General features: G+C 41.6%; 2 protein-coding genes and 1 long non-coding RNA gene across 4 annotated transcripts; 2 read left to right on the plus strand and 1 right to left on the minus strand.

The window, feature by feature from the left end:
• The first annotated feature begins 5,008 nt into the window (after positions 1–5,008).
• Positions 5,009–24,980, plus strand: THBS1 (thrombospondin 1). Its single transcript, XM_081858997.1, has 22 exons — positions 5,009–5,332; positions 5,663–5,757; positions 7,505–8,079; positions 8,650–8,725; positions 8,929–9,125; positions 9,766–9,894; positions 10,434–10,527; positions 11,250–11,423; positions 11,853–12,029; positions 12,961–13,134; positions 13,478–13,605; positions 13,705–13,857; positions 14,718–14,936; positions 15,441–15,548; positions 16,031–16,190; positions 16,626–16,744; positions 18,820–19,054; positions 19,317–19,544; positions 20,050–20,321; positions 21,171–21,268; positions 21,398–21,537; positions 22,451–24,980. Exons 2-22 carry the CDS (start codon positions 5,691–5,693, stop codon positions 22,456–22,458), a joined length of 3,531 nt encoding a protein of 1,176 aa, XP_081715123.1. The 5' UTR covers positions 5,009–5,332; positions 5,663–5,690; the 3' UTR covers positions 22,459–24,980.
• Positions 24,981–31,986: 7,006 nt separating this feature from the next.
• Positions 31,987–110,944, minus strand: FSIP1 (fibrous sheath interacting protein 1). Of its 2 annotated transcripts, XM_081861637.1 has the most exons (14): positions 110,811–110,944; positions 108,973–109,104; positions 106,977–107,139; positions 104,379–104,480; positions 102,400–102,578; positions 101,205–101,298; positions 98,122–98,220; positions 96,607–96,707; positions 94,703–94,813; positions 93,730–93,894; positions 84,098–84,232; positions 43,889–44,396; positions 41,958–42,016; positions 31,987–32,005 (listed from the first exon to the last, which is right to left on the minus strand). In XM_081861637.1, the coding sequence occupies exons 2-13, from the start codon at positions 109,096–109,098 to the stop codon at positions 41,982–41,984; spliced, it is 1,818 nt and encodes a 605-aa protein (XP_081717763.1). In that variant the 5' UTR covers positions 109,099–109,104; positions 110,811–110,944; the 3' UTR covers positions 31,987–32,005; positions 41,958–41,981. The 2 variants fall into 2 exon arrangements, with proteins under 2 accessions (XP_081717763.1, XP_081717762.1); XM_081861636.1 differs by lacking the exon at positions 31,987–32,005 and having other exon boundaries at positions 41,940–42,016.
• An 87-nt stretch (positions 110,945–111,031) lies between these two features.
• LOC309345145 lies at positions 111,032–115,094 on the plus strand. Its single transcript, XR_014158015.1, has 3 exons — positions 111,032–111,143; positions 113,616–113,718; positions 115,008–115,094. It is a non-coding gene; the product is annotated as an uncharacterized lncRNA (long non-coding RNA).
• The last annotated feature ends 7,105 nt before the right edge of the window (positions 115,095–122,199 follow it).

Below are 122,199 nucleotides of genomic sequence, written 5' to 3' on the forward strand. Positions count from 1 at the left end.
AAATGTGAGGTTGGAAGTTCCATTCTTTAATCATATAAAAATGACAATATAAATACTGTATTATTGCAATGTTTGTGAACTGGGTCCTTCCAAAATTTGTTTAGCTGAGTATTTCATTTTCAAAAGCAACACTTTTTTTTTTTTTTTTTTTTGCTTGATGGTGTGACTTCAGCAGCCAACCATCACAGCAATAAAATAATAAAATAAAATAAAATAAAGTAACCCCAAGCCTCTGTGGTTCTGTTTCCTCCCTCAAAGTGAAATAAACATTTGCCTTCTCTGTAAACCTGTCCACATCTGCAACAGTTATTTAGACAGTGTCTTGCTACTGTGTTGAATTGCTCTTGACATAAATTAAGTGAAAATTGCCTGTAGCCAATTATGTTTTCATCTTGATCTGGTGTTCTGCTTGTCAGGCTTTACGTAAAAGATTTCCTTCCTATATTATAAGACCCATAGTTCTAAAACCCCAGCTCTAAAATTATGAGATTCTGTGCAACTGAGGCACTAAACCAGAGTGAGATATTATCAGAACTAATCCTATATATTTTCCTGGGTTAAAAAGAGATTGACATTGACTTTGTCAATGGAATGTAGCCTTTTCTTCTTTGAAGACCAGGCTCTCATGGGATATCACAAATTATCCTTGAAACTTCCCCCCATTTCAGAAAGGAGGTGCCACCACATAGAGGAAGCATCTTGTGACAAAGAAGAAAGGGAAATTAATCACCTGTGCGTACAACCAAGTTCTCCTGCAGCTCTGCTTACTCTTTGAACTAAATATACTTAGAAGAGCTTGAAATAATGGCAAACTGTATACAGAAGGAATCTGCATTCTGTTTTGAAAGGGAATCAACTTTGTGAAAACTTTCCACCTCCCAAATGCACAACAACATGAGACTGCTTTTAAAACTTCAACAACAAATCTCAAAATCAAGTTGGATAAGTTATGGCAATTGAAGAGAAGATGGTTACAAGCTGCATTGCATTTTTGTTTCAAAGGACTGTCTTACTTTGTTGTTGCTGTTTTAAGATTGATGTCGCAGCTTACAATTCACTCCAAGAGGTGGGCTGTCCTATTATCTTTCATAGGAACACAATGGAGTCAAATAGTTTGTGGTTTGCAAGAATAGCCTTGCTTTTGCGGGTTGTAGCATTGGGCACATGGGGGAAAATCTTTTCCGTAAATATTTAGGATGAGATTCAGCCTCGCACAAGCAAATGTCTGTGCAATCTTCCCTTTCCTCTCCTTCCCATCCTGACGTGCAAGTGAATTTTTGTTGCACAAGTGGGTAGACATCATTGGATGCCATACATCATATTTCAAATTGTTGTGCTGCTTCAGTTAATCCTATGAAAAACAGGGGAGTGGGTGGCGCTGTGGTCTAAACCACGGAGCCTCTTGGGCTTGCTGATCGGAAGGCTGGCAGTTCGAATCCCCACGACAGGGTGAGCTCCTGTTGTTCTGTCCTAGCTCCTGCCAGCCTATGAGTTTGAAAACATACCAGTGCAATAAATAGGTACAGCTGTGACAGGAAGGTAAATTGCATTTCCATGCACTCTGGTTTCCTTCACGGTTCCTGTTGTGCCAGAAGCGGTTTAGTCATGCTGGCCACATGACCTGTGAACAAACGCCGGCTCCTTCAGCCTAAGGTGAGATGAGCACCGCAACCCCATAGTTGCCTTTGAGTGGACTTAACTGTCCAGGGGTCCTTTACCTTTACTTTTTATGAAAAACAAAAGTTTAGCATCAAGAAGAAGAAAAAGCAAATTCCCCAAGGGCAATAGGAGATATAACTATTGAAATACCAGATCTACAGTGGCGCTTGTGTGGTACTATTTTCTTGCCTTAAATTACTTGTTAAGGGGTACTCCCTTCTTTAAACACGAGTAATGTGAGTGCTTTATATATTACATTCACTTATTAGATATACTGATTCACTAGCAACTTTAAGTGTTTTACTCCTATTTCAAAGTTCTCTTGCAGGACTATGCAACTTTCTCTGCACTTACAGTAGCAGTCTTGCTTCTTTCCTTATGTGAGGGCCTGTTCTCTCCCCTCCCCCACCCACATGCAGGCACCTCTAAATCATCATCATGCTCCCACCCCTTGTTCCATCTCCTTGCAGTGCAGTGCAGGGGCAGGGAAATGCTGGATGCACAAGGAGAAAGTAGGGAAGATACATGGGTGGCTTATTATTACGAATGGATGGATGGACGGATGGATTGCCTGCCCTTCATAAGGTCCCAGAGCAGGTTGCAGCATTAAAAGGCAATATGAAAAATGCAACACACATCCTGACTTAATGTCTAAATAGGCCCTGGGGAAGTTTGTAAAACACTGCTTTCCTTCTTTTGAATGATCCTTGAATTCTTTGAGGGACGAATATAAACCGAAAATCTTGCATATCTATATTCAGTTCCAAATACAAACTTGGTTGAAAATCTCTTTTTCAAAAGAACAATCCCCTGTTTTCGAAAAATTCAAAATCTTTCCCTTGATTTGCCTTCACTTGCCCTGAAAGCCCTACTGTAATGTGACCTTTGTTTACATTCCAATTAGGGTAATTGACTATTGCATATTTGTTTTGTCGCAATCACTCCATTAACTAATTAAAGCTAACAAGGAAAGCGACACAGAGGAGACCTGTTCGCAAAGCTAGCCGGCCTCTTGCTTCTTCTGACTTCCACATAGACAGAATCGTTTACCTCATGGGAAAAGCTTTTGAATGTCCTTCAGAATGCAACAGACATTCCTAGATTATTTACACAAAGGTAACTGGCCATTGGCTCCAGAACCTTTTCACAGGAGGGAGAGAGAGAGAGAGAGAGAGAGAGAGAGAGAGAGAGAGAGAGCGCTGATTAAAAGTCCGCATGTGGGCAGTTTGATTGGTCGCCAGCCATCGATCGATTAATCATTCCGATTAATCACTTGCGCTTTCAGGCTGGATCTCCCAGAGGGTCTGAGAAGGAAGGAAGCCGCAGGCTGGGCTAGATGGCTGGGTGCGGGTTTGAGCCCGAGGCGGCGGGGTCGAGAGGGTGGGCGGAAGGCATTTTCCCTTGCGCCCTTGTATGGCGGAGGGTTGCCTGTTTGCTTAGCAGCGGCAGCAACAACAACAAGGCGGCGGAGCGCAGACGTCGTCCGCCGCCCCCCCGGGGCTGCCTCTAGCTCCACGTCAGAGGCGGAGGGCATGAATGGGATTCCAGGCAGCCCGAGTCACGCTGGCAATCCGGCACAGGTTGGCGCTGCCAATGCGCGCGGCGCAGATATGCCAGATCGGGGGGGGGGGGGGAGGATCCGAGCAACGCCCCGCAGCGCTGAGATCTCACCGACGACGGCCGGGAGTGCCCGGAGGGGGGGGGGGAGGCCGGGAGAGGGGAGAGCAGTCATTCCGCGTGAGCTGCTGGAAAGGCGCGGAGCTTTGGGTGGCATTGTTGTCTGAGCTGATGTCCAAACAGGAGCGAGCGCGCCGCGGAAAAGCACGGGAGGAAAGACGTGCTGGTGTTGGGGGGGGGGCGATCACCGCCGCTCGGCTTTTCCTGATCTTCTATAAAAGGGAAAAAGGCAGCCTCCCTCCCGTCCGAGGTGAGGAAGGCCCGGCTCGAAAAGTTGGCTTCCTAGGTCTGACCCGCCTGATAAAGAATACGCCTAGCGCCCCCAAGCGGGCGTAGAGGGCGCCATCAGGCGCAAGCCGACAAACGGAAGAGCGCGCTGCTCGGAAAGAGAAGGCGCGCAGTGATGTGTGTGAACTTGAAGGCAAACATTTCACTTCGTGTCTCCCTGCTGCCGCCTGCTCCGGGTTGCCTGAGCTGCCCCTCTGGCCATCGTGGGCCCACTGGGGAGCAGACACAGCAACCGCCCCCGCCTCCCCACCCTAAGATTGTATGTAGCTCAGTGGTAGAGCATGAGCTTCGCCTTTGCCTGCAAAAGGTAGTCCTGGATCAACCCCTGTGTTGTCTCCTGGGGATGTTCCCTGCCTGAACTACCGGAGAGCTGCTGCCAGCCCGTGTAGACAAGACTGAGCTAGATGGGCCGATGGCCTGGCTCGATATAAGGCTACTTCCTTTGTTCCTATCTATGTTCAAAGGGAGAGTGGGGTGAGCAGCCTCTGCCTCCTCTTGCTCCTTTACCTTCTGGGGTGTGATAGCATTTGAGGAGCTTGCCTGTCCTCTCCCTCGGGGCGGCCCCATCACCTGCTCACTTGGCCCCTCTCTTGGGCAAAACTGGCACCAGGGAGAGGAGGGCGTACAGTGGGGCCACAGGAACCATCTCTGCTGGTTTGCCTTCCCTCGCTGGTGCCCCACCGAGAGGGAACAGTGCAGGTGAACGAGGGAGGGAGGGAGGATGAGGCCGCAGCTAACTTGTCTGAGCACCTGCCTCTGCTAACTGGCGTGCCTGAAGTCTCCCACTGGGCACCGGCGGGGGTGGGGAGACTGGACCAAGCGGGTGCCCAATTCTCCCTGTTCTGCCGTTCAGAGAGAAGGGAGGGAATGAGCAGAGGTGGCCTCTGGTGCTTCCTTAGATACTACCCCTGGGCCCAATCCTTCCCCCACCCCGAAAGAAGGACCCGATCTGCCCTTCTTGCTCACCCCGCCTTTCGTTGCCCACACAAGAAAGAGAGAGAGAGATGCCCAACAGCCCGCAGCGAGGATTAGCAGGTCTCTAACTGTGCCTGCGCTCCGTATCTTGCATGAATGTTACAGTGGGAATCCCCGCTCTGAGGCAATCAGCATCCCATTGATGGCAGGGACAAAACGCCCCATTGATCCGGGCAAGATCTTGCCCACCCACCCACCCACCCACCTTCCTCGCGCGTATCTCCCCCACTTCCTTTTGCATTTTTGCGAGGGGGGAGAGTGAGAGTGTGTGTGTGTGTGTGTGTGTGTGTGTGTGACTTGTTGTGAGGTAACTGGATAAACACCAGCCCGCTTCCTGCCCGGCGGCTGCTGATTGGCTCTTGGGATTCTCAGGAATGCGAGCGACCCCTTAAAGGCGAGCGAAGCTCCTGCAGCAGCTCCAGTGCAAGCTGCCAGGAGTGAGAGCCAAGGGGAACCTGCGAGGGCTGCAGGCAACTGATCACCCGTTACAATCCAAGGATCCCTCGTTCTCTCTCGGACTGCTCCAGGGCCGGGGAGAGAGAGAGAGACCTGGGCTGAGGGGCATTGCTCGCTTGGGCTCCACACAGCCAGAGGCGCTAACGAAACCCCACTAAGGGCCAGATCGGAAAGTCCGAGAGCTTCGCGAGGATATTTATCTCTCTCGGCTGGGTTACTACAAGAGATATTTACTCTTAGGGCTGGTTACTTCTTCGGATTCCTTACTTCTAAAAAGGTAAGTGCTGAAGAGCCAGCTTTCCTCTTGCAAGTTTGCAGTAATATTTCGAATGCGCAAAGGCGAATATTATACTACGGATGATCTTGTTTCGAAGCATGCATCTTTCCCGCTCTCTTTTCCTTCACTTTTCATCCTCCCTTCGTCTCTCCCCCCCCCCCTGTATTTTTGGTTTCTCTCCCGTCTTGGTATATCGTCTCCATCCCCCTCCCATCTTTTGCACACCTTTCCTCCCAGCCCGATTCCTTTCGGTCTGCCGCTAAGCTAACGGGGTGTTTGGCCCGAGACCTTTGGAGTGACCAGGCTGCGGTTTCCCTTTCTTGTTTCAAGGTCGCTCCTTTGGGTCCAGATCCGTACCATGGAGTTACCGGGCGGCCTCTTTCTCCTCCTGATGCTGGGGGTCTGCGCAACGAACCGAATCCCAGGTAATCCGAATTTCGGGGGCGCGGAGCGGGAGGGCGGGGGAATGGCAGCCACTTCAGCCTAGATTTGGCGGGGAGAGGTCACTCGTGCCTTGTTAATAATAATATTTAAAGCTCAGGCTGGGACCGTTAGAGTAGCGTTGGTTTTCGAAGAGTAGCCCGGCTACTTCTCTAAGGCGAGCGGGACTTCGGATTGGTGACTGTGGGCAGCGATCCCTTGCGTCCTATTGGGGGATTCGCACTGGAGCAGTTGTGTTGCGAGGATAGCAAGCGTTGGGATTTCACAGAGCTCTTCTCCGGGTAGTAGGCAATGTCCTTGGTAGAGCCTATGCCCTGCACGCAGCAGGTCCCGGGTTTGGTTGCTGACAGGGGGGGCCTGAAACTCTGGAGCGTAGAGCCCCTGCCAGTCAGTGTAGACAACGCTGGACTCGGTTTAAGGCAGCTTCCTAGGTCCTTAGGCTGTGTTGACTGACGTGACTAAACTTCGGAAGAAACTCCGAAGGAGCCTTGCGCGAGCCCCTCACCTTTCCCCCCTCGGGCGCCCGAAAGGAGGAGTTTGGTTTCCCCCTCCCGCCACTTGTGGCTGCTGGGCGCGGAGTCTCGTGAGGCCGGCCAATAGCGCGGCCGACGTGGCTCCGGAGAGCGCTTGCGTGCCCTCTGCTCCCTCCCCGCGGGCCGCTTCTCCTCTGAGGGCTCGCAGCTTGGCGGGCTCGCTCCTGTGCGTCGAGCAGAGTGAGGCGGTTTGGCGCCCGGAGGGAGGGAGGCGCTTTCCCTCCGCGCTCGCTTTCCTGTAGGTGGCTCACACGAGCCCTGGTGGGACCAGGCACACGAGCGGGGCGGCGAGGGGAGGGCAGGGGGAGGAAGCCGCAGACGTGCAGAGAGCGGGGTGAATTGATTTCAAAGAAGAGAGGCACCTTCGGCTCCCTGGACGTCTTCTCCCCCATCCATGTGTGTGTTAAGGCAAAGCACGCAGGACTTTTTAATGATTATTACTTCACCTCTTCCAAGGCTTAGTCCTGGCACTGAGCCCGGGTTCTGAGCTGAGCCCTGCACTGTTCAAATGCCTTGCCTGAGGGCATGCCCGACCCCTTTCCCCAAGCTGCTTTGTAGCTTCTGTGAGTCAGCCCAACTCAGCTGCCTCTCTTTACCTGGAAGCCTGCACAACTGCCTTCCCACCTCCCGATATAGCCCAGAGCTCATTCCTTCTTCAGTTCCTCCCCTCACACAGTCTCCTGGCATTTGCCCTCTTCTCTCGACAGGCTCCCATTGTATATCTCTTTTCAGTTTGCCTCAGCCAGAGCCCCTTGAGAGAGCAAGGAAGGTGAGGAGAATTCCTGGAACCTACCTCACCAGGAAACTCCTGGTTTTCCAGGGTAGCTGGTCATGGATTGAAAGAGCTCTTTGCTCCCTTAGACCCTGAAGTTCAGCCAGTGAGGCAAAAGTGTGTGAGAAACTGGTTGGAACCGCTACAGCCTCTCCTCCATCACTGCTAACCTCCTGCAGAGCCTGGAGACTGTGGCAGGGAGTTGTTCTGAGACTGGGGGTGGTATAGATACTGAGAAGCAGATCACAACTATTTGTTTCCTGGGAGCTGAATATTTTCTCTGGCCATGATAAGTTCCTTTGACTCACCTCCATACAATCCTGTTCCCGGCCTGTGATATTCAGTCCACACTTCTGCTTTCTCTCTCAACCTTTTGACAGAAGCCGATAATCAGTGTTTTCTGTTTCTTTCTCTTTCTCCTGCCAGAAAACGGTGATGATGACAGTGTTTTCGATCTCTTTGAGCTGATTGGTTTTAGTCGCAAGGGAGCTCGCAAGGCACTAGGGGTGCATCCAGTCAAGGGACCCGAGACATCCAGCCCTGCCTACCGCATTGATGATGCCAACCGTATCCCTGCTGTTCCTGACTACAAATTCCAAGACATTCTTGATGCCATCCAAGCTGAGAAGGGCTTCATCCTGTTAGCAAACCTTCGGCCAATGAAGAAGATCCCTGGCACGCTGCTGGCTGTGGAGCGCAAAGACAGCTCTGGCTATGTCTTCAAGTTGGTGTTGAATGGCAAGGCTAAAACCTTGGACCTGAGTGTCTTCCCCAAGGAGGGCAACCAGAGTCTGGTATCGGTGGAGGAAGTTGAGTTGCCCAACGCACAGTGGAACAACATCACCCTCCTAGTCCAGGAAGATCAGGCTCAGCTCTACGTGGGGTGTGAGAAGCTGATGAATGTGGAGCTGGAAATCCCTATTCAGAACATCCTCACCAGGGACCTGGCCAGCAGTGCCAGACTCCGCATTGCCAAAGGGGGAGTCAATGACAACTTCCAGGTAAGATGCCTTTATTGTGGTAGCAGGTTTGTGAGTTTATCTCAGGGATCAGACTTTATTCTGCTAGGAAGCAAAAGTGAAGCAACAGGTTCCAAAGATGGTGATATTTCCTTCCCCTGGTTTTTATCTGTCATTAAAAAAGAAGCATCTGCCCTTGGGGTTAGAGAAAAAGAGAGGTGTTTTTTACTTTCTGCCCCAGATGCAAAAATATCTAATGTTCCTTTCAGATGTGAGGTTTAAATCACCTGCAAGTCTCATATTTACATTAACAACTGATCCCTGTCCATGAAGAAGACAATGTGAAGGAGAGGAATTTTATAGTTAGCTACCATTCTGACCATATGGGTGGTTTTTTTTTACATTTGCATTACAAACCCAGCTTCTTTTAGCTTCATGTGCAAAAATCTCCTCATTTTAGCACACAGAACAAGTCTTTATTCAATAATTACTCCACTTAAATTGGGAAATTTGTGTCAATTGTAAATAGAATATTTTGGAAATGCATTTTTTTTGGCAATGCTACCCTTCCATTTTTCATCAAAAGCTGACAATAAATGCATTGTTTTTAAGGGAATGCTGCAGAACGTGCGGTTTGTGTTTGGAACCACAGTGGAAGCCATCCTGAGAAACAAAGGCTGTGAAAGCTGTAAGTCTTCATTATGTCTCCAAATTTGCTGCCTTATTAAAGTTATGTATTTGATGTATGTGAAAGAACAGTGAGAGAAGTTTCATCACACAGTAAACTGCAAAGCATTGTAAACTAAGTGCTATGTATTTTTTAGTCTACCCTCTGATTCTGTGAGATTATATTTCTCTATAATATGTATGCCCCTTTCCCTTTTGTTTTAGCCACCAGAAGAGTTATTATTTTGGACAATCCCATGAATGGCTCCCGTCCAGCCATCCGTACTAACTACATTGGCCATAAAACAAAAGACATCCAGGCAATCTGTGGATTCTCCTGTGATGAACTAAACAATGTGTTTATAGAACTGCAAAGTCTGCGTGCCCTGGTTACAACACTTAAAGATTCAGTCAGCAAAATGGTAAGTGGCTGTTAAATACACAATAATGAAACAGGGACAATGGGTTTCTAAGGGCTCCTTGACACATACAAGCCACCAGCTGCTTATATTCTGCAAACAAACAATTGCATGTAATAGAAGGCAGGCTTGTAAACAGACACTCCCCTATGGTGATTAAGAATCTCCCTCAGGGGACCAGGCAGGGAACTTCACCGCCAAGCTGTTTGTATGTCACAGATTGACTAACTTAAGTGTGGACTGACATAAGTAGATACTACCGACAACAATCAGCAGCCATTCTAGCATGGAGGTGACTGACCAAAGTCACAGAAATGGCAGCTGCAGGCAGCATTCATGAGTAGACTATTTTACCTTGAAAACCTCCCTTATGGTCCCACACATGGGACCCAACTGAGAAAATAAATGGCTAACTTGCATGTATGAACTGATCCATGCAGCATGATCTTGTCCCACGTTTCTTTGAAGCAAGCCACACACTATTCAAGTGTAAGTGCTTATGGTTTCCACCTAAGTGCCCTTATTTGGAAGCAGGATTCCTTAAAATTAATGGGGCTGAGTATAATTTGTTGAAGTAATTTCTTTACTCTTTAAGTGTGAGATTCAGATTGATCTAAATCCACTTTAAAACTTTCTTTTTCAGGATGGTATTTTTCAGGAAGTGGGTGCTACTCGGTATAGGACCAGTCCTGGAGTATGCATCCATAATGATGTTATGTACCAAAACACAGCTGAGTGGACAACAGATAGTTGTACTACATGTACTTGCCAGGTAAAGACTCCTTACTGTTAGTATAATTTGTGAGTATTTGATTTGCCATGGGGAAGGCTGGAGTGCGTTTTTGGATGGCTGATATGTGCAAGGACACTCTGAAGGCTGCATCTGCACACCCTTTGAGCATTCATGTGTCCAGGTAAACACCTGAACATACCTGGGAACATTAGTCCATTGAATTCTGAGTTAAAAGAACCTCAGGCTGAAAAGGTGCTGATTCTCTGGCAAGAGGAGGGGCTGTTTAATTTTTTTTTTCTCTCATAGGGATTATTTTTTTAATGTGAATTGAACTGTGGTTCTTTATATATTGCTGGCACCTGATACGATCTTAAGATTTTGTTAGACTAAAATTACTTTAAAGAACAGGGTGGGAAGGTGGGGGGGGGTGAGACTGTTTCACAGAATTAGAATTAATATCTAGATTGGTCCAAAATATGTTTGAGAAACATCTCTGATGTAATTCTAGCATTAAGCAATTCTGAGGTGAAAGAGTAAATTTTCATACATGTTTGTCAATATTGTCTTTCCTTATTTAGAACTCTGTTGTTATGTGCCATAAAGTATCTTGCCCTCTCATGCCTTGTTCCAATGCCACCGTTCCTGATGGAGAATGCTGCCCACGATGTTGGCGTAAGTAGTTTAGGCTCCTTAACATTTTCAACTACTTGGTTCCACTAGAAGCTGTGTTGTAAAAAATACTGCTATGGCAGCAAATATACCATCGTTAAGTTGTTGGGCAGGGTTTGCACATAACACTACACTATGGTTTAATAAACCATAGTTTAATATGTCGTTACTTTGGGTTGTGTGCAGACTAGACCATTGTTTTCATGAAGTTTAATGAACAAGAAATAGAGGTAGGTTTGAAGCTATTTGATTAAAAAAAATGTTTCAGTGTAGAACAGTGTGTTTTAATGAGATAAATGGAGTGAAAAATTTGAGTCATGGGGGTGTGGAGAGTGTGTGTCTGAACTTAACTATACTTAGTTTATCTTTTGGTTACAATTTTATTAAGGTTGTTAATACTGTTTTATAAAATAACAAATCGATCCAGCATTTATAATCACATAATATGACTTTTGCTTCAATTTTGATGTTTATTTTATTTTTTAGTTGTTGCTTTGTTAACGTTTTATAGATTGTAATTGTTTTACTGATGCTCTGTTAATTATTATTTATGATGTATGCTGTATTTGTGGTCTACTATGTTCTATCATGTTATTGTTTTTTATTGTTTGTAAGCTGCTTTGGAATTCATTTGAATGAAAAGCAGCATAGAAATATAATAAATCAAACACGTGATAGAAAATTTGTTGCATAGGATTTAAATAGGGAATTGCTTCTTTTTACAGCCAGTGACTATGCAGACGACATTTGGTCTCCTTGGTCTGAATGGACTACCTGCTCTGTGACCTGTGGCAATGGCATTCAACAGAGAGGTCGCTCTTGTGATAGAATCAACCATCGCTGTGAAGGCTCTTCTGTACAAACACGAATTTGCAATATGCAGGAATGTGATAAGAGATGTAAGCATTTCATTTCTTTACTTTGAAAACAATGCAACCTGTTCTTGTCCTGAACTTGCGATATGTTGAGAAATTCTGATTAATACTTCATGCTAGCACTATTAAGTTGCTTGCAAATTGCCAATCTAAAGCTTTCATTGCTGACAAAAGGAGCTGATAAGATAGTTGACTACTGTAATTAATTACTGTGTAAATCATTGTTCAATTACTGTGTAAATTATTGCTTATCTTGACATGCACAGCATCAAGTGTAATGACTCTCAGTACCAAGTGTGTAACATTGCCATCTTTCTATTATTGCAATATGTTGGTTTCTTACTTGAATTGAATTTCAGCAATTCTATATTGCTGCTAGTGCCAGAAGAAAGCTACAAATCGCTTAAAAGAGCTTTAATCCTCATAGTTGGTAACAGCTGTGTCTGTTTATAGTCAAACAGGATGGTGCCTGGAGCCACTGGTCCCCTTGGTCTTCCTGCTCTGTTACTTGTGGAACTGGAGTTATCACTAGAATCCGGCTGTGCAACTCTCCACTACCTCAGATGAATGGCAGAGAGTGTGAGGGAGAGGCAAGAGAAAACAAACCATGCCAGAAAGATCCTTGCCCAAGTAAGTTTATTCTTAAAAGATGAGTGTTCTGTGCAATAATTAATGTTTCCAATACTCCATTGAATGTTATATAGTGTATAGCTAAGGTATAGCTAAGGGGATGCGGGTGGCGCTGTGGGTTAAACCACAGAGCCTAGGACCTGCCAATCGAAAGGTCGGCGGTTCGAATCCCCGCGGCGGGGTGAGCTCCCGTCATTCGGTCCCAGCTCCTGCCTACCTAGCAGTTCGAAAACACCCCTAAGTGCAAGTAGATAAATAGGGACCGCTTTCTAGCGGGAAGGTAAATGGCGTTTCCATGTGCGGTGCTGGCTCGCCAGATGCAGCTTAGTCACGCTGGCCATGTGACCCGGAAGTGTCTTTGGACAGCACCGGCTCCTGGCCTCTTGAGCGAGATGAGCGCGCAACCCTAGAGTCTGTCACGACTGGCCCTGATGGGCAGGGGTACATTTACCTTTTTAAGGTATGGCATTGGATCCCATAAGATAAGTGGTACCCACCAACCTGGATGGCTTTGGAAGAGTTTAGACTAATTCACAGAGTATAAGGCTTTCAATGACTATTAGCCATGATGCTTGGGTTCTGCTTCCACTGTTGCAGGCAGTATGCCCCTTAATACCAGTTGCTGGGAATCACAAGTGTGGAGGGTGCTGTTGCAGTTAGATCTGGCTCATGGCCTTTCTACAGCAATTGGCTGGCCACTGTGAGACCAGGATTCTTAACTACATTGCTTTGGCCTGATCCAGCAGGGCATTTCTTACGTGAAATCTGCTAAGATGGCACTTCCCCACCCCACCCTTTTTTAAAGGAACATCACAGCCAGAATTTTTCAACATCTAGGTTTGTGATTAGGCATATTGAAGGTACCAAGGGCAGTTGTGCTCTGTTCCCTGGATGCTAATAGTTGTTGTTTTTTAAATCATTTTTTCTTTAGTAAATGGGAACTGGGGACCATGGTCACCATGGGACACCTGTCCAGTCACCTGCGGAGGAGGCCTTCAGCAGCGCGGTCGTCTCTGCAACAATCCTGCGCCCCAGTATGGAGGGAAGGATTGTATTGGTGATGCTAAGGACACCCAGATCTGCAACAAGCAGGATTGCCCAATTGGTGAGTAATGACCTATTTTGAAGTATAAAATGGTGTTTGGTAGCTCTGCTCTGTCATCTTCAGAAGGATGTAACTATTTGTCTAAGTTTTCCCATTGGAAAATATAGAGAGAGAGATACAGCCACATCTTGGCTGTATGCTGGACAAAGCTGTTCTTATTTCTTACTTGTGTGATTTAGAGTAGGAAATGATAAGAACAACCAGTGCAAAGAAAGTCAAATTAAAACTGAGCTGATTTTTGAAAACACAGAAGAGTATTTGTTAAATTTGTCTACCTTGCTCGCCACCACTGCCCTGCATGAGGCTAATAACACTCTGGAATGCCACCTTTATCTTCTCCCAGATGGGTGCCTGTCTAACCCTTGCTTTGCGGGAACTACATGTACTAGTTTTCCTGATGGTTCCTGGAAATGTGGTGCCTGTCCTGCTGGCTATCGTGGAAATGGAATTAAATGCAAAGATATTGATGAGGTAAGAGGACTGGAATTGCTTATTTATATAAAATGTAGGACTGAATTGTAAGTAAACCTATGGCTAATTTTCCCTCTGTCACCTTCTTTCATACTCCAGTGTCAAGAGGTCCCAGATGCCTGCTTTGTCCTTGGTGGAGTCCACAGGTGTGAGAATACTGAGCCTGGATACCATTGCCTACCTTGCCCACCACGCTTTTCTGGACCACAGCCCTTTGGTCGAGGTGTGGAGAATGCAATAGCAAACAAGCAGGTACTGCCAAAATATGAAAAGGTCCCTGCTCCTAAAACCTCGCCCCTCTCCTTTTGCATTTATGAGACATGCCCAGGAGGGGGGAAAGAAAAAGTTCGATACATTATTCTAGAAATTCAAGTTGCTCTGAAAGGAGAGTATGCATATATTTAACATCTGAAAAGAATTCTAGGGTGAATTCACACTATTGCATTCCGCCACGTGATTTTGCTCACAGATCTGCATGGATAACGTGAATCGGAGAAAAAACATCATTACCATGATCATAGCTGTACTTTCCTAGCAGCCACAACAATGAAAGAAATGGGGCCTGGCCAGTTTTTATGCATAACATAGACTGGCTCCAAGGACAACGTATCTATACTATGTGTTTCAATTAAATTAGTTTAGAATGAATGCTTCTAAAATCTTGAAAGCAATAGCATCAAGACATGGTAGCTTTAAGCATATTCTTCCACACTTCAGTCTTCAGATATTGCTATAATTAAAGGCTTGGATCCTAGCTTTTCCACCTCTTCCCTCTGCAGTCCTCCATAACGCTTGCAAATTGCTCATGGGGGTGATGGACCTTGGGAATGGTGTGGGGTGTGGTCTGGGGCCCTGTAGATGGATGGATTTGAAATAAATAAACATTCGGTGTATGTGAAAACATCCAAGCCTAAGCTAGTAACTAACATATAGAAATGCACATAGGATGCCTTGTTCTTTTAAAACAAAAGCCATAATTGGTTACTGTATCCATGGAGAAGTATTCTCTTTTTTTTAAAAGGCTTCCATGTGTTGCTATCTCAAAATAACAAAATGATAGACACATTTCTTGCATGTAATCTTAATTTTCTTGTGTCCATTTGGTCTCTTAGGTCTGTAAACCACGTGACCCATGTAAGGATGGAACTCATGACTGCAATAAGAATGCCAAGTGCACTTACCTTGGCCACTTCAGTGACCCTATGTATCGCTGTGAATGTAAGCCAGGCTATGCTGGTAATGGCATTATCTGTGGAGAAGACACAGACTTAGATGGGTGGCCAAATACAAACCTGCCCTGCGTTGCCAATGCTACCTACCACTGCAGTAAAGTAAGCCAATTTCTACATATTCATATTCTCTCTCTCTCTCTCTCTCTCTCTCTCTCTCTCACACACACACACACACACTCTCTCTCTCTCTCTCTCTCTCTCTCTCTCTCTCTCTCTCTCTCTTTAGAGCCCTGAATGAATGTACGCACCATGAACATTTGAACAATAATATACATACCTTAAAAGAAATAAAAAACTGTCAGTTAGTGTACCTGAGTCAAATGCTTATGCATAAATTTGTTGAAATAACACCTGTGTCGGATTATGGTTCATACATAGCTTTTAGAGTTGCCTAATTTGGACAATCTGAAATGTCTTGGGGAAATTTCTGTTTCATCTTTAGTTTTCATGATAAATTAGAGTACATACTGTTGAGTATATTTGAATGGTACTATGGACGGACACCATCAAAAACAAAATCTAGGAAATATAATCTTACAATCTGAGCACCTGGATATGTTGTATTTAAAGGTGGATAGTAAATAATTGTTTCTTTTTCTGCAGGATAACTGTCCCAACCTTCCCAATTCTGGGCAAGAAGACTATGATAAGGATGGAATTGGTGATGCTTGTGATAATGATGATGACAATGACAACATTGTAGATGACAGAGTAAGTCTCGCGGAAACAGTCCTGTTCTGTCTGTGGTTTAGATAATATTCATTTTTGCCCCATACCTGGGGGCTATTTGCAGAACTTCAGCTTGGCAGTCACTGTAGGAAATTGCAGGCACTGATATTTTGAAATGTATTTAAAGAGAAGCACAGTAAAGTATTATCAGAGTTTTGTATTTTCAACAGCTGTAGGGATCCCATGCTTTAAAAGGCCTGAGATTTACTTGGTACTTCAGATTATAGCATCATTCTGCTTCAGCAAGTAGACAGGAATATTCCAGAGCACAGGGGACTGACCTTAGCTTCTCTTTCAGCTCCCTCTGTCACACTGTCCATATGGATGTTGTCCTATCAATGCCTTTGCTTACTGCCTTTATTCAAATAAATATAGTCAACAAATTTCTTATAAATCTAAAAGTGCATGCATGCTTGTATGTTTATGTTTTTTAACATGGCTTCTTTATTTTCTTTCTTCTACAGGACAACTGCCCTTTCATCTACAACCCACAACAATATGACTATGATAGGGATGATGTTGGTGATCGCTGTGATAATTGTCCATACAATCACAACCCGGATCAGATAGACACTGATAACAATGGAGAAGGAGACGCGTGTGCTGTGGATATTGATGGAGATGGTACGGTTTTGTTGTTTGTTCTTTTTCTACCCCCCCCCCCATCACCACACACTTTCTTAGTAATCAACAAGTTGCCCAAATTCAACTGCTGATGTGAAATCTTCCTCATTGTATGGACCAAATATGTTGCACATTGAGAGCTGTAGAAAGTTGCTCTATACAAGTCTGGATCCAACCCTGTATTGTCAGCATGTTTCAGCACCAGTCGTACTTGAATTGTAGCTCTTCCATGAACAAACAGGCTGCCACATGATTGCTAACTATTGTGTTAGTTCTAACAGTGTTAATATATGATACTAGACAGATCTACCTTTAACTTGGTTTCCTTTAGTCATTTCCTTTTAGTTACTATCTTCATTTGGTCCCACTATATGTGTGTACTATTTAGACATGTTACCAAGGTCACTAAAATATCTAAACTATTTGTATTTTTAGGCATTCTTAATGAAAGAGACAACTGCCAGTATGTATACAATGTGGACCAGAAGGATACAGATTTGGATGGTGTTGGAGATCAGTGTGACAACTGTCCTATGGAACACAATCCAGACCAGGTCAGCTTAATTATTTGGCCTATAAATGTACATGGACATTCAGTTTTTATTAACTCTTTGATATCTGCTATTTATCACACACACCCCTGCAATATATGTCAGTTGGCAGCCTAATGAGGAATACACAATTGTTTATAACTGGGACATGTGTGGAAAACCTTTATTTCTTTTTTAAAAAATGCATGAGGCATCCAAGTGCATAAATCATTTCTGTATGTCATGTTAGATGCAGTATATTCTACTAATAGAAAAACCACATGGATAACCATGAGTAGCTTAAGTTCATTAATTTCAGAGGTTCTACTCTGAGTAGAATACCACCCATTATGGTTTGGAATCACTGTAGAAAGCATACATTCTGTACTGGAGCCACATCAGCTAGTAGCATAACTACCAAATGGGGGAAAAGATCTCTGGTATCATCACAGTGCTATTTTATTAAATACAGGCTGGTTAAGATAAAGGAACCTGCACAGCGCTACAGCATGGCACTCTCATGTTTCAGATATTTAGCATTAAAGCAAAACATGTGCTGAACAATGAAGGGTGTGTTTGCAAGGAATGTATATCCATGACACAAGATGTCCTAAGGCCAAGAGGGCAGTGAATTTAGATTCACATAAACAAACACACACAAAATGCTTTGCTAAGGACAAAAGTTAAAGCTATATAGAATACTAACATCACAAAGTTGTTTTCTCCACTATTAGAAAAGCTGAAAGGCATATCCCACCATAAATATATATAACCTAATTAAACTTTGCCTGTTTAAAGGCTTGGAAATAAGAGGGAAGCCCAACCCATCCCATTTAATTTGCTAGATCTAATGCAGCAATGGGTGAAGCTTGTGCAGTCATGTCATGTACAAGGCAGTAGGATTAATAGCTTCAGGGGCATACCTTGGATGCTTGAGTGGTCTCGGCAAAATTGGAGGAATCTAGATCTGTTTTTCATGTTACCCTGTGGGCAGTGTTGGCTAAAAGGATGCTTACAATAAAAGAATCTGTTTTTAATGTCCCTGTACTTCTGCTAGACTATTTTTTTATATGAAAGGGTTCTCTCCAAAGTAGTGTATAGCAGACCACAGTGACAATGGACTGCAAGTATTCCTGAAGTGCTGAGTGTCTCAAGTGACTCATTTTAAGTTGCAGAAAATGCCCCTCTTCAGCTAGCAGTTAATGTGATCAGTTGATTTTTGGGTGACTATATTTCTCAACGGACCATCAGCCAAACCTGCAGTAACACGAAGCTGGATAACTTAGGGCAATCTGATTAATATTGTAGTCTGCATCTAGAGGTCTTAGGGCCATATTTCAGAAAGTAAGCAGCCTGATGTACTATTTGCAGTTTGTATGTACTTTTATATCATGACACTTCTAAAAGAATGTTCTAGCATTTAATCAGTATGTGGCAAAAACATTATGGTGGGTATTACCTTAACAGTGGGTCATTACTGTACAACAGTAGCCTTAACACAGCCATAGCTGTGAGGTAAATAGAAAATATTCATCCAGTTATACAGCATTTGTGCCCAGAAGGTACAAAGTGCACAATAAAGCAGAAAGTGGCGCTTTTATCTCATCTGAAAAAGTAAACAAACAAGAGATTAACACATTCTGGCATGGAAATTACATGGAAATTCCTGCCAAGTAAAGGCAGAAACCACACCATTCTCTCAGGCCCTGGTGCTTTGAGGAAGACATTTAAGCAATAAGATGTCTGAAGATAACCCAAAACAAGTTGGGACAGGTAGTTTTCTTTCTTTTTTTTTGTCTGTGGACATTAACATTAGCAAATTACAAGTGTGCAATAGCTGTCATACCACCATACAAAGATAACTCCAGCCTGTTAGTTCACTTCAATAAAGCTCCATGCATGCAAGGACTGCCTATGCTGAGCTGTTCCCTCAACTGGCATGATAGCCAGCTGGAGTCCTGACCATTGGAACTTCACTAGCAAGAAGCCACTGGATGCGCCAAGACAGTCTAAATTATTAGGAATCTTTTTAAGATAGTTCTAGTTGGTACCCTTTTAAAAATGCTTTACTTGAACATGTTCATCCATTTTCCTTTCAGACGGATTCTGACTCTGACCGCATAGGAGACAAATGCGATAGCAACCAGGACATTGACGAAGATGGCCATCAAAATAATCTTGATAACTGTCCCTATGTGCCCAATGCAAACCAAGCTGACCATGACAAGGATGGAAAAGGCGATGCCTGTGATCATGATGACGATAATGATGGCATCCCTGATGACAAAGACAATTGTAGACTGGTTGCCAACCCAGACCAACTTGACTCTGATGGTAAGAAAAATTATTCACTGTCAACTTCTCTAACTATACTAGGAGGGATTGTCTAGCATTAAATTAAACACACAGTGTAGGGTTTAATCATCCTTTTAATGGTGGTTTCAGTAGCACAGTGAAATTCCTGGATTAATTACATTAGATATCTTAGTATATCATCCTACTGCCAATCTGAAATGCACATTTCCTTTTTAAACTCTCACATATTTTTTATTTCTCTCCTACTCCTCCACCATTTCCTTTCTTCCTCTTGGGCTAGGTGATGGACGTGGAGATGCATGCAAAGATGACTTTGACCAAGACAAGGTGCTGGACATTCACGACATCTGCCCCGAGAATGTTGACATCAGTGAGACAGATTTCCGCCGATTTCAGATGGTTCCCCTGGATCCTAAGGGCACATCTCAGAACGATCCTAATTGGGTTGTTCGTCACCAAGGCAAAGAACTGGTTCAGACTGTCAACTGTGATCCTGGACTTGCAGTTGGTGAGCAGGCGATTTGGGGTTTTCCTTTCTGTGTTTACTGTAGAAAGTGTCATCTGTCTCTGGATGATAACTATTCACTTAAAGGCTCAGCTGAAAGTACACACAATACTTGCCTGCATAATATAATTTAGCAAGTGGTTCACTTACATTCAGATTCTAAGGTCTCCATCCCTCCATCCCTCCATAGTGGTGTAGCCCTAAGCCTGCCTGCCTGCCTGCCTCTGTGACAGCAGAGCAGCAAAGGCAATAGGTTGTGGTCCTACCTATCTGCTACGTCCACTATGACTTCAAAGCAAATGTTTCCATATCCCAAAGAGTCACATGAAAACCTGTGGCCAAAGGACAATAAGCAAAGAAGTCTTGTGATAGAATCTCTAAATACAGTACTTCACACCTGTGAGTCTTTGGAAGAGGCTGAGGTCTTAATTAATCATAGGGGGAACTGACCATTCTTGCAGTTTAAGAAAGACTAAAAATCTCTCCTTTTTTTCTCCCTTTCACTCAGGCTATGATGAATTTAATGCTGTTGATTTCAGCGGCACATTCTTCATTAATACAGAAAGGGATGATGATTATGCTGGCTTTGTGTTTGGTTATCAGTCCAGCAGCCGTTTTTACGTAGTCATGTGGAAGCAAATCACCCAGTCTTACTGGGATCCAACACCAACCAAAGCTCAGGGATATTCCGGTCTTGCTATCAAAGTAGTGAACTCCACCACAGGTCCTGGAGAACACCTCCGTAATGCACTGTGGCACACTGGAAATACTCCTGGACAGGTAGGAGATTGTTTCTCTTAATAAATAAAACCTGCCTTTCTGCAATCCTTGGACTATTACTATTGTAGAAAGAAAAATCAGATTTGAAGGATGATATTAAACAACAATGTAAGATAAGAACGCACAAGTCTCTTTCAAAAGTCTTGTGCACAACAGGATTAATGTAAACTAACTTTCTGCATTCAATTCAGTAGAGGAGGGTTATACCCAACTAAGCAGGCCCACTAAACTCAATGAACTTAAGTTAGTCATGTCCATTTGTTTCAGTGATATGACTTAATTGGATTCAGTCCTTGGTGTTTACATCTGTCACTGCTTATTCACACACTATGTTTGTCCACAAGAGAATGCTCATTTTGACACAAATATATACTGTATGAATAAGCTCTCAGAATTCCATTTAGTACCAACGGGATTTTCTTCGAACAATTCAATTAACAACATCATACATTCACTTAAGGCTATTTCAAATGTGGTAAGTGGGTGGAACAGGAAGAGCAATGCTTGTGTTTCCTGCATCTTTAGCTTCAGGCACCTCCCTCAGAGGACAAAATGCACAACCTGCCCACAGAGTGGGAGGCCTGCAAATATTTCTGCTCTGTATTCATTCAATGCTTATGACAGGTAGAAACAGAAAGAATAGGAAGCCCGAGGCCATTGGGCATGCTGTTCATCCCCTTCTGCCATGTCAATTCAATCTTTATTATGGTCAAGGACCAGACAACAGAAATCACAACACATACAACTACATCATCCATGTCTGAAATGACATTCCAAGCATACAGTTGATTTCAAAGACTTGTACCAGCATAATGGCATGTCTAATTTATCTGCGTATTTGCTTTTCAGGTGCGGACTCTGTGGCATGACCCTCATCATATAGGCTGGAAAGATTTCACTGCCTACAGATGGCGTCTGAGTCACAGACCAAAGACTGGTTACATTAGGTAAGCTTTGCAAAGTTTCTAAAACAACTTTAGAAGGACAAATACAATTTGGCAATAGCTAATTTTATAGTTGCAAAATAAGCATTCTATAGCATGGCTGAGGTTAATTACTGTTTCTCTTTACTGCAGAGTTGTAATGTTTGAAGGAAAGAAGATCATGGCTGATTCTGGACCAATCTATGATAAAACCTATGCTGGTGGTCGTTTAGGATTATTTGTCTTCTCTCAAGAAATGGTGTTCTTCTCAGATCTTAAATATGAGTGCAAAGGTAAGAATCCATATTTCTGAAGCTAAGTTTGTTTTCCTGAAATTACTGGTGAAATATCACCATCACTTTAGCTTTACACATTCAAAAGGTTTTGATAAAAAAGTAAACAAATCTGTAACTCTTTGGCTACAACCCTTGTTACTCATAGGGAAATATACAGTAAACAACATTTAATGGCAAACATCCGCTTGGAAAAGGGGAAATATTGTATTTAATATCAAGAGTGATGTAAAAATATTTACGGCACACAAGGTTTGCCATTGAAAATAGAACTGTTGAATTTGAATCTATATTCAATAGCCTCTAGGTAAAGGTACCCCTGACCATTAGGTCCAGTCACGGACGACTCTGGGGTTGCATGCTTATCTCGCTCTATAGGCCGAGGGAGCCGGCGTTTGTCCGCATACAGCTTCCGGGTCATGTGGCCAGCATGACTAAGCCGCTTCTGGTGAACCAGAGCAGCGCATGGAAACGCCGTTTACCTTCCCGCCGGAGCAGTACCTATTTATCTACTTGCACTTGATGTGCTTTCGAACTGCTAGGTTGGCAGGAGCTGGGACCGAGCAACGGGAGCTCACCCCGTCGCGGGGATTTGAACCGCCAGCCTTCTGATCGTCAAGCCCTTGGCTCTGTGGTTTAGACCACAGCACCACCTGTGTCCCTTTCAACAGCCTCTAGTGATATGCAAAAATTAAGTCACTTTATCAGAGCTAGATAGCTGTGTTGCATGGGTAGCCACTTCATAAAAAAGCTTGGAGCAATTCAGCTACACATCTGACATTTTGAAAGGGGAACGTGCAATTACTATTTAAGATGCAAAACAGACAATTGAATAGCTAATTGTAGCTGCTTAATTACTAATGTATCAGTGTAAACAGAGTGACAAATTACTATTTTCCCTTTCTTCTTGCAGATCCGTGATCACAATGGCAGTTGATACAGAAATTATTTTGAAATGCTGTATTGCACCTTCTGAGAAGTTTAGTTTCTACAAACCCTGGGACCATTTTTTTTAAATCGCTCTTCACTTTCTTCTGCCTTTACAAAATAGACTCAGAATACATGATCTGCCTCAAGAGAATGCTTTTGAGAGAGAGAAAACAGCAAAGTACACTTCATTTCTGACCTCTGTTGGCACAGAAGAAAACAAATGTATTTTGTGAATAAGAACATTGCTTGCCTCAGGAGCAAATAGTCACTTCTGTAAGAAAGGCATTTGTGTAGCTGGGCATTGTCACTGCCTCTCTTTAACTGGAGGTCCAACGGAGTAGCACTTTTGCAATAAGACTATCTTTATGCTGTGTTGTGGACTACTTATAAATAAAATATATACTTCAGCTTGTGGGAGATGAGAGGGACAGGAAAGAGACTAGCAGAAGTTGGAGGCAAATGCCTCACTCTTTGAAAGGGGACTATTCTCCCTGGGGTTTACATCTTAATTGGAGGGACTGTTACATATCTGACTAATAGCCTGATCCTCTGCATGTTTGCAAGTCCCAATGAGAGTTACTCCCACATAAGAATGCATAGGATTACAGCCTAAATCTTTTCCAATTAATAAGGAACTATTTTGCTTGATTACATTGGAAAACTAGCTGGCTAGCCCCAGGCAGCATTAACAAATGTTAAAAATTCAGTTGTGGGGTAAGAGGGGTAACAATATTGGCACACTGGATTACACCAGTTTAGTGAGAAAGGGGATTCAGAGGAACAGAGGGGAAAAGCAAGTTTACATGTGCCAATGCATGATAACAAACATGCACAGGTTTGATACCAGCAAGAGGCAGTGCAGATGTAGCAAGAACACTGAAGTGCCAAAGAGCACTTTCAGCTCAACTTAGCACTTGTATTGGCCTTCAAGGAACTATGTTTTTTTCTTATATTATGGTTACAAAGGCACAAAAGATGACAAACACAACTAAAATACAAAATTCTTTTCTACAAAATGCAATGGACTTTTTTTTAAAAAAAAAACAACATTTTTAAAGCATTGATTTTTGTAGAACTGTAGATAAAGAAAATGTAAAATATTTATTTTTACCTATCCTGTCTGTCATGAATAAGAAAGGACTCGAGATTAAAGCAGTAAAACAATGCGTCAAGACTATCCACATAATTTTGCAATGTCTCCATGACTGTAAGATTGTAAATACAGGTTATTTATTGTTCTATAGTGAATCTAGACAGTAGTGTGTGAAGATATTTTAGCTGTAAAGAGCAGGTTTTCCAGAAGCAATGTGGGGCACAGCAAAATGAAAAATAAAAAAAAAGCAGTGGGAGAGGGAGAGGTTGGGTTTTTGTTTTGTTATCAGTGTGTTCTTTTTTTCTTCCTCTGTACAAGACAACTGGCAAAGTAGCCTAGTAGGGCTACCCTACTGCTGCATTGCCAAACCACAAAAATGTTTAAATATTGATTGCCCAGATCTCTCCTGTCGGAGAGGCAATAGCTTTCTATTAACACTGGCTATAATCCGCTGTCAGTCCGTACTCTTCTCATTTCAGAGGGATTTGCATGAGAGATGCTATCAATGGATTGTTGCCTTTATCACCTTTGTTATGCTTGTATGTTGCTAGTGCATTCTATCGGTCCATGTGTCAGACAAAGAAGAAAATCCCTGTCCTAGGGAGGAGGCAGACTAAAGGAAGAAATGGCATAAGAATGTTTGATTTTGCAGATCGCACACCTCAGATACCAGCGTGTGGTTGCTGGAGCATAAGTGCCTCACAGGTGGGATTTCAGGAGCATTTTTTAAAATTAAGAAAGACTGCTCGTGGTATTAAGGGGCAGCAAAACTTTTATCTACGAGCCTCTTCTTACTAAGAAAAAAAGAATGTCAAAGGTGAAAGTTTATGTACAAATATTACCTCATTGTGTGACTGAGAAAAGGAAGAGAGAGAAAAACCTTTGGATCAAGCAGAGTTTAAATATCTAACGAAATTTAAAGCTACTGTAGTATTAAGGAGAAACAAAAGATTGCAAGCTGTATATAGTCAAGATTGTGGGGTTTTTTTGCAGAATTACATATTCCCAGTAAGAAAACAGCATTGAAGCAATGCTGAGAACAATTTGTGATACTGTGTTTGATGGTTTCACCCCCTGTCATCTTGCATACCATTCCTTGTATTTGTATAAATTATTGTTTTCATTACTGTTGGAATAGTTAATCTTCTGTTTGTGTAGATATGCTATTTAAATAATTTATCATGAAATGCTACCTGTAGAGCTAGTGTTTCTATTTTTATAAAACATTTGCACACTGAATTGAAGAATTGTTTGTTTCCCATCCCCAGTGTTGTTGCTCTTAGTATGTTTTTTTTCTAAAAATGAGCATATTTTGTACACATGTTTAACCATTTTACAACTTAAAAGCTGTGTAAATTGTACAATAATGTTTCTTACATACAAGAAACAATAAACAGATACAAAAATCTATATTTACAAACTCTGGGGTTAGTTTCATGTATTCCATCCTCCTACTGATGTTATAAAACCTGCCACTCAGTTTTCCCTGCCTTTGTTCCATTTCAATCAGCTATCCTCTTGGCAAGAAAGCTGTGTCTTTTTTTACCTTCATTCCAATAAACTGTTAGTGAAAAATGTCATAAAGAAAGCATACCTTTACCTTCTAGTACCGAAGGGACTCCACAAAGTTGTACTCATAGCAGTCCCTACCCTTTGCATAGTTTCATGCGGGACTTGACATCTTTCCGCAGGGCCTGCAAGACAGAGCTGTTCCACCAGGACTTTGGCCAGGGCACAGCCTGACTCCCTCCCTCGGCAATTTTCGCGGAGCTCTGGCCCAATGGCTGCCAGTGGCTTGAATTAATTAATTTTATAAGGAATGATTTTAGAGTGTTGTTTATGCTGTACTTTTGTACTGTTTTATTGTTGTTAGCCGCCCTGAGCCCGGCTTCGGCTGGGGAGGGCGGGATATAAAAAATTATTATTATTATTATTATTATTATTATTATTATTATTATTAACACAATGTTCAATCTTGGCCACCTGTAACTCACCTCCCTCAGCCTTCCCACATGGGCTCCACTTTTTAAAAAAGTTATTTCCAAATTCTCACTGCTGCATCCTCCTCTGTTCACAATGCACTTGCATAGCTTTGACTCAAGACTGAGAAGCAAAACCATCTTTTTAGAAATAAACAAAATGGCTGCAACTTACCCACTTGAGGATGGTTCGTGACACATCAGCAGAAGGCATTTACCTTAATAGGATTCTGTGATCTCCATTAATGCCCAAAAGCTCATTAATATCTCTAGGATGCATCAAGGGAGCTGCAGAAGAACTGTATGTACATTGGAGTGAGCTACTTTTACTAGGACCTACCTTTAGATGGTTTGTAAGGCTTAGTCAGAGATTTGGGAAGGGATAAATATGGTTCTATTTTATCAGCTTCTTTGCTTCTGAAGGGTTCTGTGAATAGTTAAAAAGGCTTTCAAATGTGTAACATATTTTCTGTAGAGTTGCGAAGTATCAGCAGGCCCTTTGAGTGAAAAAGGGGGAAACTCGAACTTCTATTGCTGATCCACCTCATCTCATCACTCTGACTTATAACTTAATCCAGGTGCACTGCTGGATTAATTGTTGAGCCTGGAAGAAGATTTCTCTCAAATGCAGACCTAATGTCTTTGAAGAAGGACGCGAGTGGCACTGTGGTCTAAACCACTGAGCCTAGGGCTTGCTAATCAGAAGGTCGGCGGCTCGAATCCCTGCGACAGAGAGTGCTCCCGTTGTTTGGTCCCAGCTCCTGCCCACCTAGCAGTTCAAAAGCACGTCAAAGTGCAAGCAGATAAATAGGTACCACTCCAGAGGGAAGGAAAGTGGTGTTTCCGTGCGCTGCTCTGGTTTCACCAGAAGCGGCTTAGTCATGCTGGCCACATGACCTGGAAGCTGTCTGTGGACAAACACCGGCTCCCTCGGCTTATAGAGCGAGATGAGTGCCACAACCCCAGAGTCGTCTGCGACTGGACCTAATGGTCACGGGTCCCTTTACCTTTAATGTCTTTGAAGCTGTTTCATGGGGTGTGGCTAAACTAGGTGAGGGTAGCCGATTGGCCTCAAACCCTTGGTGAGTTAGGGATTTCCCCTGTATGCAAAGACAGGTTCAAGCAGATTGAGCAGATGAGAGCATGAAGGTGGTTTGTGCATGTCCTGTAGAGGGATGTGAGGCGCAGATGGGACTTGCCAACCTGGGAAGGAAGCCCATCTAGGAGAAGGAAAACTGATGCTAAACCTCCGCTGCCTTGCAGCTATACTCATTTGTGAGAAATGCTTCAGGAGTAAACCCTGAGGAAAAATCCATACCCGCTGCCTTGCGGGACACCTTTGGGAGAAGAATAGGCTAAGGACCAAGCCCTACACAAATCCAGAGTGCAGTCCCTAAGGTAGTTGGATGGCACTTTGTTTGCCTCCTTCCAGCTACTCCTGCAGCCAAGCAGGTACCAAATGTATTGCCCTTCTTTGCTATGTCCCAAATCAATGAGGCCAAGAGGGGGGTCTTGTCCTCTTGGCAGCTCAGGACTTCCGTACATACTGCCCAGGCTTGCACCCCAGAGAGGACACTTCAGTGCCGCTAATGCAACAAAAGCAACATGGGAGGCAGATGTTATGAGTTAACGGTCTCTGCAGCCACAACAGGCACTGCGATTCTCCAGTGGTTTGACTTCACGCCTGGAGGAGCACCCCATTGTCTCTCGAGACAGACAGATGCCAGCAGCAAGATAATTTTGAGACTCCTATATTGCGCTGTGAATCAGACTGATGGTTCTGATGCTTTAGCTGATGCAGAGTTGGACAGCTGAGACAGCTTAAGGTCAGTCTACACATTAAGGATTCCATGGATACGATGCCAAACACACCATCCAAGTGGGGAATTATTCTTCTGTCTACCATAACATTTGAGTAGTAGTAGTAGTAGTAGTAGTAATAATAATAATAATAATAATAATAATAGTGACACAAGATAACACTCCAGATATGAAAGATTCCCAGTACCTGCCAATGTTTTTCATTCTGCATAGACACACACACACACACACACACTCTTGTTAATAAACAGTGTGCAAGATTCAGCATTGTTTTATACCTCTAATATATTATTGCAGAGAAGCTGCCTGATATATAATGGAATCAGTTGTAAGCTGTAAACCATGTTGTGGAGTCTCATTTAATTCAGCAAGGCATTTGGCCAGCTTCACCTGGACTGTATCCAATGCCCCAGTGTAACGGATAACTGTGGCTTAGAGCTTTAAGTGATCTATCCTTGTCAAAGAGGGAGCACTTTTCCAAACACATAAACCAGGCAGAAATATAATATGAGCTTAAAACAAAAAGAAGTCATTGAAAGGAACTGTGTTCCAAGAGCATTCCTTTCTGCTGCTGCTTCTTGGCATTGCCATCCTTTATTTATTTATTTATTTATTCATTTATTTATTTGGATCCTTGGAGTAAATCTTTACCTATTCAACACAGGTTTCCTTTATGTAGGTCAACTAACAGAAATAACAGTCTGCAGGTAAAGAGAGATAAGGTTGAAAATGCTGTTTGGGAATTAATATTATGATTAGGATAATAATGAGATTCTCAGACAGCCCCAGGTTATGGTGCCCATAAAGTATTGGGTCCAAGAACATATTTGTGTCAAAGTAGGAAAGCTGCACTTTATGAAAGTATTTGGGGCAGCCAAGAGTGGGGGGTGGGGGTGGAATTCTCAAGCAAATTCGATTCCCACAATTCGAAGGTATGGTTTTAACATTCCTAATAATAGATGCTGTTGGATTTGGGGGATTTCTTGAAATCAGGGAAAGGTGCAATAGTATTGAATTTCAGCACGCTGTTATTTATCAATCTGATTTAAGATTTATTTATTTATTTAAACTGAAGTCTGATTTTATAGTTTTACCTGATTTTTACCATTTTGCATTTACTGGGCCTGATTAAATGACTGCAGTTAAGCAGTATATAAATTGTTTAAATAAATGATAAGCTTCCCTCAAAGTCGATAGCAGAAAAGTAGTCAACCATCATGTGCCCAAATTCAAAAGTTTGAATCTAAAAATGTGAAACTCTTGATAAATACTTCTTCTTTTTTTAGCTCTACACTTGGCTTTTAAAAGATGTGTTGCTGCTGTGCTTTGCTGACATAATATTACATGCATTAGAACCACTCAGCTTATCCTTAGTTCCTCCCTCCTTCCTGGCCCTGCTCTCTGTGCACTCTTGCAAGAGCCCCACATGTGCATGTGTCACAATATCTATGGTCTATGACTGACCTCACTGTTCTGACGACTTCTGCTGCACCAGCACAGAGCATTTCCTTATGCAAGCAGCTTTCTGGTCTAGGACTCCAGTCACTGTTGCACAAGTCATGATTAACACAATTGCCAAAGGACTGATGTTTCATTGGTAACAAAACTTGATACACCATGTTCCGTTTCCCTTGGGTCAATATTCCGTGCGATGGATATGGTTAAAATGGCCAGATTCTGACAACTAGTTTGATTGGATTAATTTAATTTAATTTAATTATTTAATTCCATGGTACAACAGAAAAGCTGCATAGTGCTAGCAATGGACTTTTTTTTTGAAGTTTGTAGAATATCTAGCACTATTTGGAAACAATCACAAATGAACATGATTTACACAGAGTTAAAGAGCAAGAAACAATGGTTGACTACCTAGGAAAAGATATGCAAAATTAGTTTATATAACTTCTAGCAGGTGCTACAGAGCAGAAAATGTTAGCATGTGCAAACTCAGCCAAATACTAGTCAATTGTTCTGGGCTGCATACCTGATGTTAGTCATATTCAACAAATGTATGTTATGTCTGAACTTGAGTTTATCATAAGAGAACATTTCTTGGGATTTGTTTCACTAAAGGAGACTACAGGTGCTTTAATGACAGAAACTCTTCGTGGGCACCTTGAGCAAATGACCAATTGAGAATCTGCAGGGTCTGGGTTATGACAGTGGGAGTAACAAGAAATCGGTGACAAAATTTACAAAAGAAAAGGCACATAAAGTGAGATGTTGGTGTGCCTGAAATTGAAACTTTTAGGAAACTTAAATGATAGCATCACAATGTGCGCTAAAAGATTTCCATTTGTATTTGAGAAAGATTGTTCTTGCAATTTAAAATAAATTTATTTTAGCAGTTTCAAGTTTTGTGCTTTTCTTTGTTTTCTACAAGACACCCGTTTTTGAAAATTGAAATTAGCTATTTGGGTTGCGGGTTTGGGTGCAGGTAGTTAGCCTTGCCTAGGGTGCAAGAGAGCCTGGCACCGCTGGCACCAGGCAAAAGCCCTAGTAGGCCTCAAAGCTCTGCCCAGTACAAAGGAAGAATGAGAGAATACTAGAGATTTCAAATCCAGCATGAGCAGTTACAAAGCAGTAACTGGAACTTACAAACTCTGTATAAACATTGAGTTTGAAGCTGTTTTACAAGGTGGTATGAAGTGTCAGGAAGAAATTTCTGACAGTAAGAGCTGTTTGACAGGGGAACGGACTCCCTTTGCAGGTTTTTAAGCAGGGGTTGGGTGACTATCTGTCTTGAATGCTTTAGTCGAGATTCCTGAATAGCAAAGAGTTGGACTAGATGACCCTTGTGATCCCTTTTGACTCTACACTTCTATGATTCTATGATTCTAAGCGTGTTTTGCCTACAGCACCTGAAGATGGCCATCCTGGTTCAGGAGGGAAAGGAATGATGGTGACATTAGTTCAAGACCTATAGTGGACATAGAAGAAGCAACTCATAGGGAGGAGAAATATCCATAGTCCAGCTGAAACACACCCAAGTAGTATCATACATTTTGTTATTGTACACTAAAAACAATTTACAATAATCTGCTACTCTAAAATAATCCAAGTTCACCTATCATACAGCAATCTTCTTTATTTGAACAGCCAGGTTATAATCCAACCCAGAGTTATGAATATATAAGGCCACTGGTTTCAAAAGGCCTAAGCATGACTTACGGTATGTTTCATTTATGGAGCAGGCCGAGCTGCAAGTTATCATTTTCGCCTTTGTACAATGTCTGACATAATACAAATTGACCATGGTCCATCACTAACATTCAATATCACATCTGAACATTTGCCAGCACAGGAAAAATAATACTCCATACAATCTACCTCACTGAAGAGTTTTCAGTGACAATGGTGGGTTGGATTGCTCATTTCCTGCGCAGAATACAAATAGCTCTGATGCCAAATTGTTTCTTATCAGGTGCTGGAGTGTTGATGTAAAACGCTCTGAAAACTATTCAGCAAATTTTGGTTATGTCAGAGCTGCCCCAAGGTCCCAGCTCACAGAGGACCAACGCCAGGTCGTCGTTATGTACAAAAGTCTTTATTAAAGTTCAGTTTCCATTTCAAAGCGGCAGCGCGCAGCTCTACGTCTTAAACCCTAGACCGTCGAAGTTCCATCTGAGTCTCCTCCCCCCTGACACCAGTTTAAGATTCTAGCCCTGCTCCACCTCTTCCTCTGCTCTCTCCTCCTCTGGGTCCTCCTGCCCGCTGAGGCATTCCCCTATCTGGACTCTTCTGACGCTGAGTCGCCTGACTCCTCCCCCTGCCTCCGGCGGGCTTTAGGACCTGGTTCCCAGTCCTCGTTCTCTACTGTCCCGCTCGCCTGTACATTTGAACTTGGCTCTCGCGCCAACCCAGTGACCTTCCTCCTGACCGTTACACTGCTTCTATCACTGCTTCCCTCTTCCGGGATGCTGGCTGGACCTGACCTCCCCTCCGTTGCCTGACTCTCCGATGGAGGCGTGGTCAGCCCTGACTCATCTTCTCTCCCTGGTGGGGGATACGCTGGACCCGATATCTGGGACTCTTCCCCCCCACTATGCTCTGGTGGGGAAGCTGGTCCTGATCTCCAACTGCTGCTCTGGGAGTCCCCGCTGGCCCCTTGCTTCTGGAGTGTCCCCCTTGGGACCCCCCTTGCCCTGGCCACCGGGGCCCCCTTCTGTGAATCTTCCGATTCGCTGGAGAGGCTCATGGAATCTCTCGGGCCACTGTCATCTTCTCCTACGCTGCCCTCCGATTCTTCCCCTTCGCTCTCCCTTTCCTCCCTTCCCTGCGCTTCTGCTCCTGAGCCCCTGACAGGTTACTTTCTACAAACCACCACAACTTCATCTTTAGATAACAAGAAATAACAAGAAATAGGAGCTAAACAGATGAAACAGAACTCTTTATAGTTCTTACAGAGCACTTTGAATGTTCCTCTGCCCTCTTTTATAAGCAGGACTTTGAATTCTGGGAAGGGCAGAAATACCTGCTTAACCTATTTTTTTTGCCATAAATGTAAAAGGTAACTCACTCTGGAAGACAGCTTTCCATATTACACATTCCATTTGTAGGCTTCTCCTGTGATCTATCATATCGCTGTTTCTTCTGTGAGTTCAGGGTGGTATACATTTTCTCTCACAATCACCCTGTGACGTAGCTTAAATGGAGAGACAGTGAAGGACACAATATCACCCTGTGAGTCCAATAACTTGAGTAGAGAATTGCACCCAGGTTTCTTTTGTAATGATAAGGTTTATAATTCAGAAAGACTCCCGTAGAATTGAGAAATCGATAATTTGAGACTTGCCCTCAGGTCACGTGATCCAGGCAGTTCCGAAGGCTTAGAAGTCTCTGGACAAGTTGGTCTTAGAGGCTCTGAGGAATAACATTGTTTCAAGCCATTCCTCATTCCTCTAGTTTGCCTGTGCACCCAGAATCATTACATCTTTGGGCCAAGTCCAGTACCCTCTAACACACCACACTGCCGTAAGCAAGTACAGTGGTATTTGGTTGTTGAACAGCTTGGCTCCCGAACAAATTGGCTCATGAACGCCGCAAACCCAGAAGTAAGTGCTCCAGTTTACGAACGTTTTTTGGAAGCTGAACGTCTGACGCAGTTTCCGCTTGAGTTCAGGAAGCTCCTGCAGCCAATCGGAAGCCGCACGGCTTGGTTTTCGAACAGTTCTGGCAGTCAAACGGACTCCTGGAATGGATTGACAACCAAGGTACCACTGTATAAGAATGCAGACACTTAAGCATCTATAAAGAAGCACAGAACGCAGTTTTGCTGGAAACAAACAGCTTTATAAAAAGGTAAAGGGACCCCTGACCGTCTAAATCAGGTTCAAATATAGGAGACGCAAGAAGTTTCTGGCAAATTATAACCATATACTCATCTACTGTGCTTCTGGCATATGAAGACCAAGCATATGATTTTCCTACTGTGCTTTTCCAGCTATCTTCTTGTGTTGCACTTTTGAAAGGCACTTTTAGGTTCTTCCTCTGGATTCACTAAGATCATCACTAGAGGTTGTTACAGAAAGCATAGCAATACTTGGCACTCGATCCCCACTTTCCCATTACTAGCAGTTATTTTAGAAAACCTAACACATACCTTTCAGCTTTCCTCCCCTACAGCAGTTAAAATACACCTTGATGCCAAGTTTATGACAGCAGAGGATTTAGGCTGTTGCTTCAACAGTACTTCAGTTGTTATCTCTGGATAGAAAAACTGTGTCACCAGTGAGGGGCACGGATGTAATAAACCCAGTTCTACCTCCCACTCAGAGGTGCTTGCATTTTATTTAGCATAGGACTAAATTTTGAGCAGTATGTGTACAATGAACGTAGCCAGAGGTTTTTGTTTTCCTTGAAAGAAAAGGTAGAAGTTAGCTGAACAAACTGATAATCTTTCTTTGGCTGGGCAAAGAATGAAGCCCCAGTATCATAGATGACGAAAAACAGAGCTTCATCCTGGTAAAACATTACGCAACTCAGAATGCCCATTCTCACCTGCATAGTTTTGTGGTAGAAATGTGGCAAGAACTGGATATCCAAACGTACATCACAATTCAGCAGTGCACCTTGATAAACATCTGCCTCTAATCTGCACCCACAGTTACCATTCCACGAAGGACATTAGCATATGAAAGTTGCTTTTTCCTGCATAACTCTCTTGCAGAATTGGTGCAAAGAACTCCATGAGAGAGAAAGAGAAATAACAGTGATATATATGTTTTTATGCTACCTTTCCAGGCACAAATGTCTTTCTCAAGTCGGCTCAAAGAAATAACATAAAAACATTTTAAAAATATAGTGCACACATTTAAAATATTAAAGCTAAAACAGCTAAAGCTCATATGGTGGCATACAAGTCAAAGCTAGAAGTAGTAGCTGGGAAAACTTAGTAAAAAAAAGCGCCAATCACATTATATCAACTCATACTAAATATTACTACTTGGAAACACATCTTAAAGTTAGGCTGAGAAAAAATAGCTCTCTCTAGATCTCAACCGGGATTATTTTTTAAAATATAAATTTTCCCTCCATAACTGTGTCACCCCATTTAAACTGAGAGATTACCAACAGTAATGTGCCCACAAAGGCCATATCTGAAGAACTGTAATAATATTATACAAAAATTCTGTAAATAAATGAGAAACTTGAAATGTTCAAGAACAAACATGAATGTAACACTCTCACGAGAAAGGAAGGAAGGAAGAAAATACTTTTGAGTACCATAACAATCAGAACTACTTTAAAAAAAATTAAGTACACAAAATGAATTAGAACAGAGATTTACAGTTTCAGTTTAAAGAAACCCTTTAAGAATAAGTTTGAATAGATTTGCAGAGCTCAGGGAAATCTGCTTAAAGTAATCCTTTTATCCAGAAAATACGTGTATGGAAGATGTCCAAATCTTTGGGTTATTTCATTCCTAAATGGTTCAAAAATTGGACATTATGGCCACATTCCTACATGTTTTAAGTACAGCGACTTACACTGTGTGCAAATAATCAGTTCAATATATAAATATAAGGAACAAATTTTCCAGCCTGAGCTTGCCAAAAGCTTCCTGAAGCTTCAGCAGGAACAAATATCAGGCCATGCACAAGCATAACCTGTGTGTTGATCGCCCAACATGCATATGCAAACACAGGCTTGCAAAGCCCAGAGTTTATTAGGCAGGGCTTAGGCGTTCTTACTAGAAATTAGCCACACAATTCCCTTTTGTTAAAAGTACATCCCCTCACATTTCTCAATATTAAGAAGTACTCAGCTATAATCCTTATACAAAAGCTCAACATCATCTACCAAAAATCAACTGGAAATCCTCTAATCCTCTATTTGTTTCCCCTGAATAAAAATGTTTGACATGAAAAAGACAAGCAGTTGAATCTTTTGGTGACATACGATTGGTCCCCTAAAAATGGGAGCCTTCTCTGAGGCTGGAATCTCAAACTTGCTTATTAGTGAGTGATTCCCATTGAATGTGGCATGACGTACTTTTGAATAAATATCTGCACGGGATGGGGCTGCGCATCTATCTCTCACAGTCTTTCCTGCCAAATCCAAACTGTGATGCACAGAGCTGCCAAGAAATACCATTATACATTGTACAATTCAGATTGTACAATTCAGGGTCTACAGCCAAAGCCATCTTGTAGCACATAGTAGGAACACAGAAAGCTCTCTTAGAGTGAGTCAGACCACAGGTCAATCAAGCTCAGTACTGTCTACACTGACCAACAGTGGCTTTCCAGGCATTCAGACACAGAGTATCTCCCAGGCCTACCTGGGATGCAGGGAACTTAACCCAGGGTCTTCTGCCTCAGCCCAGTATATCTGAAGGAGCATCTCCACCCCCATTGTTCAGCCGGACCCTGAGATCCAGCGCCGAGGGCCTTCTGGCAGTTCCCTCACTGCGAGAAGTGAGGTTACAGGGAACCAGGCACTGTTCCCTCCCATCAGATGTCAAGGAAATAAACAATTACCTGACTTTTAGAAAACATATGAAGGCAGCCCTGTTAGACAAGTTTTTAATGTTTGAAGTTTTATCGTATTTTTAATATTCTGTTGGGAGTCGCCCAGAGTGGCTAGGGACGCCCAGCCAGATGGCCGGGGGTATAAGTAATAAATTACTACGATATTATTATTATTATTAATAAAAGCTATGCATAGCCACCGAGCTATGCCACTTCCCCAAAGGTCACAAAAGAAAATTCTAACAGCAGTTCTGTTGTTCTTATACATGGCTGGACCAGGGGTGTATTTCAGGAATACATGGGTATACCTGTATGGGGACATTCTCCCTACCTAAGAAAACCACTGCTTTGGAATCATGGTATAAAAATAAAGAACGCGAAGTTCATCCCATTGTCCCACCTTCCCATACACTCACAACAGCTGATGGATTCTAAACTGTTCTGTGCTTGCTCAGTATTTGTTCCGTAAAGTCACTTTAAAAGCCAACTAACCAAATCCCTCTTTCTTTCTGAAATGGAAATTGCAGTTTAGAAGCAGGAAGGCTACATTCAATTTCCCCCTCTCAGCTCTTTCTTCAAACCAAATAGCTAATCGGTATGATTCTGGCTCCTTTTGCATGGGTATGCATGCACAACCCCAGGAACTTCTAGAATTTGCCGTCACTTGAATGGTGCTGACTGGTGCAGGATCATCCTATGGCACACAGATCCTGCTTTCAAAGACAAAACATGTTGTACGTCTTCTCTACTATCAACAGGAGCCAAAAGTTTAAGGTGAACGGTTTTACACATCAATTAATGCTGGAGGCAGTTTCTTCTGAATACCAGTTACTTGGAATCACAAGCAGGGAGAGTGCAATTGCATTATCAATAGACACTTAGTTGGCCACAAAGAGAACAACACAGTGTTGGATGAGATGGGTCATTGGCTTCATCCAGCAGGGCTCTTCCTATGTTTTGGACTACAACCCCTGTTCAATCACACTTCCAGCATGCTAAAGTGCTTTCTACCAGTCTGTTTCCAGACAAAACCAAAGTGCTAGTTATGACCTCTAAAGCCCTATACAGTTTAGGGCCAAGCTATGTGAAAAACCGTGTTCCCTCATGCAAACCTGCTCAGGCTCTGAGATCTTCAGGTAAGGTCCTTCTCTCACTCTCACCACCTTCACAGGCACACTTAGGAGGAATGAGGAACAGGGCCTTCTTGGTGGTTTCTCCCAGACTTTGGAGATCCCTTCCTAGAGAAATTAGACCGGCGCCCTCGTTGTTGTCCTTCTGCTGACAGGTTAAGACTTTCTTGTTTGCAAAGGAAGGGCTGGTGTTGTGATGTTTTTATTCTAATGCTTTGTATGTTTTAATATCGCATATATATTCTATTAATATTTAATTTTCTTTCATGATTGCTCTTTTTCTATGTTTTTAGCTGTTTCCATTTTAGCTGTCAGACACCTTGAGTCCCCGTCAGGGAAAAAGGTGTGGTGATGATGATGATTTCAAGATTGAGACTTGAAATCCATCAGCAGCGAAGGAGGCAAAAGTGAAGAAAAGGGAAATAATGAAATGTGCTTGACATGCTAAGCTGCTTCCTCCCATGGCCTAGAACAAGACAAGAAAACAGGAACTTGAGGCACTGATCTGGATTAATGGGAAGATGTTGCCTTGTGGCAGGCTTCTGCGGTTAGACAAAACATATGGCATTTATGAGTAATGTCTTACATATTAAAAGTGCTATCGTTGTAAAGCTCTCTTCTGATGTAAGCAATGTGAAAAAAGGTTGCAGCATCTGGGATTTTTGAGTTTAATATGAACTGGTGGTGACCGACTAGGAGCGAGACCTTGGGATCACAGTAGGGGTCATAGGAGAACAGGATGATAGACTAGATAGGCCATTGGCCTAAACCAGCAGGCCCAACTTGAGTTCTTAAGTCCTTTTGTTTATTTCTACATGCTTAGCAATTTTGCACACGTGCATATCCAGCTAAAATTCAAGCAATACACCCATGGCACATTCACCCTAGCATATTTCAATGCCCAGCCTCTCTGTTGACCACCCTGGGACCAAGACCGAGAGGTGCATGGTTACCGTGCCTTGGGTGCTAAGAGGACCACCATCGTGGTGCAAGCAGAGCCAGTCAGTACCGTGGTTTGACCCAATGTTATCCAACTACGTTTTTTGCCTGCATCTTGGTGCCTATATCAGGGACAGTGGAAAACAGACATTGCCAGATAGACTATAGGCTATTTTGGGCCACTCAGTCAAAATAAGAACTGAGATCTAATGTGGTCTGCAGGGGACATTTGTATGTGGAAGGCAGAGTCGTTTCAAGAACAAGAGGACAATTATGGCTGTTAGAGGTGATCGTCTGCAAAGTGTTTCAAACATATTATAGGCGGGGTCCATTTTGCAGGAGCTTCTGTTCCCAGTCCCCTGCCCCTATTCTGCCCTCTACTGGGTCAAAAAGGACCTGGGCATTGGAGTTCACATGTCAACTAGATGAGCCTAAAATGGTCAGGTCTGTATAACGCTACAAAGTTGAGAAAGTTAGAGTAAGGGCAAATGTTGCTCAGTGGAGACCATGCCCCCATGCTGTAAGCAGAAGGAAAAACAAAGCATGAGCAGAACAGAACCACCATTGGAAGTCCAATGGTGCCATGCCCCCATGCTGTAAGCAGAAGGAAAAACAAAGCATGAGCAGAACAGAACCACCATTGGAAGTCCAATGGTGCGAGATTGGGAGAATAAGGGGGATGAGAAAGGATTTCATACCCACAGGACCGTGCTTCTGTCTGAGCAACATGCGAGTTGTGATCCGGGGCGTTATCCTACAGGAGGCGGACACCTTTGGCCAGCATACCATGCCTGAAACAGCCAAAGCAGACTGAGGAAGCAGCCAGAGAAATCAGAAAAAGAAATATGCAACAGAGAGCAAGGTGCTTCAGGGAAGTACAGGAGCAGAAAGTGAGGGGTGGGGTGGGAATTTTACTCAAAACGTGGTTTTTCTCATGAAAGCATGAAGAGACGTTTCTCAGGGGGGAAACTGAACCCTCTCACTTTCAGTCAGCATTAAAAATGTGCAAACTCACTGGGGAGAAAACAATCAAATTTGCCTATTCATTTCCGGAGGACTTGATCACCCCTACATGAGACACGGCAGCTGAATAGACAAAGAAAAAAGAAAAGTGCAGGCGAGTTGAAAGCAGAGCACACTTGAGAAATCTGATTTTGCGTCTCGCTCTAGAATGGCTTCTGTGTGCTTTTGAAAAGTGTGATAAAGGAAATTAGGAAAATTGTGGGGGTGATGGGAAGACTACCCTCCTTACAAAAGAAACTGCAGTCCTGGGCATAATTGCTGGGAATTGGGAGCAACAGAGATTAAGAGATTGCTTCAGAGTGAATGCCCCTGCTGCCTATAAGTTGGCCTGCACAGAGAGTGTGCTTGTACCATAAAAGAAAAATCAATAGCAATTACCGTAGTGGCCCAAATATAAGCCGTACCTGAATATAAGCTGCATCTTTAAAATTCAAAGAAAACAAGACAATACCCGAATATAAGCCACTCCCTTAAAATTTTGCAGGCACTCACACCCATTCTGTTTTACCATATGTCTGTTTCAGCAGCGTAAAAGCCAATTTTTGTAAGGTCACGAATTTAAGCCACACTTTAACTTTTCATGGTCGGAATTTGGAGGGAAAGTGTGGCTTATATTCAGGCCAATACGGTAGTTTTCATGAAAGATTTCATGCTAAAATGGAACTACTAAAGTAAAACTTGGCTAAAAAAATAATACAGCCAACAGGAGAACAACAGTAGGAGCTAATATTCCCTACAATGTTATGCATAAGAGATGGGTGGGTAGCAATATGTCAAATGCCTTACAGTAGATGATGAATTTTAGGTCCTTAGTATGATCATGTCATAAGTAAGTGGTAAAATTCATCAAAGGAGGGAGTATATGACAATGTGAAGACATCTGAACAGGTATGGGTAGAAGAAGAGGGGGACGTATTGAAAGGGTATATAGTGATACCTGCTTCACTTGTTTCAGCAGCCGAGTGCTAACCCTAACATTGAGGAATCCAAAACTGGGTGAATAAGATGTTGCTTTGTGGCAGCCTCTTGTAGTTACAGTCAGAACTTCTGACAGTAATGTCACTGTATGGTAGAGTTATCTAACCACAGCAAAGTTGTCTTGTCTAACCAGGTGTAATATTAAGGCAAATGAATATTGGCATGCAGTGATTTGTGATTTAAGGAACGTGTTTATTTTGGCTTGCTTAGCAGCTTTGCAGATGCTCAAAAATGGGACAGTGAAAGAAAAGCCTATGCTGCACATAATCCTATTACAGCTAAAAAGGATATAAAAGACCACCAGAGAAAGAGGAAGTTTGGCAGGATTAGACAGCTACAAAGGTGCCCACATTACTAGAAACCATGGCAAGCTTCTAGGCTCTGCCCCCATGTTGATCAGGCTGCAGCAGGGCCTGAGCGGCACGTGGTTACTGTAAACTGTATGCTAAGAGATTGTACCAGATGCAACTGACCTCTACCCTCCACTGTCATCTAAACAGAATCAGTCTGTTCAACCAATAATATTTGGCCACTTCTGGATTTACAGTTGCCGCTGTTTAAACAGACATCAGTTCTGCATAGCAGCTTCTGCAGCCCGCTCTGCTGCTTGCCTGCCAGGCTTCTGTTTCTATTATTAAAACAAGACAAGTTGGTGTCTGCTTCTTGCTCTTTTACTTAGTCAGACCGCCACGTGCGCTTCTGCTGATCTGCCAGAACCAATCCCTGCTCTTGGGACATCCTGTACCAACAGGTTTAAACCTGCTCCTTTGCACTTGTGCCCGATGCCTGTTATATCAGCTCCTTCACCTGGCACCTCTCCTCTTGGGTTGTGTTCCTTACGCCAACCTTGTTTGCTAAGCAGATAGACTTAAGGCTGCCCACCCCTCACCAATACATAAATCCATTCTTAAAATTAAACCTCAGTTGCTTTAATCATTAGTGGTGGTCAGCAAGGGTCAAGGTTTAGAAAGATGTGCCATGGGAGTGGGCTTGCCTACATATTAGAAGTATGTATAACCAGACTCTCTGATCTCCAGAGCAAATGGCTACAATCATGGCACTGCAGCACTACTGCTCCTCTTTTATCAGGGACATCTTGCCGCTAGGTGGTTCCTTCCAAGGCAATGCCCACTCAGCTACAGGTGGAGGCACAGATTAGCAAGATATTTCAGTGCAAATAACCTTCATAGGGGACCCACTGTGCTCTTCTCGCACGATCGCCTTTGAGGACGAGGCACAGTCTATTATAATCTTATTGCTATTCAACAACTGCTTGCTCATATTCTCCCCTTTACTCCCTTGTTTGTAATTTGCAGATTGTAAACCTACAGGCAGGGGGCTCGGGTTTCTAATTATTGTTGAACAATGCAGTATGGATGATTAGTAATGATTAATGAATGCTAAATAAATCCCTATCTTCTTTTTTACTCAATGCTGAAAGAGCAGAGCAATTCCCTACAAGATTTGCCGGACTAACAGGCTTTCACACATGCATTATTGGTGTCGGCATAAATGGAATGTGCATCTGAGTAGCAGACTATTTTTTTACTTCTAACAAAATGTGCAATTTAATATGACTCCCTGTCCACAGTTTTGCACAGCTGCCTGTACATTGACACTATGCTAATGCATGACTAGAGCTAATCTTTGATGATAAACCTGTGGACAGGGCCTATGCCTTTGTGGTGGTGGTGTAGTTTTGCACAGAGACTAGTCACTGTAGATGTTTTAAAAGTAATAAATAAATAAATAAACAAACCACAAAAGCAAACATAAATCTAATGGTAGCATTTTGCAGTTCTTCCCCACTCAGATTTTTTTTATAAATCATCATCACATAACACACAAGAATGAACATGTCCAGATTCATATAAGTAGCAGGGAATCAAGTTTCAAACAGAAAACAGAGGTACATTTAAGCATCCCATTCTCTGCATGCCTCCTGTTTAGATGAATCTGCCAAAGACTTCTTCTGTTGATATTTAAATATGGCTCACTGTAAGGAATGCGGACTTATGTCTCAGTTACATAAAAGCTGTTGCTATACTGCATGCATCGTGAGAACCTAGGCATACAGTGTCATGTAGTTTATTTCCTAAGACTCTTCAAGATTTCATAATTAGAAATCAGGTAGAGGAGCCTAAAACTACATCTTTGGGATTTTTTTCAAAAAAAAACACACATTAACATGCATGCAAGTTATTGATGCTGCTTCCAGAAATCAAGTAAACAGATAATTTTTTATTTAGAAGTCCAACTGCCACAGGAAAGTAAGACAGAAAGCATTTACTATGGGAAAAACATTTCCACAGAATAATAAGCTTTTATGGCTCAGATCTGGATGATTTCTGAAATGATCTTAACTAAGTAAATCAATAACCAATGAAATAGACATTGTATCTGAAATAGACATGAAATAGACATGAAATAGACATGGTATCTGAAGAAGTGTGCATGCACACGAAAGCTCATACCTAGAACTAACTCAGTTGGTCTTTAAGGTGCTACTGGAAGGAATTTTTTTATTTTGTTTTGACAATGAAATAGACTTTACCAATGCAGTGAAGGTGGCAGCATATTACTCTTCAGTCATGTCTTCATCTTTTAGTTCATCTGTACAGAAATAAAACCATTCTTGGCTTATTGAAAGGCCTACAGTATTCAGAAGTATAAATGAAAAAAGCAGCTGGATGTTATTGCTGCCGTCAACCCACTCTGGGCATTGCTGGCCACAGACTAGGCCACAGGTAATCAATATGGTGCCCTCCCAATGTTGATGGAATACGACTCCCATCATCCCTGAACACTGAGAACACTGGCTATTCTGATGGAAGTTTGAGTCCAACACCTTGAGGACACCACATTGATTATTCCTGGCCTAGGGTATTTGCCAGCCAGATGCCAGTAGGAAGCCAGGAAACAAGACCAAAGCACACTTTGGGATTCCGAGCAACAGGTGTCCAGAGGCATCCTGCCTCCAAAAGAGGTGGTAGAACATTGTGGCTAGTTGAATGCCTTGTTCTTTGATAATTAGCCTGATCTTCTTTCAAAGCTATCGAAGTGATCATCACTACTGCCTAGAGAAGCAAATAATTTAACTATGCATTCTGTGAAGAAGTGCTTTCTTTTGCCTATCCTGACTCTTCCAACATTCAGCTTCCTTGGATGGCCCCAAGTTCAAGTATTAAGAGAAAGAAAAAATTATCTCCATCCACTTATTCCATACCATGTACTGTATTATGCAAAATTCATCTGCTTTTTAGCTTGTATGTTTGGGTTGCTGTCACATAATTCCTTACAGTCTACTAAAAATGGCAAATACCAAACATTTAATCATGATGACCACTAGATGGGTACAAAGATACTACACTATGAAAACGTGGCATGTCTAGCTAAGCAATATTGCTGTATTCCAAGTAAATGTTTCATTTGATAGAATACTGGAGTTTGACCTAGGAAATCCTTGCTCGGCTATATTCTAACTTGGGAAAGTCAACTGCTGCTATATGAATAACCATAGCACAGGAGATGTTTCAGTCATCCTCTCATCATCCCTGACCATTGGTCATACATCCCTAGATGTACTAGAGACATTAGGGAAGCAGAAGGGGTGCCAAGCACTGATTTTTTTTGGCAGTACCAAATATTTACTGTAGCATCTAATCTGCCTGTTGCTCTATAGGGGCCAAAATCCTGTGAGAATTCTATGTCTTGCATTTATCCTACTTTTCTTTGCCTGGATAGTTCAAGCTGGTACATAAAGTTAAAAAGACTGAACAACAAAATATGTTTAAATACATTCTTCCTTCAAGTGTCATTCAGCAGCAGAGGCTTCTGTTAGAAAAGTCAAAATGACTGATGAGTACTCAGAACACTTTGCCACAACTAAAGAGGAGCCTGGCCAATTTATACACATTAACTGACTTCTAAGGACTCCTGTGCATTACAGTGGTGTGCTCAGAATAGAGAGACAATGTGTTCCCACCCTTTGTTAATATTATTGGGCAACACAGGAAAACTTCCAGACACTAAACCAATAAAATTTTAAAATGATCTCTAACTAGAAATATCCATCACCTCTGTATTATTATTGAGTTCCTTTTTTAAAAAATGCAATCAGCTGACCTTTTCTGCAACCTTTTACACATTTTATCGACACAATGAACAAAAGAAACAGGTTTACATATTATTAAAGAGATAATTCATCTGTGTATATCCAACTTTATTGCCAGCTGACATAATCAATCATTATTTTTAGTGCTTTTCCTGAGAACTAATCTCACAGCTATTTATGTCAGTTCAAGAATGTCAGAAAACATTTTGAAATTTTGTGTTATTTCTGGCATCGTTTTGTGCCTTATGAAAGGGCTTTTTTGCCCTACCAGTGTAATCATAATACATTAGTGCATACCTTCGATGAGAACCTGCTTGGGTTTTTAAAATCACAATCAAAAGCCTATTCCAACGGTTTATTAAGAACCTCACCTCCTCTGGTTTTCAATAGTATGCTAGGAATGTTGACATCTGTGGATGGCTCATTGTTCGTGCTGACACAATAAAAAGGTTCATCAAGAAAAGAAGGTTTTTTCAGCCTCTCTGTGCTAAGGGCTATTGACATGAAGTAGTCCTCAGAGCTACTGGCATGCACAATCTCCTCCTCTTGGCTTTCTTGATTCTCATTTTCTTTTTTCTCTAACAGGTGAGATTCATCCAGTGCTCTGCTGAGATTACAGTCAGAGGTTTCCATCATTTCCTTTGAACATGTATCATTATCTTGAGCATCCATCATTTCTGGGTTTGCCAGCTTTTCCACACTTTGGGCATCATCTGATGGAATGATGTCTTTAGCTGTGTTGCAACAGAGACTTGTTCGTTCAAGAAAGGATCCCTGAGATTTTGGCAAGGTAAGACTGTTTACTCTTCTTGGGGTTTGCATACATTCTTCCAGAAGGGCATTAAGCTGCTCTTCTGAGAGACAAGGCAGTACATCTGGCTGGAAAAACAAGGGAAAAATTCTCCCTGTCAAAATATAACTATAAATAATGCCTTCATAAAACAGCTTGACGACACACAGAAATAATGGAAGCATTGATCTCTGATGCCAAAGAGCATAAACCAGGCTCCAAAATGAAGGAAAAGTACCAGACAATGAACCAAGAATGCTTTAATATGATCTATAACTGGAAATACACCTCCCACCTGTGGATTAAAAAAATAATAATACCTGCAGCAACTTGCTACCAGCCTGAGCTGAAGAGCTTTTGGGAAGCAATTGGTCACAGAATTAGAAACAAATGTCCTATTGATAGTGTGAGGACATGACTGGTCTAATTGTAACAGCATTAATACCTTAGCCACAATGGAGCCAATGTTTCCTAGCCCACCACACTGCAGTCCTTAAGTGACATTTTAGAGGCCTAGTGAGAACAGTGGCAGTGTACACTGCTATTCACCCAATCATACACTTGGGTACACGGCCACATGAAGTGAGGTCAATTTTTGATGCTGCTACTTACAGAGGGGCCACCGCAGCCATTTCCTGCAACTGCAACATTGAAAAAAGAAAGTCATGGTAGCAGAAATGGCTGACCCTGTGCACTTGTAGTATGTACAGTGGTACCTCGCAAGACGAATGCCTCGTAAGACGAAAAACTCGCAAGATGAAAGAGTTTTTCGTTTTTTGAGTTGCTTCGCAAGACGAATTTCCCTATGGGCTTGCTTTGCAAGACGAAAACGTCTTGCAAGTTTGTTTCCTTTTTCTTAAAACCGTTAATACCCAGGGTGCATTCAGGGGGTGCAGTTGCGACTTGACTTCGAGGAGCAACTCACAGCACGCGGTGTGGTAGCATTTTTTGAGGTTTTTGAAGACTTTGGTGATTTTTGAAGCTTTTTCAAAATCCGTGCTTCGCAAGACGAAAAAACTCGCAGAACGAATTAATTTCGTCTTGCGAGGTACCACTGTAGCTCCTTCCTATTAAAGTTTCCAAATGTGGTTGCGAAGGATTGCATGTTTGTGCAGAGATCCTAATATGAATGCTGAACATTGTAAGAATGGCCAATGCAGAGATGCCTGCATATGTGAGTGGAAAATATAGGGTCAAAACAAATACGATACCTTGTTATGCAGATGCAATAGTCACAACATATAGAGCGCAACAGGCTGAATCGCAATGTTCATAACAAATTTTTTCCTGGTTACTTCCTAACATAAGAATCAAGTCCAGGATGTACACCATATACTATCCTTAAGCAAGGTATATAACCTATTTAATTAAATCTAATGCAGATATATTTCTTCCTTTCTTAATACAGTCTTGTTTGAATTCATACATTACACAGTCCTTGAATGTGAAACAAGGAAATATCTGGAAACCTTGTTCTGCCCAACCCAGCTGCCTGAGCCAGCCTGCCTGTGTCTGCGACCAATGCTAGCCAACCTCATCAGCTGTATCGTCCATGACATTCCATGGACCTTTCCTTAATCACATTCAAGGACTGTGTAATATATGAATTCAAACAAGAATGTATAAAGAAAGGAAGAAATATATCTGCATTGGCTTTAATTAAATAGGCTATATACCTTACTTAAGGATGGTGTACATCCGGCACTTGATTTGTATGTTAGGAAGTAACCAGTAAAAAAATTGTTACGAACATCACCATTCAGCCTGTTGCGCTCTGTATGTTGTGGAAAATATAGGGGACAATAATGTGACTTTGTCAGGCAGAAAGCATCCGGAAGCCCAACCACAGCTTCAGTCAGCCTTTCATATGGTGTACTGAAGAGATAATTAAAGCTATGGTAGATCTACTGGCTGTGCCTTTATCTGCCTAGGTACCCACTTTATTCTTTATGTTCAAAGTGGCTAACAATCTGGCTTAAAAAGGAATAAACGCATATGCTTTAATAAAATCCACGAAGTCTTACAATATACCGTAAGCAATATATAACAGCAGCATCAATAAATCAACTAAACAATCCAACGTAGCAATGATCAAAACTCAATGGCTGGTCAATTTACAGATAGTTCATTTAACCATTGTTTTGGGATCAGCCTGCAACTTGAATTTGTTATCAGATGTAAAGCTTAAAAAAAATAATTAACTAATAACAATAATACAGGCAAATAGGTTGGTTTGAAGTACCCGCTTAAACACCAGAAGATATGGAGTCTGGCAGATCTCCCCATTTAGGACATTCCACATCATGCAGAAAAAGCCCTGTTTCTGACTAAGATACCAAAAGGAGGAAATACATATTTCATGCACCAATCAGATATTCCCTCTTGCCAGTGCTAAGAAGCAGCAGTCTGAGTTTTATAGCTTTGTAACTAATTCTTACGGCAAGCCAAAAGGGACACAATCCTTGGCTTCAATGGAATACATTTATGCACATAGTGAACCATCACACTGAAACTGAGTCTTAACTTTAAGTTGGGCCATGCTCTCAGTAAGTGATGGACACATTTTAGTATACATTTGACCAATCAACTTATGGATCGACAGAGAACTCACACAGAAATAATGACTGCTCTTAAAGAGAGCAGAGGTAGTGGCACCAGCCCTGTGGAATGCCCTCCCATCAGAGGTCAAGGAAATAAACAACTGTCTGACTTTTAGAAGACATCTGAAGGCAGCCCTGCTTAGGGAAGTTTTTAATATTTGATGTTTTATTCTGTTTTTAATCTGTTGGGAGCAGCCCAGAGTGGCTGGGGAAACCCAGCCAGATGGACGGGGTATGTATGTATGTATGTATGTATTATTATTATTATTATTATTATTATTATTATTAGATGTTAAACAAACGAACAAAAAATCACTACTCCTTAATATACAGAAGTATTTCACTTCTTGAAATACCAGTATAAACACTGACCTTGTGTTTTATTATGAAAATAATACGATAAATTACTATACATCTAGGGTTGCCACTTTTTTTTTTTTTATAAATATTTATTAAAGTTTTTAAATATAAATGCACAAATAATAAACAGTCTTACTTCTATCACAGACATAATTTCATCACTTCTTTGGACTTCCTCACGTCTCCCGCTCCCATTTACATCGTTAAAAGTTTTTTCCAAACAAATTATCAACTTGTTTACAATCTCATGTCCACTCATTCAAATATAATCTAGCACTTCTTCCAAAAAATTTTATATTTTCTTTAGTCTCACTTATCATCAAATTTCAAATCTAATTTAGTGGTGGCCAGTTTTTTATAATCTAGCATCCTTCTTAGCATTCAACCAAATTACAATGTTTTTGTAGATACTTCTTGAATTTCTCCCAGTCTTCCTCCATCTTCTCTTCTCCCAGGTTACGGATTCTGCCTGTCATCTCGGCCAGTTGCATATAGTCCATCAGTTAGGGTTGCCACTTTTGAGTGTGAAGGCCTTCAAAACCTTTGGATGGGCAAAAATTTAACAATATATTTCCCTTTCATGAAAATATTGTACTGCCAAGTACCTGTGAATTCCTTCTAGTAGCACCAAGTGGAATGGCCTTAAGTTTCTAGTTCTTCCCATCATTTGTTCACTTTTCCAATAAAAAATAAAATTCCAGAGTCCATCACCAATTTAAGTTACCATATCCATCCTTACTCCAAGCAAATGTGCTTACAGTTTGTATGTAATTCTCCAAAGTATAGTGTGTGGATTTTTCTCTTCTGTGTCCAGCTACAATTGCTTATTCATTAGATTTAGCCGTAAAAGTACTCTTCAAACCTCCCTAAGGGCTTTCCTTTCTTCTCATATTTCTTGCTGGCGTCCTTATACAAATATTTCTTGTCAAGAAGTAAATCAGCTGAGGCAATCAGCACACAGGCTGACATTTGGACAAATAATTAAAAGATTGAGTTACGCTTGGTGAGGGAATCTCTCTTTTTTTTCATTTTAAACACTTGATAGTAGAAATGTATTGCAGCTATCCTAATGTTCAAGGGTTTAAGGGATGCTAAGGACCTGCTTAAATAATGTACCTGCTGTAGCATCAATATTGTTACTGAGGTGATGGATTCTTAGGTAAAGGTAAAGGTAAAGGTAAAGGGACCTCTGACCATTAGGTCCAGTCGTGGCCGACTCTGGGGTTGTGGCGCTCATCTCACTTTATTGGCTGAGGGAGCCGGCGTACAGCTTCCGGGTCATGTGGCCAGCATGACTAAGCCGCTTCTGGCAAACCAGAGCAGCGCACGGAAACGCCGTTTACCTTCCCGCCAGAGCGATACCTATTTATCTACTTGCGCTTTGGGCATGCTTTAGAACTGCTAGGTTGGCAGGAGCAGGGACTGAGCAACGGAAGCTCACCCCGTCACGGGGATTCGAACCGCTGACCTTCTGTTTGTCAAGTTCTAGGCTCTGTGGTTTAAACCACAGCGCCACCCACGTTGTAAGATGGATTCTTAGAGCAGGCCAAATAAGGGGCATGATCCTGCCAAAGTCAAGCACTTTTGCTTTCAATGGAGGAGATTTAAGCACATGCTCCATCCTGCCATTAAAACCAGTGGGACTTGATTTCACTGCTCCCCTTGCACCCCTTAGCTGTCCTCCCCCAACCTGGAGCCCTCCAAAAGTTGTGGACCACACCTTCCATTGCAGCTGATGGGAGTTGAAGGATTTGAAATAGAAGAAGGCTGCCCTAATCCACCAACCACAGCAAGCAGGACTTGGCTTTTCCCCATGGCAGGCAAAAAAGGAAAGGCAGGCAAGGAAATTGGTGGGATTTTGGGTCACAGAAGTGATTTGTGAGAAGGTACTTCTGTTACTCCAGAGAAAGAAGAATCCCTCACAGTCTACATTATATGCAGGCTGGACAGAAATTCAGCAGGTGACTCTCCTCATTGCTGCATTTCCATGCTGGGTAAAACTTTACCTGCTTATAATTTTACTTTTCACACAGCTGCTAAAAACACAGAGGCTTCACCAGGGGGGAAAAGGTCGCAAAAGGACCAACACTCATTGCCATTCCTTAATCCCACCACTACCATTCCTGTATTGTTCATTTACTGAAAACTGTATGATTTCTGGACAGCAGAAGGGCTGTGTTATTTCTATGGCCCACCTCATGACTTGCACACTACTACAGAAGTGATAAACAGTAATAAAACTTGAGTAGTAAAACTAACAGTGATGCTTTCGGGATCTTCAGAAGAGATTAATATTTAGTGGTCCTGTTTATTGTCATTGGGGTGTATGCAATTGTATCTTGGCTTCCATGAGCAGAAAGCGAGATATGATTTCCACTCATTTCTCCTGATGTCTGCCTTATATACCTCCCGTGCTGTTCCAAATGGTTCCTCAACCCTCTTGAACTGACTGGGAAATAAGAACAAGCTAAAATCATATCTCCTTTCCTTTCCACTCTTCCACTCTCAGAAGCCTTGGATGGGTCTAAGAGCTTTCCCTCTTACTTATTTTATTAAATTTTTTCTTATGCCTTTCCATGCAAGGAGCTCAAGGTGGCATACGTGTTTCTCTGCCACCCATTTAATACTCGTAACAGCCCTTTGAGATAGGTTAGGCTGAGTCACAGTGATGGGCCAATGATCACCCAGCAGCATAGCTTAGAGAACATTTGACCCTGAGTTTCCCTAGTCCTAGTCTGACACTACACAAAACATCTGTCATTTCAGTGCCAAGCACAGGCCTATCTGTTTGCCCATACTTTTTTAAAGGGTTAGAGCTGAATGTGTTTGTACATGGCCTGGTTTGAAGCTGTGGCTTTGGCTTTAGTTGTTCCTATTGTTTCAATGAATTTATATTTTATTGTGTTGTTATATGATTAATTATATTTTATTGTGTGCCCAACTTTGGGAAGAAGCCTTAATAAATAAACTGAAATATTTAGTAAGACATACACGCCTGCTGTAAACATTACTGTTGCGGGGGGGACTTGTTCTGTAGTCTGGGTCCTATTAGAATAGATAATGTGCTCCTTATTCTTCCTAATTTTTAACAGGACAATGTCCCTATGTGTACTACACTTTTTAATGCTGAGAGTGAGAGAGAGAAAATATCATTCATTGTCAGCTGTGTTGGGTGCTTCCTAATGATCTTTCCAGCAGCGTTCTCTTTATGTAAGTTGCAGCCAACTAGCATGGTATTTCCCTGACCCCAGATGCCTTTTTCTACCTGAGGGTTTTTAAAGCTTAGCTGAATTCCTCAGCTGCATGAGTCTATAGGATAAATCCTGCTGCATGTGGTAGGAATGTGTACTTGTAATTACTTTCTGCACAAACCCTGTTGTGACTCCAATCTTTCGAGCTCAAAGGTTTAGGAATTGTTTTCAGTGTCAGTACTGAAAAAGAGACAGGCAACCAGCAAAAAATAATATATGTTGCTTTCTCATGGCCCAGAACATTAGTATGATAGTTAGACATGCTCCAAAAACAGATTCTGTCAAAAGTCCAGTCCTCAAAATGTGCCACCAAACTGGTGTCTAATTTTAAAAGTCATATTGATTTACAATATACAGTCAATGAGATATATGTGTATTCTTCACATACTAAGAAAAATGAACCAGAGGAATAGTTCAGGCATGTTGCTTCTACATTTCACAACTTTGGCTCAGATAAACATTAATCCACTCTAATTACTGATTCTTTATTCCAGTTCCTTCTCACCCTTAAACTGCTGAGATGTATTAAACATATGTTATGTTATAAATATTGCTTTTAATCTCTTTTGCGGCAACTTGCTCCTTCCTTGCTGAAATAAATCTACTGTGAGCATTCAGTGATTTCTTGAAACTATTTTTAATTTGTTTGATTGTTGTTGTTGTTGTTTTGGGGGAGGGGAGATGGGTCTGGGAAAGGAGCTGGGGGACCAATCACAGTGGTTGAGGGTAGGGGGTGGTATGGTGTTTAAGGTGGGGCAGGCCAGGTAAGGGGCACATGGCACAGGAAGTTGGGGACTATGCCACATGCCAGCCCCCCCCCAAACCTGGGGAATTGTGAAACACTACAAAAAAATTCAGAACAATATTTTAAAATTTTACAAGTGAAGAGAACTAACACTAATCCATCCTGCAAAGTGTAAAGTTATCAAAATCAGATGGCAACTAGGACGTTCTGCAGCTCAGACCAGAACTAGATCTCACAAAAGGTACACTTTGAGCAGGCAGTGAGGAGAAGCTAGTCTCTTAGCCCCATCCCCTATTACTTGACATTTCCAGCCAGCTCATTTATATACAAATATATACATATCCTCCCTTTAATTATTTAGCAGTGTAGGCAAACAGATTTTATAAGAGTAAAATATGAATATTGTTTCACCACAGCTATGGCTCCAAACTTCAGTGAAACCAACACAGAGAGCCAAGAATGCTTAGATGTGGTTTTGTCTGCTTTCAATTACAAAAAGCCAATACGCTTATCAAGTTTGCACATGTTTGCTTTCATGTTCCGCGGAGTATGATATAAAGTGGCGTCAGTGCCCACTATCTCAGTGTTTATATTCTGGCACAAACTACTGAAAGATGTTAGGAAAATCCAGGAATAAAACCCCCTCCTCTTGTAGCTTTCTTAAAGTGTTTGTTAATCGATGCCATGCTTAACAAGGAATTTTGAATAATGCTCACCCAGAGAGATACTTAAAGTTTAACAAATGTGCGTTAAACCTCAGAGTTATTTCATTCATATGCTGGCGATCACAGTTGGAGAAACTGGAAGAGCAACAGCAGTAGGAAGTTCTCATTGCAGCGGAAACATAACATAACATCTACAGTGCTCGTGCAGACGCTAAAGATATGGGGTTTATTCTTCCCCCTTTTGATTCTAACTGACAATATCTCAAAATAAAGAGTAAAACTATTTTTCTATGCAGTGGCAGTGGCTAGGGTACTAATAGCCAAGTACTGGAAGGAGGACCATATACCAACTAGAGAAGAATGGCTACAAAAGCTGAGCAAGTATTTGGAACTCGCTAAGTTGACTGAAGCCTTAAGGAACAAGTCAATTAAAATAGTCCAGAAGCAATGGGAATGCCTAAATACCTACCTATCGAGTCAAGGTTCAACAACCAAGATTTGGTTGTGTTTAGAATAAACCCGTAAGTAGGAAAATGTCTCCTTATACCAAGATGAGGAATATATTGAAATACAGAGAAATTGCTTTAGTTATAAGAAATGAACCACTGTGCGCTCGACGGAAGTCAAAAAACCAAAAGTATAATAAAAAGAGATTCACCCCAGAAGGGTCAGCATCTCAGTGGAGAAATGACATTCTGAGCTGTCTATTATTGCATTATACTTGTATTATACTTATGTTCTTACTTTTTGCGTTTGCTGTTTTACTCTGTTTTCTTTTTTGTTTTCTTTTTTTTTGTTTCTTTGTCTTTCTTTCCTTCTTTTCTTTTTTGTATTCAATTGAAATGTTTTTATACTTTGTTTCATTTGTATTAGCATAACAATTCAATAAAAAAATTTTTTAAAAAAATACTCTTCCCCCTTGTAATCCTATATAGTAATTATTATTTATACAGTGCCTTTTAGGAGTATTCTAAAGTAGAAAGAAGAGTTCCTGCCCACCAGTGTAGCAATACTGAGTTAGACAGACTAATGCACTGGCTCACTATAAAGCAGATTTCTATGCTCAAAGCACATTGAAATGAACAAAATAATCCAGGGGTGGGGAATACGGCATAAAAGATGTAGGCTTACAGTACAATCCTCTTTACGTTTGCGTAGAAGTAAATCCCACTGGGTCTTACTCCCAGCTAGGCAACCCTGGCTAAAGATGCTAAAGAAGCCTTAGAAACCACTACATAGAAAAGAGCAATTGCTCAAATATTCGAGTATATGTTGGAAACAAAGAAAAATGAGACTGAACACTGGATCATTGTTTTCCCCTTTCTTAAATTTATGCCAGATGTACAAATAATCACTGTCAGCACCTCTATCATCAGCTGCATAATTAAATTCAAAGTGTCAGCTATCTCCCATCTCCTCAAGAGTACAGGCGCATAATGTATACATCCCGCCAATGTGAACAATTTAGTGTCATCTTGCCAACTTGGAAGATGGGCTCACCATTTCTACACCGTTCACCTTAAGAGGAGGATTGATTGCAAGCCATTAGCGTGAGCTTTTGTATGGATTTACAGCCAAACCTGAATCTGAGAAAGGGTTAACCAAGGCACAGCACAGCACTTATTTTCGGGGCTAGGGTTTAGCCCTGGGATTTTGTAAAGTAAGAACGAAGAAGATAGTGCCTCAGAGCTTGTACCATACGTAGAGCTTTATCAGGTTGCAACTAGAAATCAAGGGCATTAAGATGAAACAGGAGACACAGAAGTCACAGTTTTTCCTACATGTTTTTGCCGATCTACTGTGTGCAATACACCTGAAGCCCTGCTTGCTGTAGGAGAGTGATAGGTGACCTGTGGCTCTTCAGACCTCCCATCAGCCTCAGCTACCATGGCCAATGGTCAGGTATGGTGGGGACTATAGCTCAGCAACTTCCAGAAGGCTGTATGTTGCCCACCCACGCCCCACTACAGGAAGTGTGGGAAGAGCACAAACAAAATAGGTGTGTGTGTGTGTGTGTGTGTGTGTGTGTGTTTGTGTGTGTGTGTGTGTGTGTGTAGGGGAGGAACCATGGCTAATGAGCCTCCCACACCATCTTGCGATTCACAGCACAATTCTAAACATATCAACTAAGATTTCAATGGAACTGCAGGATCGGCTAAAAATGTGACAACCCTGACTAAAGCATTACCTAACCATATTATTTTTGAGGGCCACTGCTATGCAATGAGTACATAGCTTGGTGCTAGTGCAAAGTAAGAAACTAAACTCGATGACCTGGGCCAAAGGAACCCATGGTATATGAAGGAATGATTCAAGTACAACCCATAAACGATGAGGACAGTAAGGATATAATACTGGAGGCTGCAGGTTGTAACCTAAGCTCTTCACCACTCAGGATGTAACCAAGACACTTTTGTTCATGTTAAGCTTCAGTCCAATTGATGAAGGGTAGCATTCATTCATTCTGCATCGTGCCCTTCATCCAAAGATCTCAGGGTGGTTCACAGCATAAAAATACAAAATGACTCTACTCTAGCTTTTCAGCTAAAAGCAGCAGTGGAGAGGTGAGGAATGATGTGTCCTTTTTCTTAAAGTCCACTCAATTCTTACTTGCCCTGATACCTGCTATGAGGGGTCTGAGAAGACAAATCCGCTCACGCCCTTTCGTGCGGTGGAATTGCAGGAAGGCAGAGGCTTCACCAGGGCCCCAACGAGGGAACTTGAACAGCGGTGCCCTTCCTGATAGGCGGTGGGGGCTTAAGCCCCCCCTATCAGGAACTGGTTCCTAGTCTGCACCCAGCTTTGGCTAATGGGGATGCAGGCTGGGGACATGGGCTGTGCTGGGGGCAGAGCCAATGGAGCAGGTAGGCTTCCCTCGGATCCGCCTCTTGCCCATCTAAACGGCCCACACCTGTTTGTTCCTTCATTGGGTTTCCCCCCACCCCACCCTTGGTTCAAGCTCATAGTCAACGACTTTGCTGTGGCTACGGTGGTCGCCATCCTTTATGGGGCCGGGTAAGAATTTGCCCACCCAGCTAACTGGCACTGACCCAGTGGTTTTGCCTACCTCATAGCAATCGTCACAACTGGTTGGGCATGGGGGTAATCCTTTGTTTTGGATGGAGGGGAGGTTGCAGTCTCCACCTGCCCCTCCAAACGCTGGGGCATCCTGTTAAAGGGATCCGGAGGGAATGGCCATGTCCGTGTGCCCAAGCGGGGGCAAGAGCCAAAGGCACTCCCCTGGACGTCAGTCCCTGTGGGGGTCACCCTATTGGATGTTAGGAACCCCCTGTGTGGATTGACCATGCATCACTTCCGGTGAGAGGGCAGTAAATATTTTGATTGCCCCATGCCAAACCTCTTTCATCTGTATTCAATAAAGTTTTGGCCTGTTTTGACCCAAAAGCCAGCCTCACTGGTCTCTTATTTGCATGGGTTGGGGGATGGGAACCCAACGCTTGGTCCTGCAAGTGCACAGCTCTGGAGCCCTATGTCCTTCCTGCTGACCCCATTTGCCTGTCTCTCACGCATTTCACCACGCAGCCGATTACAGCACCTTTCACTAAGCATAATCCCAAATGTACCGGCTGCAGTTCCCACTGACTCAAAGCTCCAATCCGACAAACCATGAGCGCATACTTGTCTTGACGAGCTCTGTTCCGCAAAGGCACAAAGAAACGCAGCCGCTGTAGCACGGCATTGAAACGCAGGCTTATCTGCATGTATTAAAAGTGTCAAAGAAACATCCAGGCCAAAACTACAGCAGAAGGAATATTATTGCTGAATGTTTCGGTCGGCTCGTAGCTTTTTCTGACGAAGGCATATTGTCTCCCTACTTTTCAGAGTAGCTCAGAAATGTGAAGGAACAATAAAGGGAAAGTGCCACAGTAAGTCTCCCGGCCCCTGGGATTGCTAAAGGTAAGACTCTCAGGGAGGACGAATCTCAGCATTTCAGAGCAATCCTATGGATGCCTATTTCAGAAGTAAACCCTGCTGAATGCAGCTGCCATCCTATATATACTTGGGTACACATATGGGCAGACCTCTCCATTTAATTTTCCAGTCTTCCAGTCTTAAGTTCATCTCCTGATGAAAATTTATCATTTTAGTGTGGATTTCTCCCAATAAACATATGGCTGTATGCAATTTTACCTAATGAACAATTCTTTGCGCAGCAGTTCCCCTAACATAATGCACTTTGGCATGTTATCTTCAGTAAGATACACATTTATGCACACTCTCCCTCAGTGCAGATAAACATTACTTGGCCAGAGACCTACATGACAAAATCTGGAGAATTTTGAATTTCAAAGGACAGCTGTGTTTCAGTTTGGATATTGTTTTGGAAAGTGAGAACTAGGTTGGTTTTCCTTGAAAGGTGAACTGAATCAAATTTCTCCCCCATCCCTACTTAGAAGTAAGTCCCACTAAACTCAGTGAGATTTAATTCTGAGCACGCAACCATATGATTGTGCTATTAGATATTTAGCATTAAGTGGGTCCTGGTGAAATGAAATATAGAAATCATGAAGGACTTAAAGAAGACAGAGAGAGGAAAAGCAGTAATTTTCCACATAGATAATTCTTTGTTATATGATTGTGTAGGGCACATGTTTTTCATAGGTAAAAGGGTAAAGGTAAAGGACCCCCTGGGTATTTTTTCATGTCCCCGTGTTAAATAGCGAATAATTTTACCGGAAAGGCTGCAAATTTTTTTTTTAGACTTAAAATGAGCACAAGCATCTCAAAATCATGATACAATCGAGCATAAAATTCATTTCATACGGATTATACACATACTAAATGTTTATTATTTCATACGCATCTTCAAAGCAATTCAGATAACATGTTAGTAAAACTTTGAGTGCCCAGATTGCAATGGAACATTTTTTGGGGGTGGGGCTAAAACAGGATTTCAACAGTAGAAATACAACAAGTGCAGCATAACAATGCAATGACGGGGAAACTTTGACTTTAGTCTGTTGATTTTCTGCCAGTTATGTAACTAATAAAGGAACAAGAATTTTTTTTCTTTGCCTTTTTAAAGGACAAAATGAACTCAATTAGTTTAGTACACTTGCTCTATGGAAGAATGCCAAGAGTCAACTTGCAAGAATCAACTGTCTGCATTTTCATTTAATTGTGTAAATTATTAATAGAACATATGGAGAGATAATAATCTACTTAACACAGATTATTATTACCATTATGTTATCATTATTTATTCAGAGCCAAAAATTACAGTCATTTCATATACCTCATGGCAAAAAAACCCAGTTTGCTGCATTCACAATGTATTTTTTTTAAAATAATAATAATTAAAAATCCCATTCTATTATGAAAAAGCCTTTCAGCTTACATATAACTTTAAAATATATGCATAAATTATGCATAAAAACACAACTAGGAAAAAACAGAGCAGAAAATGAGTCAACTTTATAACAACAATTAAAAAATCACAGCAACTAAATGGGAAAGGGGCAGGTTATTTGCTTGTTAGTGGTAAGGCATCATACAGTGCCTGGAAAGCCTCCCTCAATAAAGAGGTCTGAAATTTGGGGCACAATAGCTGAAAAGACCCTTAATAGTTCCGACTAACCTAACCTCTGGTTGTGGAGAGATCTCAAAACTTAATAAGCTAGGCAGGTTTAGTATGAAGGAAGTGATCTTTAAGGCAGTATGGTTCCAAACTGCTTAGAGTTTTGAAGGATAAAACCAGCTCTTTAAACAGGGCAGAGAATTGGAATGGGAGCCAACAGAGTTCCTTTAAATTGATATGATGTGTTCCTTACGCCTTGTCCCAATTAGTAATCTAGCTGCCGTATTTTGTACGTTTTCTGGGCCCTCAGCAAGGGCAGCCCACAGGCAACAAAACTGCAGTAGACGCGGTGTGAATAATTGTAGCCAAACTATCCCTGTCTATATGGCAGGCTGTACAAAAAGCACTGTTCAATGCAGAATTCAGTGTGGCCTAGTGCTTTAAGAATACTCACCTTGCTTTCAGTTCAAAGATCCTACTCAAACAATTTTTAAAATCCAAAGAGTTTTCCCAAAAGTAAGCACCATTTTCATTACACATCTCTCTTTCTGCCTGATTTTTTGTTGTTGTTTTGTTTTGCAGTGACGTAAGAGATGGCTGTAAAACTCCTACGTTAAAGGTTAAATATGATTTTGGTAAGATATATATTTGGGGATTTCTATCCTCGTTCTTTCAGTTGGAATTCTGAAAGATTTTACACACCTTGCTGAGCACAGCTGCAATCTGGCATTCCCCCCAGTAGCTTACCAATACCTTTGCTGGAGCCCTGGAGGAAACATTCTCACGGAGCTTGCAAAAGAATTCGCATTCCTTGTTAACTCTGTCCTTGACCTCTCATAAACTGAGCTCTTCAGTTCTGCCAAACTACACTCACATCTACACACATCCACAAAGCCTTTTGGGAACTGCAACCACATTACGGCTTTCTGCAAAGTAATTCCTGCAGCTGCAGGCTTTGAAACAGCACCTTCTTCCAGATTTAAGGACTAGATGAATTTAATGATCAGCAAATGAAACCCAATCCAGGTTTCCAAAATATTATCAATTTTCTTTTTTAAAAAAAGTATGAACACAATTATGACACCAGTGAGTGTGAATCTTCTTTTTGACTAAATATCCAGAAGTGGGAATAACAAGTGCAAGCTTATTCTGTGAACCGCCTTGAAACCTGAGGGTATAGGGTGGTATATTATTTATTATTATTATATTATATTATTGTTGAAATTAAAAACCAGAGGGTTATAGTCAATGTAGCACTAAGCAAACCATTCCATCAAGTATTTCTGCTTGCCAGCCAGAACAACCTCCCCTCCTTGCACAGTTTTGGAGTTTTTCCTGACCTTCCGGAGCAAATTTGGGGAGAGTACAGGGGCACGTGGGAGGAGGGGAAGCCCCTTTGCAATTGCAGGACTCATTGCGCAATGTGCTAGCGTGACTATTTAGTTTAGGTCCCGCTAGCACCACTGTTTAGTGCAGTTCCATTCTATTTTCAATAGCTCTTATTTATTCCTTCATGGGGGGTCTTCTGGTTACTCTTGCTTCCCTCCTTATTATATTTGTTTTCACAATTTATTTTTTTTCCTTTTCCTTCTCCTCCTGCGATGAGGCTACATTTTAATATTTTAATGTTCCATTATTTTAATGTTGTATTTTATTTTTGTTTTTAAGTTTGTAATCATTCATCTTGTTTTTATTATTGCTTGTAAGCCGCTCTGAGCCCGGCCTTGGCTGGGGAGGGCGGGGTATAAATAAAAAATTATTATTATTATTATTATTATTATTATTATTATTATTATTATTATTATTAAAATTTAACAGTATTGTCCAGGTAATTCTGCCAGTTCCTGAAGCTGGGTAAATCAATTGCTCAGTATTTCAAAGGGACCGGGGGGGCCCTTTATTTATGTCAACCAATGGTGGTTTAGAACAGATATCCCAGCTGAACTGGAAAGAGGAGCAAATTCCAAGTGCACCCTCTCCCTTGCTTTCTGCTGCTCCATGAGGGAGGACTAGAACCAATGGATAGAAACGGTAGAGAAGCAGGTTTTGGCAAAACGTAAGAAAAAACTTCCTAATGCTAAGAGGTGGATAATGAAATAGGCTGCCTCAGGAAGGCGTGCTCTCTTCTTTGCTAGAGGGATTTAAGAAGAGGCTGGATGGCAAACTGTCAATGCCCTCTTATGGGGGGGGGGAATGTTGGCACCATTCCAGGGCCCCCCTGAAGTCTGGCCATGGCCCTGTGCTCCACTGTCTCCCATCTCAGCCACGACTGATGGTACATTCTCACAAAATTAGTTATTTCCCATATCCACACTGATCCTGCTGTCCAAGTTCTGATGAAAGAAAGAACTATCAAAGTCCAGTTACATTAATGGACACAAAACCTTCATGAGTGTATCTGAAGAAGTGTGCATGCACACGAAAGCTCATACCAAGAACTGACTTAGTTGGTCTTTAAGGTGCTACTGGAAGGAATTTGTTTTGTTTCTTCATGAAAAGGGACAGCCCTATCAACAAAAAGACAGCAGGAGCTAGCGGGGGGGGGGGGGATTGCTTCTGGATCCTCAGAGACCGATGTGTTCCTCAGCCCAGTAGGGGCCAGTGCGTAAACTGCACTGCTTCCAACTGGTTGCCCAGGTGGGAAACAGGTTTTTATGAGTCTCACCTCTTGCTCTTGCTCACAACCAGGCAAGACCCTGGGCAAACACAGCCCAAAGTGTCACCTGCTGCCGCTGCCCTCTTCAGCCCCAGCCGTCTTCTCCCACCCTTTGCTGCAGCTGTGAGGGCCTCTTTTGACAGGTGCACAGTCTGTGCTTTGTTCCACCCGAAGATATCCACAGAATTTATTTTGCCATTCTATGGCATTCAAAACTTGCAGAGTTTTATATTACAAATGACACTTTGATACACTTTGCAGTGTTTTATTTATCCAGCCAGATTGAGGTTCCCTGTTCTTTCATGCCACTGATGTTGCTTTAGTTTTCTTATAATTCTCTGGGCCTTGTTTTTATTAAAGATATTCTGTTCTTCAAGTCCCAGAATAGAAGTCAACTGAAAAAAACAATGGAGAAACAAATTCCTTTAATTCTTACAGTGGCAGTTATCTGCAAACCATTTGGAATTGGTCACCTTGCCCTTAAACCTATGTTTTTATATTGACTGCAACAAAACGAAAGCAAGTGCAAGCATGCCGTTTTGCATCATTTGCATTTGACAGCAATTTCTAACATAATTGTTTTTCAGCATGAAGGAAGATGCCTGGAAGCCTTGCATAGATAGTCATATCATAGGCGCCGACTCCATGGGGCCTGAGGGGGCCCAAGCCCCCTCAAAAATTCATTTGGGGGGCTCTGCCCCCCCCCCAATAATTTAAGAAAATTATTCGTTATATTATGCTTTGTAAAATCACAAAATTATGTTGGTATTTTTTATTTTCCTTGTTTGACGATAGTTACCTTTTAAAATACATTCAGTAATGAGTTAAAACAAAGCCACTCCCGATCTAGAGAGGGGGTGGGGTTGCGGGCTCTCGACCCATCAACAATCTCGCGGGGCTGGCGTCAGCCCCGCGAGAAGCGGAGATTCCCCCTAGCTCATTAATACTGCATCTTTTTTGGAATACTGCATACTTTTGGAATACTGCAATACTTTTTGGAATACTCATTAATACTGCATCTTTTTGGGAAGCACGTAGACACAGGCCACAATCCAGCACAGAACTATACATTGTGAACAGAATGTGCAATGGGTTGTAAGAGTTCAATGGGACTTACTTTTGGGCAAGGCTATAAAGGATTGGGTCCTGCAATCTTACGTATGTTTACTATGCAGTGAGTTCCTTCAGGGTGATTTATTTCCAACTCTACAATTCTATGATTCTACATTGAGATTCTTGCATCACAGGGGTGTCGACTACATGACCCCTAGGGTCCCTTTCAACTCTATAATGCTATGGTTCTAAACATCCCATAGTTCTAGAATATCTGCATCACCACATCCATTTGATTTGCCTTCAGTCCAGATTTATTGGATAGACCCAGATTTGAACAATGGGAACACTGGGGAAGTGCATTTTTGTTGTTCCTGCCAGACTTCTTAGTGGCTTTCAGTACCATCAACCCTGATATTCTCCTGGGCTGCTTGGTGAAATTACATAGTATAAGTGTTGTTGTTATTTGCAGTAGTTCCGGTCCTTCCTGGAGGGGTGGTCCCAGATGACACTGGGAGGCTCACTGGCCCACACATCTCCCATGCTGCATCTAATTCAGATGTAGCCAAAGTGAGTCCCTCCAGAGGTTGCTGGACCATAATTCTCATCAACCAGCATGGTCAATGCTACCATAATGACACAAACACTGGTGGAGGTTGTCTGGGGTTTTGCACCGCTCTACTGACACCCATCTCTTCCACTACTTGGCTTTTTCTAGGCCACAGGGTTTCAAGCTATGGAGACTGCTTTGGGGGAAGCTCTTTGAGGCTCTCTGGATCCTTTGAAGAGTCTGTGGATCTAGTTCTTGGAGTCCAGGGGCAGAAGTGTCTCTTTGGAGCTCAGGGGATGAGATGGGTACTCCGATGCTGGTGGATTCACAAGACGGACCAATGACTAAATGCAACTCCTCCTTGGGCTGCTATTGTAGGAGGGCTCTGAATCTAAAGAGTTCTGGTCCAGGGTCATGACAAGGGAATACAGTGGTACCTCAGGTTAAGTACTTAATTCGTTCTGGAGGTCCGTTCTTAACCTGAAACTGTTCTTAACCTGAAGCACCACTTTAGCTAATGGGGCCTCCTGCTGCTGCTGCACCGCCGGAACACGATTTCTGTTCTCATCCTGAAGCAAAGTTCTTAACCTGAAGCACTATTTCAGGGTTAGCGGAGTCTGTAACCTGAAGCGTATGTAACCTGAGGTACCACTGTATGTGACTTCTAGATTACAATAACTATCTTGGCTCCTGATATCTTTCTGGGAATTCTTCAAAGTCCTGGTTATTATCATCATAGCTCTGAAGACATTGGGATCTTCTCTGTCCTGCCAAAATCTGATATGCATTTGGCAGAAATCTGAGGGCATGCTTAGTGGCTGCATCCAGATTTTGTAAGTCCCTACCAATAGATGTTGTTCTGCTATAAGGTAAAAGGCTTTTTACTTAAATAGATGTTTGGTCACAGAGCGGTGCTGTACTTCAATATGTAACTTACCCCATTGTCTGACATTTTATTTGCTCCTCTCTCTATATATATATGTACATATATATAAACTAGGCCATTGGCTAATATGTTTATTGTATTTTATTATAAAAGTTATTGTTAACAACCTTGGGGGTTTTATGTGCAAATGCAGGGTAAACATACATACATACATACATTTGTATGTATGTTTGTATGTATATTAAAGAGGTCAGAGAAAATTTACTGTACTTAAGCCACTGGCTGGGAAATCAAACTGGAAGTTCATTAGTTTAAATGAAAAACAATATGTTTTTCCAAACTCTTGGCAAAATCATCAGTACTTAGTGGAATTTTCTTCTACACTTAGAAGTAATAAGAATCCTTTAACATACACAGCTGGATTTCTGAACTGAATTAACTTTTACATAGCTTGGTCTAGCAAAGAGCTGCACTTCTCTCAAATTCAAGAGGAATTTTTATTATCATGGTTACTTAATCGGCAAGCAATGTAAGTGTCAAATATTTGGAATAGGTCTTCCAAGGATTTAACAGAAGGCTGCTTTGTTTCATAACAGAGGGCTCTTATGGAAAAATTATTGGTAATATTTCTCAAACATTATTATAGTAGCTTAAGGGTGGATGAAAGTCATTTAACTGTCATAATTCATTCTGCCAAGAGCACTGATGAATTTAATGAAACTATTTATTGAAGCTGGTTGAGAAAAGATTTTCAAAATTCTCAGGCAAACTATTCAAGATGAATAGGCTGATATATGAGACATTTATTTATTTGGATTTGTAGCGTGCCAATATCCTTGGGGAGCCTGTGTGTGTGTGTGTGTATGGATGTGTATACAAACAATTACAAGAGAAATTATCAAGGACCTCAGTCCTCGAAAGCCTCAAAAACTCTTTGATCACGTGCATGAAGGAACTTTAAGAGTGGAATTTTAAAATTATTCCAAGGACCCATCTGAATGGGCATTGTGTTCTTGGTACCCTATTGCCAGTGTGATATAGTAGATGGAAAGGAGTCATGAAGGGTGATGAAATCCTTCTCAGCCATGAAGTTTTGGGGGTTGCATTTGCTCAATCTTTATCCTGAGTAAAAAAGAAACAAAAGCCTGAATTCAATTAACCCAGTGTGCTAGCTAAAGCCAGTGCAAGGGCTTCCACTAGCACAATGCAGCCTTCTCCCCTTCTCCTGACCCTCCAAAATTTGCTCTGAGGGTTCAGGAGAAACCACAGAACCATGCGGGGGGGGGGGAGAGGGGCTTTGTTCCCCCTAGCAAGGAGAAATGCCCCCACTGATGAAACGATCAAGATAGTAAACACTGAATTCCACCCAAATACACTGAAAAGTGCCACAGCAGGCCTACACAATTTGTGATTCACTAAAGCAAATTCAGACCACATACCAGGTATTGTGGCCTGTCAAGTGTTTGTGACTCCTCTTATTTCACTGTTCCAGACACATGCAAAATTAGATTGTTCACAGAGTCTTTTGTGGGCTGCCACACATGCATGGCGAGTGGCATTCAATTTAGTTGATCACAAGTTGTGCAAGCTTGCAGCACTGCAATGCACAGCAATAATAATAATATTGTGACAACTGTGAGTAGAGTCTACTGAAAAATACTCTGGTATTTTATTAGAAGATTAGTGTGTTTCCAACACAAGAAGCTCTTGGAGAACCTTATGCTTCTCACCCCAGTTTATGTAATTCGTGAGCATTCTTTGTTAATTTATGTGCTTTTGTAGTGTTTAACAGCACTTATTTCTGTTTATGTTTTCTTCTTCAAGCTTTTGCAGAATACAGTGGTATCTCGGGTTAAGTACTTAATTTGTTCCAGAGGTCTGTTCTTAACCTGAAACTGTTCTTAACCTGAAGCACCACTTTAGCTAATGGGGCCTCCTGCTGCTGCCATGCCGCTGGAGCCCGATTTCTGTTCTCATCCTGAAGCAAAGTACTTAACCTGAGGTAATATTTCTGGGTTAGTGGAGCCTGTGACCTGAAGCGTATGTAACCTGAGGTACCACTGTATAGCTGGCACAGATGTGTATAAAACATTGGGACTTCTAAGCTGACTAGGCTGTTGAAGTTTGTATAGCTTCAGTTACAGCAATACATGGTAGTAATAACAGCAAAATCAACTTGCATTTACATCAACTAGTGAGAAGAGGCAAAACACTCTGCCAGATACTCGCTTGCAGTCACTGCTTAGCCAGAGGAAAATGTCGGGTTTTGACTCCAAGTCCCTATTGTTTCCGAATAATATACTATCCAGTGCCTTTAGACAGGATTACCAAGAACAGATATTACACATTTGTTTTAGATATCACACGTTCGCTCTGAAAGGTAATGTGACTACAGGGATATTGCCCTTTGCTAGAAAGATACTTGACCTCTATTGCACTGCCTTATTTAACACACAGCAGAAGGAAAATAGAAAGTCTGCTCTGCTTAGCTTTCGGGAAGGTGGGGTGGAAACCTTGGTAGAGACCCCCCTTTTTTTAAGGCATCTGAAAATCACACATAAATCACACTCTTGAATAGAATTAGGTCACAGATAGAGATATTTATGTCTAGACTAGTTTCCACACATTTAATTTTCTGATCTGCCCCTTAGCCTGACCTTACCTAAATGTGGCAAAAGTCACAGATTGCATTTATCGGGAGTTTGCATGATGTCGTTTGTAAAAATACAATGTGATGAAGTACGCTGCCCATGTGCAAATACCTCTGAGAGTCATGCTCTTACTTCACATTTATCAAGACGTATGGAAATACTTTGAGTTTGCTGACTTTGTCTGTTTTTAATCAGACTGATAAAGCATAGTGTGCCATTCTAAGTGTCAAGAGAGAGACAGAAAGAGGGAGAGACAGAGAGAGAGAATAAACTGCTTGGCACTTGAAGCGAAAGAAGATAATGGTTATTCTAGATACATTAAAGAAAGACCAAAATCAAAACTAGAGAGAGAAAGAGCGCTTAGCATTTTCTCTGATTGATAGATAAACATAAACATAAGTTCTTAATAACACTGTGAAAATGTTAAATATACTGAAATCTATCCCTCAAAATTTGTTGAGATTTTGTTGAAGTTTGTTGGAGAAAGGGACTCAATGGAACTTCCTTCTGAGTAGACTTGCATGGGACTGCACTGTTATTGTGTTACAGAAAGGAAATCTAATATGATACAATTTTTCTTTCCAAGCATGATGAGAGTTGTTGATCTTACTGCTACATTTTTCTATTTATGTATTACATTTATTTCCCACTTTTCTTCTATGGAACTCCAGGCAGCATATTTGATGGGATGTTTCAGGTGGTACCATCCAGACACTTACCAGATCCTGACCTGCTTAACTTCAGTTAAGGTTGCCATATACTATATTAGTGTTCAGAGAACCACATGGGTTTTCTTTCCAATATACTGCCAATGTAAATAAAGTAAATTTAAAAAGCTGACAAGCATAAACAGTTCAATATTTTGTCTAGTGTCTCACAAGTTAGAATTGAGAAAGCTGTACTGAGTTATAGATGCATAATCACAGATATGCTCCAGAAGTTTTTGTGTCTCTCTCATAATATGCTTCAACATATACTAGAACCAATTATATATTTCTTAGCCTACTAGTAGGGATGGCTAAACCATGGCACCACAATACTTTGGGGGGGGGGCAATACCATTCAACATTTGTCAAGGTAGTTATATTTATTCTTATTATTTTTTTTAAAAAAAATGAACGCTCCTATCAATTGTCCAGGACGCGGGTGGCGCTGTGGGTTAAACCACAGAGCCTAGGGCTTGCCGATCAGAAGGTCAGCGGTTCGAATCCCCACGACGGGGTGAGCTCCCGTTGCTCAGTCCCTGCTCCTGCCAACCTAGCAGTTCGAAAGCACATCAAAGTGCAAGTAGATAAATACCTTCCAGCGGGAAGGTAAACGGCGTTTCCGTGCGCTGCTCTGGTTTGCCAGAAGTGGCTTAGTCACGCTGGCCACATGACCTGGAAGCTGTATGCCGGCGCCCTCAGCCAATAAAGTGAGATGAGCACCGCAACCCCAGAGTCGGTCATGACTGGACCTAATGGTCAGGGGTCCCTTTACCTTTTATCAATTGTCCACTATGGTGTCATGGCGTGCAAATGGGTGTGGGGTTTTTTTGTCCAATACACAAACAGGTACCTCACTGTAATACTGCAATGCCAAAATATTTTTGTGAACCCCCCAACATGACCACCATGTGGTTTGGTAATTATTATTTTTTAATGGCCACAACCACTTTTATGCTTCTGAACACTTGAAGAACAAAGGTCGCTAACTCCATTAGAATATTCTATGAACTGAATTTTTACTGTAGCATTCATTCTAACATACTATTCTATACCACTACAACTTAAGAAAGTTCATTCCTTGCCCAGCTCTTCCATTGTGAATGTATCTGAAAATGTGATTTGTATTTTGGAGTCTTTTTTCTACATGCTAACATTCAAAAGGGAACTGTAAGCAGTCCTGCTGCTCTGATTAGTTTACCTGTATAATTAACATATTCCCAAATGCCAGTTCCTCTAATTCACATATCACAATTTAATGAGTACATATTAACATAATGTTTGAATTGGCTCACACTGCCTTTTCTCTGTTGAAAACAAGGCTTCCTCAGATTCTTTTTGGATAAACAGTTTTGTTAATGAGTTTTCCTTTAAAAAGAATATACAGCTGCCTCCTGCTGTAATCTCAGTGGAGAACTGCAAAAAATGACTGCAAAATAAAAATGATTACAAAATAGAAACGGCCACGTCAAGTTGTTGAAGATGTTTTCTGCGCTCTCTTTAATGATTTCTTTTGCAAAATTGAAAACATTGTATTTTGAAAGATTGTCTCACAGCTGTCAGTCGCCAATGGACTGTGGAGGGGGGGGACCTTGTTTCTTTTCTATGACTGATAACGAAAGCAGCCTTGTATTTAATAACCTGTTTGGTAGCGTTATGAGACCATGCAGGTGAATAAGTGACTAGGTGAAGAAGGGATGCTTGCAATCAGCAAGAAGGCAGGTGGACTCTTTTTGGCTCATAACTCAGGCACAAACGCATCAACACTTAGAAGGAATTACGCACTACAGTGGTACCTCAGGTTAAGTACTTAATTCGTTCCGGAGGTCCGTACTTAACCTGAAACTGTTCTTAACCTGAAGCACCACTTTAGCTAATGGGGCCTCTTGCTGCTGCCGCGCCGCTTGAGCATGATTTCGGTTCTCATCCTGAAGCAAAGTTCTTAACCTGAAGCACTATTTCTGGGTTAGCGTAGTCTGTAACCTGAAGCGTATGTAACCTGAGGTACCACTGTATCTTTAAATTGGCAAACTGGAGTGGAAGGAGGTTAGGCCACATAACAATTACCCCTTCTCTTCCCCGCCCCCGAAGACTTCAGATAACCCATATAGCTATGTTAGAAAATTGGACTAGACTTGTAACGAAGCCAGTTATAAAGAAATGGGGAAAATAAACTTGTGGTTGGGTAGACAACTGTCTTGAAAACCACCTTCCTACTGAAGCTATTGTTTCTCTTTCAGACACTTCCTAGTCATGTATCTCTTAGTTCAGGGCTGTGAAATGGGGTCCAGGATCTTTACCTTCCCAACCCGCCATGGGCCAACTCTGACAAGTATGCAGGGCCACCCAACTGTCAGTTGAACAGGCAACTTCAACACTCTCAGCACCAGTCAGTTGATCGGCACTGAAAGTGAGATCCTTTGAAGGGCAACTGTCAGTCACCCTCTTCTTTTTAGCTGGATGCCTGAACCCATGGACATTATACAGTAAATAGCTAGCCTCAAACAGTCCATGGTGATTTTTCCGCAGAACTTGGACTGTGACTCCTGCCCTGAAAAAGTGCTGTCACTCTTCCAAATCCCTGTTATCATTCTACCATGCTTTGGTTCATTCTATTTCCCTCCCATACACATTCCTTCCTCCCACCCCCATTTTTCTGCTGTAAAGCAATATTTTCAGTGCAGGTGTTGAAAACTATCTAGGTTTAATGATTTGCAAGCTGCATTCATTGAAATAAGCAAAACTACAGGTAAAGATTGCATAACTATTGAGGCAAAAATAATTCATCAGCTGTCATCCCAGTTGCATAAGATTTCACTGGAAATGCTTATATTACAGGTTGCAGCATTTGTAGCCTAGATTAACTCCTTGCAGGGGGTATCCATTTATTAAATTTGTGTTAATGTTTACTTGCACTGTATTTTAAAATGTGGTGGCTCCTGTAGGCAATTTCTAGCGAATTCACCCTGTTACAATAATTAACTTTTTTAATTCAACAATTTCAACTAGCTACCAAAAAAAAAAAAAAAAAGGAGTGAGGGAGAAGAGAGAGTTTTGCAGTCTACACTCTTTGTTTCTTCTTCATTTTCACTGAAGGATTGTCTAAAGGCTGTTTCTGCTGTTGAATGAATAGTTGTGCATAATCCTTTCTCCAAGGCAGCATAGAAAGTGTAATCAAAGTAATAGAGAAATTCTACTCTCATATAAAAACAAGCTGAACTAATAAAAGATCACAGAGATATCTTTCCCCACCACAGAACACCCCAAAGACCTCTGAAACTGGGTCACATAGCCCAATGCCAACAGCTGGCAAGGAAAGAGAGGGGCAATGTTCCCTAGAGAAATCATCTGCAGAAAGGACATGGCCCAATGGGTCATTCAACAGGTTGATCCTATTGGTGCGCAGAATTTTCTTATACTCATTTTGTATTCAAAGTTTTTTCCTCAGCAATGTTTATTTAAAAGAACAATTTAGTATAGAATGGTAGGTATGTTCTATAATAGTTAGTCAACTAGCAAATTATAGCTTGAGGGCGTCTTTACTAAAACAACACCAGTTGGAAGGGGCACAATGAAATGTGTGAGGATAGAGAATGCTTTGTTTACATTCTGTTCCAGAAGTTATACGATTAGTGAAAATAATAAGATTATGGTAAATTAAAAATCAAAAACAAAACTGCATATTTAGTTTAAACACTATAGGTTCTTCTTGTTAATACTGGTGCTCAAAAATTACGAAGCAAGAATAGCTCAGAAACCATTATCAGAAAACATGGTCAAAATATTTCTCTACCTTTTGGAACAGTATTCCACAGTTTACAAGGGCTTCCATATTGATTTCAGTTGGAGGAATAACTATGCAGAGGTAACAGGATATGTGCATCTACCCCCTCACTTTGAGTGTGTGCATGTGCATAAGATATATATTACAGAGAGATAAGATTGGATGCAGATGTTACTTGAACTTAAAAGTCATTACTAAATGCAACTAATTTGAGTGCAATACATGTCTACTCAGAGAAGTCCTCCTGAGTTCAGTGAACTTACTCCCAAGTAAGTACACACAGGACTATCTAGGTTTAACCTGAAATAGGCCAAGACCATTTTGTGGCAAACAACACTGAAATACTCAAGAACACAACTGAAAAGCACAACTCTCCCAGTAAACATGAGCATTGATGTTGAGTCTTAAAATATTATTTTTATTTATTATATTTATATACCACCTTTCTCTTCCAAGGATTTCAAGGTGGTGTACATAGTTCTGCTCCTCCACATTTCATCCTCACAACAACCCTGTAAGGTAGGTTAGGTTAAGAGATGGTGACTGGTCCAAGGTCACCCAGTGAGCTTCATGGCTGAGTGTGGATTCAGACCCTGCTCTCCCAGGTCCAAGTCCCACACTCTAACCATTATACCACACCGGCATTCAAAACTTCAATAAAAACATGGGACATGCTCTTCCCATGAGCAAAGCCTGTCTTACTAAAAGCCTCCCATAGTAGTTAATAGTACAGCATGGCATATATGTTAAGTCTGGCAGGGAAGATGGGAAGGAGAGAAAAGACCTCAATTGAGCTGCACACAATGGAGGTTGGATTATAATATGTACACTAAACAAAAGCCATAGGCTATGATCATTCTTATGTAGCATGGCATTTCTAAAAAGGCACAAAAGGGGTTTCATATCATCAATAGCATGAAGCTGATTAAATAATTAGTAGGGTACACTAGTGTTTTGTATATGGGAGGCAACTGTTTGATGAAACAGAAAAGCAGAAAAAGAAGGGGCAGCAACAAGGAAACAGGATGCCCTTCAAAAGAAGGCAAAATCTCATCTGAAAACAATACTGAAAAATAGGGGGGAATACCAGTGAACACTGACCTTGAAATATCACCCACTCAAGTACCATCATGATAAAGAGCCTATTCATATGCCCATCTCAGTACATGGCAACTGTTTTCTGTAATGATGTGCTAAAACCCAAGCCTTGTTTGGTCTTACACCAAGTGGCAGCTTCTCATTACCATCCAACCACAAATCCCTGAAGGCTGGACTCCATCCACCTCTTTCTACAATTTCCAGAATCTTTGTCATTGGGGCAGATATGCCTTTATTGTCACATCCAGTATGGCCCAAAGGATAATCACCTCTGCAGAAATACTTTCAATACACTTTCAAGGGTGAAAGATGAAAAGATGGCAATGTGTGATTATCCCTGCTATGAAATACTTTTTCACTGTGACCATTGCTAACAATTGACATTCCCCACCCCCATAAGACTAATGTTCTGATGAGAGGTCAAGCATGAAAGTACAGCCCTGGTTTCAGAAAAACATTCTGTACCTGGCTAAATGCCAAGTTACAAGTTGGATGGTATAATGAGCACTGTAACTGTGAGATTAAGATTTTTTTGTTTTGTTTACTTGTATATCAAACTTCAATAGAAATATTTAAATGCCTGACAACCGCTTCCTCGTGCACTTTTAATACTCATTAAAAGTTCACACTCATTCTCAACATTGGAAAGTCACGCTGCAGTTCAAGCTTTGAGTCTGCTGTTCCAAAATGATTCTAATGATTGCAACAGAGCCAACACTGTGCACTTTGGAAATGGCTGAACTACCTTTCCCATCAACCCCAGCCAACATGGCCAGTGGTCAGGCATGATGATGATGATGATGATGATGATGCTTAATTACACTTATTAGATGTTTACTAAAACAAACATTAAAAACCAAACAAAATGCACACCAATAATATGTATAAAAGAACAGATCCAACTTAACCCCACTCCACTGAAAGATTGGGGGGGGGGGAATAAGCTCCAAAGGCCAGGGCAAATACATATGTTTTGCAGGAAGCCTAAAAACAGATTGTGATGGTGCCAGACATGACTCCCAGGGGAGAGCATTCCACAAACAGATCGCCACAGCTGAGAAGACCCATTCTCACATTGCCACCCTCCATCCCTCTCTCAGAGGGGTCACACAGACTAGGGTATCAGATGAACACATTTGCTTCATTTTGTTTTTGTTTTTTAATAGATTTTTATTGAAATTTTAAAGGTTGCATGAGTAATAAAAAAAATAACAGCAGAAAAACACGCAATTAAACCAAAAGAGAAAGCAAAACAATACATAAAAACAAGTCCCATCAAAGAAAAAAAGATTTAAAAAAGGAGAACAGACAAAAAAGAAAAAAAATGCATACAATCAAAAAAGAAAAAAGAACAAGTCAAACCTTTACATAACTTTCTTTCTTTAGCTTATTTCCTTGACCTCCTCACACCTCCCCTCTTTGTATTCTGGTTCAGTTAGATATTTCAGCAAATCCTTCACCTTTGTTTTTATCCTAATAATCTATCTTAATATACTGTAATTTAACATTCTCTTCTTTCACCAATTAATCATCCATTTTTACTTTGTTTAAATCTTATTTCTCCTTAAAACTAATATATTTGAACTTAATCTCTTAAGACATTTTCCCTAGGGTCATAAAAAATTCATTCCATGATTTTTCCATCTCTCATTAATTTTTTTTTTTTTAAATCTCCATATATACACTTTAAATTCCCAATTTTCTTCCACCGTCTTCCCTCCCCGGTCTCGGCCCCTGCCGTCAGTTCCATCAACCTCCCAGCGTCCATCAACCTGGAGATCTTATATCCAAGGCTCTTAACTCTTCTTCACTTCCCTTTTGCCGATCTTCTTGATAATCTTTGGTGCTAAAAAGCAGATCTCAGGGGAGCTCCAACCCAACAATGCTTATATTCCTTCTTGACAGGTCTGCCAGATTTCCATAGTTAAAGCTAGGGCCCATAAAGTATTCCAAATCTTGTTTCACAATTCTTCCAAGTCCGAAGGCCCTAAAAGCTCCAATCTCCTCCTGGCTCAAATTCATATTCCAAAAGTCATTTGATCCCTGCATAAGGGGATCTCTCCACCTTTCCTTTTCCAGATCAGGCCAGGCACCCATCTTCAAAAACTGGCTTCTCCTAATTACAGTCATATAAGGCCTCAAGTTATAATCCTCCATTTGCCTCTTTAGGGTTAAGGCTCCCCCTTGTTTTGCTTTGTACTCAACAACAGCAACTTTCTCCTTCTCTAATTCATCAATTTGTTCAGTTAAGAAAGATTCCTGTGCCGGGTTCTTGTCGACTTCTATGCTGATACCCACTTTTGTTCCCAAAATGTCAATCTTAGTAGCCATGACATCTATCTGTTTATGCAGCTTTCCCAACAAATAGAATGTCCTATTCAGTACAGACGCTACTTCTTCCTTTGCCGACATTCTTAAGATGTTCAAGGTCAGAACTAGTTTCTCACAGTCTTTATCTTAAGGCCAATTTCCCAGCTGCACTCTTGTAACAATGTCCCAAAACTCCCTCTAGAGGAAGACAGTCTCCATTTGTATCAATCCTTTCCAGCACAATTCCAAAAGTAAATTAGTAACAGTTTCCAGTTACCTTTTCTTCTTTTTAAGTGCAGAAGCAGACAATAGAAACAATGTCTTTCTTTTAAAGCTAGCTGTCAAATTTGTCCTGTTTACCGTCGATGGACTTTTTGCAAGCCGTTCCCAGGTTCAGAGACGTGATGCTTCGATTTTTAATTTTTCACCTTCTCCTGAAAGTTCACTTGGTCAAAATTAATAGTTTCAATCAGTGGAATTTTAATCCTTTACGTAAGACTTTCCAAAACCTTAGTTAACAACTACTTTGCTTCAGTCTATTTACAGAAAGGGAAGGTGGACTTCCTGTTTGAACCTTCCCCGTTCGGTGCCAAATTAAATTATTTAAAAGCTCAATTTCCCGTTCTACTCATGGGTTGTTGTTTAAAATCCAATTGTCCACAGGAAGAAAGTCAGCGCTCTCCGACAGCAGCAATGCGGCTTCGCTCCGTGAAATAAGCGGTCGATTCAAAGCACCATGCCTCTCGCCCCACGTCGCTCCGGATTCCCGATACCAGGTCTCCCCGCGAGTAGGGGGGGCGCAGAAGGTGCCAGCCGAATCCCAAGTTCACAGACTTCTTCCGTCCCTCCCGATCGGAGGTGCTCCGCCATTGCCGGAGGCGCTAACCCGGAAGTCCCACATTTGCTTCATTTTGGGAGAGGCAGTCCTTGATGTGACTTGCAATGGACCAGCACCTGGTGGGCACCATGCAGTCTATCCCTGCAATAGGGACTTAAGAATCCTACCCACAACATGGAAGAAAAAAACTTCTCTTTCCTTCCCCCATGTTCAAATTTTGGCTGTACAAGTGATCAGATGTAATCAGACTTCAGATAAATGGGCTGAGATGCTAAAGAAATCCCCTAAGTTTAATTCTGGAAATATGAATGAAGGCACAGAAACATATTGCGTATCAGAAATGAATAATAGACCAACTGGGAAACAATTTTTTTAGCATTAAATTTGGGGTTTGCCCAGAGTGCATAAACTGGCAGTTATGGCACTAGAACCTTCTTTTAGATGAACTTTATCCTCTTATCATTGAAAAGTAATTACCTTTGTAAAATAATTCAAGAGCTTTTTAGCGAAAGGTGTCATGTTCATCCTAGGCACTAAAGTGGAACATACAACTTTTTTGCTGTAAATTTCTAACGTTTTATGGTTTGAAATACAATACAGTTTATTTATTTTCCTTTACACAAGATAGTATAGCCTGGAAACCTAAAATCCAAAATGTGTTTGATTTGACTCTGGTTTTGCTCAGAATGCTCTAATCAAACTCTGCTGGTGAAGACAAAAATAAGTATCAATTGTGTCTTGAACTACAACAAAAAGCTTAATCCCATCAAATATTACAAAGCCTGTTAAAAATAAAAAGAAGAAAGTCCCCCCCCTCCCCTACCCAGTTTAAGAACTAGTTACAATTCACTAAAGTAAAGACACACATAGTTTAAAGCATAAGAATGTATGCTGAAATATAATTAGCAGCTATGAATTAAACCTGGGCGGATTAAACCCATTCTTGGAATGCTATTATGGACAGTGTGTTGTGCAGAAATAATGATCCTTCTGTTTGCACTGCAGCTAAACAGCTTCAATTTACTTTTGACCAGTTTGAATGGAAAGAAAGGTCCAGCATTTCAAATTCTGGCCTTCTAAACATAATTAGCCTGAATTATGCCTGTTTCACAGCACCGTATTGGCAATCTGGTTAGTGGCAGAAGGGATAAGGCTGTACCAGCCTCATTTAACTGCTTAATTTATATGGTAATTACAACACTACACCCAGAATAGTGTGCATCTGCCAAAACTGAAGGCCCCACAATAATAAAACTGACATGTGCTGTGATATTGTTGAAGTGCTGACTAAGAAACTTCTTTTATCTCCTCTTGCAGCTATAAAATGGTGTGCATGTTATTACTAGCAGGGTATTTTAACAGCCTTGAACATACAGCAATTATGTAACACATGCACAAAACAACAAGAGTTTCACATCACTTAATAAATCCTTGAGCTCCCCTTAGTTCCAGCTCTCTCGCTGGCTGGATTTTATGGTCTGGTAGCTCCATCTGACCATCAGAATACTGGAGTACACACACCACAAAAGCAGTAAAAAAATTGCTAGAAACAATTGATTTGTATTTGCATTCGATCTAGTTGATGAATGGGGCATGGTGAATATTTATGGGTTAACAAAAAGAACCTGCTCAGTGACTTTATCCTCTGTGCACCTGTGGCAAGTCACTACTCAAATGCATTAATTTATGTATTTTTAGAGTAGCTTTTAAAACACCCCCAATCTAATTCTTGCAGAAGCCCTGAGATGGAATTAACTGATGACAGCGAGGGCTTTCTCATTCACTTATGAAGGTGAGCTTCTTTGTTGTGCATTGAGTTTTCACTCTACTGAAGTGAACCAGGATGCTCATTTACACATGCATTTAAAAACTCCATCCAAACAGAGTTTCAAATGAGTACCATGTGAAAACATCACAATAAATATTATCAGACTAGAGTAATAAAATGAAATGGGCTAGTGGAAAGTGAAAGGAACTGAGCATCCTCAAAGGGTTTCTGTGTTTGATTGGACCATTCACAAGGTCCAGTTAATTTTCAGGATAAGAAGGCGGCTGCTCGCCCATCCCTAGGGCTGAGAGCTTGCATAAGTAAACCTGAGTTATAAATATGTAGGTAGTTATCATTAACAGCCTAATATGCTGCATTGTTATATGTGAATCAGTACGGAGAACCCCAGGAGTCTTGGCACAGCAAATACAAATAAAAAGATCTGAATAAGGGATTACTGATTGTGTCTGTAAGTTGCTTTGAGTTATTTCCATGAGTAAGGTAAAGGTAAAGGGACCCCTGACCATTAGGTCCAGTCGTGGATGACTCTGGGGTTGCGGCGCTCATCTCGCTTTATTGGCCGAGGAAGCCGGCGTACAGCTTCCGGGTCATGTGGCCAACATGACTAAGTCGCTTCTGGCAAACCAAAGCAGCGCACGGAAATGCCGTTTACCTTCCCACTGGAGCGGTACCTATTTATCTACTTGCATATTGAAGTGCTTTCGAACTGCTAGGTTGGCTGGAGCAGGGACCGAGCAACAGGAGCTCACCCTGTCGCGGGGATTCGACCCGCCGACCTTCTGATCGGCAAGCCCTAGACTCTGTGGTTTAACCCACAGTACCACGCACGTCCCTTCCATGAGTAAAGCAACTAATAAATAAATAAATAAATAAATAAATAATATTCAGAGAAACCAGAGCTAATAAGTGCTAGAGATGATCTGAAGCCTTGGTGTACCATATTTACTGGTGGCAGGGTCAAAAATTGTGACTTTTACAATGTTAAAAGAATAGCTCAAGTTAGGCCTAATGTGGGAGCTACATGCTTTAAAACATATTTGAAATTAATGCCTGGAATCCCAAGGAATATAATTGTCTCAGCTTTGCATGATAAATTGAGGCTGTTCTAAAATTCTTTTGGGAGCTTGCTTAGGACACACCAGTTTCAGGCTCAGAACCCAATTAATAAAGGGGAAGTGTGTAAGAGTTCTAGAATCAATCCAATTTAACTGACCTACCAGGTTGAAAGAACCTATTTTTATGCACTGCAGCATAAAGGCTCTGTTCAGACATTTACAGAGCATGCATCCCTCCACTGAATAAAAATCTGATTTGCATTCTTCCCTGCCCCGTGCCTTGTGGAGGAGGCGGTAGAGGAAAAATAACAGCATCTTCCTTGTGCAACATGACTTAAGGTGCATAGTAGAAAAGAGGGACCAGTGCCTCAACTTCCTCTATGTGGAGATTGTTTCTGCCTGTTAAAAAGCCAAAGACAGACTAACATGGATACTGAATGATTTCCTTTCAAGACCAATTTCATGGGGGGGGGGGGATGTTACTTGCTGAACATCTATTGCATATCTTCATCAATGATACTGAAAGAAAAAAAGTCAACGGCCCAGTTAAACAACAACAAATTATAGCTTTCCCCTCCACTTTACTTGAGAAGAAAAGATTTAAAGCTTCAATTCCTGTTTAGGAACAAACCACAATTGGTTGCACCTGAACTTGACAAACAGTGGTTTGCTCACTAAGTCAGGATATTTCCTGGGTTGATATATTGGGTGTTAAATAATGGATAACTAAATAAATTACTTGCCAAGTTCACACAAATTGCTGTTTACTCCAAACCAAGAATAAAGCCTTTAAATATTGTAACAAAAGTTAGGGTGGAAGCGTGAACTTGTGCCTAGTCAATGTACTAAACAAATCATGTTTTAATTTTCATATGTCTGAAGTGGGCCAACATGTAGAATATGATGACTGTAAGTAGCTTCAAAGCATCTGAATAAAATAATTGCTCAGAAGTTAACTTTTCTTTCCCCCTGATGCATGTTGTTTGTGGCAAAAAGGTATGAGTGGAATGTTTGGTTTTCATCCTAATAATTACTTCCAGGAGCAATGTGCCACCAATTTTATTCTCACATGGTTCTGGGTTCTACATAAAAAGAAAACACAGTGCAGACTTACATAAGCAATTCTTGTTTATCACAGCTTTCTTACTAAAAACACATGGGATGACTCACACAACTCATCCTCCCAGCTCTGGCATATTCATGTCCATCATAAGAAACTCTACAGTGTCTTCACTAAGTCACCAAAAAAATGATTAAATTTGTATTTAAAGTTAAGAAAATAGTTGTGAGAAAGGGTTAGGTCCTGGAATGCAGAAATACCAAATATTAAATTTAGAAATTAAAGGTACAAAACATGTTGTGGTCTTATGGCCGATGCTACAGAACTGCTACTGCCAAAAATCAGCCAAGAAGAAAAGGTCTGTGCATACCTGCTGATGTGGAACAGGTAAAAGGTAAAGGAGCCCTGGACAGTTATGTCCAGTCAAAGGCGACTATGGGGTGTAGCCCTAATTTCGCTTCAGACCGAGGGAGCCGGCATTTGTCCAAAGACAGCTTTCCGGGTTATGTGGCCAGCATGACTAAACTTGCTACTGGCGCATGCTACCGTGATGAGTGCCAGAACACACAAAAACGTTGTTTACCTTCCCGCCACAGCGCTACCTATTTATCTACTTGCTTTCAAACTGCTAGGTTGGCTGTGGAACAATGACCACAATTCAGGCATTATGCTATTAGCCTGCATAAGCCAATAACATATGAGGCATTGCATAGTCTATTAGGCTAGCTGGAAAGGAGCAAAATTACAGTTGAAGAATGGTATAATCATTGTTATTATCCCCAATGACATAATGAAGAGCTTCACTAACGGACAGATAGCCTTCTAACTACCACAAAACAACACATTTACAGGGAGGCTGTTAACTCTCCAAATAAAAGCACCATGTAAAACCCACAATGATGTCTGGAATGCTCAGTGACTGTCAACCGGCTGATGGGAAACTGCCTCGGCTGTGAGGCATGTTTGGCAAGGAAGCATCAGCTTCACAAGAGTTATAATTTAAGTAGGCCCAGCTGTGCCTTCCCTCCCTCTCTTTTTTCCCCCCCACCATCCCCAAACTGAGTTGGTAGCAATGGCAGCACAGCTTTCAGGCTGCACTCGGGGCCTGAGGCAGTCGCAGCTGGCTTAGCAGTGCGGTGACAGCAGGGCTTTGGAGCTTGGCTCAGGCCTGAAACTGCTGGGAGTGGCAGACAGCAAGAGAGGCATCTCAGCTTTCTAGCCTGGCCTGGGTGTCAACTTGCTACCAGCCTCTTGGTTTCTCGCCTACCTCGTAGCAATTCGTCACAACTTTCCTGGCCTGGGCGGTAAGCATTGGAATATGTGTTGTGTGGTGGTGGGCGGGGTTTGGCCATCACCTACCCCGCCGCTTGTAGGGTATTCCGTTAAAGGACTCCAGTGGTCGTGGATCCTGTCCAATGCCCTGCTGGTGGCTAGGGCCATGGCACGACCCCCAGTGACATCAGGGCAAGCTTCCAGTTGTATTTGCATCAACAAGCTCCTCCCACTGTTTGCTGCGCAGGTGGGGTCATGTATAGGTTGTTTTATCCAATGCCTAAGGCAGTACCTCTCACATGCTGTAACCAATAAAGTTGTGGCCTTGTCAGCCCATTAACCTAATGTACTTTTGTCCTTGTCTCTTATTTACCACCACATGGGTTCAGGTCATCGACTCACAATTAGCAGACTAGCGGGCCACAATGGGGTTGCTTTCAAGCTCTGGGCAGCTGAGGAAGTTGAAGCTGTGCAGAGCTGCTGCTGATGCAGCTGCTTGGTACTTAAAGTTGGTTGCAGCACAGCAGAGGTGATGTTAGCATTGGTAAGTTACACCAGGATAGGGAAAGGGAGCGTTTGCTGCTTACTGTGTGTTTGCTGTCACACATCTATTGTCAGTTGTGGCTGTTACCTGCATGTGCACCAGTATGCACTGCATAGTATGTCCCACATATGTGTATGACCGTGGCTAGACTTCCTTTGAGTTATCTGTTCTGCATTTACTTGAGTATTCCTTGCTTTCTGAATAGTTTGGGCGTGGTTTGGACTTAAGGAGTCTATGGAGGCTCGGACAGCCTTAGGCAAGTCATCTCATGGGCTTGGTGTTCCTCCCTTACACTTACTTGGGAGTAACCCCCACTGAATATTTATTTCGTTTTTTTCAATTTGTACACTGCCCTTCATCTGTAGCTCTCAGGGCAGTTAACAGAATAAAAATGCAAATAAACACACAAAAATATAGTTAATATAGTGTAACTTTCTTCTTGATATGAATTCACTGTTAGAATCTTAGTAGCTCCAGTTGTGTAGCAGAATGTGGTAGCATGATTACTGACAGGAGTGAGCTCCTGTCAGCATACTATACCTCCGATTAAATATCAGCACAGGCTGCCTATTTGTTACTGGGCCAAGTTCAGTGTGTTATTATAGTAATATATAAACCCTTAACAGCTTTGCACAAGTTTACTTGAGGGATCGCCTTGCATCATATGTGCCAATTTGCCGCCTTCAATCTACCATATAATGTTTGCTTCACATCTGTGAAGAATCGATCTTTGGCAGCAGCTCTGCTTTGGAACTCCCTGTCTTTAACATTAAGCAGGCACCTTTATTATGCAATTTTAGGCACCTGCAAAAAAACTTTATTTTAACAAGCCTGCCCAGATACATAATTTAGTCATATATACTTGTTTTTAAAACTCTGTTGGTTTCTTCTGTATTTTATTGATAATTATTTTATGTTTGGGTATACCACTTAGGTTTTTTGATGAAGCCATTAATAACATTTCTTAAATAGTGTAGGGCTGGTTTCAGTTGGTGAACTTAATCTTGCAGGCACAGCCCCATGGACCTAACCCTGCAAGGCAAGGTCAGTTCAGCCATTTCAGTTCAGCTGACCTGAGTGACCCAATTAAAATATTTGCAACAATTTCCAGAGTATTTTCGGTATTTAAATTTTTTAGACATTCTTTGTAAGGAAATTCTTTTTCAACCATGTTCAGCAACAAGCCCTTAGAAGCCAATTATATTTTAAGCCCCTGACCCACCATCTATTGCCACATGCGTCCCTCTGGACCAAAGTGCTTGTTCACCCCAGATCTAACCAATGGATTCTGCCACCGTATCCTGCACTTCCATGTATTCTATCTCTGTTTATCAAAGAGAGCCATTTTTTTTCTAGTAACTCTCCTTGCTAAATCACTATTCCTATTTTGCTTTATTAAAATGCTGTTGAATTGCTAGGGCTGCCAATCTTCAGGGTTAAACCCCTTCATCATTATCTCTAGAAGTTACATATCGGAGTGAATAGTGGGTGCATCTTGTTTCTATCTAAGTAACTCTAGATGTATTAACATCAAGGTATGTGAACATTCAAGTTTCGTAATGAATAGCCTTAATGTTTTGGCACACTAGGAAGACTAATGGGGGGGGGGGAGTAAGAAAAATAAAGCCATATCCAATATAAAGAAAAACAAAAAAGTCAACCCCAAAGGTGCTCTGTTTGAATACTATTAAATAGGTTGCAATATTATAGTAAGATGGGACGTACTTAATCGTATTAGCACACATTTTTGTGCATCCAGCAGGTCATTCTGAACTGTTGATAATAAGTTTTAGAACAATTATGTTTTTGTAGCACTTATTTAATATAAAGATCAAACACCATATTAGCTGTATAAAAGAGCATTAAAGCTAACAATAAATTAATACAGCATACGGGAAAAGGAATCAAACCTTCAGTAACATGTACAGAGCTGTTCAGAAGGTGAAAACCAGGCCAAATGAGAAATGGCTTTTACAAGCATTTTCATCTGTGCAATGTTGGTGGATATGCATTAGAGCCCTACAGGTTGCGACTGACTTTCCATCTGGTTGATCCTGCAATTTATCCCCTTTTCTCACAATACAAACAAATGCCAACCTGACAATGGGTTATGCATTAGTACAGGTGGCTTATTCATTTACCATTTAATAAGTGAAGAATAGTTTCTGCCCCTGTAAGGTCTTGTGGGCATCCTCTTAAGAGAAAAAATGTCTGGTATGCACAAGAGGGGGTATATACCATAGCAGATTCCAAGGAACTGTTTTGTACTAATCAGACCTCGGAACTGACCTGTTAACATTCATTGTATTTTAATGAACCAGTAGCCCAGTGCATTCCAAAGTCATTGCTTATTGTAGACCCAGCCACCAAACTGCAGATCCCCGTCCAGACTTGTATTCCCATAAATAGCAAGGGTCAGTGACCAAAAGGCAAAGGTCAATGGCAGAAAGGGATGTTGTAGACTGAGTTTATTTTCTTTAGCAGCTTACCAACTAACTTATTAAACTGAAGCTATAAAACTGACGTACGTTATTTTAACACCACCATTCCATTGACAAGGACAGTCATTTAAGTGAAGAGGCATCTTAGTCTTGGGGCCTGCAAGTGAAAAGTCTTGTAGCATGTTACAAGTCAAATTTTTATTAAAACCTATGCTTTCATAGATTGAAGCCTATTTCATCAGATACATGGTGGAACTACTAACAAGAAAGCATCTGAAATATGTTCCCATCATATTTACAACATTTCCGGATTAGCTCTTCTTGAGAACTCTGTGTGTAGAATCATATATTTTTTGGCATAATATCCACATGGATTTTCAGCTCCAACATATTTTCTGCATCTGTGCCTTCACAGGAATTGTTCTAGGCAAAAGCATGGGTTGTGGGAGGGAAATAGTGCATCAGAAGAGGAACCAGGTTCATATGGAGCATAACATGTACTTACTAGGAATATGAAAAGGCAATTTGTCAGAAATTATTTGAACTAAATTAAAACTGACTATTGGAGTAGTAAAGAAACCAAATTTGCACATATGTGTAGGGGAAAGTTTCATAAGCCTTGTCTCTTTTAGTGCTTCAAGAAATGTTTAAATGAAGCACACAATGCAGGTGAAATACTACACCACTGTTAAACTATGGAAGGGAGGCAATGTTTCAGTTCACTGCTTTCTGCTGAGAAGAAAAGGATATTAAAGCATTTAAAACATACTAGTGATACCTTGCTGCATAATGTTTCTTTGGGGCAGGACGAGGTGTTTCTACCAACTGGCTTCTTCCACACTGGAGGAGTGAGGGAGCCCTTGAAGGCTAAGTCTGCAATCATATTCATTCTTACCTGGGACTAAGTCCCTTTGAATTCAGTGGGGCTTACTTCTAAGTAGACATGTACAGAATTGCATTGTAAACCACTTTTATTGCTGTGCAGGTTTGCACTATGCGGGATTGGTTGGTTTAGTTGCAGTTATTTTTATACAGGGAGCGGAACTATTGCCTAATGTGCAAACGCACAAACCTAAGGCTACTACAGCTCTAAGCTCCATAAAACATCTTCCCTAAGGGAGCATTAACAAAAAAAATCCTGTTCCTCTCCTTTTAAAGGGTCAGTAAGTGATGGGGGCATTATAAGTAGTGAATTGGTGATCCTCTGGCCTGCTTTCTCCCTCACAGCCCCTTCCTTGCACAGTTGTTATGGCAGCTATTATTGAAAACTCACATGATTGCAATTGGTGAAGCAGCCAAGAGGAAGCAGTTTGGTTAATTTTTTGACAGCAGGTGGGGACACAGATGAAGTCAAAGCAGCATTTAGAATAGATGCTGCATGTGCTGTTACTCCCCACCCCCACCCCATGTGCCCTCCATGAAAAGTAGAAAGTGATCAAGCACAAACATGCACAGTCTGGTTTCCACTTTTGAGGTGGCTCCCCCCCTTTATTTTTCCTTTTATTTGCCCATATTTTGTTTTTATTTGTACTTCTGCATACTTTGGGGTTCCCCTGAGCCTGCCTCTTGTGGGTGGGTGGTGCCATTTTGGCTACGTCAGCATCAGCACACCATGAACAAGGGAAATAGAGGGAGTGATTTCTCTGTTTATTTGGAAAGCTGTCTTTTAGCATTAGACTTCATGGTATAATATAATTCAACCTGCACTCGTTTTATATTAACATAACGCAAGTTATGTAAAATCCCACCAGTTTATATAAGCAGTGAGAAAGCACTTGATCTTCATACAGATATTGTAATTGAGAAGCATCACTGTAATTTATCTATTTTGTAACACAGAATAATATTACCAAGAACACAAAACGAAACTTTTTGTCATTCTCCTCTTATTCTTGGTATCTACTGACTTTAGCAAACTAGGGAACTTTAGAAGACTTACAGTCCCTTCCAGGTTTTTCAGCTGCTGGTCAATCTCCTTAAGCCGGTTATGCTGATCTCGTTCTTCTTTCGTGTCTCTTAAAACCTTTTCACCTGGAATTGTTTCCAGCTTTCTATTTGCATAAGCCAAAGAATCCTAACAGAAGCAAATAATAATAGAATCATTGACATGTAAAGCTGAAAAAGAAAGGGAGACCATCTAAACCAATCTACTAGGGCCCCCTCCATGTTAAATGTCGCTTACAGATTAATCTGTATCAAACAGATTATAGGATGTCATCAACAGTAGATTGTAGTAGTGACTGTTGAGTTGAACAATATGCTTAATAAAACATAGGCAGCTGGGCTCAAACAAATGAGTTGTGCTATGTATTCCTGTAAAAAGGAAAATTTACAAAGGTAAATTTGGCCTATGGGGAAACTCCAAATATAGCTATCAAGACCTTCAGAAAGATAGGGAATGTGAACCATGTTTTCCTCCTCAGATAATAATACCCCACCTGATAGTCCTTCTCTAGTTGTGATTCTTATGTAGAAAAATTTAACATATCTGAAGAAGGGGGTGGGGACTCTATCATACCCCAGTAGATCACCAATAGACACTTCTATCTACACCTAGGCTCTTCATAGGCTTTGCATACTGAAAAGCAGAATTAGACAGCCAGAATATAAATTCAGGAACTGTTCCTTTTCACTGTTTTCCAGAGGAGAAACAGAAATGTTATGACATTTCTTAACTGAAAACACTTTAGTAGGGAAACTTTTCTGTAACAAAGGCTCCCTATAGCATGTGTACCCATAATGACATACATGCATGCAGGATTAATCATGCTACAATTGATATACTGTATGTTAAACAGCTAAAATCCCCACATGTAATATATTTAATGTAGCAAATCTCTGACAATTAAAACTGAATGTAGGCATGTTAGATTATCTGGAAGAGTAACAAAAATTATTAATGAAAATAACATTGATAAACTGCTGGTCATTTACTACAGAATATTGTTTAATATACTATACCAGTGGTTTTCAACCAGTGTGCCTTGAATGATGCTTAGGGGTGCCACAGACAATACTGGCCTCTGTCCCTCTTTCCTTCCCTCCTCCCTCTGATGCCCTATCGTGTCTCGGCCCCCCAAAGGCTTGCACAGCTGTTTGTGTGCGAATGGTGCCTCTGGGGCTGGCCAGGGGGTGCTTCCCAGGCCCCTGTGGGCAAGTGTGAGGAGGCATTCCTCTTTGGGGCAGGAGGGCAGGTCAGAGACCAGGGGCAGCAGCTGCTTGGAGGACTCCCAAGGAGAGAAGGAGGCTGAGGGAACAATCCACAAGGGAGGGTGTTTGAAAAGGGGTATGGGGCTGCCAGCTCTGCAGCCACGGAGTGACCTAACTGGGCTCCTGAGCCCCACAGGGGTGCAGCAGAAAGAATGTAGTTGGTCAAGGGAGCCATGGACCCAAAATGGTTGAACACCTCTGCACCAGACAAAGGTTAACTTTTAACAATGGGCTTTCAACTTCTATGAGCATTCCTGCATTTAATATCATCTGTACTACATGCTGCATACAAACCACCAATTTAATTTAAATCTTTTCAATATATTATATAGCATGAGAAAATCAACTTCTTTTTATCTGTTAGATGATCAGGAATGGAAACAGGAAGAAGAGACAAAGGACAGTATTATTCACCACTGGAATGAAAGTTTCTACAAAGTCCAGCTTCTTATTTTCCACCCTGCTCACTTGCTGCTATGACATCACTTACTTACTGAGCCTAAAGCAACTGAGTTAATATTTGGCAAATATGAATGATCAAAAAGTTGCATTTGGCTACACATAATAAGAAACTAGATGTCTTTTTAAAAATCGCCAAAATAAAACCGTCCAGATTTTAATTAAAGCCACATACTTATGACATAAAGCAAACTTCTTCCCCAAAATATAGTGTATGTTAAGCCAAAATATCAACTGGAATTAAAAGTGGCTAGATTTAATGAACAACAGAATATTGGTAGACTTTTCTCTGTAGCACAAGTAAAGGCTCTGTCAACAGATATGCCAATGAAGTCACTGCTTTCCACAAACCTCTAGGGAGCCACCATTCCTTTGTCAAAACAAATACTTGCTTATCTAACTAATCAGTCAGCCCTGCAAATGCCTTCTGCTAAAAATAAATGCATATATAATAGCCTACATTCTAAGAACTGCAGATGGCCAAGCCTAAAGACTGGAGGACCCTCAGAAATGGAGTGGAATGTAGGATGTCATCTGTAGGTGGAGGGAATTGCCAAAAATCACATGTCCCCTTCAGCAAGCAGAAGTGTCTTTCTGTTCAAACTAAACACCTTTGGATCCAAGCAGAATTCTGCCCTCAAAAGTACTTCTGCACAACCTGATCCTATGCAAGCCCAGTAAGAATTAAGTCTAATTGGATTCAGTTGAGTTTACCCCCATGGAAATGTGCATAAGGTTGCATGGCTACTCTGTTTGCAGACATCTGGGATTTCGTTTAAGGATACCATACTGTGATGAAAAATAAAACTGGACAGAGAACACAAGGAGAGGGGGAAAACTAATCTGTTACCCAATATTTTTGAACTTGCTATTCTGTTTGATAGATGTCACCTTTTCTAAGCTTTGGTTGCACTATTTTGTTTATCTGGGGAAATATAACACTGTTAAGTAATTATGGTGCAAATTGTGATTACACAAGTGCCATAGGCACCTATGGGATGTAATTAAAGACTCACGGCTTCCTCGCCATGCATCATTGTAGAGTATTAAAACACTTTTTAAGTTCCAAGAGAAGCAAGGCTTATCATGCATTGAACAGCCATTTCAGAAACAGTTGCTTAAATATTTTATTTATTTTCAGGTTGTGGAGATCCACTGTTCATCCAGACCCTATAAAATAAATTGTGGACAGCATTGTCACTATTCCCACCACCACCAGACTCTCTCCTACCCATTACTCACAGACATGATATCACTCTTCTGGCACAAGATACAAGCCTGTGAGAGTAGCACACTAATCGTTAAATGCAGTCAGGGCACCCATTTTATCATGTGGAAAAGCTCAGACTTACAGATAGCTGTCTGGTTGCACAGAGCTGGCATTAGCTCTATGTAGTTCCTTTTAAATCCTTATTTTAATCTGCTTGTTAACATCTAACATCTACTACCGTAATGCAAACCATGTGGCAATGCCAGTAATGGCAGTTTTTCTAAGAGCCAAATGTCATGCCAAAAGGTTTAACTCAACCGCCCTCAAGTCAAATGTAGCATGATGGCATCTGAAAGCACTGATTAATCACACATACGGGTTGTTTTAATGTTGTAAAAAAAATAAATACATTTAGATAAAACCATAATACCAATCAAGAACATTTCCTGGTGTACCCACTCTCTGTTAACAAAGGGATGGGTTTCACAATAGCATTTATCAGTACAGTAGTACCTCAGGTTAAGAATTTAATTCGTTCCAGAGGTCCATTCTTAACCTGAAACTGTTCTTAACCTGAGAAACCACTTTAGCCAAACCATTTCTGTTCTCATCCTGAAGCAAAGTTCTTAACCCGAGGTACTATTTCTGGGTTAGCAGAGTCTGTAAGCTGAAGCGTATGTAACCCGAGGTACCACTGTAGTAGCACATGAGGCTTGAAAAGCTGAGCACCAGATTTTTGAATCATATTTTAAGATAAACCCTAAACACTGGCATGCCTATTATAGTACTATAAAACACATGCATTGTAATACATTATTATATATCATCATATATATTAGTAGCAAATTCATTATCTGAGTGTCCTTATGTTGCCAGATCAACACCACCTAGGTACAAGAGATAGTATCAGCAAGCTTGGAGAAATACCAATGTTTGCAGAAAATAAATAATAATAATAATAATAATAGGGTGAAGGACATAAAATGGGGGACAGGGGTGGAGGACCAAAACAACCCAATGAAAAGTGAGCATGTTAATTATTGGAAGAAGGAAATCTAAATCGACTATTGGGGGGGGGTCAGGGGATAGAAAAATCAATAACATACATGAAATGGGAAACCTCCAACCCTCAGACCAAATCTTGGCCTGCCAGGAGGTAAAATTTGGCCTACAAGGCATTAAAAAAATAAAATATGGCCACCTGCCAATCAACTGACAGCACTCTGATGGGAGGGTGACATCAGCTAATGGGCAGGGGGGAAGGTTTAATTTTGTGTTGGTAGTGCATGCCAGTTCCCCTGCTGGGAGCTGGTATATGAAGCCAAAGCAGTAGGATTTAACCCCTGTTCATCAGCTGATGAGGGCTTTTAATCCTTCCTCATCAGCTAGGGAGTGGGGGTTAGATCCCACTGCTTTTGTCTATGCATGCCTGTTCCCCTGCTGGGAACAGGTGTGCTCAGCCAAAGCACAATGCAGGGCTATTTGAAAGTCTGGCTTCCACAGGCAGTGGCGTAGCGTGGGTTGTCAGCACCCAGGGCAAGGCAAGTAATTTGCGCCCCCTAACCCGTGGATTTGCGCCCCCTAACCCTAACCCCCATATGTTGCGCCCGGTGCGGCGGCCCCCCCTGCACCCCCCACGCTACGCCACTGTCCACAGGCATCCACAGGAATAGAGAGGCTTAACCTAACCTTCAACTTCCTTCTGTTAAGAATGGAAACCATCTTCATGAAGGGATTCTGCATCACAGATTACTCGTCCTTCCACAGCAGTGCCAGTCATCCAGGAAACTCTGCACTGCCAAGTGTTCAGTATAGGGCACTCCTTAGCATTGAAACAGAACTCCTAAGTCTGCAATTCTATTGTGCATAACCTTTCTCCTTAAAAAAGGAATTCAACTGAGCTAATACTTAAGAGCTCAAACTAAATAAATAATTAAACCAAATTAAGAGACAAGCATAACTATAATGATTTAATTAAATCTGGCATATGGGGGGAAATGCTTGAGAGAGAAAGAAGGCTTTGATTACGCCAATTTCCTAAATGAAAAACAATACAATCATGGAAAAGAGTTGCGGATCCAACTTTCCTGTAACAGCCAAGATGAAATACTCCTATACAAACTTATTAAAACCATTTGTTAAGGATTAAGGACACACAAATATAGAATTCCTATATTCTTCAAATATAGTAACAAGTGGTAGGAACCAAATCTCTAAGCTGTTGATAATTACATTTTTGCACATAATGAAACATTAGCTTGGGAATTTGCTTTGAAATTATCATTAAACACAGTCCTTGGCAGACAAAAATCTGGAGCAAATAACATGAGAATAAATAACTGAAGTTCATTCTGGCTAAGTGGAAATACAAACAGATGGTTAAGTCTACAACTATTTCAGATTACTCGCCAAATCTTTAGCGGGGGGGGGGGGGCAACCACAACGAACTAGTTTTGAAGGAAGTCCATTGAAACAATTGGCCCAATTATGCACTTTATAAGTGTTGCAGCTCAGTCTGATACATGCTTGGTGTAAGCTACCATGCACTCGTTTTGCCTGGTAGGTAACTAGTCATGGGTTTCATATGCAGCATAAATTATATAGAAAATTGCATTTTAGGTTTGGACCACAACTGAGCAGAAAATGACCTTAGTAAACATCAGAAGTATTACTACTTCCTTGTGCCAACTGATATCAAAACAAAATAGGGCCACTGAAAAACAAGCATGCTTGAGAGATCCCTCAGTTTTGCAGAAGTACAACAAAAAGGTTGAGGGACTCACCAAACGGGACCCCCCCCCCAAAAAAAAACCCCCATGAGGCTAAATTATGCTCAGTGAGATGCCCAGAGGTCACACGATGCTGAGCGTTAGCTGGAAGAGAAGAAAGCTAAAAAAGCAGGGTAGAGCGTGAATTGGCCTGCTTTAGTTCCTATGATAGTTAAGATAGCACAGTGCTTCAGAATAGATTGGGGGTAGGGGGCTACATTGCACAGCTAAAAGTCATGCTAGCATAACTGTTTAGTTGAATACCTCCTAGAAGTAGGTGTGGCTGGCTGACTAGTACTCTGAATAGAATAGCTGCTACTGGGAATGGGGGGCCAGGATATACTGCAACATTTTGTTTTGGGTCTGAAGTTGTTCCACACTACTACTACTAAAATCAATTAAAATTGACTGCTATTTTTAGTAGCATCACTATATACAGTGGTACCTCAGGTTACATATGCTTCAGGTTACAGACTCTGCTAACCCAGAAATAGTGCTTCAGGTTAAGAACTTTGCTTCAGGATGAGAACAGAAATCGTGCTCCGGTGGCGCGGCAGCAGCAGGAGTCCCCATTAGCTAAAGTGGTTAAGAACAGTTTCAGGTTAAGTACGGACCTCCGGAACGAATTAAGTACTTAACCCGAGGTACCACTGTAGAATGCTTTACGGAGTAACATGGAGACAGGTATCTGCCAAGAAGCTTAAAATGTTGACAGTAAGCAAGAAAACAGAAGGAAGTGTGGCAACAGAGGTTAAGTGTAATAATTGATTACTGTGAGAAACTGGAGCACATACGCTTTATTTCAGTGAGGAATAGGCTTCACAGTAAAGGTTGGTTTTGAAGAAGCATTTCAAGAGATAGCGAGAAGTGGCATCATGTAGGCGTTCTCCAAGTTTCAAACTATTAAGGGCAGCAGTAATTGAACAAGGCAGTTGAAGGAAACAGAAGACTTCTGGGAAATAAGGTCACAAAGACAGAGTAGGGCAAGGCTATGAAGAACTTTGAAAGTAAATGCAACTAGTTTGTGTTAGATGCAAAGGAAAGCATTGCAAGGAAGGATCTGAGAAGATGCATCACATAAACCAGTTAAGAGAGGTAAATATGAATGCAGAGTGCTGCACAGAAATGAGAAAATTCACTGTGAAGAAAAATAATGAAGAAGATATGGGAAAAAATATGAGAGAGCTAAGGAAGAAGTGTGAAAACAACCCTGTTTTGCTCAAGGATGATCTTTCTTTTAAAAAAAACAAACCTGTCTGTAGTAGGGTGCTTTAGGTCAGCCTTAACATTACGAAGAAGCAGGTAAAGGAGTACAAGTCACTTGCACCAATTCTTTCTCGATTTATTTTAAATATTTCTTAGCCACTTTCCTGTTAAAACAATATCCAAAATGAGTCTGCATTCCAGTTCTTTGGAATGTATGCACTGGCCCTTAGTCATAAGATAGTATTTCTCTCTGCTTCTTGATAAATGCTTGCCAGAAAACAAAACACTGGGAGTATCGCACCATTTCACAAGTTGTCCAGTAACAACAGTTAAGTGGAGGCAGTGCTAGAGCTGCCGATTTTTTCACTCCCATCTTCTTCCTATTCCTCTCTCCATCGTTGAGGAGTTCCATACTTAAGATTCTCCGATTATCCTTGACAATGCCATCCTGAGATATCAAGGTATTGTGCAAGGTGTTCGTTAAAGATTGTTTCCATGATACTTTTAGGCCAATATTCCCAATGCAGCAAAGAAAGGTTTAAAATATGGAGACCAATAAAAGAACACTCTACAACAGTAAAGTATTCTTATTGCAGTTAATTAAGATGGATGAAGGTTTCTACACAAAGTTGGCACAGTTATATAAAAGCTAGTTATCAGAATAAAGATACTATTTCTGACAGTTTAAAAAAACCAGACTGTCAGGTGCAAAAGAAAAGAGGGATTCTGCACCTTTCACATTTGTTTAGAAAGACTGGATTTCTAAAAGTTGTCCCATCCTTTTATAAAAAGCTGCACATGCTCTAATTCCCTTTTCTACACAACTCTTGAAAGACAAGGACCCTCTCCTCCTTTGCATTTGGTGGCATATTCCCCAAGCATATGTTCCAGAGTGCCAGCTACATAATCTCTGTTGCAGTAAAAACAAGAGGCTTGTGGCACTTTAAAGGCTAACCAATTTATTATGGCATGAGCTTAAGCTTCTGCATTCACTTCAACACATGCATGAAATGTTATCTTCAGTTGACAGGGATAACCACAAATACAAAAATAAGTAAAGAGAGAAAATAAGATGGTGAGACCATCATGACAAAGAAAAGTGAAGCTGCATCCAGCCTGTGTGGCTTTTCCTCTGATAATGGCCTTGTCTATACTCCGACAGGAAATGTATTTTCCATCACTAGTTCTGAGCAGCAAAAGCATTCAACACACGTACTCTATGGACAGTAATTTACGCTAAAAAGATTGGCTAAAGTTTACAGATTGCTGGCAAATGTTTACTTCTTCTGCAACCTACCTGTTTCACCAGAAAACATAGTTTGCACTGATGTATCTAATGACAACATTGTATTTCACTGTGCAAAAATATAGTTTGATTGCACATAATGGTATGAACACACTCATAAACTATGATGGACTACAGCTCTGACAATCCTAAACACATTATTGCAAATACCTCCTATTCTGACATTTGAAGCCTACTCTGAACTGTGTTCCTTTAATTAGCCTTCTAAACTAATGTCTCCTGTTTCTCCAAAAATAAGGCATTTTCCCATAAAACATCTGGCTCAATGCCCAGGAAGGATAATAATCAGTCCTGGGCCAGTGACAGCTTTGAGGTCCACAGGCTCCCTGGGAGCACAGCAGAATTAGGCTCTTGCTTTCAGGCCTATTCCAAGACATTAGAATAATATGAGGAAACTTCCTTTGATTATTGTTCTGCTGTTTTTCTGCCAAATGATGATAGTGTGTGAAAGTCAAGCACCCTAGAAGTTTGCATTAACCTTTTGTTCATTTTATACTCCCTCAGAAGTCTTACTGACCTTGATGGTTTCACAAAACAGTTTTCTGTTATATTACAAAGAGAGCATAATTTTACATAAACATTGCATAGATGCTCCAGAGCTCAATAGCTTGCAGAGAGAAATATAGGCATGGGAGCTAAGCATTGGTTTCCAAATATGACCTAAGCATTGGTTTCCAAATATGACCCAGTGCACTGCTGGTTCACACAAAACGCTAAATCATTGTTGCACAGCTACATGCACAGCTTCAGGTGAACTAAAACTAACTTACTGGAAGCCTGCAGTTGTGCTCATACTAGGTTTGGTACAAGGAACTGAGAATAAATGTCACCAACCGTCACAATTTCTATGATAAGAACACAAACCTCAGCAGCTGTGAGATAAGCATTTCAACCTCTTGAATTCTTCTGCTGCTCAGATTTTAATCTCCTCCCTGTCACTCAATGGTCTGCCTTTACCACTCTCCTGACCTTGCTGTAGTAGTAGTAGCAGCAGCAGCAGAACAGAGGTACTCCCCTCAGTTACAGCAATGACCACGGTGCCAGAAAAACTGAGAAATGTAAAACAACAGCACTGGGGAAGGAGCAGAAAGATCCGTCCTTCACTTCAGCCCAAACAGCAAGGTGAATATGCAGATAGATGGGTGGTAGCAAGAGGAGTTTCAGTACAGTGGGTGGGATGGAATTGGTTTGGGAGCCTCACAAACGTTCGGAAAACAGCTGGATCTGACTGCATGTCCCAATTGGGAATGTACGTAATGGGTTCAATATATCTTAGATTGCCTCAAGAAGGATAAGCTGACAGGGATTCAAGGAAAACAGGAAGCAATTCACTAGAATTAAAGCATCTCCAAATTCCCATGTTAAAAAATGGCTACTGAGCATTTAAAGGTATATTCCAAGTCGCACTGTACCTGATAAATCTGTTTAGAGACTATTGAACAGGAATTCTGATCTGCAGATAAATTTCCATCAGAGATTACTAGTTTGAGTTTGGCATTGATTTCAGTGAGGTGATGGTATTCCAATGGCTCAGGTGTGTAACCTTCACCTGGTGCTAGCATTGTAGTTGCTTCTTCCTAGAAAAAGGAATAACGAATTAGTCACACTATCTGGGGATATAAACTAGGGCCGAAAAAACCCTGCCATGTTATTTTTAAGAGAAACAGGTTCTCCTCAGCACAAATAAATGCAGATCTGATACAAAACCAAGTGTGTTAAAATTTTAGTTCATCAAGCAACATCTCATAACTTTTCATAAAAATAGTGATTATACATAACTTGCATAAAGGATGGAGCAGTGCTTTTTTCTAGGGAAAGAAGGTACTGGTACTGCTCAGCAGCAAGGAGGGGATGCACTCTGCACCTGTTCAGAGGCACGCTGCATCGCCGCTTGGGTGCCAACAAACAGGCCGACCATAAGAGGTCCACAAGTTTTGAGAACGGTTTTGCAAGGTCACCAGAAGAATGCTGATTACTGGCAGGCTAGAGGCTCTTATTCCTAAGAGTGCTTGGGAAAATACTAATTATTTTAAATTTCATTATAAAGCAAAGAGGAGACAAATCCCAAACTATTAGGTACTTATGTACAAGTAAGATAAAGAAAATTACTTTCTTCTTGTAGCCACTTTTGTAGCAAAAAAACCAGACAAACAAATCACTATTTAACTCTCACTACCCAGTACTCAGAAAATGTCAGTGTACACTCGGGCAAAGCAGTAGTGCTTGCATGTTACCAATAAGCATCCACACAGATGCAAGGTTCCACTCCATGTAAAATTTTATGCCACCACTGAAAACCAAAGAAGATTCCAGCACTGCACTAATCCTCTGAAATGGAGAGCACACACTACTGTTTTCGATCAACCTGGATGAATATCTGTGTACCTGAGTTACTTGAAGTTCACTACTCTCATCTTCAGTATCTTTCAGCAATTCTGACAGCCTCTTCTTATCTTCCTCTGGCATAACTACTTGGTTAACTGAATCCTTGGCCAGCTGAATAAAGAAAGTAATTTGGAAACCTGAAGCCATTGAAGACTGATGATGGAATGATGAGATTTTAACCTCCATTATGGTATTATAGTCTTTTATTATGTTTACACATTTTATATTTCCATTTTTATTATTACACTTACGAATGAAAATAAAATAAAATAAAAATAATTTTAAAAATAAAATAAAGTCCAGCTGCTGCTAGCAAGCCACCCACTGCAATACTGTATATGATAACAAATGTGGTGGCTTATGGAGAATACTTTGAAATCTTCACATTTTTTTATACAGAAGGATATGTATAAACAAATCCACCTGAAAGGACAAATGGGTTTCAGATAATTTTATCAGAAGGTGAAAAATTTTGCACAAATAATGGCTGACCTCAATGCTCAAACAACCTATGCCATTCACAGCACAAGCAGAAGAAGAGTTTGGATTTGATATCCCGCTTTATCACTACTCGATGGACTCTCAAAGCGGCTAACATTCTCCTTTCCCTTCTTCCCCCACAACAAACACTCTGTGAGGTGGGTGAAGCTGAGAGACTTCAAGAAGTGTGACTGGCCCAAGGTCACCCAGCAGCTGCATGTGGAGGAGCGGGGACGCGAACTTGATTCCCCAGATTACGAGTCTACCGCTCTTAACCACTACACCACACTGGCAGTAGCTGAGGGCCAGAGTACACATGACTGTAGCAAGCCAGTGACAGATCAAAGGGTATGTGGGTGGAGACTATTCAACCCAATCCTTATCTGCTGATCTCTTCCCCGCAAACATATGCACAGAGCTGCTTTTGATCCAGGATCATTCCTAGTCCTGCAGTGCAGTTGTGGGGGAAAAGGTCTCCATGGACACAATAGGACAGGAAAGGGAGAGGTAGGGTAAGGGCTTCAAGGATAAGTCTACTACCATCTTGTGTAATTAAGCCCTTAATGACACCACAGATCCACGATGACATGGAATGAAGAAGGTGTAGAGAGAGAGAGAGTTTTTTCTCCTTCTCCCATCCAATGAAATGGAAAGGTGGGAGAATCAGAGAGACAAGAAGTACATTTTAACACAGCACATAATTAAACTACAAACTTCATGTGGAACTTCCAACTTAGACAGTTTGAAAAGGTGATTAGACAAATCGGTGAAAGATAAGGCTATCAATAGCTTCTAGTAACAGTAACCATATGATACTACCAGAATCAAAGGCAATATATCTGATTATCAGTTGCCCTGCTTCTAGGCTTCCTCAAATGATCTGGCTGGCCCCTTTGGGAAACAGGAAGCTAGACTAGACAGGTTTTGGGTTAGATCCAGCAAGGCTCTTTTTAAAACATAACTAGACCATTGGCTCTGCACTGCCCACAATGAAATTTAAGTGAAACTGATGTTCCAGGATCTGAACAAATTCTATACAAGTCTTGTGGCAGGGCTATCTTCCACCATACCACTCATAACTTTTAGGTATAAGAATAATCGTAAATTGTCTTTCCATTTCCTGACAGCAGAAAAAAACCACAGGCATAGCATTAGAAGAGCCTGATAGTACAAAATAAACAACATGGGCTCCATAACTGGCAGTTCAATAGATTCTATTACGTTTTCCCAGCAGTACATGATTTAGCTGAAGTGATCAGCAATCTAATTATCATCCTTTTCCTAAAAACTTCAGGCTGGCTATATATAGGATAACCTTTGTAGCAAAGTTAATCATCCATTATTAATTTCTAAATGAGTAGCATGATGAGACTTGACAAAGAGTTCTAATCCTGTACTTTGCCATGCAGACTGTTAACACATACCTCTATGTTCTTTTTAACAAAATCAGTTTTTTTACTGTTTGTTTCGCTTTTCTTAGTCATCTTTTCCATTTTCTTTATTGAGCTTCTTGTTTTATCGTCACCTAAACAGCATGCAATTCAGAAAAAAAATTCTAAAAGTATAACTGGGCAAATAGTTAAAAAACAATCAATTCATCTAATTTACCATTTCACTATCTACAGTACACAAATATAATTCAGTATTATTCATTTCAGACTATATTAATTTCAGCAACCTTTCAAAAATATCACTAATAAAATTAGATGGATTTCAGTGCAAAGTCATTTGTTACAGTCATGCACAAAATTTTCAAGCAACTAACTATAGCCTAATCCAGTAGTTCCTAAACTTTTTGGGATCACCACCTCCTTATCCCCAATGCCCCCTCCTATCCTACCCTATAAAAAGCATTTCTTAGAATAGTGGTTTGCACGACTTACTAAGGAAGATAACACGATAAAATTCAAAACAGTAACAATTTAATTGCACATTTATGCAAAACCCAATTAAAACTATTTAGTTTAAAATTAATTCAACAAAACTAATGAACTTGATCCAGTGATATTTATCTGATAGTCATTTACCTCCAGTGCCCCCTGCCACCCCCTTGTCTCTTAGTGCCCTCATTGGTAATCCCACCACTTTGGGAACCACTGGTCTCATCCTATCTATGCCTGAAGTTACTCCCATTATTTGAATAGTCCTTCCCTTAGCATAAACCATGCGCTGCTCTGGTTTCACCAGAAGCGGTTTAGTCATGCTGGCCACATGACCTGGAAAAACTGTCTGCGGAAGTGGACAAACGCCGGCTCCCTCGGCCTTCACAACTGGACTTAATTGTCAGGGGTCCCTTTACCTTTAGCATAGATCTGCTAAGGACAATGACTACCACTATACTTCAAATATACTGTACTTCCCACAACAAGAAAACACTTATGATTATGTAATAATTCAAACCTGCAAAATTGTATTATGCTACATATTTCTGAATGTGCTATAAACTTACATTTACTTCTTTAAACATTGCCTTTTTGCCAAAGCACTCAATACTCTAATAGCACTGCCTTCCTCATCATTCAGAAGGAAATGTAGTTAAAGGCATTACAAATATGATGTAGTAATTGCCTCAAAACTTTAGGAGATACAAATACAAAACTGCACTACATATCCAGGTAGACTGCTTTCTGCAGCCCAGAGTTCTAACTCGAGTGTTATATCTTCATTTGTTTATAATGGTTTGTTTGTCAACCACAGGTCTCCAAGTTCATCCTAACAGGAAACTGTCTTCTGTTCAAAAGCAAAAGTGACATGTTTAACCTCCTCACACCTACAAAAGAGTAGAGAAGAGATGGGAATACTTGAGTCTAAGATGCATGCAGGATCATTCTTGTAGCAGGACAATATGGTTACCCATTATGTCTAAAGCAGTATCCCCAGGCAAAAGGCAGAATTGTCACTGGATCTATGGAACAAAGGTAAATTGATATAACCTGTACCTTGCTTGGTTTGTCTACTATTATTCCCATAGTTTTCTGGATGAATCTGCGTGTGAAATACACTAACAAACATTTCATCTTCTTCAGCAGCAGTTGAGTCTGTTAATAAAATGTGGCATTAAATAACTGATAATTATTTACATTTCAAAACAAAAAAATTAACAGTCCCATATTCACCAGTACCTGTGACAAGTATATCAACTTAATATTTGTAAGAATGGAAGCCTGTAAAGTTTCATATTGATGGTTGGCATTGTAGTTAGCTTCAACGACCAGACCACTGGTAGTGTGGTGTGGATCAAGGAGACACCTACATTGAGACTGAGTATCATTTCTTTCTCTCAACAGAAATATACAATTATCTAGTTTTCACAGAAAGGAATGCCATTGTGCCACCTCTCCCACTCCCTAAAATTACCATTTCAGAACAACCTGGAAATATAATTAAATGACTTCTTCTATCTACTCCTCATTCTCAAAGGCTGGCCATGTGCTTTGAGCTATGCATTACTTTCTGTAAATATGAAGATTTCTACGCCTTCAGCTATGATCTGATATAGTTAACTAGTACATATGGAAATGCCCTAACATCCCATCTGCTCACTGAAGGAAGGGAGCCATATAGATTAAAGATATTTACAGTAACGGCACAGTCAAGCAATGGTTATATTATCCAGATGCTCATAATGGCTGTATTTCCACTTCCAACAGTTCAGACACATAGGGTCATACTAGTGCTATATGCTTGCTTTAGTTAGGGAATGTTGCAGTGCTAATTCAGGAGTGTGAGAAAGTACCTTTTGGACGATTCCTGTGGCACGTAAAATTACATTTTCACAAAACTGATTAGCAATGAATAAGAGACAAGATAATTTTTAGTCTAATTCTTTTAAAAGGAGACAGAGAAATTCAGTGAAAAAAATATAAATAGATTGCAAGTACAAAGAGATACAAAGACCAATTCCTTTACACAATTGGCATAGGATAAAGAGTCAAGTCACACAATGCAACGGATGTGTCAAGAATGGACCCATAGGCATAGCCGGGGGGGGCAGGGAAAGGCAGCTGCCCCTCCCAATCAATAAAAATACAGTGCAACCTCTACTCACGTACGGAATCCGTTCCAGAGGTCTGTTCGTGAGTCGATCTGGGTTGCTGGGCAAGCGCATTCTGCGCATGCACATTCGGCAGCAGCGCTGTTCTGTGCATGTGCAGACGGTGCAGCCACTTCTGCACATGTGTAGTCGGCAGAAGCTGCTTCTGCGCATGCACGAATCGCAGCAAACCCAGTATTTACTACCAGGTTTGCTGTGGTCGCAAGTTGGATTGTTCGCAAGTAGGGGTGGTGGTAAGTCGAGGTTGTACTGTACATTGCTAACTGAGGTTCTGCCCCTCCTAACAAAATACCTGCCCCCCACAACAAAGGCCCGCCCCCCTAACAAAAATCCTGGCTACGCCCATGAACAAACTTGCATTTGGTGAAATGGGTATCCTCACCTACATTTACAGTAGGCTGTGCAGTAGCACACTACAGTGGTACCTTGGTTTATGAGCTTAATCCGTTCCGGAAGTCTGTTCTTAAACCAAAGTGTTCTTAAACCAAGGCATGCTTTCCCTTAGCTGCGGGGGACTCAATTTACAAATGGAACACACTCAACAGGAAGCAAAACATGTTATTATTCCAAAGCAAAGTTCACAAACCAAAACACCTACTTCCAGGTTTGTAGCGTTCTTAATCCAAGTTGTTCATAAACTAAGCTGTTCTTAAACCAAGGTACCACTGTATATGTGTATTAAGGGGACCAGCTGAATAAATGGAGCAGCAGCAATGCAACCATTTCACTATGTCATGCATTTTGCACAGAGCCAGTTTGATTATTTACCCACAAATGCTGTCAGAACAGTTCGGTGAAGAAATTTATCTTTTCATTGTCTGAAACTAGCTAGTGCTCATAAAGCTCTCAAACGTCAGCCAAGAATCAGCCAGAAAGTATAATGTAAACGTGTTGAAATAACAGCCCTTCTCTGGCAACTCTACAGAACATGCAGAGCAAGAACCACAATGACATGAATAATACAAGCCAGCTTGAGTAGATAGTGTGCCTTTTAGTCAAGTAGACTACACAATACAGTCTCTTATTCAGGCACTGCAGATGCTCAGGACATTTCAGAAAGACTGAAATATATTTGATTGCCATGTTAGTCTGTTGCAGCAAAAACAACAAAGTCATGTGGCACCTTAAAGACTACTGTTTTGAATTACCACTGTTAATTGGGAAACTATCACTGCCTCTGTACTTTCTGCATTTCCCTATAGTCCCTTTGCCTAGTGGACAGTCAACTGCAAAATTAATTTCAGAAGCTCGCCTTTCATAGTGCCAAGACTGATTAAATGCTAACCTCTTCGAGAGCTAATTAGTGTATTACATTCCAACCTTTATTTTCAAGTAAATTAAGCTATTTTGCAAAATTCAGACAGAATGGGCCTGACTGTAGATATGCAGTACAAATGCCTTGGGCAAGGAGGATCCTAAACTATTTAAACTATGCATAGTTCTGTTGGCCAATATCAATGAGAAACATGATCTCTACAGCAAAAGGTACCTTTGTAAAGTAAAAGGGGGGGTGGAGTTCTTCGGTTTTAGCACCTGGGCAAACCATCCTTACTTAAAAAAATAAATAAAAAAATGAAAGATTCAGCAAGCATGTTCCATTGTCAAATACTGCCACCTGATGGTAACTTAGTGGGTTTGCACCAATTTAAAGCACCACACATGAGGTCTTAAATGTAATTCAAAAAGTTTACGTACAAGTATGTCACATGTGGATTTGTTAAGCTAGAAGCCTGCAGGCAAAGCCTGTCTTATTTTTATCTACATACGTTGCCTAAACAATAGTGACACTATTAAAGCGGAGAACAACATGGTTAACATTAATGCTGTACTGTTTTTAACACTTGATTGGAAGCCGCCCAGAGTGGCTGGGGAAACTCAGCCAGATGGGCGGGGTATAAATAATAAATTATTATTATTATTATTATTATTATTATTATTATTATTATTATTCTCTGATTTGACACTTACCAGGCATTTCTGGTGACGGTGTGGTCAAAGCTAAAAATCTGCTGGTGTTTTCTGCTTCTTCGGTAACCATGGAAGAACTTCGAGATGTCATAGACTGTATGTGGACAATAAATAAATATATATTTATATAATACTGCATGCCAGAGAAAAGGTAGACCAGAAGATCCCACAGCTGTGGCAACTTTCTTGCCTATGACCGTGGCAGTATAGTGAGGAATAGCCAGCCTCCCAACACTCTCATCTCTGCAGATGACCCTGGTGGGGCTGGGGCAGAGTAGATATGGGATGGGTTGGGGTTGTGCAGATGCACGGGCTAAGTCAAACTGAATGCTCATGTCAGTGCATCCGCACAGCCCTGACCTTACCCCCGACCTGCCCCATCCAGCTGCAGTGACACGAGTGTTGAGAGGGTGGCTCTGCAGCTCCACCTGGTAACCCTGGCCACCACTGATCTCCAAAATGCATGTTAGTAGCGCTGTTTTAAAGGTATGACTAAGTACTGAGTAGCACAGGGGTCAGCAACCTTTTTCAGCTGTGGGCCAGTCCATCGTCCCTCAGACCATGTGGTGGGCCGGACTATATTGAGGGGGGAAATGAATGAATTCCTATGCCCCACAAATAACCCAGAGATGCATTTTAAATCAAAGGACACATTCTACTCATGTAAAAACATGCTGATTCCTGGACCACCTGCAGGCTGGATTGAGAAGGCGATTGGGCCGCATCCAGCCCCCGGGCCTTAGGTTGCCTACCCCTGGAGTAGCACATGCTTTTGTGAATACTGCATCAGGGTAGCACTTGTCATAAGATCAATAAAGACTTGAACAGTTCTCCCATATAAGGTCAACATCTGATTTTCTTAAGACATTGAGTAATTTAAATCTGAGTGAAATGCATTGTTTAAATCATGCTAGTTTACGTAAATGTTTGCTCACAGAAGAATTTTGAACTTAAATTGTATGTTTCTAACTTGAACTATTTGTTTGGAACAGTTTTTATTCATTTTCATCTTTAAACTGTTTAACATGGTTGCTTTGTGATAGATATTTGTTTACATGATTAGAGATACAACATGCAACAATTACATTAAATTAAATTAAAAATGAAACTATAAACACTCAGATAAACAATTCTGAATATATTAACAAAGTTATTTCAAAGTGCATCTATCAAAATTATTACAATTATTTCTAACCTGAAAATCTTCCCACAGTTTAGTTCTCATTTCCCTGCCTTGTTTTTTAATTGCCCTTTCTTGAGATTGTTTGTTGGCCAATATCTGGTCCAACCTTTCCATCTTCTTTATAGCTTTCAGGATGCGAGGATCTACATCTTTCTCCTTGGAGTCTTGCGGGTATGCAGAACTGACTGTCACTTAAAAATTAAACATATTAACAATAATTCTTATAAACTGCATTTCAAACTGCATATTAAAAGCAGAGATCTTTGATAACAGGACAGAAAAAAGATATCTGCCTCATTGTTAGATGGAGGGTGCTATCTTTTTCTCCATACAATTCACCTGTAATATAATGCCATTTCTAGGGGCTCTTAATTCAAACGTTTTGAACAAGTGCTTTAAGTACCACATTTTCTTATTTTCTTTTTTTACAATAATTTTTATTAATTTTAATACTAATCCAATAATAGCCACATTATCTCAAACCAAATTACAATCCAATTAAAAAAACACAGAGAGCCAATCATTCATAAACCAAATTAAACAATTTAAGGTGATTTCCTATGCACTGAGTATAAGGATACAAATTGCTTTTCTTATTTCTTATTGCTTTTTTGCAACAGTTCAGGTGTTAATCCTTTGTTTAGCAGCCACTGGTTTCCTGACTTTCAAACGTAGTTACAAATTTATTAGCTTTTGTTTCTGCAAAGGGAGTTGGAGTTTGTATCCAATACGTTTCCCGTGTGAGATATTAATTTTCCTTCTTTTTCTTCATTAAAGACATTTTATAAGCTGCTGTTAAACTTTTGTTTTTAAAGAAAAAAGAACCATTAGACCATCTCATTTTTAAAAAAGGACTAGCAAATCACACTCAGAAAGGTTTGAAAACCTGAAGTCGATCTAATCTGTATGTATACATTCTGATTCAGGCATAGTCTGTTGCTGCAAATTGGGGAGCAACCCAAAATCCTCCCTATCCTTATTTAGAACAGTGAAAACACAGCAACAGAGTATTTAATATATGCTTGATGTAAACAGCTTTAAGGTCTTTATAATTAATTGATATATAAATTTTGTGCAGAAGCCTCTGGGAATACAGATTTTGCCATAGAGTCACGCTTGAGGTCATAGAGGGAAATGGAAAAGTACCGTATGGTGGAGCTAACACACTTGTGTCCACTATCTTTCCACACACCCCGCCCCCAATGTTTCTTTAACTATGTACAGGGGTCAGCAAACTTTTCCAGCAGGGGGCCGGTCCACTATACCTCAGACCTTGTGGGGGGCTGGACTATATTTTTTTGGGGGGGGTGAACGAATTCTTACGCCCCACAACTAACCCAGAGATGCATTTTTAATAAAAGAACACATTCTACTCATGTAAAAACACGCTGATTCCCGGACCGTCCGCAGGCCGGATTTAGAAGGCGATTGGGCCAGATCCAGTCCCCGGGCCTTAGTTTGCCTACCCATGAACTATGATAACAAATGCCTGAATAGAACTAAAATCTAGACTTAAGTCTCTAGTAGGGTTGCTAACACCTTTGCTAGCCTTGATCCTCTGCCTCTCACAGCAGTTTGACAAGAAGAAAATTTATACTTTCTCCCCCCCCATTGTATCTCCATTCACTTTCTAAATTCCTGTGCATCTGGTTTCTGAAAGAATAATAGTAGAGGCTGACAAAGTTGGCAACATTAGATGTTGTTCTACAAAAATAAATCATTACAATAGCGGGTGGGGAATCTGTGGCCCTCCAGATCTTGTTGGACTCCCAACTCCCATCAGCCCTGGCCAATGTGGCCAATGGACAGGGATGAAGGTAGCTGTGTTCCAACCACAAATTCCCCAGAATTACTATTTGCTTGATCTGGAAATAAAGTCACCCCAGGTTCTCTCTATCCACTATCTACTTATTTGGGACACTGGATAAACAATGTTATGCACAACAGCATGTCTTCTCCAGATTGAACAGCAGGCGAAACATTGGGAATACCTTTTGCTAATCTAGCTAGTTCATTCTGAGGAGCATTGCTGCTACAAGACCATCTGTTTTCAGCCCAGTCATCTTCAGAATCTGCTGAGCTTGAGGAATATTCTGAAAAACAGAAGTCATGCATGAAATTAGCAGCACCTTTAGATTTGAACCAACAGTGAAATCATCATTACTACAAACTAAGGAACAACTTGGAACAGTACACAAGTATATGGAGGAGAAAGTTCTGTCAAGTTCTGTCAAATATCTGTGTGGCTTAAAAAAACTTTTAACAGTACTACTTACATACTGATTCTTAACTACCTCACCATATTATTTTAATATATTTTGTAGCTCACAGGAAAGTGTTGTTGCCACCCTTTTCTGGCACAACATGTTATCTAAATGGGTGCGGGACAGGCAGAAATTTAACAGGCAAAGCTTCTCCGGCATTAATATACTATGGTGATGACATAATCATTTATGTCTGTGATGCAGCAATTAAAGGCCTACTGCACAATCATGTTAGGAAACAAGCAATACATTTCCAGTGAAGAAGAGGCATTAGTTTGACCACCAAACCCTCTGGAGCTTGGTGCACAAATTATTATTAAAATATTCCATTACAGAAACTATTCAAGCTAGGGCTGCGTACCAGATCTGGCAGAGTCCGAAGCCAAACTGGACTCAGGTATTGGATGAGTCAGGTTCAGACAGCCACAGGTAGTTACAGGTCAGGTTGGCTGGCCCAGAGTGATCTATGGCTGTTAGGCAGCTGTGCATCAGGCAGAAAGGAGTGCTAGACAGGACAGGAAAACCCTCTACACCCTCCATCCCATAGGATCACCCCCTCTACGCAGAAACTTTTGAGCAGAGGGTGCAATTCTGGGGAGTGTGCACAAAACTAGTGACTGTATGTCTCAATCAGTTCCAATATTCACTGCACTTTTGCCCAGTATTTTGCATTTCACTGATATTCGCGACAAAATTTACTATGAAATAGGGCTCTAATCCCAGGGGCTCATGCTGTAAGACAAATATTTTACACGAAAGGAGATTCCAACTAAACATCTGGAAGAATTTTCTGACAGTAAGAGCTGTTCAACAGTGGAATGCACTTTCTCGGGGGGGGGGGACTCTCCTTCCTTGGAGGTTTTCAAGCAGAGGTTAGATGGCCAGAGGTTGGATGCTTTAGTTGATATTCCTGCATTGCAGGGGGTTGGACTAGATGACCCTTAGGGATCCCTTCCAACTCTATGATTCTATGAAATAATTGGGGGGGGGGGGCATCCAGCAGTCATTGTTCACCCAGCCTGCTATTTCTCCCTTGCTATTCACCTTCCTTTTTATGTCATCCCCCTTTCTATTATATTTGAAGCTGCAAGATTTCATCACACATCCTCCCTCATGTACTGCTCTAGTTCTGATTGGATCTAGGTTTCATAGACTCATTTAATAGCTGAGCACATTCTCAGCAAAACTTCCTGTTTCCCCCACCCCAGGGGACCAACAATTACATTAACTTAGATAAACTTTTGTGAAAATCTTTTATCATGTGCAGTATCCATTAAGCTCAAGTGACTTTTCAAGGACAGGACTTTATCACTTACCGTATTTTTCGCCCTATAGGACGCACATTTTCCCCTCCAAAAATGAAGGGGAAATGTGTGTGCGTCCTATGGGGCGAATGCAGGCTTTCGCTGAAGCCTGGAGAGCAAGAGGGGTCGGTGCGCTCTCCAGGCTTCAGGAAGCTCTGCGCAACCCTCAGGAGACCGGCTCCGAGGGTTACGCAGAGCTGCCTGCAGTCCCGGGCTCAGCGCAGCTCTGCACAGCCATCGGGAGCGGGGCACGAAGTCCCGCCCAGCTCCCAGTGGCTGCGCAGAGCTGCCTGCAGTCCCGGGCTCAGCACACTTCTCCCCATCGCCAGCCCCACAAGCTCGGGGGACAGCGGGGAGGCGGAGCGCGCCTTCCCGCTGTTCCCCGACCTGGTTCTTCCAGCCCCACACTGGGGGGGGGGAATAAATTTTTTTTTCTTTATTTCCCCCCAAAAAAACTAGGTGCGTCCTATGGGCCGGTGTGTCCTATGGGGCGCAAAATACGGTAATTAATAACAGTTTATTCGATTGTGTGAATTGGCCCCAAGTCTAAAAGCATACTGAGGGTTTGAAATAGAAGAGCAAGAAAAGGGGAGGTTATTCTGGGTGTCTCTTCATTGTGCAAATAATATGTCTTCCTCTTGTGATTTGATTAATTTGTACAATACTTGAGTCATACTTGAAGCAGCAGAAGCAGGTCAAAGTGCAAAATTCTGCTCTCAAATATATTTAACCCTTCTTTTTTATCCACATTCAGAGAATTTCTCAACTGAGCTTCTAAAAAGCTAAGAGAAGAATATTTACATATTGAGTTTTCCCCTAGAAAACCAAGGTGGCAACCCTAACACACACTCTAAGGAATAGGTCCCACAGAACACCATTTTGTAAAGTGCTTTGAGGGTGGCTTTTTCTTTTCTTTTTTACAATCATGCGGTGTATAAATTTTATGAAATAAATAAAATAACAAATGCCATTGAACTTACTTGTATGTAAACAAGCACTGTACACATACTAAATTTCATACCTTTTACCTGATTTGTATTCTGTATTACCAGCTGGTAACTACTATTCATCTTTTCTTCAGATATGACTTCCGAGGTTCTCATTTTTTTGGTTCCATATTCCTCTCTATTTTCATCATAATTTTCTTTTGACTCATGTTCTTTGTGTTCATTATAAAAAGCAACCTAGAATTGATTGCAGAAATAGAAATTTGCTACAAGCACATTGGTCACTATTTCTCCTTATTATCATTTGGAACCATAGATAAAAATTCCTTTTTAATGTAATTTCAGATGAAATCTAAAGATATGATAATACATTGCAAATATTTATAAACTACTGTATTTTATTTTTTTTTTAAAGTCTTGGGAATAGTCACTTACAGTCATACCTCAAGTTGAAGTTGCTTCAGGCTGAGCACCTTCGAGTTGCGCTCTGCGGCAACCTGGAAGTAAGGAGTGCATTTCTTCCGGGTTTCGCTGCTCGCGCATGAGCAGATGTTCAAAATGACGTCATGCGCATGCGCAGAAGCGTCAAAAAGCGACGCGCGCGTGCACAGACGTGCCATTGCTACTTACGTTTGCTTCTGGATGCGAACGGGGCTCCAGAACGGATCCCGTTCGCATCCTGAGGTACCAGAGTATTTAGTTGCCAGTGCAAAGAATCGCCTCCAAGTGACCAAACAAATAAGCTTTACAGTGGTTGGCTCTCTCTTTATTTTATGCCACATATCACAGTATGTATCAGTGCACAGGCAGTCTAGCAAAATGTTTATGGCCTTATTTCCTAGGTTGTTTTAAACAAAGCAAAAAGAAAGAGAAAGAAAGGAGGGGGAGGGGGGACAGGTAGTGAATGAGAGCAAAAAACTAGAAGAGTATCAAGACACATGTCCCTCCTTCAAAGTATGATTTATATACACACACACACACAAAATTCATTTAATAAATGAATTGTTTCAAAACATCGGTGGAACCTAATCATTTGTGCAGATGCCTATTTTGAAACAAATATGGGATACACCCACAGGCAGAGGAGGGGGGACTTTTGCCAATTCCTTCTTCCCCCTGAATAGTTACTCCAGGTGGTTGGGGGGCCCTCCAGAACAGTGTGGGGTGTGGCACTGGAGACTGGGGTGGGGACAGGAATTGGCAAAAATCACCTGCCCCATTCCTCCAACATGATCCTCCGATGATCAGAGTCTCTACCATGAAAGAGGATTTGAGGGATGGATCCAACCGGAAATACACTTTATTATGAAAACATAAAATATTTTTACAGTGGTACCTCGAGTTACATATGCTTCAGGTTACATATGCTTCAGGTTACAGACTCCGCTAACCCAAAAATAGTACTTCGGGTTAAGAACTTTGCTTCAGGATGAGAACAGAAATCGTGCTCCGGAGGCGCGGCAGCAGCAGGAGGCCCCATTAGCTAAAGTGGTGCTTCAGGTTAAGAACAGTTTCAAGTTAAGAACGGACCTCCGGAATGAATTAAGTACTTAACCCGAGGTAAGTAAAGGTAAAGGTACCCCTGCCCATATGGGCCAGTCGTGCCCGACTCTAGGGTTGCGCGCTCATCTCGCTCAAGAGGCTGGGAGCCGGCGCTGTCCAAAGACACTTCCGGGTCACGTGGCCAGCGTGATGAAGCTGCAACTGGCGAGCCAGCACCAGTGCCGCACACGGAAACGCCATTTACTTTCCCGCTATAAAGCGGTACCTATTTATCTACTTGCACTTAGGGGTGCTTTCAAACTGCTAGGTGGGCAGGAGCTGGGACCGAACGACGGGAGCTCACCCCGCCGCGGGGATTCAAACCGCCGACCTTACTATCAGCAAGTCCTAGGCACTGAGGTTTTACCCACAGCGCCACCCGCGTCCGAGGTACCACTATACTAAATACAGGTTTCTCAAGCACTGTACCTCACTAATGTTACTATAATTATAAACATTAACAGCATCTCTGACAAAAACTTGAAAACACTGTAGAAGAGCAAGAAAAACAGTGGACATAATAGTTACCTTAGGCAGGCTTGGCGCTGGTGTTAAAATCTCTAAGGATGTGCTTAAAACTTTGCTCCCATGATTAATTCTTGAGCTAGATGCTGGCCTTGAAATGTCATCCAGGCTTCCCCTTGTAATATCCATTAAAAACTGAAATAAGCAGATAAAAGGAGTGCATTATATGGCATGTATTAAATGAATTTGATATTCATCAACCTACCACATTTTCCACACAGCGTATATTTGATGGAAACAGCACCCCTCTTTGGATATTCTTGATATGACTTAGGTAAAGACATGAGGAAGGCCAACAAGGATACACAGGCTAGTTCTGTCACTGTTCTTGCCATCCTTCATGAGCAGGAGGGCAAACTTGTGGGAAGCCTTTTGTTTTGTTTTTATGTAATTTTTATTAAATTTTCAGTTTTACAATTTAAAGTACTCATTTTTAGATCCATAAGATATCAGTGACTTTCCTTCTCTTTCCATGGTTCATTTTACATATCATAAATCCCTGCATAGTTTACAGAAACTATACTATTCAGTATTCCATTATTACATCCATCATAACTTATTTACACTGCTGAATTTATCCTAATGCTGCCAGCGTATTCAGCTGTACAGTTATTTCCCATATATTCAATAAACGTTTTCCAATCTTCTCTCAACATATATTCTTCATGTTCTCTTATTCTGTATGTTAAATCTGGAAGCTGTGCATATTCTGTCAACTCACATTGCCACTCTTCTTTGGTTGGGACCTCGCTCATTTTCCATTTTGGGGCTAACAAAACACAGGCCGTATGTATGCAGTTGTTGCATACAACCGAAATAACTCTGGGTTTTTTGGGAAAGTACTTTTAAATATTTTTCCCCAATTCATTATGTATCGACAAAATAAAAAAATTCCTTCCAGTAGAACCTTAAGGACCAACTAAGTTAGTTCTAGGTATGAGCTTTCGTGTGCATGCACACTTCTTCAGATACACATTAATTCTTGAGCTATCTCAAGAATCTGAAGAAGTGTGCATGCACACGAAAGCTCATACCTAGAACTAACTTAGTTGGTCTTTAAGGTGCTACTGGAAGGAATTTTTTTATTTTTTTATTTACTGGAAGGAATTTTTTTATTTTGTCTTGACTATGGCAGACCAACACGGCTACCTATCTGTAACTCATTATGTATCATTTCCCAAGGAAGCCTTTTGTATTCTTGGAGGCTGTCCGTTTTAATATTCTGAAAAGTTATGGTTCCAAAATGCACAGTAAGTCTCTGCACGTACAGGAGGATTCTAACTTTACATGTTCAACCTTCAACTCATAGAGGGGGATCAGCACAGTGACGGGCAGAGCTTGTGCACTTCTCCCCTTTGCCCTAAATCTCATTAAGAGAACCCAAAGAGCACTATAGTTCCACGACCATATGGAAACAGTGGGGTGTTAGTTAATGGTATGATCCCATACACAAATTAGTACAGTGATCATGGGCATAGCCAAGGCGGGCCAGCTCCCCCACCATCAAGTAAAACAATAGAAATACTTAACTGACTGACCAATCACACTAAAATGAGGCTGCATTTTAAGCTGTATTTTGGGCTGTGTTTTGGGCCGTATTTTGGTTAACTGTTTTTGTCGTTTTTTATTGCGTTTTGTTGTGGTTTGTGTTTGGTGTTGGTCGCCCTGGGCCCGGCCCTGGCCGGGGAGGGCGGGATATAAATAAAAATTTATTATTATCATCATCATCATTATTAGTATTAGTATTGTTATGTTGGTCGGGAAATGTTAACTTGCCCCGCAAAGTAATAAACAACAACAACATGGCCATAATCTGCAAACTTCGCCCTGCATTAACTCACCCCGCGCACGTTCTCTGCAGAGCACTCCAGCAGACGGAGCGAGCAAAACGCCTCTGTAAACAGACAGCCATGAAGACGACGCGCTTCTCAATTGCTATGGCAACCCATTCGAAGAGCAGAACCCGGAAATAAGGTAGACACTAAGGGCGGAAGTGAGCCCTGTGCCTTCTCGGAGTGCTGCTGAGCATGCGTACCTGCGAAATGCCCGTTGAATCCCTTTAGCGACGTTCTAAAACAGTTAAATGAACGCGTGGTTGCAGAGCCTGGAGATGCGCCTGATCTTACATTTTATGAACTAACCTGGATGTCCTCGATTCTGGCTCCTGCACTCAGGCGCGTCCGTATAGCCCACATGTGCTGCCGAAGCATGTTTCACCTTTAAGTTTGAGAATAATCTTCAGCCAGGATCAGGGTACCTAGCTCTCTTGCCGAAAACTGTTGCTTCCGTTTAAGACTGTAATCCAATGCACACCAAGCAGTTTCTTTTGTTTACTTTATTCCTGCAGGTGCAATAGGTAGTTCGTGTGGTGTATGCTTGAAATGCTTCAGTCCGGTGCGCACTTATTTGGGAGTAGGTACCATTGAGCTCAGCGAGGGTTGCTCTTGAGTAGAAAGATTGCATTGTATCGGCTAGTTTTAATTTCCTTACACGTGCTCGCCGTTATTGCTGAGAACGAGACGGGGACTCTCGGTGTTGCCTGCAGTGTTTGTGGAGATGGAATTCTGAGGACTAAAGCAGTCAAGAGACCGGGAGGAATGGTTGCATTTACATCCCACCTTTTCTCTCTCTATAATGAACCCCCACAAAATCCCTGTGGTGTAAGTTAAGATACTGAAAGATACTGATTGGCCCAAGCTCACCACCCAGGGAGCTTCATGGCTGAAGTGGGCATTTGAACCCCGGTCTCCCAGGTCCTAGTCCAACACTCTAACCACTTCACCACACAGGTCGAGGTGGGGAGAGAAAAGATTCAGAGGTGGAAATCCACTAGTCTCTCATTCCATGCTGCTGTTACTGTATATTTGTGAGACTAGATCTGGTTCAATAAAGAAATTAAAGAAGAAACAACCCCATGTTAAAACATGCATAATGCAAATCAGAGTGATACGGTAATTGCTCTTTGATAAAATATATATATATATAATATTTTATCCAGAAGATGGCGTCATCTGACTTTCAGTATATCACCCATTAAGCTAAAAGGGTCTGAGCAGGCATGCTTCCTGTTTAGGATGTACCAACATGTCTATAGGCTGGGAATTCTAGACTGGTATTCCTCTGGCAAGCATCCCCACCCCTACTAATAATTTAAATTGTGATTCCCCCTTGAATCTGCCTCTTCATTGACAGAGCTGCGGGCAAGGGAAACTGACTACAGCATGGAGCCAAAATTGAGCTCTACAGTTATTGAGCATTGAGCTCTACAGTTATTGGGGTGTGGATGTCTGACTGTGTGCAGCCACTGTAGGTGAGGAATCTCTAAACATGAACCAGTGTCTTCAGCCTCGGGATGGAAGCTGGGGGGAGGTTTGATTATTCTCAGCCAAGCTGCTTATCAACAGAACACTGCCCCACCCTTGACATCGCTGTTCTCACATGAGCATTGGCAAGCAAGGTATAGCCCCAAGGTGAAGACCCTTCCCAACACTAAATGAGAGGATTTATTATTACATTTATATCACACCTTTCCACCAAACAGTTCAAGATGATGCACATGGTTTTCCTGCTCCTCATTTTATCATAACAACAACCCTGTCAGGTAGGTTAGAGGTGGTGATTTGCCCAAGGTCACCCAGTGCATTTCATGGTTAAGTGGAAATTTGAAGTCTGGTCTTCCAGGTCCTAGTCTGACTCTAACCACTACACCACGTTGTTCTGATATATCACTGAAGCCACTTGAGCTGTCACTCTGAGCTGCAAGTAGCACCAGCCAACTGGGAGAGAACCCAAAGAGCAGCATTGATTTTGGCTAGATAGCACCACTCTCAGCCTTCCTTCCCAGCACTATCCTTCACATGGCATACTCTTAAACATTTCAGGAGAGACAGCCTGGAGGGTAAGAAGTTGTTCTTTGTAAGCCGCAGAGCACCATGTGAGGCTCCATTTCTAACCACCTGCTTGTGAGGTCAAAAACATTGTCTTGGCGTGCATTGTTGCATGCCTTGTGAGTCAGCTTACTGACCTGTATGAAATGGGAGGATGGTCCAGAGACCTCTGCAGCTTCTTTCTTTCCACTGTAGCAGGCTGTGAGGTTGGACCACTTACTGTTGCTCTGCAAGACAGTATTAGGAGTTTAGCCTCAGGGCTGAAAAGGTAGCCCAAGAGCAGTACGTGCTGGGCTAAAGACAGTTCTGCTATCCATCTCTTGGCTGGCCGACATCTTCTTGTGTGGGGGCTGCAGAAAAGTTAGATAAGACCAAAGGAAGCTTCTGGGCTGCCAATGGACCATTCCATCATTTTCAGGACATTTTTCTGTTCATATGCTTTCAATCTGGTTCCGTATTAAACACAATCCTTCAATATTTTTTTGACAATCTGCTCCTGCTCCTCAAATTCTTCCTCACAGCAGCTTAAACTTGGTTTTCCATAATATTTTCCTCCTTTCTGCTCTCCTCATTTGGGTAAGACTTCCACTTATTTAAAGGAATCCTTCTAGTCTTTTATAGCTTCCTTGATTCTGCTGCTTAACCATCCTGGCATTCTCTTGGTATCTTTCCAAATTTTAAGTGAGCTTCTATTATTGTGGTTTTAAGTGACCCCCCCCCCAATGTGTTTGATCCTTCTGGCCTTTCCTTTTACTTTAGGAATGGGGAAGCTTTTTGTCCTCTTTGAGGGGTTCTGATCTTTCACTCCCACCACACTGCAGGCCAACCCTCTGTCATCATGATGATGTCAGGTGACTGATAGGTGGGTGGTCCCATCCAGCTCTCAGAAATGACCTGCAGAGTGGGGTGGGGAGAGGTCTCTTTTGCCACTGTGTTTCTTGTAGGGAACATGCTGACTGAGTAGCACCGAGCAGGATTGAACTCTGCTCACCAGCTGATAAATGGAGGATCCAGTTGTTAGCTAATTGATGGGTGGGCATGGTTTGTGAGAAGTGGCCTTGCAGGACAACTGGACCTCAAGACAGACCAAGACTCACCCATGGGCCGGAGGTTCCCCACCCCTGATTTAACTAATGCCCCCATTTTTATAAGTTTTCTCTTTTGAAATGAAATGTAACCATGCTAGACTTTCTGAGCAACTTTACACTTACATGCATTTTTGTTCCCAGTCAGTTTTATTGAATTTGAGAACGTCAGTTCCTATAGGCACACCATGCAAGCTCCTATTACTTGGCTCCCACACACTGTTGGGGATCACCATACTGCAATCTGTGTAAGTGGAGCTGCTTGTAGTTTCCTAACAAGCTGACATGAAAACCTCTGAGAGCTCTCTGTAACTCATGAGCACATTTATTATTTTTTATTGCTGCTTGTTCCACACAGAGACAGGCAAGAATTGCCACCAGCCAGAGTGCTCTTCTAATAGTTGATGAAATGGGTTTAATAAGGCTCTCTTATATCACAACAGACCTGCTGGGCTCATCAGTCTCTGGGAATTCTCGACAAGGAGCGAGTGTCTGTCTGCAAAGGTAATCACGCAACCTAGAAGTAAAGATGATTTTGCATATCTGCCAGTGCTCATGCAGAATCCTATAAAGCTGGATAGTGATGCAAACCAAAATATGATGTAAACTTTCTGGACTTGTTGCAGCTTATCTCTCTCCTGCTGGCTCTGTAGTCTGTTCTGGTAAAGCAAGCTAAATTAAAGAGCCCTGCTGGCGTCACAGAGCATTAACTTTTGATGTTGGCTGACAATACTGTTTTTATACAAAATCAAGCTTGTTTCTGCTTTAACTCAAGACATTTTTGAGCTAGAACCCTTTGAAGCCATTTCAAAATATGAGGCCAATTAGAGTAAATTGGAAATAATTCATGCTAATCTTCGGCTGATATTAAAAACCAGTTGCAATCTACTCTGCTGTTCTTATGTTCTTTCCTTGGAAACTATTAGACACCAGCTATTCGCATCTGTTCTATATAGTTGCGAGGGGCACTCAATTCTCACCTCAGGAGAGTGTGGTCATATCGCTTTTATTCCTATGAAAATCTTGGCAAGACTTGTATTGTTGTTTCCTGCTCCACTATATATAGGTGCAGCTTATATTCGCAACCTTACGGTATGCAGCAAGGAGCTCGGGGCAAACAGTGCCAGGAGGGTAGCGTAGCGATGCCCCCCCCCCACAGTCCCGTCCTCTCACCCAAGGCCGGGAAGGGAGAGCGAGGAAGAGGAAAGGCCACTGGCAACGCAGCACAGCTCCCCCCACCCAGTATGCAGCCAGGAGCAGCAAGGAAAGTGAGTGGCTTATAGACGCTTCAGGTTACAGACTCCGCTAACCCAGAAATATTACCTCGGGTTAAGAACTTTGCTTCAGGATGAGAACAGAAATCGTGCGGTGGCGGCGCGGCAGCGGCAGGAGGCCCCATTAGCTAAAGTGGTACCTCAGGTTAAGAACAGTTTCAGATTAAGAACAGACCTCTGGAACGAATTAAGTACCTAAACAGAGGTACCACTGTATTTGGGTATTTTTTCTTTTTTTCTCTCCTCCCCCCCTCCAATTTTAAAGGTGAAGCTTATATTCGAGTGCGGCTTATATTTGGGCCAATTCAGTAGTTTATTCCAAGTTAATTCACCTGGTTTAGCCTTATCAACATTTAGGATTCCATCAGCTTTAAAAGGAACAACCTGTTAAGACCAGTTTTTCTGTCCTTAATTTTAAGCATGTTTTGGGTTGTATCCAATTGCACCCTTCCGTGAACCCTTAGGTTATATGCTGCCCTTTGTAATGTAAAATACTACACTGACTCCAGCTCCTAAAGCTTTAAGTTGCTATTTGAAAGAGGATGTTTCCCTCATAATCCTGGGCTTCGAAAATGAACCTAGGAGAAGTGTTTGATAAACATGACTGGAAAGTAGATTAATATGAAGCAGAAGGAAATTAATGTTCTTGACATTTTGCCACAACATCTGCTGTAAGGCTGATGTGTTTCACATTGCATTGCTACTAGCTATAATTCCTCTCCATTAGTTGAATTTGGAGTTCAGTGGAAGAACCAAGTGGGGTTAATGGGAACAAGACTTCCAGAGGCACTTCCCTCTTTGATGGGTTGCTGGTTGATTGAGTTAAGTAAATCATCGTGAATTAGCCAAAAGATATGGTAAACTGATGCAGTAGCTACGAAAGAGGAATGGCAGATGAAATGGATGGGATATGTTGAATTGGCAAGCTTAACTAGTAAAATTAGAGAGCAAAATGAGGCAGCTTTCAAGGAGGATTGGAAATTGTTTGTAGATTATTTTTTTTAAAATGTAAATATGTTAAAATGCAATCAGCTTTGAAGTATAGCAGTAAAAGGTATACTAAGAATAATGTGGCGGAAAGAATGTATAGAATAACTATAATATGCAGCAGCAATAGATAATATGAGGAAACAATTGAAGGGTGTGGAGAAGTCAAATACCAAATGTAAAGTGGAAAATGTTTTATTATTGGTATTGTTTTATTATTGGTAATATACATTTTATATATATATATATATATATATATATATATATATATATATATATATATATATAAAAACTGCCTCCAGTGCAACTTAGTTTAAAGTTTAAAGTATTCACTCACTGTTACATGGTGCACGTATTTGTGTACCCAATAAACAAAGGGTGGAATCCAGCTATGTCCACCCACCAGAAAGATGGACGCCATTTGTGAAAGGGATAAGTCCTTCTCCCCACAGCCCCCCTGTTAAGTTGTGGGCGAACATGTCAGACGACACAGCGATTCTTTAAACAGCTCTTCTTTATTCAGATGCCAGAACAGAACTAGGCTGAGGAGCTCAGTCAGTATGCTTATATAGAGCTCCAGAACAATGCAACTGTTGCCATTTTCTAAAACTATCCAATCACTGAACGTCACTTTTCGATCCTTCATTTGCATACAAAACTATCCAATCACTGAACGTCACTTTTCGATCCTTCATTTGCATAACTATCTACAGTATCCCCCTGCTGGCCCAGGGTGAGAACTTCAGTACATAACACACACACCCCGCCATGCCTCCAAATCTGCTCTTGAGGATTGGAAGGATGCTGTGAAGCAGATTTGGAAGACGCATGGGGGCCACATGAGAAAGGAAGAGGAAGTCCTGTCACGTGATGGAACCCCACTCAAGTGACATTGGATATTACACAAATAGCGTAGCACGCTATGTTGGAAAGGTTGTGATACGTTGGAATTGCTTTAATGCCCAGTGTGGTGTGCCCCATAATCTCCCCGAATGTCTAGAAATTTAACATCATTGTATACTCTGCTGCCCAGTTTGAGAAAGATCCAATAAGGGCAATGGTTAATTTAATTTAGTCAGAGTCCCCTTTATTCTCTTATAAACAGCTCTTGGTTGGTAGTAAACATTTACAGTTGGTAGTAAACATTTCTTTTTTAAAGAACAAGAAATTACCTCTTCCTTGAAGCAGTGGATGGAGAAACGGGGGGATATTAGGATTATGTAAGAAGCTAGTTGTCATGCCCAAGCCACCAAAGCCCTAAACAACTATTAATTCCTTCCTTGTTTCTTGGGTTTTTCACGTTTGCCAGCGATGAATGCTAATGTATTCACTCCTGCTAAATCTAAATATACCCTACCTTCGACGGGAATTTAGCTTTTCATTTTGTCAGCTATGATTAATATGTTAGCTCTATCTATCAACAGATTGCTTTATTAATATGTATTATATACTTGGGTTTGTTTAATTGTCTGCTTGCTCTTTATGTTTTATTTTTCTGTATTTTGTCAGTGGGCTGCCCACACCTCTCTAGTATTATCACTGAAAGCTCTCCTCTGTGTCTCCTGACTACCCCTGACACAGGAGGGAGACAGCCTTTTCCATCCTACCATCCAGCTTATGGAATGCCCTCCTTAGAGATGCTCACCTTGCACCAACCTTGATGTCGTTTCAGTGTCAGGCAAATACATTATTTATTTGCCCAGACATTTCAGCAGGGAATAGAAATTAGCTTTATGTTAATATTCTGCTTTGCTGAATTATATAGGTTTGTTTTCATTGCTTCCTGTAGTGTTTTATCTATTTACTGGCTTCTATTATCTTCCAGTATGTCGCCCTTTTAGGCTTTGTTGAAGGGAGGCATAGAAATGTTCTAAACAAGTAATGATTTTACCTGGCATTTTCAATTTCAAAATAATAAAATTTTAAAGACTTTATTTTAAGCTCACCCTGACAGACAAAGGGGGAGTAAAGTCTTGCCTCTGAAAGTCTTGCTCCTGTTAATACTGTGTGGGTTCTTCCGCTGAACACAATTTTAACTAACACAAGAACAGCGTTTCAATATTAATGTGGTGTGTACGTCATTGCTTTGATATCTTGGGAATATTAATTTTCTTCTTCGTTTTTGTCTCTCTATATTGCAGTGGCAAACAGTATAATAGGCTGGAAGCCTCATCTTTTGGCCCACATCAAGATGCTCGGTATAAAACTAATGACTGCATTAAGAATATTGTTATCTAGAGGCCCTGGATAAGAACATTAACTAGAGAACGGGGGGAAAACATTGCTGAAGAATTTATAGTGGAATGAGTACAAGCCCTTAATGGAATAGTTGGAGGAGAGGTGGGGGCTGAGGAAGCCTAATGGAAGGAAAAACAAAGAGAACAGAAAAATTATATATTGGAAGTGAATTCAAGAGGGCATGTAAATAGTCACGACTTGTTACATGTGGAAAGTAATGGTTTGGTCCCACCCCCGCAGAAGATCAGATGGTAGCCTTAGGCAGGAGTTCTCCTCACAGATTAGTATTGTATGAGGGAGAGAGCAGACACACACCTTCCATTGTGTTTCTGCTAGGAATAAATGAAGCTGTCCATTTTGGTTTCTCTGCTTCTAATTTTTCTAATCTTCAGTTCAGTTCTCCACATTTCCACATCCATTTGTGAGATACGTAATATACATACCTTAGCAGAGCAAATTTCTCTAAAATAATGCGATTCTGTAGACTATTTTCACAAATATGAGCATTTTTATGGACACCAGCTCTGTGAGTTTTGGAACACATAATAATAATAATAATAATAATAATAATAATAATAATAATAATTTATTATTTGTACCCTGCCCATCTGGCTGGGTTTCCCCAGCCACTCTGGGCGGCTTCCAACAGAGATAAAAAATACACTAAAATGTCACATATTAAAAACTTCCCTGAACAGGGCTGCCTTCAGATGTCTTCTGAATGTCAGGTAGTTGTCCATCGCCTTGACATCCGATGGGAGGGCATTCCACAGGGCGGGCGCCACCACCGAGAAGGCCCTCTGCCTGGTTCCCTGCAACTTGGCCTCTCGCAGTGAGGGAACCGCCAGAAGGCCCTCGGAGCTGGACCTCAGTGTCCGGGCAGAACGATGGGGGAGGAGACACTCCTTCAGATATACTGGACCGAGGCCGTTTAGGGCTTTAAAGGTCAGCACCAACACTTTGAATTGTGCTCGGAAACGTACTGGGAGCCAATGTAGGTCTTTCAAGACCGGTGTTATATGGTCTCGGCGGCCGCTCCCAGTCACCAGTCTAGCTGCCGCATTCTGTATTAGTTGTAGTTTCCGGGTCACCTTCAAAGGTAGCCCCACGTAGAGCGCATTGCAGTAGTCCAAGCGGGAGATAACCAGAGCATGTACCACTCTGGCGAGACAGTCCGCAGGCAGATAGGGTCTCAGCCTACGTACCAGATGGAGCTGGTAAACAGCTGCCCTGGATACAGATTTGACCTGTGCCTCCATGGACAGCTGTGAGTCCAAAATGACTCCCAGGCTGCGCACCTGGTCCTTCAGGGGCACAGTTACCCCATTCAGGACCAGGGAATCCTCCACACCTGCCCGTCTCCTGTCCCCCAAAAACAGTACTTCTGTCTTGTCAGGATTCAACCTCAATCTGTTAGCCGCCATCCATCCTCCAACCGCTTCCAGACACTCACACAGGACCTTTACCGCCTTCACTGGTTCTGATTTAAAAGAGAGGTAGAGCTGGGTATCATCTGCATACTGATGAACACCCAGCCCAAACCTCCTGATGATCCCTCCCAGCGGCTGCATGTAGATGTTGAAAAGCATGGGGGAGAGGACAGAACCCTGAGGCACCCCACAAGTGAGAGCCCAGGGGTCTGAACACTCATCCCCCACCACCACTTTCTGAACACGGCCCAGGAGGAAGGAGCGGAACCACTGTATGACAGTGCCCCCAGCTCCCAGCCCCTCAAGACGGTCCAGAAGGATGTCATGGTCGATGGTACCAAACGCCGCTGAGAGATCCAGCAGAACTAGGAAACAGCTCTCACCTTTGTCCCTAGCCCGCCGGAGATCATCAACCAGTGCGACCAAGGCAGTTTCAGTCCCATGATGAGGCCTGAATCCCGACTGGAAGGGATCCAAATCCACATGATTTAGGATTGCAAAATTCAAAGGAGCTTCAAACGATGGCTGTGTTTTGGTTCTTCCATTGTTCTAGAAAGTGCTGATTAGGTAGCTCCACCTTTAAATGTGAACTAAACTCTCTCCCATTCCTAGTTCTCCCCACCACCACCACCAAAGTGTGCTCCCATCGCTTGTGTCCTACCACTCACCACCCAGTGGAGGGTTAATTTATACAGGGCAAGCCTACTGTACACAATGGAGGATCCCCATATGTGGTCTGTTTCCTATTGCACAGAAAGCCTCCACAAGTAATGCACCTCACCTGCAGAGGTTGCTGACAATATGTCAGTCCTGCCCACCAGAGGTAGGGTGGTAAGAAAAGTTCCCCCACCTCTGTAATGAGTTCTGCAGGCCCCCTTTCCACCCAGCTGCCTAGCTTTGAAGCCATAGAACTCCTCAAGGCAGAACCAGTAAGCTAATTGCAGTCACAGTGGGTGTGACATCTCCGGACGCCTAGGCTTGCTGTGATTCTGAGCAGCTCAAGCATTGGCATTGCTTTTGACAAAGAGTCGACTTGATTCTAAGAAGAGGTTAAAGGGAGTTCAGTATCAATGAGGTCTGGTGATGCTTGCAGCTTTGGGGCTGTGAACATGGCAATCTGGTCAACTAGGGACCAAATATTGGCAATTATTTTCATTTGACTGTGCTAAGTATGCAATATAATTAGGACGCGGGTGGCACTGTGGTCTAAACCACCAAGCCTCTTGGGCTTGCTGATCAGAAGGTCAGCGGTTCGAATCCCCACAACGGGGTGAGCTTCTGTTGCTCCTGCCAACCCAGCAGTTTGAAAGCATGCCAGTGCAAGTAGATAAATAGGTACCACTGTGGTGGGAAGGTAAATGGCATTTCCATGTGCTCTGGCTTCCGTCATGGTGTTCCATTGCACCAGAAGCGGTTTAGTCATGCTGGCCACATGACCCAGAAAGCTGTCTGTGGACAAACGCCGGCTCCCTCAGCCTGAAGCAAGATAAGCGCCACAATCCCATAGTCGCCTTTGACTGGACTTAACCATCCAGGGGTTTTACCTTTTACCTGGAGGTAGAAAGAGATTACTCCACCAAGTCTATAAACTATCTCTAGTGAAGGATATGAATTCAGAAGTAAGTTTTCTCTAGAATGTTGTCTTCACTTAGCAAAACCATAAAGACGGTTGGATTCTCAAACACTGAGACTACAGATAGATCAATCACAACTGAATGAGGCAGTCCAGGTAGTTTGTAGCGTCAGATAATCTACATGATGAAAGGAAAGATTTACAGGATTGAGTTCTTACACTTTATTCAGTCAGGGCAAATCTATTAAAACTCCTAAAAAAATGAAGATAAGGGAGGCAATGGTGAAATCAGTGGTCATATTCTGAAGTTGTATGCATTTTCTAGGTAGAAAACTGCCTGGGGCAAAACAAAGAAGGAAAGAGCACTGTATTAATAAAGTATTTACATATTTTATTGCAAGTTTGTTATCAGTAACATGTAGAAAAAATTCTTAAGATCCCTTAGAATCTGTAGATCCTTTTGAAACTTGAGGGAAAATATCTGTGTGTAGTAAGTAATGCTTATGTAATATTCCCCTCGCTCTTGCTTTAAGATTGTGCTGCTCAGATACGGTTGTTTTTTCAAACGTGGCAAAGAGATGTTTGTTCTTGTGACAAACCCACTGTTCAAGGAAAACAAGCAGAATCTCGCCCAGTGGCTCAGCATGCACAAAATACTCTAGCGCAGAATGCAAGTGCTTGAAAAACTATTGGTGCTGTGCTTTTTGCAGAACCACAGCGGCCACGTTTATGGAAAAGAAAGGGTGTATTTGCAAA

Source organism: Podarcis erhardii (genome assembly GCF_964252035.2).
Source record: "Podarcis erhardii genome assembly, chromosome: 1".
Lineage (NCBI taxonomy): Eukaryota > Metazoa > Chordata > Lepidosauria > Squamata > Lacertidae > Podarcis > Podarcis erhardii.

Bases quoted from the DNA above. Each gene is read 5' to 3' on its own strand.
- THBS1 (XM_081858997.1), top strand. From the start codon at position 5,691: ATGGAGTTACCGGGCGGCCTCTTTCTCCTCCTGATGCTGGGGGTCTGC. The intron at 16,191-16,625 runs GTACGGTTTTGT...TTGTATTTTTAG, and splicing joins TGTGGATATTGATGGAGATG to GCATTCTTAATGAAAGAGAC. The intron at 19,055-19,316 runs GTAAGAAAAATT...CTCTTGGGCTAG, and splicing joins AGACCAACTTGACTCTGATG to GTGATGGACGTGGAGATGCA.
- FSIP1 (XM_081861637.1), bottom strand. From the start codon at position 109,098: ATGGATATTACAAGGGGAAGCCTGGATGACATTTCAAGGCCAGCATCT. The intron at 98,221-101,204 runs GTAAGTGTCAAA...TTTTATTAACAG, and splicing joins ACCGTCACCAGAAATGCCTG to ACTCAACTGCTGCTGAAGAA. The intron at 94,814-96,606 runs GTATGTGTTAAC...TTCTTTATTCAG, and splicing joins TTGTTAAAAAGAACATAGAG to CTGGCCAAGGATTCAGTTAA.